Here is a 144,179-nt window from a genome sequence, read left to right on the forward strand (position 1 = left end):
AGGGAGGAGACTATTCTGGTCAATTTTTGATGCTTTGTTTTAGGAAAGACTAATATTTTCATTTTAATACAGGAAGCATTAGTACCTTCTGCAGTGCTGGGATGAGAACAGTCTGTCTGTACCTGCACCTGAAAAACAGGGAGGTTGCATCACACATGACTTAAAATAGAGTTCCCTGATTTACAATTCATTTGATTTACAGTTCATTTGACTCACTGAGAAAGAATTTACTTCTTTATCTTCACTGACTTCCAGTCCACCATTGCCTGAGACACATCAACCACTGGCCAAGTCAAACATGGCCAGCTAAGGAACCATCACAATCAATTTATATTGATACAATAAATCAGAAGAAGGAAAGCAAGCCAAAGAACCAGCTTGGTGGTTCTGTAAAAGTAGAACTATTGGAATAAAAAAAAGAAAGAAAGAAAAGAAAGAGGGAAAGAAAGAAAACAAGGAAGGAAGGAAGGAAGGAAGAAAGAAAGAAAGAAAGAAGAAAGGGAAAATTTGAATACAACTGTAATACAGTTTTTTGAAGAGAGATAATTAAAACACAAAAATGTATTGTTGGAAATGAAATAAGACATATTATTTTACTTTAAAATTTGAAAGATAAATTAACAAAATAATATTGTTCAGAAATAATTTAGTCTTCATTTATTTATTTAGTGAATAAATCACTCAGAATCTATTATGTACCAGGCACAGTGTATTTAACAGGGTACAAGACAGGTGGCCTTGCCCTATGAAACTTATTTTAAGTGGGGAGACAGGAAGTAAACAAGAGACCACAATATAAGAAAATGAGAGGCTGTATGAAATATTGTGAAGACAATAATAACAGTGCTAAGATAAGGAATACAGGGAGAGGTCTGAATTACTGTATGTGAGGTTGTAGAAAAATCCTTTCCATGTAGGTGTTAGCACAGTCCCAAAGAATTGGAAGGATTTGGCAAATGGATATTATTCTTGTAATGGGAAACTAAGCTTGAAATCTCTGAGACAGGAAGGAGCTCAGATTCTCTATGAACTATCAGTACAGGGTAGTTAGAACATGGTGAATGTAAGGAGAATTATCAAGATAAAGTAGGAGAGATAGGCAGTAGGAGAGGATCAGGCAGGGATGTGTTAAGTTATATACTGGTTCAACTTTTAGGCTACAAAAAAAAGCAGGAATCTTAGGTTGGATCACAACATGATGATATATGAATTATTAAAGGGAGATTCTGGCAATTATCTTGAGAACAGGTCGAAAGGCTATTGGTGCAAGAATGGAAATGGACAGGGTAATTAGGAAGCTATTGTAAAATGCAATGTGTGTACAATGATGTTGGATTGAACAAGGTTGTGGCTTGGAGACAGTAGTAGGATGTCAGATGCAAGATACATTTTGGAGGTAAAACCAACTATACATGCTGATGTGGTTGGTAAGGGAAATATAGTGATCGAAGATAATTTTTAAGAGCCTGGTTTAAGAAATTGGGTATGTGGTGGTGACATTTAATGAGATCAAAAATAGTGGAAAAATAAACTATTTGAGGGGGAAGGGGCAAGGTCAAGAATTGATTTCTGGCCATGTTAAGAGTAAGATGCATAAGAGTCATAAAAATAGAGATACTGAATAAGCACATATGAGTCTAGGATGCAAAGGAGATTGGCAGGTAGAGAGATATTTGGGAGTTACCAGCATGTCGATTGTATTTCAAGTTAAGCAATGCATGGGGTGATTCAGAGAAGGAGAGAGAGTTTGTGGACACATTGTGAGAACAGTTTTTATGTGACAAAGAACAGACAAGTGGGTAGAAATCAGGGCTTTCTGTAGGTCAAGTGACATTGTTTTCACTTTTTTTTAAGAGAGAGAGAGAGCAAATGTGAGTAGGGGAGGGGGCAGAGGAAGAGAGAGAGGAAATATTAAGCAGGCTCCATACTCAGCGCAGAACCCGACTTGGAGCTCAATCTCACGACCTTGGGATCATGACCTGAGCCAAAACCAAGCATCTGACACTCAAGCGACTGCACCACCCAGGCATCCCTGTTTTTACTTTTTAAGATTAAAAATATTAAGTTCTATTTATTTAGTGCTATGGGTCAGGCACTATGCCAATTACTTCAAATTCATAAAGTATTTCATCTTAATAATACCAAGAGGCAAATACTGGTATTTCCTCCCTTAATAAAAGCATATAAAGAGATATAAAGGAAACACAATTAAATTATCTAGGGCCCCAAGGCTAGAAATTGGCAGAGTTAAGCTTTAAATCTCCGTAGTCTGATTTCAGAAGCACCATGTTATATTCCCTGCTACTATAGTATGGTTGTTTGCTGATATAAGCAAATAAATATAGAGAAATGAATGATAATACATAAAGAATTATAATATGGGAGATATTAGGATTTATAGTACAGATAGTGTATTTGACCACTGCAATAGGGACAAAAGCAAAGAAAACAGGTACAACAGAGTTACTTGCAGATTTTGTAGTCGGAAGATGAAGATCTCTCCAGAAGCTTCTGTACTCAGAGAAGTATGGTGGTTACCCTGAGTGAAAAGAAGAAGGTAAGAGATACAACAGTTCCAAAGAAAGACAACATGGCAGGAAATAGTTATTTTGAATAATAGTTATCTTGGAAGATCAAACTGAAGAAATAACCATCAATGCAGAACAAATTCACAAAGAAACAGAAAATATGATCAAAATAATATGAGATGTGGAGGAGAGATCTGGGATATCTAATGTATGAATAATATAATTACTAGGGGACAAAAGGGAACAGATGAGAAACAATGAGCAAAGAAATAATAGAATACCAGTTCACTGAACTGAAGAAAAAAAACCTTGAAATGCAAGAAAAGACCATTGAGTTCCAGACATCATTAACAAGATACACACACACACACACACACACACACACATTGTGCTAAAAATTTATAAACTTTAAAGTTACAGGAAAAAAAAAGAGTAAAATGTCATCTACTTCTAGAAGCCTAGTGGAAGCCAGAAGATAATGGAATAATATTTTCAAAATGTCAAGAGAAAGTTGTAATTAACCTATAACTGTAATTCTAACAAAACTGCCTATATTTAAATATTGGAGATAAATAAGGACATATTCAGAGAAACAAAAAATAAGAATGTTTACAACCAACAGAAGTTCACAGGAGGAAATTTCTAAAGGAAAGAAGAAAATGAAACCAGAGGGAAGCGTGACAGAGACAGTGTGCTCACCACCCAATTTCTGCTATGAGGTGATGGCAGTCAGCTGGAGGCCATACCATGGGTTCTGACTAATGAGCCATAAGAGGGAGGGACATGCAGGACTGGTGGCACGTGTAATTCCAAGGCAACAGCACAATATGATGAGGTCCCTGACTGATTTTAAGGAGAAACAGCTCCACTCACCTTAGCAGACATTTAGTGTGAATGAGAAATAATTTTTTTATGGGTTAACCCAATGAGATTTCAGTATTAATTGGTCCCTACTGTATCGCCTGCCTATCCTTTAAAAAAAAATAATAAAAAATCAAAAAACAAAAAACAAAACAGAAAACAAATTAAGAAAATGATGAGCAAAGGTATGTGCAGACATATAGGAAAATCTAAATATTTGTAATTCTGTATTTAAAAAAATGATAGAAGTGTTTAATTTATAGAGTTAAAAAATATCAGAACTGAGGTAGTACTGTAGCTAATCAACAAAATCTATTGCTCTTCTTCCTGGCTCTGAGCTAGACTACATTTTTCAGCTGCTTTTTAGTCATTTGTACCCATGTGACCAAGCTGGTCTCCATGACTTTTTTCCCTCGTGTACTCAGAATGGAGATAGTCGATAGGGTCATTTTAAGAATCACATTTCAAAAATGGCAGAACTAAAGTTGGATGCAGCCTAAACCCTGAATCACAGTTTGAAGTCCAATATCTGGACTTTAACCTGAGTGAGAGAGAAGCTTCTATTATGTTAATTCATTAAGATTTCCACGGGTTACCAAATAAAAACAATTAAATAATATATAATCTTCTTGAAATGTTCAGCAACTTAAAAAATTGACCATATTCCAGTCCATAAAGGAAGTGTCAATGAATTTCAGAAAAAGAAATGTCATATCATTTTCTCTGACCACAGGGCAATTAAATTGGAAAGCAATGAAAAGGTCAATTAAAACAAAACATCTGTTAAATTGGAACTCAGACTTATAAATAACTCTTAGGTCAGAGAATAAATATTACTAAAAAATCTAAACATTAAATCTGAAAGATAATGAAGTTAAAGTGTGTCAAAACTTGTGCAATAGCTGGGGGAATATATAGTTTTAAATACTCATTCAAAAAGAAGAAATTAAAAAGTAAAGAATTGAACTTAGGGAAAAGTAGGATAAACCCAAATATAGCAGAAAACACAAAATAATAAGAACATAAATTAATTGAAATAGAAAAAAAATTTTAAGGAGAACTATTATTATCTCCACTTTTACAAGAAGAGAATTTGAGGCATAGAAACATTTAATAAAATAAGCCAAAGGGAATTCTTTAATAAAACCAATAGGCGAAGCTTTGGTGAAATTAATCAAGAAAAAACTGATAGGATGCACTAGTAAATGAAAGTAAGAATGAAAAATGGGTCGCAACTACAGCTACAACAGCAATTCTAAAGCTACCATGAGTGAAAATCAGTAGAAACACTAATGGCTTTTGCCTTGGTATTGGGTTCAATTTGAAACTCAGCATTTTAGAAGCTGAATAGCCTCATGCCTACTTCAACATTATATCTAACATGCCTGGAATTCTACATGATCTGTGCTTATGTGATTACATAGCTTCCTATCACAAGTAATAGCTTGCGATTGTACGTAATCACTGTAACTATGTTAATAGGGACAAAGTATATCATTTACGTTTATTGTTGATATCCAAACATTCACTTTCAAATATAGGGAAGCATTTTAGATATAACTTGAAAGAAAATTTCCTATTTAGTTTTATATGGTAAATTATATCAATCAACTGAAGTATATAAATGTTGAAAGAATCATTGAAAGAATAAAATACTGTAGTAATTACTGATGCTTGTGAGCACTTACTTTTATGTACAAAATGGTTATCAAGAACTAGATATGTGGGGAAATAGTGATGACAAAATCATTAATATGTATTATGTTGGCTACATAATTTTATAAAGAAAATTGTATCCGTTTTTGATCCTTCAAGTATTTGTAAATTTAATGATACAAAACAGAATAATAGGGTTTAGGTTATATGATAATTCTAATCTAAGTAAAATTATTTGGTGTACTAGCTGTGGCAGGCAGCTAGTGGTCACTCCTTCCTCCTGACATGTGTCACATCTTTGTATCATCCCCTCTCCTTGAAGTGGAAGCTTTGTCTTATTTCTATCCAAAAGAATATAATAAAGGCGATGAGATGTCACTCTCTTGATGAGGTTACATTACATGCCCAAGGTGATGGTATGTTATTCTATTTATTACATTATATTTTTTAGAACTGTTTTAGCACCCTAAAGAAAGATGCCCTGTAGCTGGTCTTAGAGAGGCAAAATGCTATATTGTAGACAGCACCACACAACAGAGGTGAGGTGATACCTTGAGGAACAGAATTCTGCCAACTGCTAGTGAACCTATTGACCATTTATAATCTGTACCATGAAGTGTGGATGTGGGCTTTGAAGTCGGTCCAGCATGGCATGGATTCTTAGCTCTGTGGCTTACTAGATATATGACTTCTAGTATTTTTTCAAGTCTTCTGAGAATTAGTGCCTGCAATGGCAAATGAGAACAATGTCAGTTACATTGTACTGTTGTTGTGAGGACTGGAGATAATGTATGTAAAATGTCAGGCACATAACAGGCTTTCAAATATGATTATTAGCAGAGGTAAAGAGTGGAGGTCACTGACCTCTCCAAGCCTCTGCTTTTCATCTGAATATAACACCTACAACATTGTAGGAACAATTAAATAAGATAGGGGAAAAGAAGGCCTTTGCCTGGTACATGATAAGTGCTAATTAAGAAGTGGTTTTCCAAATACCAATGCTACCCTGTCTCTCATTTTTTTACATATACATGTACATGTACATGTACATATACATATACATATACATGTACATGTACATGTACATGTACATATACATATACATGAGAGAGAATGCCAATACTAAAATTAGCTCATCCAATGAACTTTTCTAAACGTTAAAGTTGACCAAAAAAAAAAAAATATATATATATATATACACACACATAGGATCTATGAACAGTTCTGTAACCACTTTTTATTCTGAGCAAAAATATTCTTCAGGATGTTTCAGAGAATAGTCTATTTCTCTCATAAACTATCATTACCATTTCTCTTTCAGAAAATGAAACCATCATTTCCGGGAAGGAAGTGGATGCAAATACGCGTCTTCTATCACATGCCTCACATCTTACAGATTTCTGCAATTCCATCTCTTACTCTTTACTCTCAGGATTCAGATCCACCCATTGTATAATTATATGTTCTTCAAGAGAAATTGATGAGAATGTGAATGCTGAAAAACAGTGTCTTGTTGCCTCAGATAAAACACAATATTTTCTATTTCCACAGATGACTTGAAAAGCTGGAGCAATCAGTGCCAATCACTCCTCACTCAAAAAGAATATGTAACCCTGCTGCCCAGTACACATTGGTTCTCATCTGTGACCTTAAAGAGCAAACACATACTGCAAAGCTCTAAGACTGCAGATGTAGATGAACTTAATAGTTCCATCATATCTATGAAGAGCACTTGGCAGAATCAGAGTACTTTTATAAAGACTACCTTCTTTGAACCTCTCGGGCACAGAAGTTATTATTATCCCCGTGTTACTGAAAGACAAAAAAATATATGCAGAAGTACGTGCCTTTCTCAAGCCCACTTTATGAATAAAATGGCAGGGTAGCCCTGGCATCCTGGTATCTCTTTCTCCTTAATGGTGGTTTTCAAAATTTATAATAGATATACCTTCAGACCTTGAGCTTTTGGAATTTGGGCTTGAGTCTCAGCTCTTTCTCTTATCAGCTATGTGACTACAGTTAAGTTATTTAAACTCTTAACAGTTTCATTTTCTTGTTTGTAAAGTGGGGCTAATAATTGGGCATTTAGAGTTATGAAAGATTAAATGAGATAACATTTGTGAAATACTCGGCACTTATTAAAACCTCAAAGTTAGCTCTAATAATGTCATAAGAAAATTTGTATTCTCCTATCTTTTATGAATAATTCCCATCTACATAGGAAATACTCAGTATATGATCTCAATTTCTAGTGAAGAGATAGCTCTAAGAATAAAAAAAAACTTTATTATTTGTAAAAATGGAATAAATTTGTTTTCCTGGGTTCATAAAAATGAAACACTTATCAAAGTGCACTTCAAATAATATAGGTTTTCTATGCACTCAAAAAGGCATATTTTCACAGGCAAATGAGGCAAAATATGCCTTTTGTCATTCTAAAAACCCAAGTGGGACAGTTCCAGTGAAGGCTCAGGAATATATATTTCTTTCTTAAATGATGAAAATAGTTTCTGCAAGACCACCTCTATTTTATCTTTACATCTAGACAAACTTCCCTATCTAGAATCCCAATCAAGAAAAAATGTAGGGCTATGGGTCACTGTAGGACTTAGTAAATGGATGTTTGTCATGATTTTGGACTGTCTTATCACAACGATTTGGTATCAGGTAGATAGATACAGCTTCAGAGAAGGCAAAAGAGAAATTACATTTCATCAAAGAGAGGATATGGGAAGGCAGATACTAGGATGAATAGCTCAAGTATTTTACACCAGTGGCTGCTTTTTAAAGTTTTTTTTAATGCTTATATTTTGAATGTTATGATACATACTGGCAATGTCAGCAGAAGAAATGAAGTAATTGCTCAGTGTAGCATAAATGTGACCATATGAAAAAGTTTTTCATTGCTTTTATTTAATTAATTTACTTATTAAAAATATTTTTTTAACGTTTATTTATTTTTGAAAGAGAGAGACACAGTGAGAGTGGAGGAGGGACAGAGAGAGAGACAGACAGAATCTGAAGCAGACTCTAGGCTCCGAGCTGTCAGCACAGAGCCTGACTTGGGGCTCAAACCCATGAACTGTGAGATCATGACCTGAGCTGAAGTCGGACACTTAACCGACTGAGCCACCCAGGTGCCCCTCATTGCTTTTAATAATGAAAAATAAATCAAATAACGATGTTTCCCTAGAATATAAACTAAGGCCAGAGGTGCCAAAATTAGATGGAGAGGTTTTAATTGTGTCTTAGTATGTTCTTGGAAGCAGCAAGTGGTATAAGATAGACATACAATTTCCAAAAATTAAACAATGGCTCTTTGTCCTAGTTAGAATGTTAGGTTTTCAATAAATGAACTCAAAATAAATGAATTCAAAATAGAGCAACGGAACAGATATTGATTCTGTTTCAGACTTCTTTGCTGGGGATTAAAAGAAACTATGCAAGTCTATTATTACCAAGTGATGACTTCAGTCGCATCAGTAATGATTCCACTTTTTTGGAACATCTTGTGGACGATAGGCATCATCACTGAACTGAGATCACAATGAAAGAATCACTGAATCACCACTCATCAAATGGCTCTCAGAGCCAATAATTTTTATCTTAAATGTAAATGAATGAAAAACATATGGAAAGAAATTTAGTTCACAGAGTGATTGAAGGCTTGTGGAAGAGTGCCAAGAAAAAGATCGTCTTCATGCAATATATTCCAAAGAATCTTTGGTTTCAGGCTTCATAGCTTCTAGGAGATTTCCCTGCCTAAAGATATGCATGGGGAGTCCTGTTGTTTCCATTACACTGCTAATACTAGGAGTCTGTTTATAAGCTTGTACAGTTCAGTTTCAAATATTTTTCAGGCCAAAGTTCCTGGAACGCCTGTCTGGAAGAGATTTTCGTGATTAGATACTGTCATGAGTAGCCTGACAAGTGAGAAAACTGGTCTCCACTCTGAATGGGGACAAGGGGGGGCGGGGTATGATCAACAAGGCTGCCTTAGATCTCTGGGGGTCTTGGTTTTTCTGCCTCATTTCTGTGCAGTAGCAACCTATTTTAGAAGTACTTCTCCCGCTTTGCCTTTCTTAACATTGTTTCCCGCCTGAATTAGTTAAGGTTCTTTGGGTTACATTTAATAACAGAAATCAAATCAAGCCAAAGCAAGCAAAAGGGAAAGAGATGAGGGAACCAGGAGGCAAAAAGCCTTAGGGAATGCAGGGCACTCAACCTCTCCATCTTATATCTTTGGTCTTCTTAACACATGTGCTTCACTTTTGACTCTCTACAGTTCAGCTTTCTCCATCTCTTTGCATAGTGGAAAGAAAAAGTCATTTCTAAACCTAAAATGACTGACTGCCTCTCAGCCCTTATTACAAACTCCTGAGGCAGAGGTAATCTGTTCGCTCTAGTTTTAGGCAGGAGAACTTCCCCACCTGTCCAGTTACCTATGGCCAGGGCTGTGGGGTCACACGTGGCAAACACTGTTATCAGATCTCAAGGATGGGGTTGACATGTGACAAGCAGTTCTGAAAGGATAGAGACTGAGGTGAGCATTTGCCCCAATAGTTGTCTTCTGCATTTCATTTTTCATCGCTATGAAAGAGAGATTAATATAGATGGGAGCATTTTATAACCCTTTTTTTAATGTTTATTTATTTTTGAGAGAGAGAGAGAGAGAGAGAGAGAGCAAGGGAGGGGCAGAGAGAGAGAGGGAGACACAGAGTCTGAAGCAGGCTCCAGGCTCCGAGCTGTCAGCACAGAGCCCAACATGGGGCTTGGACCCATGAAGCGCGAGATCATGACCTGAGCCAAAGTCGGATGCTTAACCAACTGAGCCACCCAGATGCCCCTCCATATCCCTTTATTTTGAAACTCAAGCCTTCCCCCCGCTCCTCTGGAACACTATTTTCATTTTTCATTTTTAACATGGTCACACCAAAGGGTGATATAGAGAACAGTTTTGAAGAGAATTTGCATCTCACAAAATGCTGAGTAAGCAACTATGGCAATTAATTATTATGCTTCATGTGCTCCGGTCCTTCTAAGCATAGCTCTGAGAGCTTAAATGATCTGTTCTAGCTCATTCTCACCATGCTAGAGTATAGCAGGAAAATCGAGAGGGAAAGGATGCCTCTAATTCACTCTATGATCTGTAAGACACAAACTTTGAATAAAGAACGTTCTAATGGTAAGAGCAACAAAACTGTGAGAAATTTTGAGATGATTTATTAAGCCTTCATTCCTAAAAAGTATATGTTATCATGTCAGATTTCCATATGTTGCTGTGCTGTGCAAAGAATACGTAAAATTGTCATCAAGAAAAATAATCACATATCACATAATTAAAATGTGTAGGATGCAGAACTACGTCTACAAGATTTACGGCACAGTTCAACAGTTAACTTTTATTAAGCATTGCAAAGAGGTTACACAGTGGATGCAGGCGTTGGAATGCCCTGGACTCCAATCCCAGTTATGCTCATCAGCAACAGTATGGCTGAGGCATACTTTAACCTCCTCAGTTTCTTTATCTTTATATGTAAGTAATGAAATCTGCTCCATAGGATTGGTGTAAGGATTAAAATACGTATCTCCGGGTCCCTAGTATATAGCATTGGGTATTATTATTTTTTTCCACTTTTTACAACTCTGCATAGCAAACATAGGCAAAGGGCTAGGCAATATGTTGCCAATTCTGAAAAATCAATAAACATAAGGTAAACTGTGTCCATGGTTACGTGGATATGTTGCTTCCTGCTTAGACTTCTTTGGTTACATTTAATCACAGAAATCAAAGTGATTTCTTTTTGTGAACAGAAAGCAAAACGATCGGGAAATAGGAAGGATCTGGAACCAGGAACTAAAAAGCCATGGCAGCTAGGGCAGAGCAGGAGGGTCATCCCCAGTGTCTACTCTCCCATTCTTCTTTAGTCATCAAATTGTGACTTTTAGCAGGACTCATCACCACCGAGGACAAAGACCATACTTCCTCATCTCCACCTTCCTTGCAGCTATGCGTGGTCCATTAGCCAATGGAATGCTGACAAATGTGCCTAGTGTTCAACTACCAGCAAGTTCTCCTCAAGTGATGGGAGAACTTTTTACCTTTCTGTCTTCTGTGATGGGAAAACAACGGCTGGGGTTTCAACAGTTTCTTGGACCATGAGATGATCTCAGGAGCTAGAGCCATGATCTGAAGTCAAAGGAATGACACAGAAGGAACCAATATGGCACTCTGGGCCATCACACCGACCTTAGGCTACATCTTTTTTGAGGGTAAGAGGGAAATATATTATCTTAGTTAAACCATGGTCATTTTTTTTTTCTGATACTTATAACCAAATTTAACTCTCACTGGTTTTATCAGGATTATCCAAACACAAAAGTATACTGAGTACCTGTGACAGTCTAAGGATAGTGCCAGGCTTTGAGGTCATGCATCATGTCAGGTATTCCTGAGGAATTCTCTGGCTAACTAGGAAAATAATACACATATATTTAGACAAATCATGATACAACCGTCATTCAAAGATAACAGAAATACTAATATGATACAAATATATACAAAGGTATATGAGGTGCAATTTACAAGCAGGGAAATGGCAGAGAAGTACAATGCTCCAGACTTGCCTTTATAAACCTCAGCAAGGTTTTTGAGGCCCAGTGTGTCTAGGCTGGAAGTACCACAAGAAGCATCTCAGTAGTAAGGGATCTAGACCTTCTATGTGCAGTACTTTATAGGATCAGAGCCCGGAAAACAATGAAGGTCCTTGGATGAAAAAAATGGTGTTACAAAATAAGAATCCCCAGAGCTAAGCAGCTCTTATCAGCCTACAGTGCGTGACTGCATAACCTCCAGGCTAGCTTGCCTTCAATGACCTGCTTGCCTCACCAGTCACCTCTGGTTCAGGTGACACTATTGTATGGTGTCCTGCACAGGAAGAGGCTGTTTAGGTAAATGCCCAGAGTTTTAAGAGAAGCACTACGAGGAATGGATGAATAGCAGTAGGGTGGGGAAGAGTCTGGACCAAATTGAGTTGGACCAAATATTTAACAGGTTTATTTAATGAACATATATAGAACTCACTATTGACCAATCATTAATCCACTTAATCTTCACAATAGCTTCATGAGGTAGCTACTACTATCATTCTCATTTTTGAAATGAGGGAAATGAGACACAAAGATGTTGATAGCTGTGTACGGTGGCACATGTAGAGTGCACTGAAGCAGGGATTTGAACCAAGGCAAGCAGGTGCAAGAGTACCCCCCCGCCCCCGGCAATGTTGCGTCTCTGTGAGGCTGTCCCCTGGTTAGGGAAAGCAGCTAACATTAACTGATATGTGTGCTCTGTGCAGCACTGTGCTAAGTGCTCTCTCTATATTATTTCTCTTAATTCTCACAATAACGCTAAGAAGTAGATGCTATTATTAGTCCCATTTTGCAGACGAGCACACCACTGATCAGAGAAATTAAGTTAATCATCCCCAAAGTCCAACAGACTTAAAATGAAAGAGCCAAAATTCTAACCGTGGTCTTATATACTTCAGAGTATGTGCTTAGAACCATGATACCCTATTAAAGAATGTATAAGATGGATGAAGGAAGAGAGGGAAGGGGACACTAATGTAATTCAAACTAGGTAGAGGAAGGAACTTGAATCTAAACATGGGAGAGCCAAGGGCAATGAGAATCCATACATTCCTGTATCATTAATGCCGTAATTTAGTTTTCTTTTTTTTTAAGGTATGTTTTATTCATTGGTATAAATATAATCATAAACTGCACTGCATGGGAAAGTTTATGCAAGGAGGGGTTTCAACTGCAGGAGATCTAAAATTAACAAAGACCCCTCCTGAAGTTTAGCTTGGGAGGCCCAAAATTTAAATTTATACCCCCCAGCTGGATTGGAAAAATATAAAAGCCAAATGACCAAGTTAGCCTTGGAATCCTTATATTGCCCTCCAAGAAGCATACGTTCTGATTGAGTGTTGAGCACAGCAGGAAATATCATTACAGACCTAGAATCCAGATTTCTACCAGAAAATGCGAAGCATCTGGCAGTTTTGAAAGGTAATCTTTCCAGATTTACTTTCACATAAACTATACTCCACTACAGCACTAGAAATCATGGGGGAAGATTGTTTTTAATATAGTGGTTCAGAGAACAGCACATGGAAACTTAAATGAAGACCGCATTTCGTCTCCAGGTCTTTATTAGCAAAGATAGCACCCTAGACCTTACTTATTTGTTAAGAAAGGTGGGCTCACTAGGATAGTCTTAAGATATTTTCCAATGCCTCCTATGTAGCACATTAATTTCTAGGGAATTCTGTGGGGCGCCTCTTTTCTGAGGCAATTGGCCATTGATTACCCATTAGTTTGGTGGTTGTTATTTTTCTCTACAGGAAGCTAACTGAAGTTTCAAATTATCTTCCACGACTTTGCTGTGAGCACAGCACTGAGTTCCTTTTTTATTAGTTGGAAAGACCAGTTTCTGGTTTTGTTTTTGTTTTTTGCTTCTGTTTTTTTAAATTACATCTCCAGTTTTAAATCCATGTGGATTGAAGGGAAATGCATTGTTTTCTTTATTCTTTTTTTTTCTTTTTTCTTTTCTTCCAGAAATAATGTGGATTGAGCTATGCATAAACAATCGAGAAAACATTGTCATTGCTTTCATTGCACTCCAGACGTCTCTCAGATGATTTCTCTCAGCACAAATCCTATTATAAGCAAGAGAAGGTCAAAGTATAGATTTTAATCTTGGAGGGGGAGGGAGACAGAAACTAGAGCAAAACCAGACAACTTGAGAAATTCTCAATGATCAGTGTTCTCAACATCATAAAATGGAAACAGGAGAGCTTTAAAAAAATAAAAAAGACATCTTGGAAATAGTCATTTATAGCAGAATGCACAATGTGAGATGTTTGAACTGTGTGTGAAATATAAAAGCCAAGCTGAAAATTTACATTATCAAGATTGTTAGACAACACTGCATTATTGTTTTTCCAAAAGCAGAGCATGAATTTGGATCTTAATTACAATGAAAGCAAATGTGTGAAAGAAAAGTTTATTTCCTATTGTTGTTTGTCTATAATTGATAGTGTGACAAATAATTGCACCACTATTGTGTATGGCAGATAAGTAACTTCGGTAGAAATCTTGCCCTACACGGCAACCAAACAGCTGTTTATCATTGGCCTAATTATCAAGTTAATGAGATGCTAATTTCTATATTCATAAGGCATGCATGAGCAAGTACCAGTGTATGCAAAACAGGGTTTAGCGACAAACTTAATAAATAGCATAGCAAGGTATTGGTAAATAAACACAAATAGTTTTAGAATCTAGGACTTAGCACATTCAGAAACTGTACAACCTCAGGATGCATGCGCAGCTGTCTACTGTCTTTTAATGCATATACAGTGCTGACAGCAGCCTTCTTTCACTCGGTAGTAGTCTTGATTCAGCCCCTGCCGTGTCTATAGAACTCCTATTACAGTTGCTCAATGGGGGCAGAATCAGACACACTGTGCAGATTTATGGATGGCTGTTTCAATCCCTATGGGATTGTGGTGCCAGGCTTCCAATTTCCCCAGCACAAGATGGGATGCCCTTTTTTAAGAAATTAATATTATTGGAAAAACTCTCCAATAAACACTGCAGTGAAATATTCTTTTCCCCTTCTCCCAGTCAACAGTGCCCCTATGGGAAAGTCTGTATAACATCCAGATTTGGGATGTTATTCTTACTCACTTAATAGAGAAACTGTTTTTTTTAATAATAGTAACTGTGATGGAGTAGTAATAATAACACTTAAGTAGCTAAACCAAATAGTAAAGCACATGACAAACTGCAAAATTTGTCATTAAGACCTGGAGCAGTGCGAAGGAAATGATTTGGATTTTTTTGAAGGTAGAATTTGAAACTTTTGAAATGGTTAGAAATATTGACTTATACTATCTCTTTCTTGTCAAAGAATATAAAGTCACTAACAGTGCTCTCTGGGGCAACTGATCTGTCATCACAAGATCTGCCATCACCTTGAGGACCCACTCACACTTCTCTGGTCCATACAATATCACACAGAAGAAGAAAAGTGGTATATCCTGAAAGGCTGTTTGCCTTTAGAACAGAGCTACACAGCCTGCTGCTGAACTTTCCTTCATTCCTTTTTGAGAACGCAGCCACAAGCACAGTGTGTCGACTAACAGTGAAAATAAAGGAAAGACTAGAGATGTCACCAAGAAAGTGGATGGTGTGTCTTTTTTGATAACCTGATATAAGATAATCCTGATTGAGAGGTGTGGAACAATGTCAAGTTTAAGTTTGTATCATGGTTTATTTCCTAATCTGAAAACCTACAGAGGTGCTAAGTGAATGAAGGTGCATGTATTTACTCAGCATGCGAACAGGTTATAATATGCTTCCAGTCATAGTTTGAATCTCTGTTATTGAAAGTAACTAAGTTACAACAGCTGCTCCCTTCATTCTAATGACATTATTAGTAATGATAGCTCTACCTTGCATTTCACGTTTGTCACATGGTGATTTACAGGAATTGTACGGTAAACCTGAGGGTTTTGACTGCATGTAAGTCAGTCTTCTCATTTTACAGGTGTGGTTATTGAAGCCCACAGTATAAGATTGCTCGTGACATAGCCAGGATCAGAACTTTGAAATTTTGCTCATTCTCCCTCTCTTTCTACCTCAATAATCAAGCTGAAAAATGATCAGGGTATTTAACATGGCATGCTTTGCAAATGTGCTTGTAACAAGCAAAACAGAAAAGTGTCTAATGTGTGACATGATTATAAAATGGGACTTTCTGATTTTTCTATACACACTAGCAATTAGTCATGTATCCCCAGGGAATAAGAATACAATTCACCTCACAGGACCATAATTCTCTGCTATTAGCAAAATACCCCATTTTCTTTCTTTCTTTCTTTCTTTCTTTCTTTCTTTCTTTCTTTCTTTCTTTCTTTCTTTTCCTTCCTTCCTTCCTTCCTTCCTTCCTTCCTTCCTTCCTTCCTTCCTTCCTTCCTTCCTATTTATTTTTGAGAGATGGAGAGAGAGTGAGAAAAAGTGCATGCAAGAGAGAGCGCAAGGGAGGGGGAGAGAGAAAATCCCAAGTGGGGCTCGATCCCACAAACTGTGAAATCATGACCTGAAATCAAGAGTCAGATGCTCAACTGACTGAACAACCCAGATGCCCTAGGAAAACTCATTTTCTAATACAACTTTTCCCTAATCACTCAGAAGGGACTGAAGAATCTTCTAGAGACTCCAACTCATTCATTTCAAAAAACATCCATAGAGAACTCACCACACAATAGGAATTCCAGAAAGCTCTGCTCTGTGTTTTGGGGGTGAGTCCTTCAAAGTGGAAGATTAGGGCCATTTTCCAGGAATTCAGCTGCTGTTGGAGCAAACAATACAGTAGGAATTGCATGGCTGAGTCCATTAAGTTGATCAAATCCAGCTAATTTTATAGAATAATTTGATTCTGTTGGCTTGGGTCACACCTGCCTTAAAGAATTCTCATGGACAAGTTTTAATTCTAATTGTTTTAGGCCCAGGACTGTGAGGAGCGGAAACAAAGCAGTCAACTCCGGGATTTTGGAGGTGAGATGGGAGTGCACACACTGTCTGGGGTTCTCAAACGTTAGCGTGCATCAGATTAATTTGTAGCTTTGTTAAAAATGCAGCTACTAAGAACAAGTCCCTGACTTTCTGAATCAGAGCCACCCAAAGAGGGACACGAACACTTTCCTTCTTAATAGTCTTCATAAGAACTTAATATTTACTGAAGTCTGAAAATCCCTAGGTAGGTCTTTGAACTCCATGAAGACAAGAATCCTCCTGTCTCATGAAGTTCTGAATCATCTGAATAAATATTCTTGAATGAATGAATTAATGAAAAAGTAGAAATTCAGGAAAGTACGATAAAACCAGAGAAAAGAAGCAAAGAGTAGGATGCAATCAAAGCAAATAGAGATGTATTAGGTCAAAGCTCCAGGATGCCCAAAATCTGAACAGCAGCTAGAAACAAAGAAATAGCCTCAAATCAAGTCCAAACAAACAAACAAAATTCCACATGGTCTTTGCATAACTGAGCATGTATGAAAACCAGTGTGCTTGACCAAGCAGAATTTCACACCAGCTGCCTGATTTCTTCAGATTAAGGATGCACTTTATTCACATTTGCATCTCTCTGAAATCAGGATGCCCCTCCCATTTGATGCATCTTCTACTGTCCTGGATTGAACTCTCATTTCTCCTCCTTCTGTGGAAGATTTTGTGTTTGTTTTTGCCAGTCACCTGGGGGCACTATCAAGCTGAGACCACTTCAAATTAAATCCTCTACTAAAGATTTTGGGACCACATGAGCATTGTGAATTTAGACTGCATACCTGCAAAAGATTGTAGTTCAAATTTTCATGGGAGATGTTTTTCTCTTTTCCTCTATCCAGTGTCAATGTTGAAACATACAAGTTTCCCTAACTGTCTTTTTCTGAACATTGGGTTTAATTCTTATTTACCTCTGCAATGAGGATTTAGGATGGATTTTGCAGAAATCAGCTATTAGAATCCCAGAAAACGTGCCTCTCGCTCTCCCCTACTTTTTCTCATGCTCTGTCTTTGTTTTTAGGGAAACACTGAATATTGTACCTTGCAATCAAGAGTATTTTCTATTTGATAACACATTGGTTCTTTCCACTGAGATTCTCTAAAATTCACAGCTGAGCAGCCCTAAGTCTATAGGGAGAATAATAGGAATGTCTGCATCTGCTTAAATACAGTTGTGGCTAAAACACAAAGTTCAGCTCTTTTTGATTCTTTCATGTCCTAAAAATTGAGGCAGTGGCACTTAGATTTCATAGGCCCCTATAGGTTGTTGTGCTATTTGCCACATTCATAGATTCATTGTGAGATCATCTGTCTTCTCTTCTCATACAATGCTCAGCATCTGCTAGGTGCTCATCTAGTGTTTACTGAACTCTATGTTCTAGAACATGACTGTCTAAACACTACTTGATTTGGCTCAGCACACAAAACAAAAACTCTCCTCTTGTTGGTTTCTGAGATCTGTCTGGCAATCACTTCTGGGCAACATTAGGAAATTATGCATGGTTTCTGGGTAAATGTTTTAATAAAATTCTTAACATTTGCAGAATTTGTTTTAAATGTTGTTCTCTTGTTGATGCAGCTGTTGGGATCAGATGGATTTCTGTGTTTTACTTTTGTTTTGTCTTCCCCCCATAGAAATTGTTATAAATGCTCACTTTAATTAAAACTAATTTTTTTTAAGAATATAAAATGCATTTCAAATGATGGCTGGATTGATGATTCTCTGGCTTAGCTCAGTCTGTTCACTGCCCCTCCCTCAACAAGACAAGCCAACGTTCTGTGGAGTACTCAAGATGCAAGCTGCATTTTTCCCCACTTAGTCTGTTATTACTCTATTGATACAAACTTTGATTTTCTTTGATTCCACTTACCGCCCCCCCCAACCACAAATTCCACATTTATCTTTCCTTTAATTTTTTCTTGAATTTTCATGAGGTGAGGACCCAGTCCATAAAACTCTGTGGCTTGCAGCTGTCTCCTAAAATAACTACTTTGAAGTGCCCTTAGTTCCACCTACTTCTTCCTCACCAGCTGCCAGCCCACCAACTCTGGGAGGAAACTTGGAAAGCAGAAGAGCCTGTGTGATCAGCAACAAAGCAAACTATGAGGGAAAGACTAATAGTATTATCAGCTCCATATATCTCCAGTTTCTAAAAGAAGTGGTGTCCTAGTCTGTTTAGGCTGCCATAACAAAATACCACAGATTGAGTAGTTGATCAACAACATGAATGTATTAGTCTAAGTTCTAGAGGCTGTAAGTCCGAGATCATGGTACAAGCATGGTCAAGTGAGGGCCCTCCTCCAGGTTGCAGACTTCTTGTTAAAGCCTCACAGGGCAGAAGGGCCTGGAGAGCACAGGTGGAACCTCTTTTGTAAGAGCTCTAATCCCATTCATGAGGGTTCCACCCTCATGACCTAATTCCCTCCGAAAGGCCCCACCAACTAATACCATTACCTTTGGCAGTTAGGATTTCAACATGAATTTTGGGTGGACACATTCAGACCATAGCAAATGACAATCCTATTATGTTAGATAAAGTCAATCTTCTCTTTAGGTTCTAACATATGTATCATCAGTTCTATTTTCTTGAATTCTTCCAGTAACCAGAAATACAATATAACCTCTTCCTTCCTTCTTTCCTTTCTTGCTTCCTTTCTTCCTCCTTTATTGTTTCTTCCTCTTAATCCCTTCCTCTCTGCCACTTCTTTCTTCTTTATTTTTCCTTTTGCCCAAAATTCTATGACTTGGACTAATTGAGTATCATTTTGTTGGTAATGGTGATCATAAATCACCAACTGTCATCTCTAACTATGTATCACATTTTCTACTAAAGGCAAGTATGTCAAAGCATATTTGCCCATGGTCATCACTTCCCAAACTCCACATTCTTCAGGTCTTATAATGAAATACAACAAGAAACATATGTTTACATAGTTGCATTTGGTCTTTCTAGTTAAATAATTGTGGTGATAAGAATCTTGACAAATTTCGCAACAATACCTAACATTTTATTGAGCTCATACCTAGATACTGAAACTCAAAATTCTTTACGTGGATTTTCTTGATTAATCCTGTAAGGCAAGCACAGTATTTTCAAATTTTATAGATAAGAAAATTGATCCCCAGAGAAGTTAAATAACATTGCCAAAGTCATGCAATAGTTTGGGTTATGATCCTCATATGACTATGTTGATATTTGGAGAATTTTTGTTTAAATAAATGTACAATTCCATAAGTAAATACATAAAGAACTTTCTTGTAATAGAGAACTTACTTAAGAGAAAGGAATTGGCTATAGGTTAGATGTATATAGTTTGAGACGCTTACTAATGAGAGAAGATCCATTCTCTAGGCTGTATCATTCTATCTCCAGGATCAGGAATAGTCTTGTGGCTCTGTAAGATGGATATAATTCTTTGAGAAGGCTTGCTTATGGTAAGGTTAACAATTTACTCAGGAGGCACACTTGGTTATTCACAGATTATTTGCTAGAATGTTTCCTATTTCTAAGAATTCTTCAGCAGGGCATAATTTTCAAGATAGACTGTTCACTCCATGCCAGAGGATGCTTGGTAGTCCTTGACTCGGTAGTTTAAAAACTACTTTGCTCACCACCATATCAACCCTTCTCTCCATGAATAGCCCCTGGAATCTATTTTCTTGTTCTAAGCAGTTCCTGTTATATAGTCTTTTAATAACATTCCCTGTGATGTTTACTATACAGATAATGGTGCCATTTTGACCTTTATTCATCATAGGCTGATTAACAAGGTGTGATTCTCTTGAGATTCTCTCTTAGCCTCTTCCCAATTCATTTTTCCTATATCAGCCACTGAGTCCTTCACACGTACCTTCTTTTTCCCTGTCTTTTAGACTCTTGCACAATTCTGCATTCCTAGAGCAAAGTATGCAGGTGCTTTCCTTCATATTTTTCATAGGCAGATCCTGAAGATTTAGCCAGAACAGACAATCCCAGTAGCCACAAGGCAGCGTTAACTGCTCCAAGAGTACTTTTAAAAAAAAAATTTTTTTAACGTTTATTTATTTTTGAGACAGAGAGAGACAGAGCTTGAGCAGGGGAGGGTCTGAGAGAGAGGGAGACACAGAATCTGAAACAGGCTCCAGGCTCTGAGCAGTCAGCACAGAGCCTGACGTGGGGCTTGAACTCATGGACCGCGAGATCATGACCTGAGCCGAAGTTGGATGCTTAACCAACTGAGCCACCCAGGCACCCCTCCAAGAGTACTTTAAAGATGGAATAAGATATGCTTCCTTCTGGGTTTTCCTGATACACTTGGTGATTCCCGTTCCTTCCTCTGTGAAGTGCTCAGGAGGCTCCACAGACCAGTTCTGATGAAGTTTTGGGGTGAGGGTGGGGTTTGGAGCCAACGGACAAGAAAGAATTCTTGAAGACATCTTTGGTGCAAAAAGGTGATTTTATTAAAACATGGGGATAGGATCCATGAGCAGAAAGAGCTGCACTGGGGTTGTAAAGAGTGACTGGTTATTTACTATGGAGTTGGGAGAGGTAAAGTCAAAACTGAGGTTTTTGGAAGGACTTTGATATGCTAAAGAGAACTCTTAAGATGCCAGGAGCCTTGCTATTGTCAAGCTAAGGTTGTTTTTCTTCTAGTAAGACAGTAACATTAGGACTGTAGGGGGTTCCTAGAGAAATGTTACACACTGTATTTGCTTTAGTATTTGTCCATGGGCTGCAGGTCATAAAGAAATTTAATTTTACCTGCCATTTCCTTCTTGCCTTTGTTCCCACATCGCTATGGAGGAGAGGGTGATGTTGGGGTTCCAGGAAAGTTAGTTTACAGGTTTCTGGAGATTAGGCTATTGATAAGATTGCCTTTTTCTTGTAACTTACTAAGATATTTGTAAACTGATGGAGACCCATGTCCTATATGACTGTGATCTTTATCAGTTAACCATTTGTTTTCTTTCCTTTCCTCTGTTTTTGGGCAGCCAGGAGTGACTGAGGAATATCACACATATCCCATCTGGCGGCTGGGGGGTGGGGGTGGGGGGGGAAGGGGGTGCTAGTTTGTACTTTGCCCTCAGCCTGCCTTATGCTCCCTCATCAGTTCCACCTAGATTAGTGAGTTGACCCCTCTATAGTTTCTGTTAACTGAGTTCTTTTAACAGATGGCTCACAAGGGTGCTTATGAGAGCAGGAACTAAGGCTGTTAAGGTAACCGTGAGGTGGCAGACCCTCCCATGTGTTTTATACACACATATTGATCAGTTAGGAAATTGGCTATTTTGTTGGTAAAATAACCTTTTGTTACTGTTTTTTTTTTCCTAGCCACTAAAGAGTTGTGTCAGAGTCAATGTTTATCTCTCTTCTTTCAGCAGCTTTTAGATATTTTCCAGGGTCAGAAACTCCTCAGTTCCTCTAGCCATTTAAAATTATTTCCCCAACAGTGAACATGCTACAAGGCCCTGCTTCTCAGTCCTCATATATAACCTATTAAATTTTATTTGGTGATGTAAACTATATGAATTTCCCATTGATTTTCAGAAAGAAAGAATTAAGCAAACCCAGATTTAGGGAACTGTTTTCTTATTTCTAGATGTTGAAATCATATATTACAAAATCCTTAATTCAGGGATGATGAAAAATAGGATAGACTAAGAGTCATGTATAATTTCACTCCAATAAAGTTTCTTTTAAAATTTAAATCTCCCAAAACAAAACAAAATGTAAAAAAAAAATTCTTCTTATAACTTTTTTTTTAAATGCTCTTTCAGGAAATGTATTCGATTCACAGTGATATCCTTTGAACTATCAGTAAATTCTACTGGACAAAACTCATACAGATATTGATCCCAGGTAAGCCACAGTGGTCTCCTTCCACCCCAACCTAATTTCTATGTGTAATGAATCTATAGCTGCATACGATAGGTGATCAACAAGTATTTTTTCCTAGGATGAACCAGAATTCCTAACTGGCTACTCTTAGCAAAACCAAATAAGACCAAGTGGAAAGGGACTGTACCTCTCAGGGGCTATTATTTATGGGAAAGGAGGTGTGAAAGAACTGGGTGGAGAGGTTCCTGGAGGGCAGATTGCCTGAGACCTTCAGAGGAGTTGGTGACTGGGAGTGTATAACTAGGGGGAAGGAGCTGTGCCTGGTGGATGGGGTGGGGGGATGGAATGAATAGGAACAGCTGCAGTGAGAAAATGGCTTCAAGGGAACATAAGGAAGTTTTCCTATGGGAAGAACTCTGCAAATTTTTAGAAATTTTTATGCCGCCTCTCCAATAAAATTCATAATAAAAATCAATTACTCTTCAACAATTTTGAAAGTCAATCCCTATAATTTTGAAGCAACACCACTCTGCAACTGGCTCAGAGTAGCTCAGTTTCTTTGAGCTTCCTGTAAGATCTATTTTACCCCACTCCCACATTTATCGTAACACTTGCACACTGTCAATTCTCTGAAACCAAAGTATCCTGTTCCCCAGGAAATAGGCCAAGAGAAGCCCCGTTCTGACGAAGTCTCACTCACTTTAACAGGATCGGTCCTGGAAGAGTTGACCCAGTGGCAAGTGCTTCTGGAGAAGGATGAATCCAGGGCAGGCACAAGGTGTACGGGTTCAATCAGACACAAGTTGCATTAAACATGAATAAAGTAGAGAGGCAATGGGAGTCCAACGTGGAATAGTTCCTTTAGTTGCTGGTTTCTGTAGGTGGGAAGACTCCTGGCTGAATGACACTTAGAAGTTGACCTGTCTCCCCAGTCAACAGCTTCTTGCTAGCTGGGTTTCGGGATCCAGGCTGCAAAAACAAAGAACGTTCTGATTTGTTTCTCGGTTGCAATCAACTGAAATAAACTAAACCTGGAGCCCTTTGGGCGGGAATGACGAAGCTGGGTTACTGCTGCTACTATCGGTCTATAAAGGATGCGGCACTACTTCTGCCCAAATGAATTCTGAATCATCCATGCTTCTGTGAACATTTATTTCAAATGCCCTGGCAGGAAGAGTCCAATGGGACAAATTTAAATCACATGTGAGTTCCTATTAGCTGCTTTTTTTCTATTTTTAAAACAGAACCTATCTTCTTTCTCCTTGGCTGTCCATCAGGGACCCAGCTTTCATCAAGACTTACACAATGGCAGAATCCATAAACCCATGAAGTTTCAGACATTTTTATTTTTAAAATTTTTTTTAATTTTTTTTTTTTTGAGAGAGAGAGAGAGAGAGAGAGAGAAAGAGCACATGAGTGAGTGGGGAAGAGGCAGAGGGAGAGACAGAATCCTAAGCAGGCTTCATGCTGTCAGCACAGAGCCTGATGTGGGGCTCGAACTCATGAACCATGAGATCATGACCTGAGCTGAAATCAAGAGTTAGATGCTTAACTCACTGAGCCACCCAGACATCCCAGTTTAAGATGTTGTTGTTGTTGTTGTTGTTGTTGTTGTTGTTTTAAAAAGCCACAGCACTGATTAAAAAGAAGACATGATTATTAGGACATTTACCAGAACTTAAAAAAAAAAATGGGGCTCAGTTGTAAAAACACAACACATAGAATAGACTGGGGCTGGGGAGTCAGATATATCCTGTTGTCAGAGCTGGGCACCGAGTCAAGGCTGATCTGGTAGCAACTGGTTTCTAGGTATGGGTCTTAATCTGGAGTGCATAGCATCTCCAGCCACATGGAACATTTTATATGGGGACTTGAGAACGTTGTTGAGACCGCTAGTTCCCAGACCGAGGCCAATCAAAAGCAGTGCCGGTACACATTTTAATATGGGATTCAGTAGACCATTATTGGCATTTTAATAAATGCTACAATAAGTTACATCAAATCTACATTGACAAAATGAAGTGGTGGTTTAGAAACATTATACAGATGATTTATTTTGCTTCTGTGTTAATTTATGTAAGCATAATAATTCCCAGGTGACCTGCAGGAATCACATTGCTTACCAATTGTGTGATTGGTGGACTTTCAAAAAGCTTTGCAAAAGAAAATAAACCCTGAAATGTAATGTTGATATTGACTAGACACCACTATTCTAATTTTACTGCATAAAACACATTGGCTGGAGTCATTAATAGTTTTAAATCCCCTCCAGGTCTCCCAGCATTCCTTGGCAAGATGCCAGGGCCTGAGCTGACCACTAGCCAGATCTGGGCTCTCTGATGTTTGGCAACACTCAGGCTATTTGCAACTATGTGTTCCCAGATGCATTCCTTTCCTCTGTGCCTAAGGATGCAGAGGGATGCTAAAGGTATCTTTATGACAGTGTAAGATTCGTTGTCACAGGGATAAAATTCAGTGGACTTTTATAGCAGCAGCTGCTCTTCTGAAACTAGGAGAAATAATTCTCCAGGTAATCACAAAAGAAAAAAGGAAAAAGGATGAAAGAAGAAATAGAAACAAATATATTATATTCAGGGAAAGTATCAACGGGGCAGGAGGGAGGGCTAAGAACAGCATTTATTGTGTTTTGACTATGGCTTCAAGGTTCCCATTAAGCCCAGGAAAAGGAGAAATGCAGGCAGTCAGATGTGGATGTCACAGCCAAGAAATGCTGTCATCTGCAATACTGCCAGCTCTCTGGTCTCCAGGGCCAAGATTGCAGAAATGATTTTCTAGTCTGAAAAATCTATAGATATAAAGGTAAAAAGCATATAGGGTATTTCACAATGTTTGAAAACTGATGATTGTGTTAACAGAAAAAAGAAAGAAAAAAAAATACTTTGGACAGACACTTTCCCTTATCTGTTAGAGGGTGTAAGTTTATCACACAGAGAAAAGTCTTTAAAATAAAGGTGACAAGGCCCTGGGAGTGATGACTGTGGACATCCTTTATGGAGTCAGGAACTATAACAACAAACAGAAGGTATGTAATAAAATTTCCTCATTTTTTTCATAAATTTCATCTGTAAGATGACTTCTTATTGCAAAAACTATTAGGGAAGTTGAATTCCTCTGATCCCTTGTGGAGAACCAGGGAAAATTCCCTTCCCAATGTAAGGGGCTGCACAGAAGTCATTTCTTTTAGAGGTCTCTGACTCTAACATCAATGATGATTTGGACTGCCTTGATTGCATTTAGGCAAATGACTCATATACTCCACTAGAAGAAACACACACACACACACACACACACACACACACACACACACACGTGTGTGCGCACACACACACACACACACACACACACACAGGATCACTAACATAAATTCTGACAGCTTGCAAAATTCACCTGCCTTAAAGAAATTCTCTTCCACCTGAAACATGTCTACTGAAGCATGGTGTGCCAGTCATTATGGCATCTTGTGCTTCACACTGTGCAAGCTGTCTGCTCCCAGTTAGAACCAGTGTAGATTAGTCCTAAAATTTCTCAATCTATAGATCTATAGTGTCAAAAATAATGGTTGACATCTCTTTTTTAGGTGTAAGAATGCTGACTGATGCAGAGCTAATACTGAATGGCATCTCCTCTGAATACGTGGTGAAAGAACTCTCTTCTCTTCTGTAGAGCTCTTTCTTCATAGAGCTCTTCAGGGGAAGTGGGTATCTGGGGTCAATGTCTAGGACTCTGCTGATATGGGAGAGTATGTATGATGGGGAAGAATCTGTTCAGTATGTCAGCCAGCTATTAGGAAGGTGACTTACTGCCTGGATCCTGAATGTCACATTTCCCAAGGCTGTTTGGTCTGAACTTGATTTCTGTCCTATCTTTAATGCTGATGGGATTAGAAGGAGGTCACTCCAATAAGTCATTGAATAATATAGCTATATTGATTGATATAATTGATTGATAATAAGCTGTATCTTCTTCGGTCAGTGGATCCCAGTGTTGGGAGGCATCACCCTCCCCTTTTAAAAATGTCTCAAATGGTGGTAATTTGAATGAGGGATGATGGAGTAAGGAGCATCTGGCATGGCCAATTAGATGGATGTAGCGTCATTCTCTGAGTTAATGATTACAGGGGGAGATAGAAATGTGCCTTGGGGGTTTTATGATAAATTTGGTTTGGGACATTAGTTTGTGTTACATCCATATAAAATAACCAAAACACAGTTGATAATATACAAATAACTCTTAGGAGAGTGGGGTGGTCTAGAAATATAACTATGAAAGTTATCAAGATATAAATGGTAATTAAAGTCATGAGAATGGACAATTTAATGGAGTCTATAGTAAGAGAAAAAAGTCTCAAAGGATGATCAACATTTAAGGGACAGTGAAGGATTGATAGTTTGATAGGACACTGTTGGAAGATCCAACAGGAATAATAATAATTAAAAAAAAAACAACAGTAGAGAATAGAACTTTGTCATTTATAGGATGTGGGTATAATATATGAACAGTTAAAAATAATTCTAAAGTTTTGACTATGGATAACTGGTATTCATTGGTGAGTTGTAAATATATATAAGTTTATTTGCACAGTTAAATTCCATTTTAACAAGAACCAATACAGGGGAAAGAAGTTTGCAATAATAAAATTATTTCTAAGCCCAGTCCAATGGCCTAGAGCATTAGTGCCTTGTTGATCTCATTACAACAAAATTCTCTACCATGAATTATTTAGTATAATGACTTTACCCAGTCCTTGTCTATAGAGTAGTTCTTCACTTATAATGAAAAAATCATAAGAATACAAACTGTTCCATGAAGGCTGATTTAAGTTTAAGAAAAGAAAAATATTCTCTAGAGTCATAGTGGTTTATCCAATGTGAAACGTGTTGTGCTGTGCTGGAAACTGAAGGTGGGCTCTGGGGTGTGCATTTAAATGGAGCTAATGAATTTCCTCTGTGCAGTCCAGCCTGGGGAGAAATGGAGAAGTCAGTTTAATAAAGCATGCAGTAGAACTGCCCTCTCTGGCTCTCCAGATTAGAACAGTAGAGCATGGCATCGTTTCCTTTTTCTCTAAATCTATTCTTGTTTTTCTGTTACTGCGATTTCTGACACTCACCATCTCATTTTCTACTCTGCCCTCCCTCCCTTCCTGTTCCTTCTTTCAGGCTTGCCTACACCCCCTCTTTTCTGCCTCTCTGTCTCCCTCTCTGCCTTCTTTCTTGTTTTCCTTTAATTAAGGCTGGTATCTCGGTGACGATCTGAAGAGATGCTCACCGGGTGCTCACAAGTTCTTCCGCAACGCAGTATTCTCAGAAGCCCTCATGGTGCTCCCTTTCCTGCTAAGAGCTGCAAAGTGGAGCCTCTGTGACTTGGTATGAAACAGCCTGACTTTGTACAAAAGAAATAAGTGTGTTTTTGGTTTTTATTATTTTTATTTATTGTTTTGGTTTGGTTTTTCTGAGAGCTGTTTCTTCTGTCTTATATTGGAGTCTGGGGAGATGGAAGGCCAATTTATCCACTCATGCTTTTTGTTCTGGCTGTGCATTCAGTTTAGAACTCAATGCTGGTCACTTCTCTTTGAGCCTTTCCACAGGATTCTGAAGAAGTGATCTGCATCATTATTAACTTGGATGGTAGAAGCTGGGAGGATGCAGTTTAGGAACCTGCCATTTTAATCAGTGCTTCAGGTAATCACTATGCACACTAAAACCTGAGACCTTTACTCTAAAAGCATTATGACCTTTAGGATGAGAAAGTGTTTTACAGGGGGGAAAAAAAAAACCAAAAACAAAAAACCATCACCTGGGCTGCCTTTCCCTAACTCCACTGGCCTTCAAAATCCATTCATAAATAAGATTGTAAACTTTTTGAGGTCAGGAATCGTGCCTTTTATGTGTTTCTTAGACTTGGTAGTATCTAACCATTCATCTGATAAAAATATAATACTTAAGTACAAGATAGGCATGAGCATCTATTGCCTGGTTACTAGTACAAAATTAATGGTTAAATAAAACATAGTAAAGGACACAATGTGTGGTTGGAGTTTCAAAATATTATTACTCCTAACTTCACCCTCTATGTGACTTAGTTTCCCCATTGTCAAAATGGAAATTCTATACTTATATTACATATTGATGAGAAGATAAGAATAGGAAAGTATGTTAAAACTTTTACAGCTTTGTACGTCAACTATTATATTGTTAGGTACATTTCCAGATACCAGTAGATAAAACTAGATACATCAAATAGTTACTGAGTGCCTTCATGTACTAATTCCTCTGCTTGTAGATTCAAAATTAAAATCACAGGGTTCCTGAACCCCAGGATCTCACAATCTAGTGAGTAACACGAGTAAGTACATAGATGACTCTTACAGAAGGTAAGCTTTGCTCTGTGATGTTCACTGAGTAATTATAATCCAGAGGCTATAAGAGTTGTTTTAGAAGAGGAAGAAATTAATTCTTACTGGGAGATTGGAACATCTCTTTGTTTAATGCTGGTTGAATTTAAGAGAGAAAATAAAATTAAGGAAAACCCTATCTCTGCTTATTTAATCTGCTTGGGAGGGCTTTAATTACACAGAAAAGGGAAGGAGCATAGTACAGTAGAACCTTGATTAAATGGAACACTTTGAATTTGGATAATGGGATTTTCTTGCTAATTCTCTCTTTAAGACTAAAAGGTCCATGTTTTCTTGTTGCTATCCCTACTTTTAATAATGCCTATTCCAATAGTCCTTATTGAATTAATATGGACTCAACAATGGTTGACACAGTAGCAAATACGAATGATTCATAATATAGAATTCCTGACTCTAATGAGTTTATTATCTGGTAGATTAAAAGATTCACAAAATATAACATTAATATAAAAATAAAACAATAATGTAAGGAAGTATGTAACTAGCTAGAAATAAAAGAGCACTATATGGCTTAAAAGATAAAATAAATATTTTGGATTGGAATAGATTCACAAAATTGAGTCAGAATACATTGATTTGTATGTATCAGAGAGAAGATATAAAAGAAGCAAATATTTCAAAAATATTGAGAATACAGAGTATTCAGTATTCAGACTGAGTATAGAGAATGTTTTGAATTTGAAGAGATGAGAAGCAAGGAGGCAAATCTGGCAGTTTTCATGGTATCTGAGATTGTCACTTAATATTTCTTAGATGATTGAATTCCAGAATTCTCATTTTGAAGACCATCATTATTGATTAACATTTTCTGAGTGAGTACAATGTACAAAGCAAACACAAATTGAACACAGCCAGTCAGGAATGTGGGATTAGGAATGTAAGGATCAGAGGTAAGAGTCAGCAATTACTGATGTTGGAGACTTAGCCAACTTATTTAAACTTTCTAAACCAAGGTTTCCTTAGCTGTAATGTGATAATAATAATAGTACCTAATTTTTTCTTTTACTGTGAGTAAGAAATGAGGTAAGCAAATTAGTTGGCATAGTGCCTGGAATATGCTAAGTATTTGATGTGTGTTAACGACCATTATCATTATCAGAAGGTCTTAGAGCTTGGGTAGAAGTTGTAGAATTTATACAGACCATTTGAAATGCCTACACAGTTTTATTTAACATGAATTCTGGATATTGCTTTTTTTGTTTTCCACTTTATTCTAGTTCTGAGTGAGGTAGGTCTTGTTTTTTTTAGGATTTCATGATGATGCAGTTAATGCCCTTGATGCTGTGCTTGCCCATGTCTGCTTGGGCTACGAAAGCCGTGACCTCACAAAGTTTCCATGTGAGCCTACTTCTAACTGTATCTCTGCCTGGGATCATGTTTAGGCTATAGATGTGACCTTGGTTTGTGCAAGTAGACCAGAAGTACAAGCCAAGAAGCACCCTTAGGAGTCACTTCAACTAATGAGAAAAGGGAATTTGTAAGCAAGAACCCCAGCTTCTTCCTCTTTTATGAGGCAACTCTGAGTTGTGTTCTATAAATCCCATCAGATGACCCCCAGTAGGTATGGACTCCAGTTTCCCAAAAGAGTAACCTGCTCATAAATTAAGGTTTTATGAATTTTCTCTTTTCCTGTTATAACTTCCTCACTCCCACACGTTGCTTCCTGTGCCACGTACCAATTCATTCACCCCCAATCTACCCTTTATCTCTGACTCTGTGATAATAGAGATGACGCCTTTAGAATTTCTCCCCTGCCAGTTGTAAGAACATTAAGCAGTTTCAGTAGAGGGTGCTGGAGAGACACAATGGAGGGGAAGGAAGCTTTCTCCCCGATTCCAGTATGTTCCACTAGGTAAGCTGCAGCAGCACATGAAGCTTCCACAGTATCTGGCAGTCAACTCTCCATAAACAGCTTCTCCTGGCATACCTCTCTGACGGTTTTGCAGCAAAGTGCCTCAAGCCCAGCATCTCCTATGAATAATTTTCCATGGCAGCTCCTAGAGCAGCTTTGCAGTGAAGTGGCATTAGTACATTATCTCCCCATGGATGGCTTTCCTTGGCACCCCTTAGGCATCTTTACAGCCTCAGTGAACTCATGGATCCAAGCTGCATCCCATTCAAGACGGTCTGGATACTGGCCATCCGGAGAAAGAGAGAGAGAGAGACAGAGAGAATGTGTGTGTGTGGGTGGGTGGGGGGGGGGTGTGGGTGTGTGGTGGAGTGATGGAGACCCTCTATCAGAGGTTCTTCCTTTGGCACTCTATCTCAGCTTAGGGGGATAGAGGCGACTCCTTGTATCTGTTATGTCTATATTCTTCACAGTTGTCTTTACTCCTTATTAGCTCATCTCTGTTACTCCAATCTCATCATATAGTTAATACTTCTTTATATAAAACCTTCCATGTTTAAATATCTGTGTGAGTTTTGAGTCCTGATTGGATACAGACCCATATACCTCCCAAATAAACTACTTGTACCCAAATCTCTGTCTCAGGGTATGCTTGAGGGAATCCATGCTGAAATTCTTCATTATGGTAGACACATTAGAAAGTAGGTTCTCAGGATAAGAATCTAGAATTGAATTGCCTGCTGACCAGAGAGAAATCAGAACCATACTTCTGATGGAAAATGGAATGTTATAATTCAGTCATTATGTAGTATCACAGTTACATACATTCTTACATATGGTAGATTAGGAAGAGAAATAAGGAAGAGAAAGCTCTGACTTTCAATAGGTCTAGCACACTGGTCCCCATAAGTGTGGTCCCTGCACCACCAGTGTTAGTATCATGTGGGCACTTGCCCTTTCCCAGACTTACTGAATCAGAAACTCAGGAATTGGGATCCCAAAATCTGTGTTTTGAAAAGCTCTCCAAGAATTCTAATGCAGTGCAAAGTTTAAGAGATAATGCTCTAGAACTTGAAAGACATGAGAATAAATATAAGACTGTGGAGCAGACTGACTTTTTATAACTGACATAAAAGCCTTGAAAAAAAGAATGGCAGCCTTAGGTCAGCCAACTATCAATCCCAAGCTGTAAAGGCAGAACACTTTCATGGCAGTGTTTGAGATCCTTTTCTGCAGCTGATGTGCAGAACAGGCTGACATTTAGGTCTATCATCTGATCATAGGAGAGATGTAATTTCAATTGAATCTAAATTCATAGCCCCAGAAAATCTTCTATGCCAAAGTCAGGGCCAGGATAGGAGAGAAGTGAGACATCAAGACCTTGAATGAGACATTTAATGGGTAAATGAGCTTAAGAACCTTCAATGCCTACCTCTCCCCTCATCATTGCCAGAGGAAAGAAAGCATTGTTACTTGCTTGGACACCATTTAAAGGTCTCACGTGAGGTCAGTGCCTGACAGAGAATGTTTTGCCTCCTCAGGCTTTATACTTGCCTCTCTCCCAGTAATGCCAGATCAGTAGTTAGGATCAAGTCCTCCCCTGGCATAAATGGGCAAGGTCCATCCTTCGTATGGACTATTCGCCAAAATTCTTAAGAACTTTTATAATACATAGTGGCAGAAATTAAGAGTTTATTTATGAAAATGTCCTTGGAGTGTTGCACTGAGAAGGGTTCAGAATATAAGGCAAAACAGGGGAGATTTATAAAAAATAGGGCAATCTCTTGTGATTCAGAATCCAGTATCCTCACAAAGGCCTATAAAGGCTCCTTGAAGCTTAGAGACAGATAGCTCACAATAAGCAACGCTGAATGTTAAGAATCATGTTGGCAAAGGACAGAGGAAGGGGATAGAGAGTCAGAGACAGGGACTTACAGGAATGGGCACTAAGTGTATATATCTTTCTGTTTTGCATCAATGCCCGCAGTGCCTCTTCAGAGGAGATGCTGGACAACCACTGGACAAAATGATTCAAGCAGTGAGTGTCAGCTAGCTTCTGTCCTTAGCTATATTGGGCTATATTGTGCTTGCACACTGATCCCATGAACACAGGAGAGTATCCATGGTAGCAGGAATGGAGGCTATCATACCAAAAATGAAACCCACATGCACACACACACACATACCAGCAGCATGATAAAATGTCACAGACCAAAATTTAAAGAATCACTTCACTAGATAATTTTTCCTGAATAACTGAATTAATCCAACTTTGTTTTTGATGACCATTTCCCCCAGAAATGTTTGTTTGCAAGAAAATTACAAATTTTAGGGCTTCTGTCGAAAACAATATTAAAATAACGTTAATATTTTTTGAATTCTTACTCTGTTCTAGTCCCAATAACACACTGATGGTTTTATCTTTTTCTGTACTTAAAACACTCCTGTGAGGTAAGTACTAATATTATATATTTTAGAGAAAGTACACTAAGGCTTAAAGAGGAAAAGACTTCTATATTCTCTAAGACCAGTTAGGAAGTAGCAGGGTCAGGGATTCAACCCCAGTTCCCGCTGACACTGAAAGCCATGTTCTTAACCACGGTGCCATATTTGTTATCAAAATTTGCTTCAAAAAAGGTGGTGAAGGAACACAGCATTTGGGTAATTTGATTCTAATTGTCTCTGTTGTCTTTTCAAGTGGTAAGTCTCAGACTGTGAGCACCGGTCCTTTGAATTAAAAAGGGACACCAAGGAAAAGCCTTACTTCTGTTATCCTATCTACAGTGTTTCAAGTAATTGCCAATAATCCAAATTGATGTTCTTGGATGCTGCAGCTTGTATTAATGATTATACAAAATTTAATAAACATAAATTTAGCTCTCTATAGTGTTGAGTAATGAAACATATTATATTGCTTCTAAAGTAAAGCATCTAAAATACAGTATAAAGAACCAAAATGTTAATTTATTTCTAAAAAGAGACTTAGGTTTAGAAGTAAGAAAATGTTTCATTGAACCGTGGTAGAGTTACATTTGTAATAAGAGAACTGCCAACTTTATAGTCAGGCTGCCTATATAATGTAAATCAAAGCTCAGAAGTGCTTTAGTTTAAATTGCTTTTTAAGACTGTTGAACTCCTGTTGGTTTATACACAAGATTTATGCCAACATGTTCTTTCCATCTCCATTTTTCATGAAGGGAATATTCATCTTTGATTACCTCCATAATTACGGGAGTAGGAGTAGTTATCTGGGATGTACAGCTAATCTTTGATTATCCACCCTACCTCCAAACAAGTTTCTACTTTTACAAACCCGTTCATTTACCTTATGCTAGGATTATAGAGTGCAAAAACACAGGGATTCCATGGGATGCTGGTAATGGTCAATCATGTTCAGACACATCTCCTCTTACCTTTTCTCTTTTCTACCTCTGACATCTACTCTATCATAGCTATTTAAGTAAAAAAAAAAAAAAACACAAAAAACAAAAAACATATGCTAAGCATATAACCTGTTAGAAGCTGGCTGGTGCTTCTGAGAAACATAGTTCATACACTTTAGCCATACAAAAATTGTCTTCTTTGAAATGTTTGTGGCTTTACACAATAAATGTTTATTTCTTAATCTTGTAAATCTCAATTCCAGAGTAGTGGCTTTTCTGGAACTTTGTGATTTCAAATATTAGTGTGGGGAGGAGACTAGTCCTACCAATTAGGCCAAACCTAAAAATGACAGAATTAAAAAAATAATTAACATTTATTTATTTTCGAGAGAGAGAGAGACACAGAGCACAAGCAGGGGAGGGGCAGAAAAAGAGGGAGGCACAGAATCTGAAGCAAGCTCCAGGCTCTAAGCTATTAGCACAAAGCCTAACGTGGGGCTCAAGCCCATAAACAATGAGATCATGACCTGAGCTGAAGTTGGACGTTTAACTGATTGAGCCACCCAGGCACTGAAAAATTGACAGAATTTTTAATTGTTAAAGTGATGTGCTACAAAGGAATCTGTTGGTTTTTTTTTAAGACAGGAAGAGAGAGTGAGCAAGAGAGCACATGAGTGCATGCATGAGTGAGGAAGGAGTAGAAGGAGAGAAAGAATCTTAAGCAGGCTCCATGTCCCATATGGGGCCTGAAGAGGGGCTCTATCTCATCACCATGAGATCATGACCTGAACCAAAATAAAGAGTCCAACGCTTAACCAAATGAGCCATCCAGGCACCCCTGTGCTATATAGAGAGTAATCTTAGAAGGTATCTATTTTAGACAGAAAGATAATTGTAAATACGTGCCATTTGAGATCTTAAAGAAAAAGCCATGCAAAAAACAAACAAAACAAAAAAACCATAAACAAATAAAAACAAAAACAAAACAAAAACAAAAATTAAAATAAAAAAAATAGAATGGGATACTTTTGTTTTCATCACTGATGTACAAAGGGTGTGGAAGTTGTCACTTCTTTCCTTACAGCAACAACAAAAAAAGAGGGACTAAAAATCAGTAACTTTTCTTAGACTCATCAGAGAACTGAGGGTGCAAGGCAGACAGACACCCCAAATCAGGGTAGACTTAAAGCCAGAAAATAACAAGCAAGATCCAACTGCAGCAGAAGCCACTAGAGCCATAAATTGGTATGAACATTTAAATGGTAATTATGACAATTGGCCGGAGTCTGAATGTGGACTGGCTTGACAGAGACACTATTGGAGACTGTAGTGTTGGGAGGAGGAAGGGCACTCTCATGGATTTTACCACCAGGAATCCCTTAAGATTCTCACAGTGAAAATTCCAGAAAGACATTTTCTTGCCTCTGGCAGGGGAAGACATTAATCTTTTGTGAAATACAACTAGAGATTTCTCCGTATCAAAGGTCTACTCTCAAGGCAAAAGGACTTTACCAGAGTCTTATTTCAACTGGGGGAAGTTCATTCCACCCATTTTATCTGACCAGCCTTTATATTTCATGGAAGAAGGAAAAAAGCTATTCAACTGGAAAAATACACGTGAAGGTCACAGGCCAGAGATGCAGAAGCTTTAAAAGACTGACATTTAATCATAAGATTGTAGAATACTTACCTTCACACTACACCAAGAGTGCTCCAAAGTAGTACAATGGATTATAGCTGAAAAAGCTTCAAGATGCAGATTTTCACTAAGAAGGAGTACTCAAAAAAACTGAAGACAAGAGGGAGATAAAAATAGAACACTAGAGAAATCTGAAGCCTCTGGAACTTACAGATACAGCAAACTTTCATGTTTGTTCCTACTCAGATTAACATAAATCCTCACATTAAGTCACTATATATTTTGTGTCCTATTATTTAATATGACATGTCTGGCTTTCAATAAATAATTAAGTATTCTAAAAAGCAATAGGTGGGAACTATCTGAAGACACAAAGGGAATATTAGGATCAGCCTCAGATATGACATAGGCTTTGGAATTAATAGGGAGGGTATTTAAAATAACTGTAATTAGTAAGTTAAGGGCTCTAATAGAAAAAGTTGATAAGTCAGAAGAAACAAGAGTAATGTAAGCAAGAGAGACCAAAAAAATCTAAAAAAGAATCAAAAGAAAATGTTAGATACCAAAAACACTGTCATACAAATAAAGAGTTTTTGATAGGCTCATCAGAAGACTAGAAATGGCCTAGGAAAGAACTAATGTGCTTGAAAGTACATCAATAGAAACTTCCCAAAGAGAAAAACAAAAAGAAAAATGAATAAACTTAAAAACAAAATAAAACAGAAAACAGAAGAGAATATTCAAGATTTGTGGGACAATTTCAAACAATGTAATATATGTGTGATTATAATACTAAGGAAAAAAGAGAACTGAAGAATATTTCAAGTAATAATGGTTAAAATTTTCCAAAATTAATGGCGTACACCAAGTCATAGATCCAGCCAGGAAGCTCAAAATACAAGTAGAATAAATATCAAAAAATCTACACTTTGCTATGTTATATTCAAACAACAGAAAACTAAAGTCAAAAAGAAAATCTTGAAAGGAGTCTAAGGGAAAAGGAACACTTTCCTTAAGAGATCAAGGGTTAAGAATTACAATGGACTTCTCATAAGAAATAGTGTAAGCAAGAAAACACTGGAGTGAAATACTTCAAGTGTTGAAAGTAAAATATATATATATTTTATATATATATAAATAATATATATAATATATATAACATATATTATATAAAATATATATATATTTTATATATATAAATAATATATATAATATATATAATATATATTATATATAATATATATATAATTAGAATTCTATACCCAGCTAAATTATCCTTTAAACTGCCCTTCACTTCAGAAACCAATCACAAGTCCCAGATTGTTACCTGCACTTCTGACTGACCAGTTATAAATCAGGGTTCTGATAGCCCCCTCCCCACGTTTAAAATTATGTAGAAAGGCTCACAAATCCCAGAGAGACATTTACTGACTTATACCAGTTTATTGTAAAGGATATTATGAAAGATAAAGATGAACAGCCACATGAAGAAGTACACAGAGGGTATGAAGAAGGGATGCAAAGCTTCCAACACCCTACAGGCATGCCATCATTTCAGTACCTCCATGTGTTCATCAGACTGGGTCCTCTCCAAACCCCATTGTTTACAGATTTTTATGGAGGCTTCATCACACAAGCATGATTGACTATTAACTCAATCTCCAGCACCTCCACCTTCCCTACAGGATGGGGGTGAGGCTGAAAGTTCATAGTGTCTAATCATGACCTGGTCTTTCTGGTGACCAGCCACCAACATGAAGTGACCTAGGAGCCCAGAAAGAGTTGTTTCATTAGAACAAAAGATGCTTCTAATGCTCAGGAAATCCCAAAAAATTTAGTAGCTCTGTGTCAGGAATCAAGAGCAGAGACCAAATATGTATTTTTTTTATTATATCACACAAATTATACAAATTTTTTTTCAGAAAACTATACACCTATAATTGTTATGACATCTTCCTCTGAAACCTATAACATGCTGGAATGCAAGCAAAACCGGTAAATACTTTTACATTTTAATAGTTTTTTTTTTATCATCTCACCTTTTATATTATACTAACTTTATTTAGATTCACAGAATCTAACATTTCATTACAGCACACTCAGGAAATAACTTATGAAACTCACTCACTGAACTATGACACTAAGATGTTCATGGTAGAAAGATCTTGCTAAAAACCCCAGGGAGTTATTAGGAAAATGACAATGGAAGTACCATTTACTAAATGTCAGTATGAAGGTAATGATAACTAAATTGCTGAATTTCAGAAAATAATGAAGAATTTTCTAAAATAAATAGTACAAGGAGTCTGCTTCAATAGAAGAAAACAAACATTTAAATTATTCATTTTCCAAAATTCCTAACCTAACCATTAACTTAAGTAACCTTTCCCATTTAGTAGCAGAGGACACAATTAGTCAATTACTTAATTTCTTAGAAAATAAAACTACTAGATTGTTGACATCTTTCATATTTTGTACAAACATAAGTGGAAGCTATCTGCCAACCATTTGCAATTTTAATTTAAGAATGACTCTAAGTCAGAGGTGAGCAACCTTTTTCTGCATAGGACCATATAGCAAATATTTTAGGCTTTGTGGGCCATATGGTCTCTGTCAAAGCAGGAATAAACAAGAGTACAGGTGTCAATAAAGCTTTATTTATGGATACTGAAATTTGAATTTCATATCATTTTCACATTATATTAAATTAAATTTTTCTCTTAATTTTCAATCACTTAAATATATAAAATACAATCTTAACTTGGTAGCCATATAAAAACTGGTAGAGGACCCCACTGGTGTGGGGGATTGTTTTCAGAGTGCTGCTCTATGCTTTCTTAACAGAACCTTGCGTGTGTGTATATATGTGTGTTAATACACTTGGCCTGTAATCAATCTCCACTGAACGCTACTCCTCATTTATATGCATGAGCAAGACTCAGTATCTACCATCAATAAGAAATAAAATAGAACTTTACCATATGGACCCACAAATTCCTTACTCCAATATAGTTTTCCCTTTCCTGTACAAACCACTCCCTGCCAAGACCTCACTCTGCAAATATACATGACAGATCTGGAAGAGTTAGAAGAAAGTCTATTTTGACATTATTCTTTGGTGACATAGTTTCCTGTATTTCACTTCTTTCTTTCCTGTTCTTGCCTCTAGGAATATCTACCATAGTTAGAATGAGAAGATTCCACATAAGACCAGCAGACATGTCAGAGGGTTAGACCTGACTTAATAAAAGTGTCTGCTTACAGGAGAAAATATTTAAGTTCCTAAAAGTAACCATCTTTTGTTACTTAATTTTAACATTGACTGCCATTATTAAATTGCTGGTATGTGTTTTTTATTACGTAACTCCATTAAAAATAAGGCTCCAAAGTGCGATCTGTTCCTCACTTCCTTAAAATTAACACTGTCTTCTGCTGAATTATGACACTTACCCTTCTGAAGGTATGTGGTAAAATTACCAAGTTTTCACATAGAATGAAAATCTGATCCATAAATGGTTCACCCATGATTTGTGATGCATAGAAAACAGTATTAGATATTATGCTTCAGCTCCTGTGACTCTAGGCTTCTTAAAAAGTAAAGTAGCTGTGATATAAATAAAATCATTTAATATGAAAAATAACGGTTAGGTTGTGGTTCTCAACTATACAGCTTAAAGGAAAATAATACTAAAATGTTACATGTTTATAGGGACATGAGAAAGTATGACTAGGAAGAAGAGTTTAAAATACACACTTCAGTGGGACAAAGGCTAACTTCCTGTGATAGATCGAATTATTGTTAAAAAATGTTTTCACTCTCTTTGAAAGTATTACACATCCCATTTCCACTGATGTCAGGCTAGGCCACATGATTTGCTTTGGCCAATAAAATGTTAAGATCTGTGAAGATGTAAGAAGCAATACATGCTAAGTGAAGTAAGTCAGACTGAGAAAAGCAAAAAACCGTATGATTTCACTCATATGTCAAATCTGAAAAACAAAACAATAAATAAGCAATCAAAAAGCAGAATCAAATCTATAAATACAGAGAATAAGCTGATGGTTGCCAGAGGGAAGGGGTGTGGAATGGGCAAAATGGTGAAGGGGAGTGGGATATATAGGTTTCCAGTTAGGGCATGAAAAAGTCATGGGAATCAAAGGCATGGCATGGGGAACATAGTCAATCATGGTATAGTAGTGTGATTTGGAGACAGATGGTACCTACATTTGTGAGCACAGCATATTGTATTCAGACGTTGAGTCACCACATTGTACATTTGAAACTAATACAACATTGTGTGTGAATTATAAAAAAAAAAGAAGAACCAGTATGTGGTTACCCCAAATCTCTTTTCCTTTTCCTTTTTTGATTATCGACACTGTTAGCCAGGATCCTGGAGTGAAAAATCACATGGAGAGGGCTACAGCTACTTCTCAACTGACATGTAATATGGGTGAAAATGAAACCGCTTTTATTATTGTAAGCCAACACAATTTTAGAGTTGTTTGTTACTCAGCCTAACCTATCCTATACTTATCGGTACTTTCCACAAGTCAAAAGAGGTTTTATCATTTTTTTTTCAAGAAGCAACTAGGTGGCCCAATGTTATTAACACTGTGTAAGTGTCTTCTGAAGGGCTGACTGATTAGCAACAGCCCATTCTACAAGGGTGCAGCCACTTACTTCAGTAGGAGCATGAAAATTTTAATCAGAATGAGCGAATAACGTTTATCTTGTCCAGGTAACAACCTATGCACTTCATGAAGACATCAGGGCAATTAATAAAACAATCCATACTAGAGAATGAAAAGTGCACAGAGATAAATGTAAAGGTATCTAAAGCATAATCATATCAACTAGAATATGGTGCAGTGAGGTTCTGATATTAAGTTCCATTTCTCACTAGTTTGTGGTTGTTTTGTTTGTTTGTTCATTTGTTAATACAACCTAGATTTCTTTCAGCCTTTCATTATTCAAGTTCTATAGGAATTCTTCACATGTTATTTTTTCCTCTAAGTTTCTATGCCAGTATGTCACTGCTTTCTTTCTTTTTTCCTATTTGCAGAAAATTCTGCATCTCTCCATTTAAAATTGCTTAAAGTGAACTTCAAGTTTAATGATTATAATCTATATAGAAGGTTGTTTCCTTCCCAAATGGTTTTGAAATTGCCAGATGCTAGTTCTTATCACTGATAAATAGCTTCTCTTTTCATGGACTGAACCTTTGCCTCATAATAAAAGTAATGATGAGGATGATAATGGCTGCCATTTATTTAGACTCCACAAGCCCTAAGAATGATACTTGGTGTTTTATAAGAATTATCTCATTTAAGTCTCACAAAAACAAATAAAATAGTTATTTTCACTTTACATTTAAGTAGACTGACAGGAGAAATTTGCTCGGATAGGGTCATAAAACGAGTTTCAATGTCCATTTCCCTCTACTAAGCTACCTTATCTTTTCACACCATCCCATGGGTCCTTCAGTCATCTTTCTTTGCATTCTGCCTTGTGCTGTAGCAATGGGAAGACTCTAATGAGAATGCTTCTTTCAGAGAAAAGTATACTTATTGTTTAATATCTGAGCTGTTTAGTATCTGCTTACCCTTATTAAGCAGAAACATGCCCATCATGGGATTTCTTGGAGAAGACCATTAAACACACTCCTGACTGTATCAACCTTACTTTTATAATGGCATACCCAGTATAATGCCAGATTAATTGTATTCCTCAGCAGGCCTGGAGAAGTGGCCTCAAGGGAGGAGGTGGCAACTTAGCTCTCTTTTAGTTACTTGTTTGTTTTTAACAGGATTTTTCTCTGGTGAGAGAGGTACAGAATTTCTAAGCAAAGTGAGTTGAATTATAGACCATCCTTCCAGCACCATTAATCTCAGATGAAGAAAATCTCAAGCTATTGACTGGAGTTATGAAGATCAAGATCTGACCTACTGTGTGAGGAGGCAGAAAAAAACTACACCAGGATAAGTGAGATTCCAACCAAGAGAATGAGGCAAGGCCCCAATGCCACAAAGCAAACTGAGCCTCACAAAGTAAACTTAACAGAGTTGATGGTGAAGGCTGAAACTCAGTAGACACGTGAAAATCAATGACACACCCTCCAAGAATGTAGTAACTGGTTTAGAGCCATGAGACTAATTCCAAGGCATGAACGACTCCTGACAATCTTGGTTTTGAGAAGAGTCAAGATTCTGGGTGGGATTTAACTGTAGACTGAAGATTTTCTTCTTCTTTAAAAAAAATATTTTTTTAACATTTATTTATTGAGGAGAGACAGAGCATGAGCAGGGGAGGGGCAGAGAGAGAGATGGAGACACAGAATCTGAAGCAGGCTCCAAGCTCTGAGCTGTCAGCACAGAGCCTGACATGGGGCACGAACTCACAAACTCTGAGATCATGACCTGAGCCAAAGTTGTACACTTAACCGACTGAGCCTCTCAGGTGCCCCTAGACTGAAGATTTTGAGTGGGAATTCTAGATCTACCTTTCACTAGTAACTTACCTAGTTATGTTACGACTCTATTTCCTCAATTGTAAAATGTTGATATTAGTATTCATCTTATGAGTTTCTTATGATAATTATGATATACAAAGGGTTTCCCGTTGACTAGGGAAGTGAAAAAAAGAAAAAAAAAAGGAGGAATGACACTTTCCTAGTTCATGGGTAACTGGGCCAAATAACCTCCAGCAAACCTTGAATACCAAAAAGCTCTGTGGAAGTTAAATCACTTAGAGGCACACTCCTGAAACTAAAGTGAGCTCAGAAAAACTAACAATTCTATTTCTAGTCTCCTATTCCCACAATTACCATCCCAGTTTGAGTCCAACATTACCATCTGTCAACTGGATATATTTACATACATAACGTGCCTTGAATGATTTTATTATCTTCCCCCTCATACTTGTACTTCTTTTCAGTTGTCAGATATCATTTATAGGAACACATCAACATATGCATTCAAGTTCAAAATCTCCATTTCCTTTACATCCATGTCTAATTCATTTCCAAATCCATTCTACATCTGTAATATTTATCTCATCTATTCTCTTGTATTCATTTAACAGTTGACTTCCTAATTACCATCTCAGTTGTCTGTTATACTTTGTTACTTATTTGATCTCTTTGTCTCTAAGTAACTTCCCCATAACCATCTTGTCTGTCATCTTAATCCTATAAAAACACATGTAGTCAAGCATTTTTCCTACCTAAACATTATCAATGATTCTTTATTTCCTATAGAATAAAACACACAAGTTTGCTGACATTAACGGTCTTTCTTAAGTTGGTCTCAATATATAGTTTTATTATTTTATTTGTATTATTCTCTTTTCTCCAATTTATGTCCACACAACTATTCTATTTATTTCTGAGCATAATTTCTCTTGGTTCTTCATCACCAACTTTACTCATATTTCTCCTGTCTCTTAATGCCAAATATCCATCGGATCTTATTACTTCCGGAAGATTGAAACAAATAATTTTATTTCTACATTTCTTAATGGCCCTGTTTAACTTTGAATGGTCTATTTACCTGAAATATAAGTTCCTTGAAGAGAGCTCTTGAGTCATTGTACTTTACAAAATATATCCTTTATTACACAAAGCAGGTATTTAATAAATGTTGAACTAATAGACAGATGAATAAACAAATATGAAAATTCAGGACATGGAAAGTAAAATGATAAAAACACGTTCTGAAAAACTGGTTAATTTTGAGAAGTATTTCAAGGCTGGTTTTTCAAAAGGACACAGCTTCATGTTGTTTTATTCACTTGTTTGGGTATATTCTTAATCACTTGAGTTATTCTCCACATGAAGGAATAGTTTTAAGTAATTATGTAAAAACACATATTGTTTTATTTTCTTATCAGATATAAACCTTGTCCTTTCTTGATACCCACACACTGAGGATGAAAACTCTGAGAAAACTCACTTAGACCTGCAGCAATTTTATAGGAAATTCAAAACTTGTAAGGGGAAAACAAAACAAAACAAAACAAAAACCTTGTAGCTAAGTTTTTTTCCATATATATATATGTGTGTGTATATATATATATATTCCATATATATGTATTTATATATATATATATTCCATATATATGTATATATATGTGTGTATATATATATGTATATATATATATATATATATATATATACATATATATATATGTATTTTTGATCTGGCTAGTTCGAGTGATTTTGTTTAGAAACCCTGAAGATGTTGTGAATTTAGGGATGAGTAGGAAGGAAGTATGTTGAATTAGCATATGCATGCTAACATCTGCTGAACAGAGCACTGAGAATGCTCAGAATATCTTAGCCTTACAAGGATATGAAGGAAAGAAAAGGAAATGAAAAAAGAGAAATATGGGAGGAGTAGAAAGGCAAACCTTGAATCATCTATACCTTTTTTGTAGCAAGTCCTATGTTTTTTCTAAACAGTTCTCTACAGACCTAACTTCACTATCTGAATTCAACAAATGGCAAATAATAATAATTAATTGTATTACCATAATTTATTACTATGCAGTTGGTTTTTGAGGTATAACAAACCTGAACCCCAAAATTAAGGGGTATCAGCAATTTTTAATTTAAGCACTTCCATATTTAAACAATCTAAACTATATGATTAAAGCAATCATTCCTGAGTCACCTGGGTGGCTCAGTTGGTTAAATGTCTGACTCTTCAACTTGGCTCGGGCCATAATCTCATGGTTCATGGGATCAAGCTGCACTGACAGCATGGAGCCTGCTTGGGATTTTCTCTCTTCCTCTCTGTATGCCTCTCTCCCACTCAAATGTGCTCTCTCTCTCTCTCAAAAATAAATTAACTAAAAACATGAAAATTCTAAAGTAATCATTCCCAACCATTACTACCATCATTTATCCCAAAGAGCGGAAAGTAGTTCCTTATAAGTTCACACAATATAAATTTTTTAGACACAGTACAATTTAAAATAAAGAAAGAAGGAAGAAAGAAAGAGAAAGAGAGAAAGAAAGAAGAAAGAAAGAAAAAAAATTAAGAAAGAAAAAAAGAAAGAAATTAGAAAGAAAAGAAAGAACACGGTTAATTCTGCTATCTTTTGAGATGTAAGAAAAAAATGAATTCTAATTTGTGAAATTAATAAAGTACTATTGAGAAGTACTCTTTCACAGCCTCGTTTATTTATGAAGAAATTCTTTACTGAACATTTGCAATCTATAAGGCATAGGACATAGGACAGTAAATAAGACAGACAAGCTTCTTATCCTCATGGAGATTACATTTAAGTGGAAAAAAGAGGGAAGGAAGGAAAGAAGGGAGGGAAGAGGGAGGAAAAAAGAAGAATAGGAAGGGAGAGGTATTTATGGGTTGTGATAAATATTTTAAAGCAAATAAGTTGAAAAGCCATGGCAATTAAAGAAAAAAAAAAAGCCACCACGAAACTATAGGTAGAGTAGTCAGAGAAGGCAAGGAGGTTAATTTGGGACGTCAGTATAGGAAGGAGCCAGCCATGCCAAGAGCAAGAGTAGAGGGAGAAACATCACAGACAAAGAGAAAAGGAAATGAAAGGCCCTGAAAAAGAAATATTTTGGCACATGCAACATGAAGCCAGAGTGGCTGCCACCTGGGGAGCAAGGGGGAAAGTGACATGAGATGGGGTTGGAGAGGTGGAAGGAGGCAGTATGTGCAAGATCTCAGAGGTCCAGGAGTTGAACTTATTTTTCCTGACTTTAATGGGAAGCCATGGAACTGCTTTAGGGAAGTTAGTGAAAATTACAACCACTCTGGTTGCTTGGAGAGTGTGGACTGGAAGTGGAAGAGTGGACATGCAAACACAGGTTTGGCAGTAAGCCAGCAGCAAGATGATGATGGTTTGGGGCTGATGGTAGAGATGGAGAAACACACACAGCTTTAAGATATGAAGCTAAAAGTCATAGTGATTGCTGATGGATTATATATTGGCGAGGGGGTAAAGAAAGGCAGAAATCAAGCATAGGTTTCTACCTAGGTTTTCAGCTGAAATAATTGGGTGTATGATGGCCCCACTTTGTGAGATAGAAAAGTCTGGAGGATTAATTTTTACTGTCCTCCTAAATATGTGAATTTTATTACCTATGAGCCAATGAGACTCCGAGTTAGTAAGACAACTGAGCTTTTGGCTGCATCAGACTTGAGCTCGGAAGAAAGTTATGGGCTGAAGACATAAATTTGGATTTTTTTCAGAGGGCCTCCACCATTTAGTGACAGAGTAGAAGAGTAAATGTTTGCTAAAAGCATTGAGAACAGCTAGTAAAGTAAAAAAAAAAAGAAAAGAAAAGAAAAAAAGAAAACAAAGAAAGAGAAACAAGAAAGAAAAAAAAAGAAAGAAAAAAAAAGAAAGAAAAAAAAAAAAAAAAGGAAACCATGGGACTATGGATTCCAAAAGAGGACAGCATTGGAAGAAGCATGTGGTTCACTGTCAAAAGTTGACAGAAAGTAACATATGACAAAACAAAGATATTTCCATCAGATTGTAATTTATTTTTATTAGTCAGCACAATTGGAATGTAAGTTAAAATTTAACACATCTTTTCCGAGGATATCTAACTGGCTGTCTTTAATTCAATGCAAAATGATGGAATACTGCAATTCTTGTTCATTTGATCAATAAATAATAGGTGTTACAGACTGTGTTAGGCACTATCAGAAATACTTTCCTTTGCCCTCTCTTAATTTTTTTATTGCAGCTTAAACTTTCTATCCGTAATTGGACACCCATCTTTTTCTGAATAATCTAATTTTGCCTTATATAGTAAACCTCAGACCAATAACTTCCCAGATCTCAATTCAATTTAAATTTCCTTTTGTAATGATGGACTCATCCCAGCCCCCTACCATTTCCCAAAAGAGTAGCTTTCTTAAATTTTCATTTCTCCTGCCACTGATAACGACATGAAACCAAAAATCAGACTGGGACAGACTTAGGAAAATAGATCATTAATTTAAAACATATGGAAAGTCCAGCTGTTTTTTTTTTTCTTTTCTCAACCCATAATGCAAAAGTGCTCCCCTGAAACAAGAAAAAGGAAGGTGATCATAAGAGGTAAAAATAAGCAAACAAGGCAAACTAGTGATTTAATTACATGCTATTCTAATTTCTCTTTTCATAGTTTGCCTTTTCAATCACTTATTTATGGAGATTAGGAGATTGGCCTAAAGCCATTGCAGAAATACAAGTGATAGGTAGAATCTACCAGAATGGCATTGAGCCAAACATCTCATGTTATGAATTTTGGCACAAGGTGTTACTTTGAGAGGGCAGACTTGTTTCTGTGTATATCAGGCCAATCCACACTGCATTCTCTCTAAGGAATGGTCTTTATTAGGGGTTGGCCCTTTACATCATACATGGTCCACATACTGGCACAGCTTTCCAAGGGCTTTACTGAATGCATTTTCTCTATGTTACTCTAAGGCATGGTGTTTATTAGTGACATAATTACCCACCAAGACCAAATTATATAAGTTGGAAGATTTTAAATTCTGTGTTTTATGTATTATGAAAAGAAAAAAAAATTCTCTGGCTGCCAGCTTGTGAAAATATTATGTACATGACATCATGGTCTCCAGTTCAAAATACTAACTGTGCAAATCTTAACATAAAGTCTAGAGTTTTACTCTCATGATAATATTCATAACTTAACGGGGTGAGAAAAATTATATGAAAGCATTCTCACCTGGAGGTCACAGTATGAACTGAAGGGGATATAGAATACGCTAATAAAAGTGGGTAAACTCACGTGATGAAATGTTCAGATGTACCAGAAAGAATGAAAAATGCTTTTGCATACTTTTGCTATTGTTGTTACTGCTTTATCACAATTACTGTTATTGTTTAAGTTCAGGGCTGCTTTTGGAAATTAGCTTGATTTTAATTACTATAGTGGAAAATATACGGCCATTTCTCTATTTAAGATGACACAACTAAGTTTGGAGTTTTCTCTCCCACTCCTTCCCCTTGATGTTTGTTATCTGGACAAATAACATTATGTAGCATTGATATGAAATAAAAAGAACAGGTGGAGGCTATGGTTGTGTTTTGTTCTTTTTTTTTTTCCCAAGAGCATTTTGCACTTCTGCTTGTTAGCAAATTGCAGCCTGTTGTGTTCACTCTCTGAAATAGGAACGGGAAACCGAGATAAAAAGAATAACAACAAAACACAAAATGCCACCACTACCATCCTCACCGGCAAGCTGACTTCGGCTCTAGCATCTATGGACTGCGTTCAAAGCGAAAGATGAAAATCCCACCGTGTTATGTAGTAGGCATCTTATCCAATGGTTTAAGAAAAGAACTAAAGAGGTTTTTAAATATCTTATGCTTGTCTTTTTAAAATAATTCTGTTAAAATGGATGTTTTTTGTGCTACTTGTTTTACAGACATTGATGGGCACTAGGGTTTGTGTGTACGTGTTTGAATGACCATCTTAAAACAATGGGATGGAACAGCACTTCTTCAGTTTTAATGTCCATATGAACCACTTACAGATACTGTTGAAATGCAGATTCTGCTTCAGCTGCCCTGGGGTGGAGCCTGAGATTCTGGATTTCTAGCAAGTTGTAGGTGACAGGATGCTGCTAAAGCATACTTGGAGCAGCATGGGGTTAAAAGACTCCAGAGGGGGCGCCTGGGTGGCGCAGTCGGTTAAGCGTCCGACTTCAGCCAGGTCACGATCTCGCGGTCTGTGAGTTCGAGCCCCGCGTCAGGCTCTGGGCTGAAGGCTCGGAGCCTGGAGCCTGTTTCCGATTCTGTGTCTCCCTCTCTCTCTGCCCCTCCCCCGTTCATGCTCTGTCTCTCTCTGTCCCAAAAATGAATAAAAAACATTGAAAAAAAAAATTTAAAAGACTCCAGAGATCACTTTCTCTCTTGAAGCAAGGCACAAGCATAGTGTATACATAGAAAGGAAGTTTTGAAACTATTATTATTCTTTGGGTTTCAAAGTAATAAAAGTGGTTTTTTTTTTTTTTTTTTGGTGGCTTCATCTGCATTAGTTTAGAAACTTTTTTGAGAAATCTGGGTTCCAGAATATGATACTTTTAATTTACTAATATGATCATTTCTTTTCATTGTATAAATTTTACATTTAAGGGTAAGCACAAGTTTGTGATTGTTCCTAGAATAATGTTACATATATTTTTTAGAGTGGAGAAGCAGTTGGCTATTTCTATGCCTAAAATGCTTTAATTTGTAGTCTCTCTCTCTTAGCCAATAGTACTCCTCTTGTCAGATTTGTATTTTGAGGTTTCCCAAATAATTAATCTGATTACATAACAAGAGACTAGAGAGTTGGGGTTGACCACCAATGCTTTTAGCACATATCCAACTACTCTGGCAAGTTAGAAACCAAAGAGATAAATCGGTGGTTCTCCACAAGAGAAGAGGTAACCATAGTGAAGATCCGAATCACGTAGAGAACTCTTATCATTTATTTTCCCCCTCCTCCACTCATATCCCTTTCCAAATATTTGAATGTCCTAGTGGGAACATGGCTATTTTAATTTGAAAGTGTGATCCAGATGGTTCTGATTTGCCACCTCCACCTCCAAAATTAAGGAATGCTAAAATGAATTAATATTTTGAGACTCACTTTTCATCTTGAATTTTAAAATCAAAGCCATAAAATTTTAAAATTGTTCGGTGTGCTTTGGGGCACCTGGGTGGCTCAGTGGGTTAAGTGTCCAACTTTGGCCCAGGTCAGATCTCGTGGCTTATGAGTTTAAGCCCTGCATCAGGCTCTGTGTTGACAGCTCGGAGCCTGTTTCAAGATTCAGGGTCTCCCTCTTTCTCTGCCCCTCTCCTGCTCGCACTCTGTCTCTCTCTCAAAAGTAAACATTAAAACAATAAAAAAATAAAATAAAATTGTTCTGTGTGCTTTCATTTTTCAGACAGTTAAATAACACTAAGGGTCTGTGTTAGAAGTTTTCTCACAGCTCAAAGAACTAAAGAGAATTGCATGGTAGCATATTCCATTGCATTGGCCAGTGGTTCTCAAGTCTCATCATAACCCTGGAATAACTTAGGGGAATTAAACAAACAAACAAACAAACAAACAACAACAACAAAACACCACCAAGGCACGAGCCCCACCCCGGACCAATTAAATCAGAATCTGTAGGCATGAAATCTGGCATCATTACTTGTAAAGCGCCCCAGATAATTCTTATGTGCAAACAGAGTTGAGAACCACTGATATGAGCCAAAGACCCAAAAGCCTTTGTATGTGAAATAATCTAGAATAACTGATTTTTATATTACTAAAATATTGAGTTTCAGAGTAATAAATTACAAACTTCTATTCTTCTCATGGAATTCTTCAAGATTTATTTCTTCCTGATTATATAAGATCCAGTGGACTACTAACAAATGCATCATCATAAATTTTGCCTTTTTTGAGAATAATCAGTAGTTGCAATATCAAGGGATATGTATTAATTCATCTCAGTAGATTTCTCAAGGTACATAGAGCTGACTGAACTCAATTTAATAAATTAGTGTTAATGGCATTTGAGTACTTGGCATCCTGTTAGGTCCTTTCACTTAAGAATGTGCATGTTTTTTTTGTTTGTTTTCTGTTTTGTTTCCAGTTCAATTATATGTTTTAAAAAACTCACATAGGATATAAATCTTTTGACGACACTGAAGGAGAAACAATTTCCAGATTACCTCATACTCCCATCCTCCCTGATTTCTTGAAAGTTTAAATACATTTTTAAAAAATCAGATATAATTTACATGAAATAAAATTCATCCTTTTTAGTGTACAGTGCTGAGAAGCAATTCTCCATGGGTTCTCGTGTTTCTGCATTTCTTGCGAGCAGAGACACTGACTGCCCTTTCTTCCAGGCTATCTTTCAAGCATGTTTGCATAGCAAGCAGCTTTGGAAGATTGAGTGTTTCCCACAGGAACAATGATAAGGCATGATATGAGTCACCAAGTCAAGTTTCTTGAAACGATATGGGCAGATTCATAATGTCAACCCCTTGGCAGTCAAGGAAAAAAAAAATGTTACTTCAGTTTCCCACCACCAAAATGAGGCCAAACCCCTTACTGGACTGCCTGGGGATCAGAGACAGTATGTGCCCCCTCTGGGCATTCTACTTGGTTCTTTGTATTGGCTAAGCCACAGATCAGCCTGGTTTAAGTGGGCCCCAAACAACAGGCTGTGTTGGAAGTGGTCCAGGAAGCTGTGGCACACTCTGTACATTTGGGGCTCCACTCCCCTAATGACCCCTTTGAGTTGCAAGTCTCTGTGACTAATGACTCTGCCAATTACAGGTTTCTGTCAAAGAAAGGCAGCTTCCACTCAAGGGAGCTGTTTTAGGGTTTGGACTTATCGCCTCCTTGACACAGCTACTACCCTTCCTGAAAAGCAACTGTTAGCTCGCTACTGGGCTCTTGTCAAAACTGAACTCCTGACCCATGGAACCCTTGTGACACTCTTTCTTGATATTTCCATTTGAGTATATATCAACTTGGACTCAACTAACAAGGTGGGAAGGCCCAACCAGCTTTGCATTGTAAATGGCATATTTAAAACACAGCTGGTCTCAGAGGCATCTTGGCTTTATAAGAATAGTGATAGCTCTTCCTCTGTGAGAAACTTTATACTCCATTCCTCCACGTGAAGAAAAGCTATTGGCTCCAGGGGGCTCTCAATTCACAGAGGCTCCCTAAAAGTCTGGGCAGGGTTCACTGATGGTTCAGCTAGGCTGAAACCTGATGTTGTCCCCTGGGCTGCTGCAGCCATTCAACTGCAGGGTCAGCTATGCAGAATCAATAATGCGTGTGCTTGTACCACTTTGTGGACCGAATTCAAAGCCATGCTCACAGCTCTGGTCACTATTTCCTTTAATGAACTTTGCAACATTTTTACTGACCTGTTGCTAATGGTCCAGCTGTTACAGAAAGCTCGAAACTCACAAATGAAACATCACCCCCCACCCCCACCCTCCCCATCCCCTGCTTCTTTTTTAAAGCTGTGAACTACAGAAATAAATACCTGCTACAGGTCAAACTGTATAGGTCTCTCCTGTCCATGATAAGATCCCATTCTCTGATGAGATCTAGGGGAATCAAAACTTCACACCCCAAATTGCTACCATGGCTGCCCAGATCCATAGTGCTACTAGATACTGCTACATATCCATCATTGTAGACTGGAACAAAAGAAAGGGTTGTCTCTGATGCAGAAATTACCGGTGCATGCCAGAAGTTGTGACTCCTCATCAAGTTGACCTGTGTTCTTGTCGTGAGTGAGGCCCACATCTCAGGGGGGATGTTCATTCAATTCCTGACAAATGACTAAGCCAGACCTTTCACCTCTTTTCTGGGCTACCAGTGATGCCTCACCACTGACTTCACTTTTCCAGGTCACCATGTTGCTCTTCCAGTCTAATCAGCCAACTCTGGCCACACTACTGTGGTCCCTGATCCTAACCTGTGGCTTCTGAATCGGTTGCAGTTGGATGATCCACACAGCAAAGCGGATGGATTTGCATGTTCTGCATCATTCTCAGGTACCTGGCAAGTTTGAGCACTGACAGAGCCTCCTCAAAAATTAACTTAGAAATATTTCTAACTCAACTTTCCTTACCTCTTCCTTTGGAAAGTTGTTTAGTCATAGAATGTGGCTGTCTCCAGGAAAAGATCATCCCCCTAGTCACTTCCTGAGTAATAATCAGGATGTGAAAACAAAGATTTATTTTGAAAATTTGATATTTGTCCTAACCATTCCTGGGCATGATTCTTCCTTCTTTTCCCTGACATACAAGCCTATTTGCTATACTTTCTGAGTGTCAACCTGGCCAAAAGAAGGTGTAGATAATTCAAATAATTTGGATTCAGGTACTTAGATTCTCTTATGGATTGGCATGATCTTATATCATTATCCATAGATAATGGCCATACTGTTAATGACATTTCTCTTCAAACGACCCTATAGCAGCCCATATATCCAAAAAATGGGGGACATGATATATTTTTTGTCAGTTTTATAAAAATGTCCAATCCTGCTTATACTTGTTCCTTCTGGGGAAAAAAAAAAAAAAAAAAAAGTCTGGGTGAAACAGAGGCTGAATGCAAAAACAGACCAATTTTTGACTGTCAGAAAAGGAACAAATTTTGGGGTGAAACATGGAAAGGAAAGCCTTGATATCTGTAGACAGAACAACTCAGACCCCAGGAAGTAGAGGGGAGGGAATGATATTAATGACTTCTGTCTTTCAAAATCACCTTTGAAGATTAACTCATGAAGGAAAAGGCCCTGATGAGGCTTCCGCAAGCACCTTAAACGTAAATGACTGCTGGGTCTGCCATTCCCTGCCACATGGCTCTGACGCAATGTAACCACCAGCTCCCTTAACCTTACTAAGTAATGGAAACCCTAGGAATTGGCTCCAGTCCTTACATTTCCAACACAAAACATTTATCAAAATTCCTGGTATCTTTCTCATCTTCATTATTATTGCCATCACTCAGTAATTTTGCTGAGTGGATAAATGCCAACTGGCTGGTCCTGCAGATAAACATGAACAGTTAGACTTATTGCCCTCAGATAGGCCCTCCAGAAAATAAATAAAAATAAATTAATTAAATAAACAAATAAACAAACAAATAAATAAAAGGACTAAGCTTCAATTTTTTCAGTTGATCTGGGAATTCTAAGGTTTCGAGCCAGCCAGTCAGGAGGATAACTAGGAAGCAATGTCAAATTGTGTCTTCCTACTGAGGAAAGTCCCACTTGGGGTGCCCAATAATTGTGAACATCATTTTATCACAGGGACTCTACTTCTGGTATGGAAGGCAGGCATCCTTCCCCAAGACATTATGACTTATACCTCAAGGATGGTTATAAGAGACCTTGAAATGTTTAAGGAAACAAAGCCAGCAGATTGCACATATAGCAGATTGCAAAGATCTCCCCAAACTGAGACTATCCTTGGTTACTTAGGAGGACTTCCGAGAAGGATATATAACTCTTAATTTATGACAATCAATTAGGTATTTAACTCTATGATGATGTCATCTGGTTAGAAAAGGTGGGAAGGAAATTGTCCCTTAATTGAAGGAAGTAATCAAAGACATTACCTCAATCCTGAAAAGCATTTAGTTCAGTCTCAACTTATTGTTTAGGGTTTGTATGGATACAGAATTGCTTTAGATTTTCTCCTTGTGGACCAATATGGAGTTAGTGTAACCACTAATACACCCTGCTGTACCTGAATTAATGCTTCAGGCCAAGGGGGCAAGTTAATATAGAAACTTTAGGATAAAGCCATCTGGCTTTCTAAGAAAAACCAGCTGGTTCATTCCAGGAGGCTGGGGACGTCCCTAAGTCTAATAATACTAGTTAGACTCACACTTCTGCTCAGAGTCCTATATGTAACAACCTTAATTGCTATATGATACAAGTTGAATGGAGTTGGTCTTCTTAGCTTCTGTCAGGCAGAATGGTCAGTGGCCAACAGAATGGCACACTCAAGAAAAGTCTCTCTAGAATCCAAGAAAGTATAGAAATGGGTAATGTATATTGTTGGCAATTCTCTGGTGTCCATTTTTTTACATGTCTTGCAAGCAGAGAGATGACTGTCCTTTGCTCTGGACTATCTTTTTGAGGTTGTTTGTACATATATTTAAATTGTTTGATAATTCCAAAATCTGGGCTATTATCTGAGTCTGACCGGGTTGATGCATTGTCTTTTAACAGTGCTTTTTGTTTTCACATGACATGTAATTTTTTTATAAAACTAAACACATCACACAGGATAGCTGAGGCTAAGAAAATGAACACACATTTTCTTTTGCTTAGTCTTTATTGTGGGCAGACTGAGTTAATCTGGTTAATCTAGGAAATGAGCTAGATTTTATTGTTGCTGTTTTTGTTGTCATTGTTCCTATGATTAGCTTCAGCATACTGCAGGCATCAAATCCCTTTTGTGTTACTTGTATTTGGTTTGGAGTTTGGATTGCCAGAACATTTTACTCAATGTTTCTGTTCTATGATCAACATTAGACTTTCTCATATGGTATGTATCTCGAAGAGAGCTCCAAGTTATTCCATCTCCTGTAGCAGTAGACTACATTTACTTGTTTTCTCATGCTTGCTAGCCTAGCGGGGATTTTCAGGGGGTTTACTCTGCTGTTCCGATTCTGATTCTGTCTTAGTCCAGCCCTGTGTCTTTATATCCTTGGGGTGAGGCTCTCTTAGTGATACTGTCCTTCCTCCCCATGGCAGTCAGACTCTGCCTTGTATCTTTAACAGGTCTTGGATAGAAGAGAGTTTTCTACTGCTATTTTCCCTCTGGTGAGACCATCTCTAACAGGTCTGGTCCCTAGTTTATTGCCTGCCTTTCCACCATTTTAGAGGGCTTTTTTGCTGTTCTCTTCCCCTGGACTCAATGCTTTTTCACCTGTATAGACCCAAAGAGAGCTTCTTGCCCTTCCTTCAATGATGTAAAACTTTTGCTGCATAGGGGAAATAGGAGAAAATTATCCAGTCTTGGCATCATTCCTCTCCTGCACACTGCTCCCTTTTCCAAGGCCATCACCACCAAAGGAAGCTGTCTCTGTTATCCACCCAGCCCCCATCCTTTCTTGTGAGTATATGGTTAGGTCTATGGAGAAGGGTCTATGACTGGTTGCCAATTCTTCTTGTGTCTACAACTGCAAGGAGTTCTATACTTTCATGCTAGCTCATACTCTGACATTAACAATTAGTTAAATATTTTACACGAAATCATGACCTCCTTTTACGATGGTTCCATCCTCCTCCTAGGCTATTTACTTACTCCAGACAAGCCAATCCCCACGTCCTATCTCCTTGGAGGAGTCTGTCTTTTTTTAGATTTCAGGCTAGTTGGTTGTCCTACATCTTAAACTGTCTAATGGGTCTATAAAAACTTATGATTTTATAGATTGTCTAGCTCTTTCTTGTTGTAAAGGTGGCGGCAATGTTCTTTTTAGCGTCCTACATCTTAAGCAGAAGCAAGAACTTAAATGGATTTTTGGTAATACTTTAATTCTGGTCTTATGAATTTGTGGATCTTTATTTAAAGACCAATTTTAGACTTTTGTCATCTGACTCCATGCTGTCACAGAGAGAATTTCTTATTAATCAGGGTCCTATGGTATATTTTATTTCCTCCTAAGCTTTAAATGAATTGTGATAGTTCACTACAGAAGGAAAAAAACATTTAAGACAATCTTGGTTTATAGTTTCTAAAAATAAAACAACTCCTGAACTTCAGAAAATTGATAAAGGATTCATTATTTATGCTTCAAAAGGGTTCTACTTTTGCATGGTTGATAGAGCACTATACTTATGTCACTGCTACCTCATTTATTATGGGATGATCTTATAATCTTGGGCAAGTTATTTTTCTGAGCCTACAGTTATTTATTTGTAAGGGGGCAAAGTATAATTTTCTTCTTTTTCACACTGGGTGTCTAAGAGAAGTCAATGATGTAAGTAAGCATGCAGAAATGCTAATCTCAGGAGAAGTACACAATATTACTTTTTATCACACATATATTAAGAATCGTTTTCCCATTGCAAAAACATGGGTGGAGCTAAAGAGTATAATGCTAAGCGAAATAAGTTAGAGAAAGACAAATGCCATATAACTTCACTCATATGTGGAATTTAATAAACAAAACAAATGAGCAGAGGGAAAAAAGGAGAGAGAGAGAGGAACCAAGAAAGAGACTCTTAACTATAGAGAACAAACTGATGGTTACCAGAGGGAAAGAGGGTGGTTGATGGGTGAAATAGGTGATGGGGATTAAAGACTGCACATGTCCTGATGAGCACTGGGTGACTGGAATTAAAATTAAAACTTAAAAAAATGACAAAATAAATATATACATTTTTAAAAAAAGAATAGTTTTTCCAGAATATGATCTTAGGAAAATCTCTTAGCATTTCACCACCTCGATTTCCTTACTGGTAAACATAATTCATGTAATATATTCTCTTATACCAAGTCTCACAAATCAAAATGGTAAGAATCAAAGACATAATTTGTATAAAAGGGTTTTGTCTACTATAATAGTTTATAAATGAAAAGTGTTCTTGTTATCATCCAAATGTAAGATTCTCACTTTTAGAAACTGTTCACCACCTATACTGCAAATATTAAACCTCCAGAATTTATTTGAAATAATGTTAGATTTTTAAAAATAAATGTGTTTGCTACTTCTTTTCTTACAAACTAGGAAGATAAATGGAATCATATTTAGTTTTCATACCAAATAAAATCACACACGATACAAGAGAGTTTTGTAGGGGAAGATAATTCACACACAAATATGTAATTATTGTCTAGATATACACTTTGTTTTCCTCTACCAAGTAAATATTTTAAAACCCTGCATATTATTGATATATTTGACAGGTAATAGAAAACAAAACAAAACTGTGAATTAGCCTGGCAACACAACAGCAAATATCCAGTTTGACTAAATACAGTAAGTATGACACTACCAAAAGACTACTGGGAGGATTAATTAGAAATAGGAGGCACAACGTTAAGGTTGCTGTATTTAGCAAATAAAAGGACAGGATTATTATCTTAAATTTAAATTTCAAATGAATAACAAATGCATTTTTAATAAAAATATGCCTCCAAATATTGCATGGGATATGCTTGTACTCATTTGGGGGCTATCTAAAATTTCAATTTAACCTAGCATCTTGTTTTATCTGGCAACCCTGCATTCAATTAATGTTCTTTTATTTTTCCTACACCTGAAATTTAGTTTATTTTATAGTCACTTGAGTTGTCCTCAGTTCTAATTTTTAAAAAAACCTTAGATAGCTCCTCATTCTTTATTTCATGCTAAAGAAAGAGGAGAAATCTAAGTGAATCTCCCAAGGCAACAAGTGAAATCTGTAACTACCAAGGCCTATAATTACTCCCACCTTTCTGGGATGCCCTAAAACTCAGGCCAAGTTGAGGTGAAGGGAATGTTAGGTGGTTATATGTTCATAGAAATTTTAATCTAGGGTAACATTCCTCATGAGGCTCTTCAAACCTTGTAACTATCTACTGCCTCTACTAGAAACAGAATTTCTCCTTCCAAATTTATTGCTGCTTAAGACCCACACTTTAAAGGGGCTGCCTAATGCCTGACATTGTTTCTCCAATGTCAATAACCCAAAGGATCAAAGTCGTAAGCACATGTTTCTTTTACTCCATAGCGAATCTCTCATTCAGTGGTTCTCAAATTTAGCTGTATCTGAATCACCCAGAGGGCTTGATAAACAGATTGCTGGGTATGATCCCTAGAATTTCTGATTTAGTAGGTCTGGGGAAAAGGCCCAAAGCTCTCTGATGATACTGATGTTGCAGGTCTGGGGACACTTTGAGAATCACTGCTGTAAATTAGAATTCTTAAGAGGAAGGATATAATAGTTGATTAGCTGGAGTATGCTATTCATTTGGCACCTCTAAAAATCTGTAGTCAAGAAGCATTCCAGAGATAAATTATGTTCATAATATTGACCATGGCATTTCAGTCTTTAAATGCTTTCTGAATCATTAAAGAGAGGTTGTATTATGTGAAATCTAAAGCTTAAGTTTTTTTCTGTTCTAATTTTTTGAAAATTGATAATACACATTGGTGTGTATATATCTCTCATGTCTAAACATGCCAAAGAACAGAGATATGCTATATGCTATATTTTTAAATTAATCTTAAGTACATATTCTCAGAAAACTTAAAATTACATTTAAATGTGGTCCATTAGCATTTTTAAAAATATACAAGAATAAGAAACAAAATCTTCCTGAATACCCAGACTCTTTGTACTTATGAAGGCATTTCAGGGAGGGGAGGTAGGGGGAGATACAACATTCATTGAGTAAAATTATAAGCAATTCAGTTTTTGTTATTTCTCTAAATAACATACTTCCTCCAAGGCATTGAAGATATTTTAATAACTTTAACTTCACTGTCTCTGTGAAGTGGCTAATCAGCAAGCACTTCCAAGTGTAATTTAATGCAATGCAAAAAAAAAAAATAGTTAAAGAATTTATTAAGCTTAGTATTTTAAAATCTTCACAAAAACACCATGTTGGACCAGCTGGCTCAAATAAGTAAGGCTAACAAATACATTTTATCACATATATATCAGTTTTTTGAAATTAGAATATAAAAAAAACAGAACTTAAAAAATTTTAGTCACCTAGTGTCACTTGCAACCCAAACTGATAGAATGGATGGCAGCGGAGAATTAAGTGTAGAGATTATTTTTAAAGAGCATGACAAAATGAGATCCCCTGTGAGTGCTCAGAGTGTGCACTGTCTCTTGAGATGCTGTTACTATACTCCTCAGCACATTATCCAATGATACACTGATTGATGTATAGGAAATTACATCAAGAAGGCTAGCATGTCTTAGCAACAGCCCGCAGATAAAAATCAGTCTTCCCATCCCAAATCAAAATGAAGAAATAAAAATAAGGAGAAATATCCAAACTTCTAAATAAGACTTTGAACTCTGTGAAACCCTAAGCAAATTCATCCTCATCCCTTATTAAGTATTATTAATATTAGATCAAGTGATAGTAAATATTTTAACATTTACAAATACTTATTAACAAATATTTACTTAAGCTCCTACTACTCTTATTCTAGATCTAATTCTAGGCAGTTGACATATCTAATCTCACTTTATCTTTACAAAAAAAAAACTTACGGAAAAAGTACTATTATTTTGCCTATTCTGCAGATGAAAAAAACCACCAACAACAGAGAATGTAAAGTTACAGTGCCCAGGATCACCAACTTGTAAGGGGTGTTAGCTGGCAAGATGACTATAGGTCCTTGTTGAAGATTTTAGTCCTTGGGTTTGTTCAGATATAGTATTTAGCACAATCCTCATGCTACCCATATGAATACACACCATAATCTCCATTTGACAGATAAGAAAGTGGGGACTGCAGTTATTATGTAATTTTGCTGGTCTGGATTTAGATTCCAATCTCATTGCTGTCTTGCATTTTGACTCATTGAATTGGTTACTTTTCCAGCTTCAGAATCCTCACTTTAAAATACTGATAAGTTCATACTTATATCAGACAAACTAGACTTTAAATTAAAGGCTGTAACAAGAGATGAAGAAGGGCATTATATAATAATTACAGGGTCTATCCATCAGGAAGAGCTAACAATTATAAATGTCTATGCACCGAATACGGGAGCCCCAAATATATAAAACAATTACTCATAAACATAAGCAACCTTATTGATGAGAATGTGGTAATTGCAGGGGACTTTAACACTCCACTTACAGAAATGGATAGATCATCTAGACACACGGTCAATAAAGAAACAAGGGCCCTGAATGATACATTGGATCAGATGGACTTGACAGATATATTTAGAACTCTACATCCCAAAGCAACAGAATATACTTTCTTCTCGAGTGCACATGGAACATTCTCCAAGATAGATCACATACTGGGTCACAAAACAGCCCTTCATTAAGTATACAAGAATTGAAATCATACCATGCATACTTTCAGACCACAATGCTATGAAGCTTGAAATCAACCACAGGAAAAAGTCTGGAAAACCTCCAAAAGCATGGAGGTTAAAGAACACCCTACTAAAGAATGAATGGGTCAACCAGGAAATGAGAAGAAATTAAAAAATATATGGAAACAAACGAAAATGAAAATACAACAATCCAAACGCTTTGGGATGCAGCGAAGGCAGTCCTGAGAGGAAAATACATTGCAATCCAGGCCTACCTAAAGAAAAATCCCAAATACAAAATCTAACAGCACACCTAGAGGAAATAGAAGCAGAACAGCAAAGACAGCCTAAACCCAGCAGAATGAGAGAAATCCTAAAGATCAGAGCAGAAATAAACAATATAGAATAAAAAAAAACTGTAGAGCAGATCAACGAAACCAAGAGTTGGTTTTTTGAAAAAATAAACAAAATTGATAAACCTCTAGGCAGGCTTCTCAAAAAGAAAAGGGAGATGTCCCAAATAGATAAAATCATGAATGAAAATGGAATTATTACAACCAATCCCTCAGAGATACAAGCAATTATCAGGGAATACTATGAAAAATTATATGCCAACAAACTGGACAACCTGGAAGAAATGGACAAATTCCTAAACACCCACACACTTCCAAAACTCAAACAGGAAGACAGAAAGCTTGAACAGACCCATAACCAGCGAAGAAATTGAATCAGTTATCAAAAATCTCCCAAAAAATAAGAGTCCAGGACCAGATGGCTTCCCAGGGGAGTTCTACCAGACGTTTAAAGCAGAGATAATACCTATCCTTCTCAAGCTATTCCAAAAAATAGAAAGGGAAGGAAAACTTCCAGACTCACTCCATGAAGCCAGTATTACTTTGATTCCTAAACCAGACAGAGACCCAGTAAAAAAAGAGAACTACAGGCCAATATCCCTGATGAATATGGATGCAAAAATTCTCAATAAGATACTAGCAAATCAAATTCAACAGCATATAAAAAGAATTATTCACCATGATCAAGTGGGATTCATTCCTGGGATGCAGGGCTGGTTCAACATTCGCAAATCAATCAACGTGATACATCACATTAATAAGAGAAAAGATAAGAACCATATGATCCTGTCAATCGATGCAGAAAAGGCATTTGACAAAATCCAGCACCCTTTCTTAATAAAAACCCTGGAGAAAGTCGGGATAGAAGGAACATACTTAAACATCATAAAAGGCATTTATGAAAAGCCCACAGCTAACATCATCCTCAACGGGGAAAAACAGAGAGCTTTTTCCCGGGATCAGGAACAAGACAGGGATGTCCACTCTCACTGCTGTTGTTTAACATAGTGTTGGAAGTTCTAGCATCAGCAATCAGACAACAAAAGGAAATAAAAGGCATCAAAATTGGCAAATATGAAGTCAAGCTTTCACTTTTTGCAGATGACATGATACTATACATGGAAAATCCGATAGACTCCACCAAAAGTCTGCTAGAACTGATACATGAATTCAGCAAAGTCGCAGGATACAAAATCAATGTACAGAAATCAGTTGCATTCTTATACACTAATGATGAAGCAACAGAAAGACAAATAAAGAAACTGATCCCATTCACAATTGCACCAAGAAGCATAAAATACCTAGGGATAAATCTAACCAAAAATGTAAAAGATCTGTATGCTGTAAACTATAGAAAGCTTATGAAGGAAATTGAAGAAGATATAAAGAAATGGAAAGACATTCCCTGCTCATGGATTGGAAGAATAAATATTGTCAAAATGTCAATACTACCCAAAGCCATCTACACATTCAGTGCAATCCCAATCAAAATTGCACCAGCATTCTTCTTGAAACTAGAACAAGCAATCCTAAAATTCATATGGAACCACAAAAGGCCCCGAAGAGCCAAAGTAATTTTGAAGAAGAAGACCAAAGCAGGAGGCATCGCAATCCCAGACTTTAGCCTCTACTACAAAGCTGTAACCATCAAGACAGCATGGTATTGGCACAAAAACAGACACATAGACCAATGGAATAGAATAGAAACCTCAGAACTAGACCCACAAACGTATGGCCAACTAATCTTTGACAAAGCAGGAAAGAACATCCAATGGAAAAAAGACAGTCTCTTTAACAAATGGTGCTGGGAGAACTGGACAGCAACATGCAGAAGGTTGAAACTAGACCACTTTTTCACACCATTCACAAAAATAAACTCAAAATGGATAAAGGACCTGAATGTGAGACAGGAAACCATCAAAACCCTAGAGGAGAAAGCAGGAAAAGACCTCTCTGACCTCAGCCGTAGCAATTTCTTACTTGACACATCCCCAAAGGCAAGGGAATTAAAAGCAAAAATGAACTACTGGGACCTTATGAAGATCAAAAGCTTCTGCACAGCAAAGGAAACAACCAACAAAACTAAAAGGCAACCAACAGAATGGGAAAAGATATTTGCAAATGACATATTGGACAAAGGGCTAGTATCCAAAATCTATAAAGAGCTCACCAAACTCCACACCCGAAAAACAAATAACCCAGTGAAGAAATGGGCAGAAAACATGAATAGACACTTCTCTAAAGAAGACATCCAGATGGCCAACAGGCACATGAAAAGATGCTCAACGTTGCTCCTCATCAGGGAAATACAAATCAAAACCACACTCAGATATCACCTCACGCCAGTCAGAGTGGCCAAAATGAACAAATCGGGAGACTACAGATGCTGGAGAGGATGTGGAGAAACGGGAACCCTCTTGCACTGTTGGTGGGAATGCAAATTGGTGCAGCCACTCTGGAAAACAGTGTGGAGGTTCCTCAAAAAATTAAAAATAGACCTACCCTATGACCCAGCAATAGCATTGCTAGGAATTTACCCAAGGGATACAGGAGTACTGATGCATAGGGGCACTTGTACCCCAATGTTTATAGCAGCACTCTCACCAATAGCCAAATTATGGAAAGAGCCTAATGTCCATCAACTGATGAATGGATAGAGACACTGTGGTTTATATACACAATGGAGTACTACGTGGCAATGAGAAAGAATGAAATATGGCCCTCTGTAGCAACATGGATGGAACTGGAGAGTGTGATGCTAAGTGAAATAAGCCATACAGAGAAAGACAGATACCATATGTTTTCACTCTTATGTGGATTCTTAGAAACTTAACAGAAACCCATGGGGGAGGGGAAGGAAAAAAAAAAAGAGGTTAGAGTGGGAGAGAGCCAAAGCATAAGAGACTGTTAAAAACTGAGAACTGAGGGTTGATGGGTGGGAGGGAGGGGAGGGTGGGTGATGGGTATTGAGGAGGGCACCTTTTGGGATGAGCACTGGGTGTTGTATGGGAACCAATTTGACAATAAATTTCATATATTAAAAAAAATAAAATAAGATACATCTCCTGAAAAATAAAAATAAAATACTGATAAGTTTATGTATTTATTAGGGCAGTTTTGAGTATGGGCAATACCATATATTTAAGTAACTAATTCCAGTCCCTAACATATAAATAGTTCTTAATAGTTAGTTAAATAAACTTATCAAGGTCCTCTACAACAATAGGTCTTCTAAATTGGAAGATGTGATTTGGATATCTAACACTTGTAATTATTTCTTACCATTTAGACCTGAAACACACCCCAGATACTGGATTTATCAAAAGATAACTCCACTGGGACTAATAAATGTAGATGTCGGAGGGGGGGTGGTGAAAAGTGATGGCATTTGGTATGCTTAAATTAAGACCTCTACAAGCATCAAGGACAAAATATTTTATTGTCATGTGACTTCAACACATATGCTTTAGGCAATAATTAAAAGATCAACTCATGGTTGGCAATTAGTAGGCAACGGGTACATGGTTAATTTCTGCAAAGATTTGGTATACCCTTGAATCTAGAAAACTGGAATTGCAAATAAGCTATTCTCTAAACATTGTTTTTTAATTTAAATAAATCAAGGCAAAGTTTTTAAGTGTGTGTAATGTAGAAGGCACTGTTGGTCATACACTTGAATGTATAACCATTCTTTTCTAGCCCTTATAAATAAATGCCTATTTATGATGTAATTATTATAAGAAGTGCAGAATAATCACAGCATATTCCTTCTGTATCCACAGCTCAGCTACACTACCCTCACAATTGGTTAATTCCATTCCACCCTAAAGGTTAACCAAAGAGACACATGATAAACATACATCATAGTTCATTTCTTCTCTTGGGATGTCAGAACAGTGAGGTGAGCAAGTCCTAAGGGTACCCCTCTGGACTCTCAATGTCTACCACTCCCAAAGGCCTACCTAAATCAGAGATACCTACCTTTATTTTTTTTTCCCTTTTATTATTAGAGCATAGTTTTAGTGAGAAAAAGAAAAGAGCCGACAGCTGAATTTGCTTTTAATCCAGTTTGAGAATGATTCGTGTCTAGGAAAAATCATGTCCACACATGTGGATGTCTACTTCACAGAAATTCTATATTATGATTTGGGGCCATAGTCTTGTGGTAATATTAAACTCACAAGATTTGTCTTTGCTGCATGTATTTCCTTTTGTGAATATAGTTCCCTTGTGGTGTAATGATGATGATTTTAAGAGTATCAAAGTATTCCAACTCCTTCTGGGCCAAACATCATCTAAATATCAATCTTTAAATGCTTTACTAAAAGCTGCACAATATATGTGTGTGTGTGTGTGTGTGTGTGTGTGTGTGTATGTATACATATACATATACATATACATATATATATATATATATATATATATATATATATATATATATATATATAAGAATAGCACAAATTTGTCTTGGATTGCATCCAAAAAGGGGTAGGCTACCTTAGACATAAGAGTATGTTATTGTCACATAATCACATGTGTTATAGAGTAAGAGTAAAACTATTACATGACATTCAATATTATTATGTTGGGAACAACAGAAATAGAAGCTTCTCATGGGGACCTAGCTATTTTGTCATTAACTCTCACTTCGTTACCTTAGGCGTTCATATGCAGCAATTAAAGGTCCTTATTTTGTGTTCCTGATATGAGGGTGCCTTGGAACCAGAAGACAATGTAATGTGAAGTCTGAACAAAAATAAGCACATTTTTCCTGAGATAAAGGTTATAAGTTTTATTTCCCTTTTTTAAAGTAACAGTAGTAAAAAGTTAAAAATATTAAATATTAACTTTATACTTATCCTTCTTTAAGTACATTTATACCTTCAAATCTTTTTATTTATATTCCACTACGTGTGTGTGTGTTATCACACAATTTGACCAATATACCTCTCTTAATCTACCTTGAATTTTATCTTACAGTCAAGTTCCTGTGTTTTAACAGGGTATTTTTTTTACATTGAAAAACACAATTATTTGCTCTACTTAAATTTAGAGAATTATTCTAGTAATTGTTTGTTACAAACTGAAGTAATTATTACTGGATTGTACTTTCATATTTTCCTCAATGTAAAAACTAACTCTGGTCTTTATGCTTATCCCATTACTTGTAAGCTAGTCAAAATTAAGTGCCGTGGATAGAATAAAGGTGAATTTATGAGGCCCAAGTGACTGACATTTACCTAAGCATTTAAAAAATTATCTTCAAATTTTTCTCTTAATACATAAAATAAGTTGCTTTGTCATAGTGGACTTGGTCAAAGTTGTAAAATAAGTTCATATCCTAGGCATGGCAAAATAAGCATATCATCTTGCCAAAACCTGAAGGCCAGCCACCTATGGGCTGGCAAAAAGGTGTTTAGCCTCTTCTGAAGTAGGTATCTTGACCTTTCCTTGTGAGAGGGACAGCAAGGCAAATGGCACCAAACCAGCAGCCAAGGGAGGGTGGAATACCTGGAATACCACAGACTCACTTTAGCCGATAAAATATGAGAAGTGAAGGGTGTCTCCCCTACGCACAAGCTTCAAGAGCCAGTGTGTCATGTGCCATGTTCCCTTCCCATTACCACAGCGACTGTGGCAATGTGTGTTGAGATGCAGCATCTGTGAGCTGAGGTCCCTTGAATGACTGTGATAAGCAGAGCCTTCCTGCTGATCAGGAAGGCTCATGTAGCCTAAGTGGAATATGTATCATTTGAGAACACTGCGTTTTTGCAGTTATTTGTTACCACAGCATAACACAGCCTATTCTAATGGATGCACAAGCCACCTTCTATTTGGGAAGACTTGACTTAGATCTCACTTAATAAATTTTCCAGTCACCTTTGAAGCTCAATGTACATCATAAGATTTTGGGGTCAGGGGGAAAACTTGGCCGTGGAGAAACTATACAGTTGATGACCTGACCAAATGGAGCTGGATAGGGAGCAATTTTCCACTTAACTAATTTTTTCAAGACAACATAATTTTTAGTAATGTCCTAAATATACTTCAGCAATCCAGCCACTTCTACAAATTACTGGTGACAGAATTCTTTAGAAAATGAATTCTGAATATTCCTATGTATCCTACACAGAGAAAGTTTACTTAACAAAAAAGTTTATATATGGATTTTAAGAAGAGATTTAAATTGGTTTCATATAGAGAGCAAAAAATAAAAAGTTATAATTTCATCTTTTTTCTGTGGTTTTCAAGACTAGGGAGCAAAGGTTGCAGTTAAAAACACAATCATCACATAACCAGAATGATGCTTTGATTCAGAAAAGAAAGGAAACATGTTTTCTAGTGTTTGGCACAATTTAGTCCATTGACTGAGACCATGAAACACAGTGCACTCCCCTCAATCTCAGTTTCTTCTTCTATGAAAGGGATGATGGTACTCACTGTAAGAAGGCTGTAAGAGTTCATTGCTATTATTAATGTTGTTGGCTGGGAGGCAGGTGTAAGGGAATATATCAGTCACAGCTTTAATATATGGGAGTTCATATGTGATTTAGATATTTTTCCTCCTATCTTTCTGTCAAATACTATCCATTTGAATTTTTATCTTATATGGGTGTTAAAAACTGTAGTTGAATATAAACAATTCTATAATCTGAATCCAATTCCTAGTATCATCTGATGAAATAGTGTGTTTGAGGAAGCTGTGTCTATGGATGATGCTTTAAAAAAGCATGTGGGCCTGAACCCAATAACTTAGCCCAGATTTCCCATGGTCATAAGTCAAGTGGAAATTAACCCTTTCATCAGGTATCTCCCTAATCTTTCTTTTTCTTCTTTCCTGACCATTGTACATTCCAGATTTATATTCCTTTGTGAAGAAATTGGGGAATGGTTTAGTCTGCCTGCTTTCTCAATAAGGCTGGAAGCAACTGTGAAAAGAGATCTTCCTGCCAGGCTCTTTCATTCCATTTTGAATCCATATTCCCAAATGGATACTCAGCATTTTTAAGTGCTGGGGAAACAGTGGTTTACTCAGGCTGTTCTCTATGTTAATGAACCCTTGAGTCAAAGTTTTATGGCTGACAACAAACATTTCTTGGGTATTTGTATGGAATATAAAATAGAAGGAATGAAACATTTTTGAGAGTCTAACCATGTATTGAGTGCTTTTCTAACATTGTCACTTCTGAGTCTTGCGATTCAATGAGCTAGGTATTATTACCCCAATTTTTCAAATGAGGAAACTGTGGTTTGGAGAGGTGGAGGTAATTAACTAAATTTGCATAACTCAAGCTTTTCAAAACGCAGAGACCAACTTTAGGTCTCTCTTATGCGGAAACCTCTGATCTCATACAGCACCACGCTGCCTTCTCTTAAGGAAGTTACAATTTAAATAAGGCAAGCGACTTTTACTCTACCTCTCCGAACCTCGGTTCTTCCTTTGGAACATGATGATAATGATACCTTGTAAGAGTGGGAAGAGGAAATGGGGAAACATTTCAAACAGAGTTAATAACACAATGAAATATGCACATGAAATTTTCAGAGAGATAAGAGTAAAGCCATATGACAGAGAGGAGTGTTTATGCAGAGACGCACTAGGACACATGCATCAAGGTGAAGTGGGGCCATGATTTTTAAAGTCTTAAATGTCAGAATTCTGCATCTTAATATGTGGGCAATGTTGAATACCTATTACTTATTAGGTTTAAAATGGTAAACAGATGTAAAACCTAAGTTTAATCTGGATAGTGTATTTTAACAGGATTATTTCAAGGAGATGTTGTTATTATGAGAAAGCTTATTGCCCAAAATGTGGACTCAAGTTTGTTGACTTGCACACTGGCATTCTAGTTCTGCCACTAAACAAGACAAAAATGGCATACCTTACTCTCATCATTCATAAAAGAATGGTATTAAAATAGACTTTTCCTCTACTCTGTGACTCCAAGAATACAATATAATAAAACAGTTAAGATCATGGACCTTTGGGGGCAAACATAACAGGCCCAGAGTCTTCTTTCTTCCATGTTTTTAGCTCTCTTACCTTAGGGAAAAAAATGTTTAATCACTTTAAGCCTCACTTTCAATTATTGTAGAGTGAGGATAATAATAGTATATTCCTCACAAGGTTGTTGAAAGGATTAACAATAAGGTGATATTCTAAACGTATTTAATGCAAGGCTTGGCATCTATGTTCATTAAGTTAGATGCAGCTATGGTAACACACTCTTGGGCAAGCCACAAAGAAGGGATCCAAGTATGGTATCACTTCTTTCTAAGCATGACAAATAAGTAAGCTGTTTTCAGCCTTCTACCCTCTAGAGTAAAAGGTTGGGTTACTGCAGACTACAAAGATGTGTGGCAAACAGTATTTTTATATTCTTCTTGGATTTCTTCCTCCTTTCAATTCCCTGGCATATGAACTCATACCTTTTGGGGTCTGTTTGCATTTTTACTATTAAGAACATAAGCTGACTTAGGGCATGCAGTGAAGAGTGCTGAAGGCAGAAAGGAAGTGGTGGGGACCCCTTTCAACAGCATCACATCTAGGGAAGAGGCACATGCTGCGTGTCAGCCAGCCCACCCTGGGAGAGGAAAAGATTACTAATGGAGTAGCAATGTTAAAGAGAACAAAAAGTGAGTCCTTTCTTCTTTTCTTTTTGGAACCATTAAAACTTTTCAAAAATACACAAAACCAACTCGAAGCTCAATTAAGGGCTGCTAAAAGGAGGAGAGTATGCTGTATCTCCAGCATCTGGACTAGAGCTAGTGTATGTAATGCATATCTGTCACTGACAGTTTTCTGGGCTATTTTTAATTCAGTCTAATTAGTCATGTCTTCTCCTGCAAGTACAGGAATCAGTCAGACTATGGGTAACAATTGTGAAACTACCTTTAGAGAACTCCTTTGCATATTATTTTGGAAGACAACCATAAAGCCCTATAAATGATAGCCTCCATAAATGTCAGCCCAGATAATTCAGCCGATGTCAACAAGCAGAAGTTGGATGGGCTGTCATAGATATTGGGGCTGAATACAGCACATGACATCAAAATCATGGCTTTGTAAACATTTCCTTCTTTGCACACAGATTTAATTATCTTGTACCCCAGAGAAGAAGAAAACTGGGGCCAACATAATTTCAAAGGAAAGAAAAATGTGTTCCTATTTTTATAGACTTGTAAAAGCAAGGAAATGTCTGAAGGGAAGGAAAAAAAATAGTCTTGAAGAAGAATGCAATATGCCCCAACCCAAACTTATTCAAGATGTCATTCCTGGATAGAATTCTATGCTCTCAGCATTAGACAGGCTGGTTAAGCAAAGGCAGGTTCTACATAGACTGTCATCTGAACATGATACTGATGGATCGTTTTTACAAACAGGCTGGACTGCAATGAAAAGCTTTGTGAACGTGCTAAGACCATTTTAACAGGTCACTGGAGACCAAAGTGCCTGGAGGAGAGGATCTATGCCAAGTCCTAAGAACAGTTCATAATATATGAATAATGAAGCACTTCGCAAAAAAACAAACAAAAAAAAAAAACCCCAAAAAACAAAAAAAAAAAACCCCACATATATATAAAATGAAGATATTCCCAAAGACATTTCTCGTGTCACTGATATTTTTGAGAACTCTTCTAGCTGCAACCTGATTAGGTGTTTCGGGATCTGCAATATGTTTTCTTCATGACACTCGGATCCACAGTTCTTTTTTTGCTTTGTTTTGTTTCATTTTATTTTTGTTTTTTGAATCACATAGAACGTATTTCCATTGTATTAAAGCAGGTAGAAATCTTGTCTGAAATAAGCGTTAGACTATAATGAATCAATTCAAAGTAGAAATATTCCACGCACACTTGTAACTAGAACTGTGGGGGACTTTCAAAGGCAATAGTGAAAGTAAGAATATTGGTTGAAAAAAATCAGCCTCCTTCCAAATGGGGCAACAAAGAACTCTTGCCAACCAATCAGACACACAACCTATTTTCATCATTAAACATGTGACTCAGACCAGAAGGCATCAAGACATGTCTAGCTCACTCACTTGTCTAGCTATAATTTTTCTCTGAGATTTAATATATAATTCCAAGTCCTTGATTTTAAACTTGAGGCTATAAAAATATATTATTATATAACTTAGTTTACTAATGAATCATTTAAATTAAGTTTTAGAGAGGATTTTGTCATTATGAATGACTAGCTCATGATTTCTAAGTTCCAAAGAAGTTAACTGAAATTGGATTTATTTAAGTTGCAGGTGACCACTTAAGATGGCTCTGTTTAGAGCATATTCAAATAAAATTTTAAAAAAGTTAGCATTATTATTCAAATATTGTCCAGCTATTGTTGCTGACATTTGCTTTTTATAGGATCACAGAAAGGAAAAAGAGGAAGTATTCAAGTGTTTATCTCACCCTTCCCCTTTTTTGGGCATTTAAGTCTTTTGTTGATTTGAAAAATAAAATAAAACCTCCACAGACCTTCTGGAAAGCCCATTAGAATATGCAAATACCTATGCCTTTAGTTATATGTTCACTAAAGATTAAAAATCTCTATTTAATATTCTTAAAAGTAGCTCTCTGCATGTAAAAGACTTTATTTTATCTATTTATAGCCAAGTTTACAGTTGCCAAGGCACATTGTTATACATCTGATTTGATACTCAAAAAATTGTTATGAGGTAGGTAGGGAAGGTCAACTCTCAGGGGCAAGGGCAAGATTTAAATTATATTTCTATCACTGATGCCTTAGAATATGTGTAAGGTATTTCTTGAATAAATGGCTGAATTATGTCCTTTTATTCTTAATTTTTTTTTAACGTTTATTGACTTTTGACAGACAGAGACAGAGTGCAAGCAGGGGTAGGGCAGAGAGAGAGGGAGACACAGAATACGAAACAGGCTCCAGGCTCTGAGCTGTAAGCACAGAGCCCAACATGGGGCTTGAACTCATGAACCATGAGATCATGACCTGAGCCAAAGTCAGATGCTTAACTGACTGAGCCACCCAGGTGCCCCTGACTTATCTTCTTTTAAACAATAAGAACACCAAGGCTCAGTGAGATTCGGTAATATTCCCAAAGTCTATTGTTGAAAGACTACCATTAAGGCTAGTTTTGAGGGCTTCTGATCATTATTTGTGAGTTCTGTGCTCCAATCAATTTATTAGGTCTCCCCACATACTATACATACTATATCACAGTATTCATTCCTAAACTTAAAAAAAGAAGAAAAAAGCCTGGGAAACAGAATAAGAATAAGAAAAACAGTGATTTGCTTCTTTATTTTGAAACCTCAAGACTGAATTTTATTTTAAGGACAGAAAATAATTAAAACAATGAAATACTGATCATACTTTCTTTTCAGATGACTCATTCTTTAAAGGAGAAGATGTGGCTGAAGAGTAGTGATTATATCTTAAGTATTCTTAAACTCTCTGTTGGTTGATAACAACAATGGTTTATATTTAAGATGTTTATTTTACTCGCTGTGATCACATATATTCTTCCTAGATCCACAGAGCAACAGCATTTATTCCCATTTTGCAGATAAGAAAAGTAAGCAATCAAATGAGTGCCCCAAGGTCATATATCTCGATCTCAGGTGGTCTGCTTCCATGGAGCAGTATCTCCAACACTGGATACCCTTCCCCATTGTAACTCCTATTCTGAATGAATGATAACTCCTTTAAGCCTTATTGCATCTGTCTGGCTATAATTCTCCTTCCACTGGGGATTTTGTGGTAAAAAGACACTTGCTAAAGAACATAGGAGAGTATGACCACGTGAAACTGAACAGTGTTGATCTGTATACTGTACTAGTTGGTGGAGGTCTTGAGTAAGTGTTGGAGTAGGTGCCCAGCCCAGAGAAGGATGAGTAGACATGAGCCACCAGAAGTCTTTCTAATTAAAACATTTCCATCTCTTCTCATATAAATATTTGAACAATTAGAAATTAATTTGGATTAGCAAACTCCTCTTTTTAAAAGCAAATATCCTGGGGAGATGAAATCTGTAAGTCATAGTGACAATTATTTTAATAATCACATGAATATCAAGCTGAAAAGAAGTAATTCAGGAAGCTTTGCTGGGCAGGGAGTAAAAGATAATTTGAAAGCATGGAGAATATAAAGCCCTGGTGGGAAGGGAAGAACTCTGTTCAGCTAGGAAATATTGAGGGCACTGAATATTTAGAAAGTAGAAGGCAGAGCAGTGTGTGAAAAGGTAGTTGCATCCTAGAGGCAAGTTATGCCCCTGAGCCTGAATAGCCTCCAATGTGTTACTGAAAATTATCTTGAGCACATGGCTGTTAATTCCGGCAACTGAATTCCAAATAATTTTTAAGGCTATAGACGTAAATTTCCCTAAGTGAACTCCATCTCTGCAGTCCATTCTAGCTTAACCTTCTATAAGTCACTGACTCATGAAAACCGGTGTTATCCTAATCAGTCACTGCTATGCAAACACACAACACACACACACACACACACGATGAGAAGACGTAAGTTCCTGACACGTTTTCCAATGATTTTTAAAGATCTATCACTCTATCTCTTAAGATCCCTTCTTTTTTGTTTTTCTCAACTTTTTGCATTCATTCATTCATTCAACTAGTATTTTTTTTACACTAAAATTATGGGCAAAGCATTGTGAATTGAGTCTTCTTTACAGGTATGATTCTGTAAGTTATCAACTCTACTGTTTCTGGGGATCTGCTAAAGTTCGTACTAAGTCCATATTCTATTTACAGGAAAAATCCTATAGAAGCTGATCTATCCATCATTTGGCCTTTGAATTTAAGCCATCAAGCCACCACAGTGTTTTAAGGGAAATCTGTAGCCATTTTCCTCAAAGGTTATGCTTATGATGGAGGCGTATATTCAGTCAGTCAGTACCAGTCCACTCTTCCTTTCAACAACCATGTCTCCGGTCTTTTAAAGTTGAATTTTCCAAATTTTTAGACATTGTTAGCTCTCATCTTTCAAACTGAATATATCTTTTTATCACCCTGTCTAACCTTTGGAGCTCTTTATCTAGTAATTATATAAAATTATATGAAAATAGAAGCTCTGCATCTTCTCTGGTTGAGAAGACCAACAGCATGATCTTACTGATTTTCCATTTTTCTTACTAGTCCAGCTCTTAATAGAAGAATAAAACAAGGTTCACTTTGCCCTTAGTATGCTCAGTTTCAGGCCAGTTAATATTTGAAAGAGTTTTCACTGTGCTTGCTTGAAACCACTTTCATGTCCTAACCACTCTGCGGTGTGGTCACCTGTTAGATTTAGAAAATTATGGGTGCGTCTAAGCACCGCTTAGACACAGAACTAAGACTTAACTTCCCAAGTCATCGATATGCAAGAAAAATATGGGGGAAAAAAAGGAATTGTTTTGTCACTATTATGTTAGTAAAGCGAGAAAGAAAAAAAGGTGGTGGTGAAAAAAAAGATGGTTTAGGGCATCAGTGGGGATGGAGCATATGAAGGAACGAGGGAGATCAGGAGGCTGCCAAATGTCTGCCAGTCTGAACAATTTCATGTAACAGACCCTAAATTTAAAAAGATAAATAAAAACTTCCTAGGTGACTAATGTGGTCATATTGAACAATCAGAGGAGGGTAACAAGCTGGGGAGCACATTCTTATTCAACTAGCACACATCGGTCATTAGGGCTTTCAGGAGATAAGAGAAACTATTGACAGGCTTGAGGACAGCAGCTGAAATTACACAGTCACTCCACACTCTTTATACATTTGTCACTAGTGGATGTAAATATTTATGGCTCAGATAACAAATGACTTACCTTATTTGGTGATGTGAGGCACTGGTGCAGTTCCAGGGTCACTAGAGTGGTGTTAGGTTTCCACTGAGATCTGGGCTGGATTAAGACAGGGGAGTCGTAGCAGCTGCAAATGAAAATGTGTCATAACCCACTCCACCCCCATAATCCCCCTGTTCTCACACATGCCCCCAAACCAACCCTCCACCTCCCACCAACAGAAAAAAATTAAGAAAATCTGTGCCTTGAGTTGTAAGGAAAAAGATCTTTCCAATAACTGGAATTTAGGAAAATGTGGAATGCAGAGGGGGAATAAACTAAGCATGTTCAGAGTGTATACAATTAAAACACACCAACCTCATCTGTTGAACAGCATGGTGCTCTGGCAGTTCATAAGCAAATGTTTAATAATATTTATACTTCAGCTAAATAAGGAATTAATAAAGAGAAAAGTCAGTTGTCCTGGGTGAAATTAACTTGGTCTGTTCTCCCAGATGTGGATCGTAGGATTAGGCAGTGTAGACTCACCTGTGGTCCCCACGGGTGCAGGAGAACTCTGTGAAGGAGCTCATTCCAGGGGACCTACCTACTTTTCTACGCTTACATTCCATGTCAGCGGCCAGGGAAACAGGTTTTTATTCTTAAGAGGGTTTCTGCAGAGCTATTCTCCAACTGGGATCCTTGGCTACAACTACTGCATGAGTACAAGAGTGCTCAGAATAGTCTATTTAAAGTGAATGGTTCTCTTTTATTTGCATAAATTGTATATATTTAAATTGCACAACATCATGTAGACCACTTAAGAAAACTCACAGATCCTTTGTAATATTTACACTTGATGGTGTTTTACTTGGGAAATATTAAGTCAGCTCTGATCTTAGGTTGTAAGGAAATATAATATTTCACTTATTAAAAAAATTAAAAAAAAGGTCTTTTAGGGGGTAGAACCTTTATCAGATAGGCTAGAAATATACAATATTAGAGACACTCCCTTCTTATTGTGGGTCTTGAAACTGCTTTCCTTAAAACTGTTAAAACCTTAAATGGATTTTGAACCATGAAGTTTACTACACTGCTGTGCATTTATACACTATGAATGTGCATATTGTTGCTCTAACACTTAAAGTTTCCCGGAGTCTCTCTTGATTATAAGTTTTCCCAACTGACAGCTCCCGCATTAAAAAAACAAATAACCACCCCCGCCCTTGCAAAAAACAAGTCCATAACCATAAACTGATATATTCTATGATCAAGGCACTTTGCCACCACTACTTAGAGAATGATGCCTAGAAAACCTTACTTTATGAAGGGAGAAAATGTATTAATTATAAGTTGGAAATGATATATTTAATGAATTGTTACACGTAACCAGAGACCCACTCTTACATGCACTTTTTTTTTTAACTCAACACAGCATTATTACAACAGAAAGGGAACCCGTGGTAGTGCTGTCTCTAGATCTCCTTCAGTTGGCAGCACCTTCAGGGAAGGCTTCAGCTGCAGAGAACTTCCTTGCTCAAGGTCATGCCATCATGGGACTGATGAGAGGTTTATACAAATGCCAGGTCATTTTAGTCTATCCAATGCACAACAACATTAATGGGTTGCTCTAGCTCCAGTTTTTCCGTGGGGTTGGTCATTGGTAGAAGTTGTCATCAGGCCAAGATTAAAACTCAACTACTGCTGGATCCTGCTGGCTCCCCCCACCCCCTTCTATAAGTTTTGATTCTTCTCAGTCTCCTACTCAGAGAACTCAACCCATGTCCTGTGGTAAGACCTTTATTAGGATTTTGACTCCAACTTCGGAGAAAAAAGGGGATGCTGCTGATTTGGACTCTCAGTGGAGATAATTGTTTGCTCGTGGAATTCGTTAATCAATGAGTTAGGCAATGGATGACTGTCTCTCTAAATCAAGAACAGACCATTTAGGATTAAGGATGCTGTGGGAGAATTCCTAACCTCAGTCTACTATTTTCTTAGTCTCAGCACCTGTTGGGCTTCTAGGATTAAGAAAAATGTGGGACCTATCTATATAACTCAACTAAGCCAAATAAGATTTGGTGGGGATGGCAATTTTTGGAAGAATTAACACATACACACACTGATTTTGCTTGACCATTTTGGTATGCCTAGTTCATTCACCTTTCCCTTTTGATATGTTCTCTGCATTTCTTTATCTCAAGTTCTACAATCAATCCTGGCCCCCAAAATGGATAATTTAAATGACTCTAAATCACTGATGAAACATGATCAGCTTTACGTCTGGTTCTACTCAGGTCTTAAATGCCCTAATTTTTTGGTGATTCGGCTTTTGACTTTTTTTTTTTTTTTCAGAATAAATCCCAATTGTGTAAAAAAAAAAAAAAAAAAGAAATACCAGGAGTAACTGTTCTACTACTAAATTCTAATCTCTGGTTATGAAATCTTATTCTTTTGCATCTGCCCACGGTCTATCATCTACTTATAGTTTCCTGTAGATTGCTTTTCTCATGAATATTTGGTGGCCTAAATCTTGAATTCAACTGGAAACTGGATAAAATACTCTTTAGAAAGCCCTAAATAATCTGCTACTTAACTTTTACCTGTGTATTAGCATCCATCCTTCTCCTGACCCTGATTCTGAGTGGCATGGATCTGGGCCTCCTTTCCAATCTGTGCCACATATAACTAAGCCTTCCTTCAAGACAAGAACAACAAAAGTCATCCTGGTGCCCACGGATAGAAAAGAAATTGATAATAAATCTAGCCCAGAATACAGAAAGTGTCTTGATCTTTGGATGAGAAAATGGTCCTGTCAATCAGAATACACAACATAGTTAAGGTATGACTCTGACCATTAAGAGGTTGTAGTAACACATCTCTTCTAAATGGTTCCATTTCCTCACAATTATAACCAAAACTTACCAACCAGGAGGACGACTATCCTTGCAGCCAAATACGGACCAACATCTGTGTTCATCCTTGTTGGAAAAGGCAGTCTCATGTCTTTTGCCCCCCACTCAGGCATATAAGAATGGACCTTGGGCCTAGAACACTTCCTTACCAAGTGATAAGGGCCTACATAGCCTGTGCCAGGTTTATCATGTTGAGTGGGAATATCTTTTGCTATTTCATGTTCAGCATGTACCCTTTTGCTCTGTTTACGCATGTGCATTATATGGACCTGACCAACCCCACTGCTATATCTATTCTCCACGTGGAGAACATGGAGTCCTTCCACTGCAGCACAAGAGGGGTGAGCCTAGGTGAGTTGTCCTGGATGGGCTGCTGAGAGAAACCTACTGGCCAACGGGAACCAATAACCACTATGGAAGCTGACCTTGCTCTCTCTTCTCTATGTGATCAAAGCCTTGTCCCACTCAATGTCTGACTGAGTTGTGTTTTCTTTGGCAATGCCAATACCAAGATGCAGTGGACTGAAGCATTCAGAGTCCTCTCCTGAGGTTGGTAACTGCTGCATTGTATTCTGCTCAGTGATTCCTCGCTAGATCTTTTATACTGAGTCATTCTTAAAGGAGGAAATTCTCTCATACTTACAGATACAAATTCAGAAGGTTCTAAAACTGCTTCTCACTTACGATATTCACAGAAAAGATAGATTCCCTCATTCTGTCATACAAAATAAGTTCCTTATAAAACTTTGAAAAAAAACTTAGAATTTATCAAATGAAAGACTGATTTAATTACATATTAAAATATGAAATTTTAATGTGTGTATATGATTGAATATATACCTGAAGCCCTATTACCATTAAGTCTAAGTAATTTCATAATAAAACTAAAATATACCAGCCATCAACTTTCCCCATGGCAGCATTAGTTCTTATCAGCTGCTAGACATTTAGTCATATTTCTCTTTACAAGGAAAATTAAGCAATGAAATTTTAGATTTCTTTATTTACTTCCACAGGGAAGATCAGATGATAATATCAGTCAAAGAAGATCATTGCCCAAGGGCCAAGAATCTTGCTTTTTGTCCCTGAACACCCTGATTATGTTAGTAGAATAAAATCTCCCATTTCCACCCATAAATAATTCCTAAAGGGGGAAAACAAAAAGAACAATGACTTGACAAGATTAAAAGGGTTGTGAGGACACCACCTTTAAACTCATTTACCATTTTTCACAGCACAGGCCTCTATTCTCCCCTTCCCAACCCCTGGCCCCCATTACAGATTTGATCAAGCACAGAGGAGAAACAGATTCAAGTTCAATTGGCCTACCCTGGTTGAAAATAGCCTGGGGGGAAAAAGAGGTCAAGACTATAGCAAAGTTCTCTTCATTAAGAAGATGCAGTGAGCAGAACATAAACACTCTGTGATTGCTAAAAGCATGAAATAATATTCACATTGATAGGAACTTAACATAAAAAAAGAGTTTCATTAAATAGAAATAAAAAAGTTCAGTGACCTTTACCACATCTAAAGATATTCCCAGAATTTGCAAAAAGAAGCAAAATTATATACATTAAGAGAATGTTTTCAAGATATTTTTCTAAAATGATTATGACAATTACAGACAATCTGGCAGGAAGGGCCACAGATCTTGCCACCAAGGCAAGATTCATCCCATTGTTCACCTCTGTGCCCTATCTCTGAAATTTCCTCCTTCATTTCTTAAAAATGATGGTATGTTCCTCTCTTGCTTACATCCATCAAACTTAATTTTCAGAACTTTGGTATCCTGTTGCTGTACTTGACTAAATGGAGTCTTAACCCCTTTTATCTTTTTGGAATTATATCATCTGGCCAGACAATCCTCTTTCTGCCTGGAGTCTTACTGGCTGGCTCATTCCTTATATTTTGGTCATTAACCTTTTAATATCATCAATATTGGCAGAAGAACGTGCTTATAACAGATCGACTACATTTAAAAATGTAAAACATATTTATTTTCTCTCAAGTTCAAACTTAATGATTCTGGGAAAGAACATGAGCTATCAGGGAGCCTTGGGCTAACTGGCTTGAGCTAAAAGTCAAATATACTGGCTTCCTTCACACAGTGGCAATGATTCTAGAGAACAAGTGGAAGAAAGGAAGGAGAGGTGTTCCTAAAACACACTCTCAGTTGAAGACCATTTTTTTTTTTTTTTGATACAGTAAAAAGTCCTTAGGCCTTTCATTTTTGTTGTCAAATCTCTGGCGGAATAAAGATGACACAGGCATCTTGAGAATTAATATCTAAAATAAGTCTCTGTCCCCAAACTTCAATACAGTGGTTAAAAAAATTCATCCGAGTCTATAGGTCTAAGTTTGTGAACAGTTAAAAGAACAGCCTTAGCTCCTGTTTCATTTTTTATTTGGAATTCTTGCAACTCTGTCGCCGAACATCTTGAATTTGTTTTGCATGTCATCAACTGCATGAGATGAAGATTTTTTTTTTATCCTTTATTAACTATACAATCAAAGTCTCAGGCCCTGCATGATTCTCTAAAATTTGTGGCTTTCAGATCCACAGCGCCCTAGTTCAAGAAGGAAATTGCTTTCAGGCAGTATTATTCAAAGAGTCTTGTTTCCATTTTATCTTTTATTTAACACTGCTGTGTCATCTAGGGCCTCTTCACGAGGACTCCAATTATTTGATAGGCAGCAGCCAGTGACATTTTTCTCTCTTGTTGTCTCATCTGATAGGCACAAGTTAAAAATTGTTTTCTTTAAAAAATTAGGCGCCTACTTCATGGATGGGGCAGTTGACACAAGGGCCACAAAGATTTCACTGTGAAGCAAATAAAAAGAAAAGGGGGCGTGGGGGGTGGGAGGAGATTCTTGCTGGAATGAAGAGTTTTGCAGAATTACCTGAAGGGTGCCCACAGCAATGGCTTAAATCACTACATTATCTCCCTCTTGATCCCCTGATGACTGACATGATGATAGCAATCTGATATTCTTAGTGTTTGAATAAGGACCCTAGATTAATTCTTGGCAAAAAAAGTAAAATTAAGCCATGGGGTTTTCTTTTTCTCACGTGGCTGAGGGGTTCCTATTGCCCTGGTTCAATCTAGACGGCCACTGGTTATAAAAGTAAACCAAAATGTTACTTCTTAAAAAGTTATAAGATGATCATCCTGTAAGAATGGATAATCCCACATAAAATGGTGAAGTATGTCTCTGCTTTTTTGCCCACCTCTACCCAGGTCTACCCTTAGTGATGATAATATTTTTGAGTCCTTACTGATGAGGGGCCATAAGGCAAGTTGAGGGCAAAGCAAAAGCTAGCTCCCCCTCCCTGCCCCCCTGAACATGGGATGTGTGTGATATTCCTCAGGCACTCCTGGCTGCCCAAGAACAGAGGAAAGGAAAGAAAACAAATCATTAACTGATAGAGATCACAGTCATACAGGACATGGGTCTCCATCAGTTTATAACTGTCTTGTCTTAGTAAGTTATAAGAAAAAGGCAATCTTATCAATAGCCTACTCTCCAGAAACCTATGGACTCAGTTTCCTGGAGCCCTACTATCACCTTCCTCTCCATAGGGATGTGGGAAACAAAGGCAAGAAGGAAATGACAGGTAAAATCAAATTTCTTTATAACCTGCAGCCCAGTGACTAACACGTGAGGCAAAGGCAGAGTATAACATTTCTCCAGAACTCCTGACTATCTTAATGTTAATGCCTTACTAGAAGGCATTATAGAAGGAAAATAACCTTGAGTCCTCTTTAGCATATCAAAGTCCTTCAGGAGGCCCCACTTTTGCCTTTACTTCCCCCAACTCCATAGTATATAACCAGTTACTCTTCACAACCGCAGTGTAGCTCTTTCTGCCCACGGGTCCTGTGGTCCTGTCCCCGTGCTCTAATACAATCACCTTTTTGCACTAAAGACGTCTTCAAGAATTCTTTCCTTGCCATCAGCTCCAAAACTCCACCACTCCCAAACCTCATCACTTATTATGGGGCCAAGTGCTGCACTTTATAGACATCATTTATTCCTTGTCACAACAGTGTGAACTGGGCACTATCATCTGCACCTTACAGATAAAGAAATTAAGGTATGAAAAGCAAAGTCACTTGTACAAGGTTACACATATAGTCATTGGTGAATCCAGGGTTAGCACCCACAAAGCCAAGACTCCAAAAGCTATGCTCAGGAACACTTTGCCCCACTGTACGTTAGACTTATCCTCATGTGTTTATCTAAGCATCTAAGAAGATTCCTGTTTTTGTGAAATACATGATCACAGTATAAAATATTAATAACATAAGGTGAGCACTGGGTGTTATAAGTAGGTGATAAATCACTAACTTCTACTCCTGCAACCAATACTATCAATAACCAATGTTATCTAACTTGAATTTAAATAAAATATTGGAAGGAAAAAAAAATAATAATGCTAACACCTAATTAAGATATTCCAATAAAGAAAAAAAGAAAATACTAATAACACAAGGAAATAAGATATAAAAATGAAATCCTTGCCTAAATCCTACAAAGATTATTCTCTTAATATCTCATTTATTCTTTACTAGAATGCACATTCTTTTTCTCTCACTCTTAATAATTTAATATCCTACTTTTAAATTTAACATTATATCATGAGACTTTTATGTCATTAAATATAACATTCTTCAAAAAACCAGTCTTAATGGTAACACTATATTCCATTAAATAGCTGCATTTGACATATGTTTTATGTTGAGAAATAAGATATTTTCCTTTCAGGAAGCACTTGTCTCTTACTCTTTTTCCTTTCCCAGGACTCCAGGTGTGAGCACATAATTCAGGTCTGGTCAAAGTATCAAATATTTTAGTCACTTTTTTTTTTTTTTGAGGTGGGCATGTAGCCCCTAAAGTTGCAATATGAACTCTCAAGCACATTTTCTGGACCTACTGGAGACAGACACTCTATCTGTTGGTGTTCCTAAACTGATCAGGCTTGGGTTTTTGTGAGAGGCAATAATGGAGCCATCACTGAGGACACAGCACTGAAATTCAGGTTCCTCACCCTGTTACTTGATGCCGAGATTGAGCCTTTTTTTGATGGTTGTTTAACCTGGAACCTTCAACATATGTAAGACTATAAAATTCCTTTTTTGCATAAACAGCAAATGCAAAGTCCATGAAGTAGGAACATGTTTGGATGGCTGAGGAATCGCAGAGAGGCCACTGTGGTTTGTGAGGCAAGAAGAACCAGGAGATGAGGAAAGAGAGAGAGCAAGGGGCCAATCACATCGTCTTAGAATCTTTCTAAGGAATTTGGCTTTTACCTGAAGTGAGAGGGAAATCAGTCATTGGAGGATTCTGTGCAGAGAGATGGGATGGCTTTAAACATGTTTAAAAAGATGACTCCAATAATTTTGTTGGAAATATTCTGGGGAGGCAGTGCAGAGAAATGTGCAGAAAGCTATTGCAATAATCAGGGGAGAGCTGATGACACCTTTAACTGGGGTTTTTGCCTGAATACTGTGCTGTCCCTGTTGCCCCTCACCCCAGAGGTTTCCTGGGGGGCAGACATGAGTGGGGAAGGTTGAGGCTGGGCACACGCCCTGTGTACTGAGTCTCGAGATGGAACCCTGGGCACCTGTGAGGATCTGCACTCATTCTCTGAGTATCCCTGTGCCCAAGAAAGTGTGACATTAAAAGACAAATAAACATCTTTATGACAGGTTAAGAAAGATACCTTGAATTAGAGAAGAAGAAATCTTTCTCCTGCATTGTGAACAAAGGGCCCTATAATTTCCTCTTGTACTGGGCCCCACAAATCATATGGCAAGTTCTATTTAGAAAGTTCATTTCAATAGTTTAAGGAATGAGTGGATAGTTAAGATGCAAAAAGGACAAGGATAAACTACTCTCATATAAAGAAGGATTTTGAAAGGAGACTAGAATCAATATATACTTTTTAATGTTTCTTTGGGGAGGATGAATTATCTGAGCATCTCTGAATGTCAGTGGGCTGGAGTCAGTGGAGAGGAAGATAATAAGAGCAGGAAGTAATAAATGATGGAGCAAAGCACCAGGGAGGCAAGAGAAGATGGAAGGGTCTCACCATATCAGACTCCTTCAGGCAGAATCGTGAGCATATTTAACACTGAAATAACCAGTGAGTACATTGGCTGAGCATCTTTCATCAGGAAGTGCTGAGCATTCCCTGTGGGGGGCCTGACAGCTGGGAACCAGGGAAGGGGAGGAGAAAAATATTATCAGAAATTGTATGCTAGAGTTTGAAAAAAATATATAAAGGGAGACACATACTGAAGACTAAGATCAATACAAAAATTCCCATATGGTGTGAATATCTTTAGTCATTTAAAAAGGCAAGATCATCTTAAAAGAAAATGAGCAAAGGAAGGAGACACAGGCTTAAAGACAGAAGACATGGTTTAGAGAGATGATTCAGAGTACTTCCTATTGGTGGGAGGGCTCCGTTTAAGCCACATTGTGGTAGTCCAGGGCTTTGCACATAGCAGACATTTGGCAAACATTTGTTGAACAATCCCAGATCAGATTGGCCCCATTCCAGATCACCATCAAACAGTTCCCTATGACTGCCCACGTCTAGGATAACTGGAGTGAGTAGAGACTCAGAGCAGTCAACTGGTGTGACTGAAAGTTGCAGGATTCTGCCCATTTCTGTAGGTTTAAATTCTAGGACTCCTATCTTTACAATCTCTCCTCCAGCTACTACATAGCATTCACTATTCCTCAGAAACACAGGGTATTTTATCACTCCAACTCCTTCCTATGCACACACTGTTCCTTCTGCCCATAACTGGTCTCTGGCTTGAAGAGCTCCTATTGGGCTCAAAGTGTAAATCCAGCTTCTGTGAAACCTTCTTTTGACATCTTCCTTCACAGACACAGTATTTTGTACATATCCCCATAACCAGCATTTATGCATAATATTTTAACTTAAACTTTGTATTTTTCTCACTACAGTGAGAGTTCCTTAAGTAGAAATGCATTATTGTACCCTTAGTATATTACACAAGCCATATTACACAAGCCTATTACACAGACCCTCAATAATTGTTTGCAGACTGACTAACTGGATAAATGAAAGACTGGCCAATTAACCATTGATATGAAGGAGAATGAAGCTCAAAAGGTAAAATGGGAGGGAGGAAGCATAATGACAGGATCAGCAGTTGACATTCGTTATTTATTGTACCCCAGTACCCATTCCTCTTCTTTTTGATAGAAAATTAAAAAAAAATCCATCCTTTCCCATGACATCTACATGTTGCCCACTCCATCCCACACTTCATCGAATGTGAAAGAGAAAGCCTGAGTCTAACCAGCCACTGGCAGCCATCTTGAAGAGAATCCTGGCGAAGTAGAGCAGGGAAGGATCTGGTCACATTGTTAGAGTAGCCTCTCTAAAGCCAGCCCTCCTTTGAACTTTTTTGATCACATAAATCAATTCTTTTTTTTAAAAATTTTTTTAACGTTTATTTATTTTTGAGACAGAGAGAGACAGAGCATGAACAGGGGAGGGTCAGAGAGAGGGAGACAGAATCCGAAACAGGCTCCAGGCTCCGAGCGGTCGGCACAGAGCCTGATGCGGGGCTCGAACTCACGGACCGCGAGATCATGACCTGAGCCGAAGTTGAACGCTCAACCGACTGAGCCACCCAGACGCCCCCACATAAATCAATTCTTAATTGCTTACGGTATTTTGTGTTGGTTATTCTATTACCTGCCTGAATCAAAGTCATGCTGATCATTTCCACTGGGTTTGGAGTCACAGGGAATTATACGTATGTGAATGAGGGTCAAGTTATACGTTTGTGAGTGGAAACAAGTCCTGGTGAACAGGAGAATGCCATGATCATGACTGCAATTGTCTTAACCCTTCTGTAGCTGGACACTCAGTTTTCAACAGCTTGGGTTAAGACTGATGCCTTCTCCTGCCTCTGTTGACAAGGACTTTGAGTCCTGAATTTTCCTGTTCTCTGGCCCAATCCACTGGCACATTCAGGGCCTTTGTTATCTTTGTGTTCTATGTACTGTTCTCACTTCTTTTAAGACTGAGAGAACCTTGAGCAGGTGTGTGTGTGTGTGTGTGTGTGTGTGTCCATGTTTAGCATTGACCCACTGCAATGAAAGAGACATACATTTGCCATGAATAAAAATTTCAGAATACCCATCTGTTCCAAAAATAAAAGCATCATATGGCTCCCAGCAAAGTTTAAGTGAGGAAGACTGATTCACAGTTTGCAAACCTTCAATTGAGCTTCTCTGGACAAAGGACAGAGTGCATGCTCCCCTTACTGGTTATTTCTTGCTAGCTGAGCATCTTTCCCAGGCTCTGTGTCTTCTATCCATTACTACATCACATACTGCAGGCTGCCACCCTGCCTGTTTGAGCTCTGTTAACCAGGACTCCTGTTCCTGCTGAAACAAAGCCAAGGGTAGGTCACAGCTTTTCCCCTTCACTGCCTTTCACTTACTACTAACTCCTCAACTAACTTGTCCTCTCTGCCATTTCCCTGAAGCATCCTGGCACCTGTCTCACCAACAAAATCAAGAGGCACAGGCTTAAGGGTATTATTTATGACATTTCAGGAGGGAGAAAAGGGCTGAAAATACGTCTGCTCTCTTTCCTACCCCTCAAGAGAGGACATTGGTGGAACTTTGAAACAGTAAATAAATTTGAAACTGTCGCGTGTTCAGAGGCTCTCTGGCTAGTCACAGAAGCATGTTCCTTGGCACAGCCTCCAAATGCCTGCTTAGGGAAAGGTTCAACTATCTCCTCAGGCAAGTCGTGGGTAATTCTCCGCTGTGAGAGCAGTAAGCCCTTCTTCTCCTCTGTCAGTAGAGACTATCTTCCTAGATGTAATACCCTTTGACCCAGACTGGAGCATAACATGATTCCCTTCTGAGAGGGTCCTTGGAAGTCTCCTTGCTACAGGGAATGCCTAATAGCCCTGTTCAGCATGATCGACAGCTATTTTGCCATCATACTTAATACTGTTTGTCTAAAACAGGTACCATTTTTTTTTTCTAATAAAGAAAATTGGCATATCCTATGTTGGCAGATTTTTAAAATTTTAGTATGAGCAGAAAATTAAGAAGAGTATTAAAAGGAACTCTGATATCCATCCTCCCCAAAATGTTATTGTAGTCGTTCTCACCCTTCCAAACACTGTCACATATCCATTATGCTGTCATGGATCAGTGTACAATTGACAGAGAATAAGATTGAGACAGTCCATCAATCTAATGTCACACCATGTAATAAAAGTCTACAGAAACCCTGTAAATGCTAGTTACACCGCCAGATACAGCTCCAGAGTGCCAATTGGTGTAAAATGTTCTAAATGGCTATAAATAGATAATATGTCCTAAGGAAAATCTGACTCTTAGTGGTATTGAAAAGAGAAAATAGCAGAAATTACAGATTATTACCAATGGAAATAAGGCCAGAGGGCACTAGCATGAGGAGATGGGTCTAGGGAGATAAATGAAAAGGAGATAACCCTATGTCAAACAATCTTTCTGATTCACTATTTATAATGGTCTATGTGCTTAAGGCCTTTTTGAGTACACGAAAAAAAATTGCAATCTTCACTGAAATTGCAAGAATTTAAAATCTTATCTGTCTAGTTCAATCTTTGCTTAGAGGAATTTCTGTACTTGATGAAAAGCTGACTCACAATTATGCTATTTTATTTACTCATTTGTTGAAAGATAAAACTAATTACATAAAAGTATTAGAGTATTAGTCCCATATTTAACTATTACTTTATGATACTTTTTATGAATGTCATCTTAATCCTTTTAAAATGGACTCACCATGAAGTTTTTGTTTGTTCGTTTGGTTGCTTATCTTCACTTTTAGGTCACTGTTTACCTATGGGCACTTTGAGAATCTCATAAGAAATTATTATCTTTATTAAAACATAATTTGATATTTCTGGGGAGACCCAGAAAGTTTCTGTTAACAGATGTGTATCTCTTCTTTGAAGGTCCAGGAGATGATGTGAAGGCCTACTGATGGTGTCACAGCTATAAACAGCATTAGTTTCGATATAAGCCTTTACATGGAAACTACAGAAAGCAATCAAAACTTTGGTCCATTTGTACTGATTTAGTGTTCGCTACTAAAGCATATTTTTTTAAAAAATGTTTGAAATTTGTTTAGAGTAATAATTTTATAAAAGGCAGGCAACATTTTAAAGTTGGGTAATGTATCAGTCAGTGTTCTCCAAAGGAACAAAAACAATAGTATATTACACTTACACACACACACACACACACACACACACACACACACACACATACACACACATTAAGGGATAGGTTCACATGATTGCAAAGGCAACTCAGGCAGAAGTTAATGCTGCAATTGTGAGGTAGAATTTGTTTTATAGGAAACCTCAGTTTCTGCTCTTTAGCTGATTGGAAGAAGCCCATTCACATTATTGAGTAATTTCCTTTACTTAAATCAACTGATTATAGATGCTAACCATATATACAAATACCTTCACAACAATATTTAGATTAGTGTTTGATTACATAAGGGTACTATGACCTAACCAAGTTGACACATACAACTAACCTTCACAGGTACTGAGAAGAATACCATTTTTAAGCTGTGGTATTACTAACTGTATTGCCTTCCTTACCTAAGGACACATCCAAGAAGACATTCTAATTTATTTTTAATCATTTCCCAAAAGGGGTCTAGATTATTTGTTTGGCTGTCTCAAATTTTCCATTCACCAAAGAAGACTGGAAACTCTAAGCTAGTCATTTTTTTCAAAACTCTATTAATTTCATTATAAGACACAAAACAAATGTTAAAAATAAGGACTTTTAGGGGCACCTGGGTGGCTCAGTTGGTTGAGCATCATGATCTTGCTGTTTCTGAGTTTGAACCCCACAAAGAGTGGACTCGATGCTGTCAGCCTGTCAGCACAGTGACACTTCTGGTTCCTCTGTCCCTGTCTCTCTCCGCCCCTCCCCTACTGCACTCTCCCCAAAATAAACACTTTTATGGAAAAAATCTCTATCATTTCTTCAATGCCTTACCTCAGTTTACAAGTACCTGATGACAGGGGCACCTGAGTGGCTCAGTTGGTTGGGCATTTGACTTTGGCTCAGGTCATGATCTTGTGGTTTGTGGGTTGGAGCCCTGTGTTGGGCTCTATGCTGACAGCTTGGAGCCTGTAGCCTGCTTTAGATTCTGTGTTTCCCTCTCTCTCTGCCCCTCCTCCCCCACTATCTAAAATGAAATAAAACATTAAAAAAAATTTTAAAAAGGTACTTGATGATTTTTTACTCTTGCCTATACGCGCACGCACACACACACACACACACACACACACACACATGCTAAGACAGGGTACAAAAGGTGTTTTCTTATTTTAGTTTGTTATACAGATAAGATTATGAAAAGCATTATTTTTTATTTTGCCTTTTCATTTAAGTTTGTAAACACTGTCCAAGTCAATATATTTTAAATAGCTGTATGATATTATATAGATCTATAGATTATATTTTTCTTTTTTAAAAAAACTTCTTTTAACATTTATTTATTTTTGAGACAGAGAGACAGCATGAACAGGGGAGGGTCAGAGAAAGAGGGAGACACAAAATCTGAAACAGGCTTCAGGCTCTGAGCTGTCAGCACAGAGCCCGATGCCAGGCTCAAACCCACGGACCGCGAGATCATGACCTGAGCCGAAGTCGGACGCTCAACTGACTGAGCCACCCAGGCGCCCCTAGATTATATTTTTCAACTGATTTCCCAGTTGGTAGGTGCTCAGGTGTTTCTATTTTGTTTGATCCCTATTAAAAAAAAAAACACTAACAGTTTACAACTTCATATACATTTTCTTATAGTATATGTATAGACAGTTTGATTTTGTTGTTATTTCTGTAGGGTTGATTCTCCAAAGTGGAACTGCTTAGACAAAGGATAGACTTTTTTGTTATAATTGACACTGACCAATTTCTAAAATGACTTCCATTTAATCTTCAATAAAAATATATTTAATCCTGTTTTCCTACATCCTTGAGAAATTTGAATGTTCTGTATTTTTGTCAATCTGATGGCTAAAAAGATTTTATCATGGCTTAATTTACATTTTTTGACTTATATTGAGGTTAAGTAAGCTTCTACATGTTTGTTGCGTATTGCCCATTTTTGACCAAGTGTTCTTTTTTTGAAAATTTTGTTTTGTTTATTTATTTTTGAGAGAGAGAATGAGAGAGAGAGAGAGAGAGAGAGAGAGAGAGAGAGAGAGAGAGAGAGAGGAAGACTCAGAATCCGAAGCAGGCTCCAGGCTCTGAGCTGTCAGCATGGAGCCCGACACAGGGCTCTAACTCACAGACTGCGAGACCATGATGCTTAAGGCTTCAACAACTGAGCCACCAGGTGCCCCTGACTCAGCGTTCTTAAAAGTATATGTAAAGATCAAATTCGAGTCAAAATCAAGACAATGAAAATGTTCATAAAAAAAGAACAATAATATTTCTAAAAATATAATTATATCAAATGCTATACAATGCCATTGTACAAGAGGAAAAATGTTTCCCCTACCTTCTTAAGTTCTATTTCCAGGGACTGTGAATCAAACTAGCAAACAAGACAATAACAAGCAAAATTAGAATAACAAAAGAAAAAGTCACGTAAATTTAATTGATGATTTTAGTTTTACGTGCACAGAGGCTACCCAGAAGAGAATAGTCAACCCAAAGAGCAATTAGACTTTGAAGCTTATATGCCATTTTAACAACTGACAATAATTTATAGAGAAGTGACTAAACAAAAGAAAGGTGGTTGGGACTTCTATGGATGGTAAATTATGAGAAGGCAAATGTTTGGGAAAACTAATGGAAGATAAAGGTTACTTTAGTAAGATTTGTCTGTGTAGACTCATTTGGATGCCAACTTTTTATTTGTGACAATAAAACTGTTCTGGAGAGGAGAATTCTTAGTCCTCCTTTCTTTCTTTCCTTTTTTTTTTTTTTAATGTTTATTTATTTATTTTGAGACAGAGAGAGAGAGAGAGAGAGAGAGAGAGGAGTGGGGAGGGGCAGAGAGGGAGACAGGATCTGAAGTAGGCTCTGTGCTGACAGCAGACAGAGCCCTACGTGGGGCTCGATCTCAGCAACAGCGAGATCATAACCTGAGAATCAAAGAATCAAAGAACGCTTAACTGAGCCACACAGGCACCCTAAGTTAGTCTTCCTTTCTTAAAAGTTTCTGTTTTTAGTCAGATAAGGCTTCTTTTTTTTTTTTTTTTAAATGTTTATTCATTTTTGAGAGAGCATGAGTGAAGGAGGGGCAGAGAGAGAGGGAGACACAGAATCAGAAGCAGGCTCCAGGCTCCGAGCTGTCAGCACAGAGCCCAACGCGGTGCTCAAACTTACAAACCACAAGATCATGGCCTGAGCCAAAGTCAGACACTTAACTGACTGAGCCACCCAGGCTCCCCAAACCAAGAAGGCTTCTTTCTACATCTGTTACTTCTCAATTGCTTTCAGCTCAAAATACTCCATTTGTCAAAATAGCGTATTGTGGGGTGGCAGATATATTCTGATATTCTTCATTATTTAGCCTTCATAAGTACTACTGTGGAAAATGAGAATCACTGGAACTTTATAGTGTTGGTGTGTTGACAATTTGTTTGGAATTGGATTTGGAGCCTGAGACTTCTCTTATTAACCATATAACTGTGTAAATTTCTTTGCTCTCAGCTTCACCATAAACATAGGAGATTAAAATTTGCCTCATAATGTTGAACTATTTCACATGTGAATGCATGCACCCCCATACACTCATACATGAAGACTATCCACATGGAAGTTTTCTAATTGCAGTAAAATTGATTTGGTAATGATGCTTTGTATTTACAGAACCATACTTCATCATTTACAAAACATTTGTCATCCACTATTCTTGATGCTCATCTCAAGACTGGGATATAAGCAGGGATTCAAGAAGGGATAAACTGAGGCTGAGAGAGTTAAATAACTTGACCAAACCCACACAAATAGTACGTTGCATATTAAGTCATTTGATTCTGGGGTCTAGTTTTCCTGCTGTTTCACATTTGGATCAATATACTGATAACTCAGATGCTTACAATTTCATAATAAGTATCTTTATACGTTCCTTAAACATATTTGTTCCAATGCCCTCTGTGCATTGGAACAAATACATGAGTTCCTACGGAACAGCAATTAATTTATAGAGACTAATGTCACAAACAAAGATAAAATTTCAGGTACAAAGACTATGATATTGCTGAATCAAATCTAATGTTTATTTAAGAACATATGCTAACTCCTGAAACCAATACTACACCAATACTAACTCAATTAAATTTAAATAAATAAAATAGAAGGAAAAAAAAGAGTATGTGCTAGGTAAGGGTGAAATCTTGAAACGAGTAAAAACACTAAGTGATTTTTTATTTTCAATATACTGAACAGGAAATAATTCCAATTTTAAGATAAAATTATTACAAGAATGTCATGATCTGGAGTCAACCCCAGGATGGCCTTCTCCAGATACCTTATCTGGATGCTTTTTCCTTCCTTCTCTCTTTCAACAAACCTGCTCTCACCACCAGCCTGAGGGGCCGCAGGATATCTGATTAGCACATTCCCAGGGAGTTGCTAATGACTGATAAGGCTAAATAGCTCCTCCCAGGAGTGTCTGCACTTAAGCAGAATAATGCCTCAAGGTGGGGGGTCTCAAACTAAAACTCCTGAGGATCCAGTGAGACACTAACAAGAGTGAAGTGACCTGGCACTTGTGCTAATCTTTCATGATCTTTGAAATGTCAGTCTATTGTGCTTTCCCACTTCAGCCAAGACCTGTGGCCAAAGAAATATGTTTGTTTGCTTATTTTACTGTAAGATACACAAAAGTACAACTTGATGCCTTATGACCTGGTAATCAGCCTTGGTGTCTAGGACTGTGATGAGGCTGGGGTGAGCACACACCCAATCTGACCTCTTCGCCCCGCCAGTTTAGGCAGGAACGTAAACCCACCTGGCCAAATGTCCTGATTGCTTTTTAAAAGAAGCCAAACATCTAGGTTTTACCATAAATTATCCAATTTTTATACTTTGGCTCAAATGTTTAAAATGGGAAGTAATGCAAAATAAAATGATTATCTGCAAGCCATATGTGACTCTTAAGCTGACAATTTACAACTTCCTTAATTTAAAGAACAAAATAATAACCACTTTAGATGTCATTAATATTACTTGAAAGCAACAGTTCTGAATGGACATACCAGGACAAGTGTTTGCCTATAACCTTCATACAAATTAGAAAATGATGTCTGTTGCTCAAGGAATTTTACTTCCATGTGTCAGAAGATTACTATGCATTACAATCAACAAAACTAAAAGGCAACGGATGGAATGGGAAAAGATACTTGCAAATGACATATCAGAGAAAGGGTTGGCATCCAAAATCTATAAAGAACTTATCAAACTCAACACACAAAAAACAAATAACTTTCCAAACAAAGTGAGGGCACTTTTCCAAAGAAGATATCAAGATGGCTAACAGACACATGAAAAGATGTTCAACATCACTCATCATCAGAGAAATACAAATCAAAACCACAATGAGAAACCACCTCACAGCTGTCAGAATGGCTAAAATTAACAACTCAGGAAACAACAGGTGTTGGCAAGGATGTGGAGAAAAGGTACCCTTCGGCACTGCTGGTGGGAATGCCAACCGGTGCAGCCACTCTGGAAAACAGTATGGAGGTTCCTCAAAAAATTAAAAATAGAATTACCCTAGGACCCGGCAATTGCACTACTAGGTATTTATCCAAAGACTACAAAAATGCTGATTTGAAGGGACACATGCACCCCAATGTTTACAGCAGCATTATTGACAATGGCCAAATTATGGAGAGGGTCCAAATATCCATTGACTGGCGAATGGATAAAGAAGATGTGGTATACATATACAATGGAATATTACTCCGCAATCAAAAAGAATGAAATCTTGCCATTTGCCAACAATGTGGATGGAACTAGAGTGCATCATGCTAAGCGAAGTAAGTCAGAGAAAGATAAATATCACATGATTTCACTCGTAAGTGGAACTTAAGAAACAAAACAGATGAACATAGGGGAAGGCAAGGAAAAATAAGACAAAAACAGAGACGGAGGCAAACTTTAAGAGACTCTTAAATACAGAGAATGAAATGAGGATTGCTGGAGGGGTACTGGGAGGGGTGATGGGCAAAATGGGTGATGGGCATTAAGGAGGACACTTGTTGGGATGAGCACTGGGTGTTACATGTTGTTACAGCAAATATTTGGCACCTAGGAAGAGACAAACCACATGCACTTGAGGAATCAGGAAAAGACTGTTTATTGTGCACTGGTGCTGTCCCAGCAGAGTCACCTCCAAAAGCTGAGCCCCAAACATTGGCATCGGCCTCCTTTTATGGCTGGGGTGGTAGGGGGTTGAGGGACAAAAGGAAAAGGGGAGGGGGCACTTACCAGTGGTGCTATGTGGGCAGTTGGTGGACACAGGAGCAAAGCAAGATTACAGAAGCCGAAAGTATACAAGGGGAGTATATCCAGCCTCGGACATCTGTCTGGCCCTTTTTATTTTGCTTTTACTAGCTTTTCTTCTCAGTGTAAGTGATGAATCACTAAATTGTACTCCTAAAACCATTATTACACTATATGTTAACTGACTTGGATTACACTATATGTTAACTAACTTTTTTAAATTAAAAAAAAATTACAATGCACTGATTGTGTTGGGATATGAGACATTGACATCATCTTTCAGAAACTTATTTTAGTAAATGTACAAATCTGTAGCGTTACAGTCTGAATGGTGAGCTCTATGGTTATGCAGTGCTCAGACTGCACAATGATATGTCACAACCCTGGAAAATAATTCTTAGGTTTCTTGACTGTTGCACATTAGGAACTGGACCCCTCCAGCACAGAGTTTAAACATTTAGCTCTCTTTTTTCAAATGTTTATTTTATTTTTGAGAGAAACAGAGCATAAGCAAGGGAGAGGCAGAGTGAGAGAGAGGGAGACACAGAATCCAGAGCAGGCTCCAGGCTCCAGGCTCCAGCTGTCAGTACACAGCCTGACCTGGGGCTTGAACTCACAAACTGCGAGATCATGACCTGAGCCAAAGTCAGATGCTTAACTGACTGAGCCACCCAGGTACCCTGACATTTACCTCTTCTTGATGCTCTCTCTTCAGTAGTAATGCTGCATATAGCATTTGCAGGCTTTGCTCAGCTGACCATGAATCTTTCAGACACTAAAAAATTAAAGATGGAATTTGAAGAATCATAAGATCATCAGGGTTTGTGTTAGTTTGCTAGGGCTGTTGTAAAGAGGACCACAAACTGAGCGGCTTAAACAACAGAAATCCATGGTCTCACTGTTCTGGAGGCTGGAATTTGAGTGCCAGGTCTCAGTAGGGTTGATTCTTTCCAAGGGTGAGAGGTGGCATCTGTTCCAGGCCTCTCTCTTCGCTACTGGTTTGCTGGCCTTCTTTGGCATTCCTTAGCTTGTAGATGCATCATCCTGATCTCTGCCTTCACCTTCACATGGTATTTTCCGCTGGTGCATCCCTGTATCCTGAATGCCCCTTTCCATAAGGACATAGTTCATACTGGATTTGCCCCTCCACCCCCAATGACCTCATCTTAACTTGGTCATCTGCAAAGGCTCTATTTGCAAATAAGGTCACATTCTGAGGTAATGGGGGTTAGGACTTCAACATATGAATTTTGAGGAATTATAATTCAATCCATAACAGGGTATTCCCAAGGCCATCATATTTATTAATTCTACATTTTAAATTTTGTTGCATAATATCAACAGAATGCAGATGATCTTATTTTAGCTCTAGTTCTGTAACTTACCTTCTTGCGTACCAAATAGTCAGAATATATATATTTTCAGCTGTTTTGAAATATAATACATTTTGAGCTAAAACTTTTCATCCTTACCTGGGAACATCTGCATTTAGTACGTGTGGGTTGTGAGTATGAGTGTGCATGAGAGAGAGAGAGAGAGAGAGAGAGAGATTGCATTCATAGCCTCAGTGCTCTCCTTTAGATTGCTGAGTGATTTCCCACTTGCCAACAGCTCTTCACATTATATGAATCTAAACTACTCACATTGTGAAATCCCTTTCATTTCTATAGCTTATAGAGTAATTGCCTGCCAGTATCCCTTTTTTTGTAATTTACTTTTAACCATAAAGGAAAGCCTTTTTTAATTCCCTTGAATGCCAAATCATTCAGTACTGAAGGTATCATTTCAGTGTGCTGTATAATCTCACTCTAAGCAAAAAGGAAATGTAGCATGTCAGCAAGAAATGGCCCATTCTGAACCTTGATTTAAGGGGCTCTACTGCTCAGATCATTCAATATCTGAGAGGAAATATTTGGAACTTCCACTCAGCACAAGGCGCTTGATATCAGTGTATATGGTGGGAGAAGTGATGTCATGGGCTCAAGTTATAGCTGGGGCACTTATTTGTGAGGAATAATACTATGGAATGCAAAGAACAATGGACTAAGAATCAGGAGATTGTTAAGGTTTAATTCTACCACCTCCCCAACTTTACCTTATAGATTTCCTTTGATTGATTCATTCATTCCTCTTTATCAGGACTCTGTGTTAGGAGCTAAGGACATCATGGTGATTCGCATATGGAGTATGATATTAAACAAACATTAAAAAATAAATCACAAGGGGCACCTGGGTGGCTCTGTCAGTTAAGTGTCTGACTTTAGCTCAGGTCATGATCTTAAAGTTCATGAGTTTGAGCCCCACATTGGGCTCTGGGCTGACAGCTCAGAGCCTGGAGCTTGCTTTGGATTCCATGTTTCCCCCTCTCTCTGCACCTCCCCTGCTCATTCTCTCTCTCTCTCTCTCTCCCTCAATAATAAACATTAAGTATTTTTTAAATAAATAAATAAATCACAATACAGAGTAATATAGGTTACAATAAAGGAACTATAGTATGAATTAAGTGCAGGCTAAGCTGCTATGACAAGCCTTGAAGATACATTGATACAAACCACATACAAATGTGGGGAGACCAGTTGTCTGGGGCTCATGGAACAATATGTGTCCTCTATCTCTGAGTCTGCTGGCTGCTTCAGATCTCATTATCTTCCCTTCAGAAGGAAGGAGGGAAAAAGGCAGAGGCATGGATCCACATTCTATTTTAAGGGCACAAATGGGAAGTACCATGCATCAATTCTGTTTACAACTCATAGGTAAAACTTAATTATGTGGTTTCCCTGAGTTGAATGGAAGTCTGGAAATGTCGTCTTAAGTTGGATTGTCATGTTTGTAGCTAGAACATGAGAGTTCTACTAATTAAAACACACCCACTAATAATGAATATTGGTGGAAAAAAGAGTAGTCTGTGCTCCGAACTACAATGGGAACATCCAGTTGGTAGCTGAGATAGAGGGGTATGACATACCTTAGCGAGAGGAAAATCCCTATCCTGCTCCAAAGAAGTGACATTAAACCTAAGAGAGACAACGGTGGTGTCTGATGATTAGAGATTGGAGGAGTCTGAGAGTTGCAGACAAGAAAAATAACCTATTAAAAAAAAACCTGAGACAATAGAACAGGCAATTACATGAACAGAAAAGCAAATGTTAAGATTGACATAAGAAAGTGGCAAAGGAATCCCCTGGAAAAATGTAAGCAAGAGCCAAATTGCAAAATGACTTTGGTCTATGTCTTGGAACTCAGAGAGACATAAAAGAGCTTGTACTAGGGAAAACCTTCAAAGATTTTCATTTTTAAAGAGTAGATATTTGAATAAGGGTGGGAAACGAATGGGAAAATCCTGGAAAGCATGTGGCTGTATAGTAATTCAGGTAGAATGCTGGTAGCTAGACTATGATGAGAGTCCTAGGAATGTAGCTGATTAGATACAGGCAATATGAGATATAAGAGATATGACTTACTGATTGATGATTGGATGTTGGTTCTTTTTTTTTCTTTTTCTTATTTCTTATTTCGAGAGAGAGAGAAAGAAAAGAGAGCAGCAGAGGGGCAAAGAGAGAGGGAGACAGGATCCAAAGTAGGCTCTGTGTTGACAGCAAACAGCCCAATGCAGTGCTCGAACTCACAAACTTCAAGATCATGACCTGAGCCAAAGTCAGACACTTCACCAAGTGAGCCACCCAGGCATCTCATTGGATGTTGGTTCTAAGGTATAGGAAGGAGTCACAGATGCTTCCTCAGTCTCTTGCCTGAGCAACAAGACAGTGGTGAACACTTAATGAGCTGGAGAAGTTTAAAAGAGGAACAGTTTCAAGGGTCAAGAGATGGTGAAAGAATTCAGTTTAAAACCATTGACCTTTGAGGTATTTTGTGACATTTGAGCGGCTATTTCAGAAGGCTTTGGGGTAGATTTGTCAGGAGCTCAGGAGATAGTCCAGGTAGAAAACGCAGATCTTGGAGATGTGGAAGTGAATAAGGTTTCCCTTATATATCAGGTAGAAAGAGAAGGTTTAGACATAGCTAAAAGAACATCACCAGTTAAGGAGATTGCAAAGCAAACAGGGAAGGAGAGAGAGCTCAGAAAGGTAGGAGAAAAAATAGGCAAGGCCACGGAAGTCAAGTAAGAGGGCATGGTCTACTACATCAAATGATATTACAAGAGATAGGTCTCAACTAAAATAAGGATAGATAGGTAACAAGTAGGTTGAAGGAGGAGAAAGACTGAAATATGCCCAAGAAATTTAATGGCATATAGGGAGAACATTTTGGTTACAGCCTTTCTGTCACAGGTGGAGCATTAAGACCCCAAGCAAATCAATGTGGCCTCCTGGTTCTATTATTTAAAGATGTGTAACTGCAAAGAGGCAATGGCAGGAGAGAAAAGTTATGCTTTTTTGGTTGATTGTTTTAATTGTGTAGGCTTCTCTTGAGTTTTCATGGGACCAGAATGTGTTGAGATTATAGTAAGAGCTGTATAGTCAAAGCCTTTAACGATGAAAAGTCTCTGGCCTCTTGTACATGCAATTTTTCCTTTGTCTTATTTTTTCTCCTCACCTTCACTCCCTGCCTTTCCCATTTCATATAAAAATGGAAGATAAAATGTTTTTGAAGGTAACAGGGTGGTTCAGGTCTGTCCTAGATGACTCTTATGTTTATAAAATAATCATACTATCATTAAGTGTATGCTAATTAATTTGCCAGGCACTGTGCAAAACACTTCTCAAGTATTATCTGCTTTAATCTTCATAACAATCTTACGAAGTATTTTTTTCTTTTCCTTTTTTTTTTTCATGTTATAGTTCAGAAATTGCTGAAGGTCACACAGTGGATCAAAATTTGGGACTAGGCAGTCTGAATCCACAACATGGATTATCCTAAACTTCCATGATAGACTCATAAATTGCTCATTCCCAAGTTTTGTGTTTGTTTAAAATATGAATTTTGTTTAACGATAGCTTTTACACTTGTAATGAAACACATTTTTTCCCCAAGTAGAACTATTTTACTTTGGTCATCTTTCATGAGGCTAGAACTAAAATAAAAATGACTAAGCTGTTCTATGATCATGACAAATTTTAACAGCAAAAAAATGTATATATTAGTTTGGTAAAACTTGTTTTTCCTGACTGATTCTGGTCATTTCTAAACAAAGCAAAAAGACTTTGAACGGTTCTATTCTTGAACGTGTTCAAGTTTCCAAACAGTCATGACAGGGAGACGTCTTCTTCATGACACCATTAGCTGAGAATTGATACTTAACACAATTAGAACATTTTCAGGATTTTGAGGGTCCATATATGATATATTGCAATGATTATGACTGAAAATCTTAGAGAAACCATGTGACACTGTTTAGAAATTGAGAGTAAACTCTGACCCATACAGCCTGAGAAATCAGCAAAGATATTTGTTCTTCAGGGATTGTGGCAGAGGCAGGCTGAATGATGAAACAGCCAGAAAGAGAGAATCCAAACTGCTTTAGAATAAGCTCAATTTTAAATGTATGTAATAAAGTTACAACAATAATGTTGTAGCTCAGTAATGCAGTCTTAAAATGCAGCAAGCCAATTATACTTTCATTTGAAATTTCATGTCCTTATAATAAGGTTTGTTCTTTATTTTAGGGCTTTATTGTAAGTAGAGATGAGTTGGCTTTTTATTACCTGCGTCCATCTTTGGCTATAATAATAAAAAAAATCTCATAGTGTATGTGTGTATGTGTGCGTGTGTGTGTGTGTGTGTGTGTGTGTGCATGGTACACACATGTACTCTGCAAGAAGTACTTCTGATTATCCCATGATCTAAATATTTGCTCAAAAACAGTCCTCATTTAAGAAAAACAAGATTTAAAAAAAAATAACATGTATCAGTATGGTCTCTCATCCATCATTTCTTCCTATTCCACGTATCATTTTTTCCTCATACCATGTGTCCTTACACACTATTGTAACTTGAATCATTTGCTTATTTCTCTTAAATGCATTTAAAAATCACCAGAGTGAAGTTTGATTTTTTTTTTAATTTTTTTTCTCCCAAAAACGTAGTCTCCTGATTCTTTTGGACATAAACACAATGATGGATTTGAAATGGATCCAAAATTAGGTTATAAGTAATATTCCAAATTAAAGCACCATCTAGAAATTGATGCCATTTGGAAGCTACAATTTTACCATATGGTCTCTGCATATATTCATTATAAAGACATTTACATCCTCCTCTCTTTTCTCTTCATGATATATTTTAGGATAAAAAGTTACAAAAGCAATGACAATCACATTCCTTTCTTATTTTTATCATCCTGCTATATTAATCTTATTAGAATAATTTCCTTTTCCACATAACAAGAAGCTCTTCTTTCCTACCAAGGAACCAAATCTAGAAGGAATACCATTATCATCATGTCTAAATAAAAGAGTCCCTCTTGTTCTTCTCCTGTTTCCCATACCTATTAAGAAGACTTTTGATTTTTCTGCATGTTCCCAAGGATGTCCTCTTGGTATTGCTGAATGTCATCTTAGGTAATTCAGAAACTCTCATTTTAATTACCTATGTCCATTATTCATTTCCCACACTTTCCACAGAGGAGTGAAAAGAGATTTCCGAATGTTTCTATCTTAGCTGTTCCAAAGGACACCTTGTTTAATTAAAAGAGTATTGTCAAAAAAAACACTCCCCAGGGGTCTGAAGGTATGTAGGCTTTGACAATTACCTGTCATATATTTACTTTAATGTAACAAAAATTATATACAAGAATTATATTTGTTTTAAATAAGACCAATTGAAATATATGTAATTAAATAACACCAACAGTGGTGTAGGTCAAAACGTAATCTAGTAATGTTGTAAGATTTATTTATGTGTTTATTTCTTTTATAATTAATGCTTTTTTTGAGAAGGAAATAAACCCTCATAGTTTAAGAACAAAATACACAGATCTGTAAAAGTGTACATTACGTCCCACAACTGTCTGTCATTGATTCTGTTTTCAGCTCCACCCCCACTCTGCTTTAATTTAGTGAATAACTTCTGTGTTCTTCCAGAATTTATTTAAGCATATACAATAAAATATAAATATATCTTATCTTTTCTCTGTTCTGCAAAGTAATAGTTTCTATTTCTTTGGATTTCCCCCGTATCTGTTATTTTTTCCCCCAAGTAAGATAACGTGTATTTGATGTTCCTCCTTTTTTTTCCCTCTTGCTTAGTTTATGAATGATTTACCTATATTACAAATTTTTTTTTAAGAACTAGCTTAGGGGTGCCTGGGTGGCTCAGTAGGTTAAACGGTCCAACTTCGGCTCAGGTCATGAGCTCATGCTTCATGGGTTCGAGCCCCACATCGGGCTCTGTGCTGATAGCTCAGAGCCTGAAGCCTGCTTTGGATTCTGTGTCTCCCTCTCTCTCTGCCCCTCCCCCACTCGTGCTCTGTCTCTCTCAAATAATGAATAAGCATTAAAAAAATTTAAAACATATTTTAAGAACTAGCTTATTTATTTTTTATTTTACTACTTTTCTGTTGTCTAACTCACTAAATTCTGTTCTTTCAATTACTTTTCTATTGCTGTGTAACAAATAAATTACAACAAATTTAGCAGCTTACAGCAAAAATTATTTATTATTTCATAGTCACTAGCTGAAGTCAAGGAATCAGCTCAGCTGGACTGGGTTGTTTTCCAGAGACTCTGGGACAGAATCACTTCCTAAAAATATTCATGTTGTTAGCAGAATTCAGTTCCTTGGGGTTGTAGAAGGTCCCTGTTTGCTCATGTTTTATTGGCCAGAGGTCATTCTCAGCTCCTAGAGGACACTCAAAAGTCCATCCTGGGTAGTTCTCTCCATCTTTAAAGGTGGTAAGAGCACATCAAATTGTTTGTATGCCCTGACTCTCTGAATTCCCCTTCTGCTATCAGATAAAGGAAAGTGCTTTTAAAGGTCTCATGGAATTAGGATAGGCACACACAGATAATCTTCTCTTTTGATTAACCAAAAGTTAATTGATTATTCCTCTAAGTACATCTACAAAACAAAACAAAATAATCTTTTCACATGTAATATAACATAAATCAGAGTAAGAGCACTCATTTTCACAGCCTCAGGGTTCAGGGTGGGAAAATCTTAGAAGGCCACTTTGGAATTCTGCCTGCCATGATATTTATTCTCCAATGTTTTCTTTGTTTTATTGTTATTTTCAATACTTTTAGTCGAATGTTAGATTATTTTGTTTCCATTTCTGTTTTCATTGATGTCAGTTTTTATGGCTATGAGTTTTCCTCTGGAAGCACTTTTAGTAGTAGCATACATTGTATTACATACATTTGAATATGTAATATATTCATTTTTTAATTTAATTATTTTATTTTATATTTCCTTTTGAATCAAGAATTGTCATAGACTTTGAAATTTACAGCCTGCATTGTGGTGAGGGAATGTTGGTCAGTGTTACATCTACGTGTAGAAATTTATTGATTATAGACTACCACAAATAAAAATTCAACAAATTTGAGGAAAAGACCTTCAACAAGAGACAGCATGAAAGGGCTTATTTCCCTGAGTTAGAAACCAGACGCCATACAAATACGTAAGAATTCAGATACAAATTTTTAGTGAATTCCTCAAGGCTAATGTAAAAGTGGGTTATTATGAAAGTACCGAATTGCTGGGGGCTGCACATAGGAGAATTTTCAACCACTAGGAAGTTCTCCCTCATGAACACCAGAGTTGGGAGACCATGAGGAATATTTGGGGCAGGGTAAGAGAATGCCTCCACTGGGTTTCAGGGTGAAGGGTGAAGGGTTTCAGGGTGAAGGTGAAAACAAGAGGAGCTATAGTAGAAAAGGCATTAGTCCTGCCAAGATTCTACTTCTGGATCACATTCATCGAACAAAAGCGTTAACCTGCTGGGGAAGGGTATCAAACCTAGAGAAGGACCCAGTGCATCTGGAGGTAGGGAACAGACAAAAACTGTACTCATGGGGAGAAATAAAAATACATTGTAAGCTTAGACTATTAGAGGTCTCCTATAGGGAAGAGAAAACATTATTTAGAAGGCCCCAGTCACTGATGTCAGTGCCATAGTACATGCCTGGTGCTGAGGCTAAACAAGGACAACAGGGAACAACCTCCTCATGTCACAATACAGGATGAAGTTGTTCCATTCTTCAGGCATAAATACTATCTATCACAGTCTATCGCCCTATACAGTATGTCTAGCTCTCAAAAAGAAGTTGTGAGAAAGAGAAAAAGGGCGAAAAAAACATGCTCTCAAGAGACAAAAAAAATTAATAAAACCAAACTTGGATATGACAATGATAATGGAACTATCAAACAGAATTTAAAACAACTATGATCAATATGTTTAAGTCTTGAGTGGAAAAGGGGAACAAAATGCATTATTGGATAAGTAACTTCAACAGAGAGTTGAAACTTTAAGAGGTAATTTAATGGGAAATGTTAGACACGAAAGACATAATAGCAGAGGAGAATGCCTTTAAAAGGCTCATAATAGACTTGAAACAGCTGTGAAAAGTATCCATGAACATGCACAAGGTTAAAGAAAATAAGCAAAAAGAAACACAGGAAAAAATGTAAAAAAAAAAAAAAAAAACCAAAAAACGGAAGGGACAGACTATTCAAGAACTGTGGGATAATAAGAAATGACCAAAAGTATATAAGCAGCATCCCATAGAAGAAGAAAGAGAGAATGATGAAGAAATATTTTAAGTGGTAGGGTTCAAACATGTTTTAATTTAATGGAATATACAAAACCACTGATCCAGAACATTCAGAGAACTTCAAGCAAGATAAATAGAACGAAACAACAACAAAAACAGAAACACATACATATATTTTCTTGAAACTTCTGAAAACTGAACACATAGATATACTTCTTCCAGGTAGCTAGATTAAAAATAATAATATGTTCCATACAAAGGAACAGAGAAAAAAATTACAGAAGACCTCTTACATGCAGTCCAAGGGAAAGATGGAGTTATACCATTAAAGTGTGAAAGAAAATAACTGTCAACCGAAAACTCAGTAAACGCAATAGCTACAGAAAATATATTTTTTTAAAAAAAGAGAAAATTAAAAAATCCTTAGAAACACAAAAAAAGAGAGTTTTATTGTCAGCAGACCAGCAAACAAGATATATTTTAGGATCGTTTCTGGCAGGAAAAAAAAATGACATTAGTCATAAACTTGGATTTAAGTAAACAAATTAAAAAAATCAACAGTAATAGAATATAATGCTCTAGGCCAATTATAGCCCAATAAAACTAACTGACTAAATAAATAAGAAAAAAATCTCTGGGAATGAGATTCTGGCACCTGTATTTAAAAAAAAAGAGTAACAGAAATGGCATAATAAAGGTAAACATATGAATGTAGTTTTTTTCCCCCTTATTTCTAATTGCTCCAAAAGATAACAGGCTACCTAAAGCAAAAGAGTAGCAAGGAGCTACATTGCATGACAACATTAGCAAAATAGATGAAAGGAATGGACTGGAAGTATGTATCTATAAGATCTTTAACTACATATAAAGTAGAGTAATATTCTTTAAAGGCAGACATATTAATTAATTAAACATATATTGCAGGGGTGCCTGGATGGCTCAGTGGGTTAAACGTCTGACTCTTGATTTCAGCTCAGGTCATGATCTCTAGAGTTCCTGGGTTCGAGTCCCATGTCGTCTGCTCGAGATTATGTCTTTCTCTCTGCCCCTCCCCTGTTTGTGCTCTCTCTCTCCTTCTCAAAATGAATAAACTCAAATAAATAAATATAAATTATACAAATCCATTAAAAGATAATCAGATTAGATAAAAGAGCAAAATTCAACTATAAGCTGTCTACACAAAACTGACTTTGAAACTAAGACATAAATAGGTTAAATGTAAAAGGATGGGAAACAGTGATATCATGCAAACACTAGTCAAGCTGGAATAGTTATATTAAAGTTAGACAGTATTATTATTATATAATGATAAATAGATCAAATAATCAAGAAGAAATAATAATCCTAAACATATATCCACCTATAGCATAACTTCAAAATATGCAAATCAAAAACTGACAGAATTGAAAGCAGACATAAACAGATCTACACTTGTATTTGGAGACTTCAACACTCCTTTCTTAAGAATTGATAGAATAAGAAGACAGAAAATTAGTAAAAATATAAAAGAGCAGAGAAACAGTATCAACTGATTAACCTAATGGACATTTATAAAACCCATTACAGAGTATACATCACTTTCATGTACAAAAGGAACATTCACATAGAATACGATCATATGAACATATGATATGAATATGATATGATATAATAAGAACATATGATAGATCATACCATGAGCCACAAAACAAATCTTAAAAAGAATAAAATTATACACATGAATTCCAACTCAGGAATTAGAAGCCAATTTTAAAATGTTTGTGGAAAGACAAAAGAACCAAAATGATTTTGAACTAGAAGAACAAAGTGGAAGGATTCATATCATCTAATTTAAGGATTTATTATAAAGCTACAGTAACATAGAGTAACCAAGTAACTCTTGTCTTTGAAGAGAATAGGGATTACAGAAATACACTCAAACATATAAAGTCAATTGATTTTCAACAAAAGTGCAGATACTGTTCAACAAAGACACTGAAAATTTGGATATCCACATGCATAAAATAAACTTTTGTCAATATGTTATATAGCATAACTCAAAATGGATTGTGCCCCTAACTCTAAAACCTGAAACTATGAAACTATCGGAAGATAAATGAAACAATGCCTGGGGCATGGCTCAGTTGGTTAAGCATCTGACGTCTGCTCGGGTCATGATCTCATGGTTCATGAGTTTGAGCCCCATATCAGGCAGCTCTGCCAGTCAGCACAAAGCCCACTTTGGATCCTCTGTCTCATCCTCTCTGCTCCTCCTCCACCTCACACATGCTCTGTCTCTTTCAAAAATAGATAAACGTTAAAATAATTATTACAAAAATGAAGCAATGCCTATGTGGTCTTGAGTTAAACAAAGATTTTTTTTGATCACACAAAAACCACAATTCTGTTTTTTTCACACAATTCTTTATAAAGAAAGAAATTGATAAGATGAACTCCTTAAAAGTAGTAACTTATGTTCTTTGAAGGGCACTACTAAGAACCTAAAAAGACAAACCACAGATTAGGAGAGAAAATTTGCAAATTATTTTTATGATAAAAGATTTGTAACCATACTTTATTAAGTGCTCTAAAATCTCAGTAACGAAACAACCCAGTCTAAAAAATGGATAAATAACTTGAATAAACACTTTAAAGATGGCAAATGAACACATGAAAAGATGCTCAATATCATTAGGAAATGGGGAAATGTAAACATGGAATATTACTGCACACATACTAGAGTGACTTAAAATAAAACAAAAAAGAAACAACATCAAGTGTTGATGGGGGTGTGGAGCTACTGAAACTCTCATGCATTTCTTTTTTTTTAAATTGTTTTCTTTTTTTAAGTTTGTTTATTTATTTATTTTTGGGAGAGAGAGAGAAAGAACACATGCATGGGGCAGAGAGAGAGGGAGACAGAGAATCTCAAGCAGGCTCTGTGCTGGCAGTGCAGATCCCAATGTGGCACTTGAACTCATGGACCTTGAGATCACAATCTGAGCTAAAATCAAGCATCAGTCACTTAACCAACTGAACCACCCAGGCAGCCACATCTTATTCATTTTTGGTAGCAAAGCAAAATGGTTCAGAAACTTTGGGAAAAAGTCTGGGATTTTATAAAGATATACATAACGTGTGACCAAGAAATTTCACTTGTAGTTATTTAAGTGAAATGAAAAAAATATATATATGTTCAAACACAAATCTGTACATGAATGTTTTATAGCAATTTTATTGTTATTGCCAATAATTGGAAACAACGGAGATTTTCCTCAATTAGGGTAACAAGATAAACTGGGAGAGAATCATATAAAGGAATACTATTTAGTAATTAAAAAGAATTTGTTGTTGACATACAAAATAACATGGATGGATCTCAAATGGCTTATGCTAAATGAAAATAGCCAGATTCAAAACATCACACACTCTATTATTCCATTTAATGACATTCTGGAAAAAACACAGTTTATAGGGACACAAAACATCAGTGGCTTCCAAGGACTGGAGTTGGGAGGGATGGTTACTACAAAATGGGGATCGTGTGTGTGCGTGTGTGTGTGTGTGTGTGTGTGTGTATGTGTTGGAACTGTTCCATATTTTGATACTGTGGTCTTTATACCACTGCATGCATGTATCAAAATGTAGAACTGTGTGAAAAAAATTATATCCTAACAAACAATGGAAAAAATAATATTCCAGTTATTACAAAAGAGACAAACAGAAAACTTACTCTACCTCTACCTTCTTTGTTGCCCTCCCAATTTGTATAGAAGTTGTTTTATCACCGAATTATTATCAATTATGTACTATTTACATTAATTTTGCCAGTATTCTCCAAATTTGTTTTAATACTAGTTTTTCATTCAAATATATTCAATTCTCATTATTCAACTGCTATAGTACTTCCAGCTATAGAATCTCTTGGTTGACTGAAAATTTGAACACTAGTAATTTTCTCAAGAACAGGAGGTTACAGAAACAGTATTACCTGATGTCTTTTCTACTAAAAACTGTAGTCTTGTACTGTTTCTGATGACTCTCCTTTGTTACTATGTGTTGCCGCCATTTTCTTCCATTTTTCTTATAGTATCCTTGTATCAATTTGTGCCAGTTACCATATGTCTTTTACTAATTCTTACAGAATGATGTGAATTTTCCTAGACTGGTTATTTGGACTTCATTCTTGCGAAAAGAAAAGGAGGCAGGGTAGCCTTCCAGGGTTTGTAACTCTTGTTGGTTGTAACTTCCAAGGATGGTAAACTCTGTTGTCCAGAGATACTTAGCTATCCACAAACATGGCCTTACTGTAGGATTCCTGATGCCTCCCTTTCTTCCATGCAAATCAATTCCAGGAGGGTTTTCATTACAAATTCTTCTCACACTTGCTTCCTCACTTCATATTTCAAACCAGGTTCATGGCTAGAACTTCCCGTGAGTCCTTAACCTGTTAAAGCAGAGTTTTACCAGTATATTCTGAAATCTGTCACCACTGAGCCTTTCTGCCATTTTCTAAGCTTCTCTGTTTCTAACAGTCCCACATACATTTAGTTCTTTAGCTGCTTTTAGGAGCCCTACATCTATTTAGAAACCAGTAGATTGCACACTTCCCGGGTTCTTTGAAAATGAGTTTTACATATTTTCACTGTTGTTTGTGTATAATTTCCAGGAGGAAAGGAGTAGTAATACTGATTTACAGTCGTACTAGTCTAGTGAAGTTGATATATCTTTTCAGATGTGGAAGGCCAGACCTCTACGATGCTTAGGTTCAACTGTACCATCACCCCAAAACATCATCTACTGTGTTCTTCAAACTTGATCACAAGAAAAACAATATTAAACAAAGGCTTTTAAATTGAAGCAAAACGATCTGAAGGAGGACATTTCTCATAGAGATTTTCTGTTATAACATCTTGGAGGAAAACATTCTCTCTTCGTTCTTTTCTGTCATTGCTTTCTTCTTTCAAAGAAACTTAGGTTTGCAGAAATATTTTTCTTTCCTCTGATTTCTTGGATTATCAATATGCTCTTTTCCAAGTCTAGGGATAATTTATTTATTGCTGGTTCTGCCTTTTCTAGGTTAGAATGCTTAATGCAGTTCCAAGCAGGAAAATGCTTACCTTTCTCTCCACCTTCTGGTTTCCTTGGAGGACTTGGTACAACATTGAAATGTGATAGGCAATATCTATTCTCAGGGACCTGCCTCTCTTTTGAAACAAACAACGGGTTAGGCAGTCCTCTGAAGTGTACAGGCACCACTCCAGGCTATTATTTTGAATAATCTGCTCTGGCGCAGGAACACTCATGCAAGGTGTTCAATGTCTTAAAATATGCGGTGCTACATGAGTGCCTACAGCACCTCAGGGTAAAAACTGAGCCCAGTATAAGAATGAATGATGGAGCCTTTGTGTTTTTCTCAATGTTCAGGCAGGTGTGTTGGCATTTACACATGCCTATGTGATGTAGCATTCAGACGGAGATAAAACTCTTTGATGATTATACATTTCTATTGTACAAAGAATCCATCACCTTGCTAAGACAGTTTGCTTCTAATTGTTATGTTGTTTCTTCCCCTCTCACATTATCTTGTTTTATGGGAGAGGTGATTTTTACAAAGCTACATTTGCTTTACATTTAATTTTGTAAATATGCAACCAAATCAAAGGGAACTGCAGCGTGCTCTCATGTTTAAAGTGAAAATGCACATTGATGTCTAAAGAAGAAAACCGACAAGATTCACGTTGGAGGAGAATCCAATGTCAATGCATTCTTGGACTGAGTAATTTTCATAACTAGATTTTATTATTAAATTGAAGGAGTTTGCAAGATTTTCTGATGAAAAAATATGATTAAATATGCATGTGGGAAGTTGGGGGGAGTTGGTGCATGAAGTGCAGGAAGAAGTAAATATGTATGCAGGAAAGAGGTAAGATAATCACACTCAAATGAGCATGGAAAGCAACAAGGAAGTCCTTTTATACTAAAGACCATATTTCCAGCAAATTGCAACTTAGCAATGCAGACATAAATTCAGCAACACTGATTGCACAATTTCAACATAAAAGACTGAAACTGATGTTGAAGTGTATTTCTCGAAAAAAAAAAAAAAAAGACATAAAGATATTGTCCAATCCTTGAGGAAATGCCAAACTACTGAAGGAGAATTACAGAAATAACCAAACATAATACAGAATGGCAAAAATGTTTTTAAGAAACAAAACTGAAAGGATGTTTTATTTGTTCTCATTAGTATCACAGAATGTTTTTAGAACATGAAATTTGACTAGGGTACTTAAAAGGTCTGACCTTCCTACCTTTTAATTCCTACTTTTAGCCATTTCTCCCCAGAAACAGGTTATCACACAATTGATTTAAGCAGTCATGTTTTCACTATGCCTCAGTAAAGATGAAATGTAAAAAAAAATATGTCAGACAGGAAAATAGGTTATGCTTGATTACAGTACTTATCTAATTTTATTTTATTTTATTTATTTATTTTTGTATGAACGGTTCAGTTAATATGTGGAACTTTGGGAAGGAGATAAGGTTGTTTTTGAAATGCAAAGGTATAACTTTTTAAGACAAAGCACTAAATTATCACATTGCCCCACTAGTAGTTTGGTCAACCGAGTGTTCAAAAATTCATTTTCACAAACATTTAAAAGTCATGTAATATTTGTTCACTTCACTGGCAAATGTTTAAGTTCTTAGCAAGTAGCAGTCGCCTACCCTGCTCGCTCGCTCGCTCTCTCTCTCTCTCTCTCAAAAATAAAATAAACATTAAAAAAATAGGAAATACAAATTCCCATGTGAAAGATGGCCTCTCTGTACTAGAAGAAACCATCTTCAGTGGGGGAATCAAAGTCAAAAGAATTCTGTAAAAACAAACTTTGTTAAAACAATAACAATTCTTATCTCCTTTAGCTTCCCTGTATAGTTTAGTTACTCTTCCATAATTGTCTCTCTTTGCACAGCCCAGTGATAAAGGCATGTAAGTTTGCCATTTCTTTGGGTATTCATTCCTTGTGAGGACTCTAGTGCCATGTAAACTTGCATAAATCCGTATTTTTTCCCGTTAATCTATTTTATGTTAGTTCAATTTTCAGGCCCAGAAGAAAAACCCAAAGAGGGTAAAGATAAAGTTCTGCCTCCCCAACTGTATCATACAGAGTAATTTCACTGCCCTAAATATCCTCTGTGCTCCACCTATTCATCCCTTCCCCCCACCCTAACTCTTGGCAACCACTGATGTTTTTGCTGTCCCCACGGTTTTGCCTTTTTCAGAATGTCATATAGTTGGTGGACACTGTTTTGAAAGATCAAAAAATGTATTTTTTTCCAAGGCTCCTCATACCGTGCTCTCCACTGCAACTCTGCTCAAACTGGTGACATAAAATCTGCAAGTTTCTTGGTCTCACCAGCCAGACTAGTATCTCTCTCACTCACACACACACACACACACACACACACGCGCGCGCGCGCGCGCGCGCAAAAATTCAGACTGGAACCCTAATCCGTTGTCCCTCTACTCATTTTAAGATCTTGAAGCCCTGTCCTTTCCAAGGATCTCACACTCCAGGAAATGAAAAACAGCACAATTAGGTATGGAACCCTCCTATTAACAAACATCAACCACGTCTCCAACAGGTCACTGGCAAGACCAAAACACAACAGTTTCCAAAAGGACATGCCCAAGAGCACACGGAAATTGCTTCTAGGTTAGCTCATCTCACCTCCTGAACAGATAGCCGACGTGCCCAATTACTGAACTGCCCCCTCCTTTTGATGGAAACTCCAGAGCTAGCTCCATTTCTGAAATCCCTCCTTAAATCATTCACCAAAATCCTAAACCCTCCGGAAGCTCCTCACTGCTCCACTCCTCTCAAGGAGTTTTCCTCCACTGTGGTTTCTCTTGCTGCTGCAAATTAAGTGACCTACCTTTTTTTCTTTCTGGAGTCCGGCGTGTCCCTCGTGGTCTCCAGCCCTTCTGCGAAGCAGATGCGCTCGGCGGAGGGCTGGGGGGCCTGGGCTCCCCAGGGACCCGCGTTGCGCCTGCGCCTGCGCTTGCGCTTGAGCACCTCCCCTGCGCAGTCGCCCTGCAAACCCCGCACCGTCAGGATGCCTGCCTCCTCCCCTCGCGTCGTCCGTGTTCCTTTGTGTTGGTTTCTTTTCCCGCTCTATGAGGTTGGCGAGAGGTCACCTTCCACATCCCAAGGTCCGATTTTCCTGGCGCGCTTCTGCAGCAGCACCTTCGAGGGACTCGTGACTCGGTTCCTCTGCCTGTCCTCGGTCTCTCCTGCTCAGCGCGCAACCCGGGCATGGAGGAGGGTGTATTGCATCCAGCAGGTCCGGCACAGCCTCGAGGTTTCACCGCATTGCCTCCTCTAACCGGTAAGCCCGTTTGTTCAGTCCCAGCCTTTGGGCTGCACTTTGCTTGCTCTTGTGATTTCTTTCAGCCCCCCTCTCCTCTTTCTATCCAGTTAGGCCTCATTGTGTGGCATCGTAATGTAGCAGTTGAATTTGTACATGTGGGAAATTTAATTTACCAGGTTCAGTGTCGGCTGTTTGGAGATCATTGGTCTTTGGCAAATTAAGGGATATGACTGAGTATATCCTATTGGGCCTTAAAGATTTTTAAGATGGTTAAGAAGGATTTTGAATATTCTGTTAGAATGCTCATCTGCCCAACGCACGGTAGACTTTTCAAGTTTTCTTGACCTAACCCCTTGCTTAAGCCAACTAGACTTTCACTGCTCTTTGTGCAATCCAAAACACTTCCTTAATAAAGTATAGCAGTAATTTTGGAAGGCAGCTGTGCTCACCACTGTATCACCAACGCTGCACTATGGCAGTAATTTTGTATGAAAGTTCGTTTCACATTCACCTGTATGCACTTGTGAGATTTGAGCATCTTGCCAGGAGGAACCAGTCTTGGTCATCACCGGATGAATAGCCCTCAGTAAAGAGGTCGACGCAGAATGGGCTCTTGTTGGGCTTATCAAAAGCACATAAGATAGAATATCCAGCGAATTTCCTAATAAGTGCATTACTTATCCTAGGCAATTAAAATATTATTTCAGATTGTATCCTTAGAGGCTGAGATTGGATAAATTGTTAATACTCTAATTGGGTAAATTATTAAAGGGGCACCCTGGCTACGATTTGACTGTTTATAAAATGCCTTTAAAGCTGTGTCCATTTCCTACCCCAAAAGACAATTCCCCACAAAAGGCATTTAACTCTGTCTAATGGAGGGGTGGCCTGGGCGGCCCCGTGTGTCGAGTATCGAGCTTTTCACTCTTGGTTTTGGCTCAGGTGGTGATCTCACCACCGTTTTGTGAGTTGGAGCTGCCTGGGGCTCTGCGCTGACAGAGGGGAGCCTCACTCTCTCTGCCCTTCCCCCACTCCTGCTGTCTTTCACAAAACAAATGAACGTAAAAAAAATGAAAACAACAAAACTCTAACAGATGCACACATCCTAATTGATTGTTCTGGGACATGGACAACAGTGATAGGTTCCTTTCACTATACTTCTGGTTGTTTAGTAACATTAGTAGTTTCAAGGACTTGATCCTTCTAACTACCTCACAACTGGAATGTGTATCATCAATAAATATTTGGTAAAGGAGTGATAGGTATCGAATGATGGCCTCTCCCCCCTCACCTATTAAAATCTATATTTGGTCAAACCCCAAAGCAATAAATTATAAGGCTGATGAAGTATTTTGTCAACATTAGATAATGTTTGCCATGCTGTCATACCATAATACAATGTTTCAGACAGACACTTGTTGATTCTTGGCAGATATTAATTCATTTCCTGCTCAGCGGTTCTAGAGGTGGGCACTATTATTATCTTCATTTGAAGATGAGGACACTGAGGTACAGAGATTGAACAGTTTTCCCAGGTCCGATGGTCAGTGAGTTTGGTAGTTTGACTCCAGCATGCGTGTATATTACCATTATCCTGTTACAACTCTTCCTGTTCTATGTATGAGATTTCTATGAATCATGTAAAGATGTCCCCAGTGGGGAGACCTTATGAGAACACCTTAACCCTAAGTAAGGAAGGAAAGAGGACTTTGTACTAAGTATTCTGAATGATTCTGAATGAAATTTTTAGAATACAACGCATGTCTGACTTCAATAGCTGCCACTGCACCACCTATTTTAGCTTACTTGTAAACTGTAATTTTTTTCCTCATTATAAAAATCCTCAACTGCATAAATTGAGGATTTTTCTCGATCTTTGTAGGAAATCTGGATGACTAAGCTGTAGACTTTTTCAAATAAGATACATACGTAGGTAGGAGCAATTTAAACTGTCCTTTGGAAGGTTTACAGCAATTGAAGTGAAGTACTCTCTGGTATTATCCATGGAATCGTTTCCTTTATACATTAGTGGACTTAATTTAGGGTTGTCATGACATTTATTGAAAAAATAAAATAAAATCGAACATATCCTTAGCTGTGAAAACAACATCAATAAGAAACCAAAGCCACTGCCAAAAAAACCCCCCAAAAAAAACCACCCTTCTATTAAACATGTAAACCACTCCTTCAAAGAGTATCTGTATCCTTGTTTTTTCATGAAATTGTAAGTTTCATAACTTTTGGGAGGAATTCAGTAGTCAACCACGCTGCATAGCATTAGTGTGCTACGACATCAAAGGGAGAATGGATAAATATCAAGCTTTATTTCTAACCGGAAAATTATTGGGCACAACTATTCATAGTTCAAACATTTTCAAAAGCAGTATTTAATATTTAAAGAAAAATGCTAGTCAGGGGACTGAAGGTTTTCTCATGCATTATTTACCTTTAGGAAACATGAAGAACTAGAATATAAAAAAATATGAAAATGGAAAAAGCCTCCCTACCTCACAAAAGGTTTTGTTTTGATAATGTCCCAATCAATGATAAGATGCTGAAATACATAGAATAATGTGTCAAAATAAATCTTCATTATAACCTAAACAAATGGAGTTACATATAAGTCTTATGCCTCAGCATAGTTAAAATACAGTCTTGGCACTTAACATTCATCATTGAGGTCAGAATCTAACTTTTGAAATCCAGCTTTGCATTGGGAAATGGCAAATTATGGCAACTTTCTCAGGTAATTCAAAGCAATGGAACCACTTTCTCTTCTGTTCTTCAGGAAAGTACTAAACAGCAAATAAATTCCATGTTTCATATGGGGTCAATAATAGAGCTACAAATGAACCCAGGGCTCAGAGTAAGTTCTAGAAGGAACATTGTTTCTATATTACAATGATTATAAAGCCCAGTTTTTATCATTGAAGCACTTTTGCATTGTTGGCTTGCAAAATGATGTTCACTAAACCCAACTGGCCACAGAGTCTTAAAATGGAGTCAAAAGCCATAAAAACAATTGCATAAAATAAGAATACAGGTAGTTTATGTTCCTAAGCATCTCATGTATATAACTTACCCATCCTGCTCCAGATCCACCACTGCTTCGGCTTTGCCTGAGATGATAACCTTTTTAACTCATAATTTTTGCTCTCTACATTTTCATGAACACATCATTAACTCTGGAATTTAACCTGAAATCATCTTTGTTCTTCCCTCCCAAACTCATAAAGGCTATATGAAAGGTACATAGTAAAAACTGGGTGCATCTCTCTCTCTCTCTCTCTACATTTCTCAAAAGAAACACTTAAAGCTACTGTTTCTGGAATCAGCATCAAACACTTTCTCTTCCCTCCCTTGTCAGGGACTTACATGATAGGACATCCTATGAAAATATGCTGTGAATGTTTTATGAGTGTGCTTTTACTTAACCAGGAAGTCTGGAAGGAGGAGAGTGACCTAACCTGCCACATTTTCTTTATGAGAACATCTTCCTTGTGATCTATGGCTTCATGAAGTAGGCATAGAGTTTCAAAGTTGCCCTTGAATCCTGGGTCAAGAAATGCCACCAACATATATTCTTTCCTGTCACACATTTCAATGAATGTGTAGTTTCTCCAGCCAATGTCATTACTTTGAATTTGATTTGTGAGCATTCCACAAAAAGGTGTATATGCCTGTATATGATAAACAGAAGAACCTGACTTCGATTTCCATTATTATGTTTGAATTCCTGAGTGAGTGCTTCAGACGGCCCATATTGATCTTTATCCATCTTTCATTCCTCCCTCTCTTCCTCCTTCCCTTGCTTCCTTCTTTGCTTCCTCTTTTTCATTATTTCTTTCAGATGATGAGGACAAGAAGAAAAATGACTAGAGAAGCTAGAAATGATCCAGCAACTTTGATATAAGAACAAAAACAAAAACAAATGCTCTCCCTCCAAACACCCATTTTTCTCTTGAGAACCTCTGGGGAACTAGTTAAAACGGTTGCTAGGCAGCCTGTTCTTCATCTCACGATGGGTTAGAACTATGTTCATGTTTACTGAGATACTCTGGCAAAATTCTAAAATGACTGGCTTTTTATTTTATAACTCCAGTTTAATTAATAGCTAACATTTTAGGCATATTTATAGCAATCGAATATATGGAAATTCTAATTCAGTGAGTTAGGTATGTTTCCAAAATTCCATCACCTTTTTAGCAACTTATTTTTCATAATTTTTTTAATCTCCATATTTTACTGCCTTCGAGTTTACTTGGAAATTGTACACACCAATCTGCTCACAAAATATCTAGTCTATTTTACCATTCTTCAAAAAGAGCTATATTTTCCACCACTTCCCTTAAGAGACTGCACCTGAATCTATTAGCAATGAGATTGTCAAAGAAATTATATTAAGAGCTAGAAAGATAGATAAATAGTATATTATACATTCACGCACATAAAGACACAGACATAATTTGTGTGCATAGGCACGTGTACTGATTTTCACAAAAATGCGTGCACATATATGACTTCTTCCATTTATTTCTGGTTATAACTCTATTAACCATGATAAAAAAATGTTCTCTTTATAGTATAGATATCTCTGAAGACATTTCTCTTTTTTTGGGGAGATCTAAAGTACTTTTAAGATTTCTTCATTTATTTCTATGTTGTGTTATTTACCTTTATTGCTTTTCCCTTGAATGTATTTATTTTAGATATTCAGGTAAGTGAAATAGCCCACGGATAGTCTCTATAAGAAATGGGGAATGAAAGGAGTGATACAGATTGTTATCTAAGTCATGCTACTGAAGGAATAGCATATTTCTGGCCCAGGTTCTTCTACATCCTTGCCATTGGTCTCCTTTTCCTTCGTGACTCATTGTGAATTCATCTGTAAAACTCTGTCATCTATTAGTCTTTCAGTTCTTACTATGTTCCAAAGCTAGTGCACTGATTCAATCCCATATTCCCAGACCAGGGTTTCTTAACCTATAGTGAATGAACTGTCCCATCTATATCTGCCCCCACTTTTTATTTCCTGGTTTTTTTTTCAGTTTTGCTTTGTTTTATTTATTTTATTTTCTCAAACAGCCACCATGCATTCCATCAGATTTTTTAAAGAGACTCCAAAAATACTAAGAAAGTTTATCTAGATAACAGTTAAGATCTTTGTAATAACTCTGAGGTGTAGGCATACCTCCACTTTCTCTTGATGTTTGCTTTATACATTAGGATAAGGGAGAAGTCCTGCTCTGTCCAGTGCTGAAAATGGCAAGTGAGACAGGTGTAATCTCAGATTAAGGAATCTTATTTAGAAAAAGGTTATATGATCAGTGACATTTAGATTAACTTCCTAATAATGATAGATCTGGTTAGTTATTTGTAATTTCATTATTTTATTTATTTATTTATCTATTTATTTTTATAGTTCGGTTTTCCCAAGGAGTTTATTTGGGCAGACCTGGGGACAGGGAGGCTCTACACCTAAAAGAAGGTGTTGGGTCTCTTGGTGGCAAAGCGTGGCTTGTGCTGGTGACACAGGACCCGGTGGGGCAGCAGGAACTCGATCTTGGAGCTGTGGAACTGCTTGGCTGCCAGTGGGCAGCACTTTCTGGCTGCAGTCTCCTTCACTTTCATGATCTGGATCCAGTGGGCCTGGTCATGGTGTTGGGCGCCCATGGCACCATGGCATTGGGTGACACCACCTACAGTGGTCAGGTCCTGGTACTCCTGGCAGATGTTGTGGATGCTGCTGCGGGAGTCATTGCACAGCCAGATGCTGAAGTTCTTCACCCTCAAGGGGGATTTCTTGAACACTTGTCCAGGGTAGACAGTTTGCCCTGAACACTTCTTCATCTTCTTCAGGTGAGACACAGAGTAGGAGAAGCGGGACTTGGCCACAGCATCAAGTGCAGGGATTCACATGTGATACAGGGGCAGAATGCGGCATTTGGGGGTGGACAGGCAGCACCCCAGCACTTTGTACTCTTGCGGGGTGCCCAAAGCCTTCATGGCAAACTCTGCTCTCCTTGCCATCCAAGGAAGGTATTTGTAATTTTAATTGAGCTTAGTTAGTCTCTCCATTAACAATAGTAAGAAAGATGTTGAAAAGTCTGAATCCCTAGGTAACAAACTGCTTAATACGAGGGGTGGCCAGGGGCACCTGAGTGGCTCAGTCAGTTAAACGGCCGACTTGGGCTCAGGTCATGATCTCACAGTTCATGGGTTTGAGCCCCGCATTGGACTCGGCCAAAAGATCAGAGCCTGGAGCCTCCTTCAGATTCTGTGTCTCCCTCTCTCTCTGCCCTCCGCTCTTGTGCTCTGTCTCTCTCTTCTCTCTGTCTCAAAAATAAACAAACATTAAAAAAAAGTACAAGGGGTAGCCAGTGGGTACGGGTGGTCTTTGCAGCAGCCCTAACAAACTGAGTAACATTGGATGAATCATTTAATCTTTATGTTCCTTAGTTACCTTGTCTTGAAATGGTAATGCTAGTAGTTTTATGACTTCCTTTGCAGGATCACTGTAATAATAAAATCTCGTAACTAAAAAGCTAAAACATGTATATGCAATTCATATATATATGTACATATGAAACTTTTGAGCTCTGAATGTAAATAAGGCAAGCATTTGCTTTGCACTGTAGCACCCCATCAACAAATCTGTTGGCCAATATTCTGATACTGAATATTCATATACAATATAGTAGTTCCATTTAATTTGAAGGAACAATATATAAACCTTCCCAAAACAAGACTCTTCTGTTCTTTAAATAGTCTCCTTGGTATATGGGAGGCTATATATTAGGGTAGAGTAAAATGTAGTCAGATGAATTTAAGCTTTTATCTCTATATTACCATTTACTAGATCTGAGTCCCTGAAAAGTTAGTAGGTCCTTTATGAATGACAGTGTTCTTTATTCTTTTGAAGAAACCAATTACAGATTTATTTTCCTAGTATCAGTTTTATGCTTTTACAAGTCCTTTGATTTTTTTCCTCCAGTACCAATTTCTTAAAGTTTAATTATAGTATTGTCCTGAATTTACTGATGTTTTATCACTTCCTCTAGGACCATCTATGAATGCCATCAAAATGTTGATAATTTATTCCTCTACCAGAGAGAAATTCTTTAGGATCTACTGAAACTTCTGAAGATAACTTTTTTCTTATCTCTATTTATAAGTACCTCAATTCTTTTTTTTAAAAAAATTTTTTTTTTCAACGTTTTTTATTTATTTTTGGGACAGAGAGAGACAGAGCATGAACGGGGGAGGGGCAGAGAGAGAGGGAGACACAGAATCGGAAACAGGCTCCAGGCTCCGAGCCATCAGCCCAGAGCCTGATGCGGGGCTCGAACTCACGGACCGCGAGATCGTGACCTGGCTGAAGTCGGACGCTTAACCGACTGTGCCACCCAGGCGCCCCATAAGTACCTCAATTCTTAAGTCACTCTTCTCAAAGTAAAGCAAAAGCACCCAGTAAAGACTGTTTCTAGAGGTCAAAGTGAAGAAAAGCTAGATCATCACAATATTGGCCTTTTTTTCAATTTTTCTCTTCTTGTTTAACTAAGAATTATTTTTTGGTTAAAATGCATCCATTTAAATAAAAATTTAATTTTAAGACTCATTTGGTTTATAGTAGCTTCTTAAATTATCTTTAAACTGAATATATTTTTGCAGAATATTCAGAAATAGTATTCATGTAAATGACTTCAGTTTGTCCTGTAAAAGGTATCTATGAAACAAACAAGAAAATACTTTGGCTAAGTTATCCTGGGAGTAAAGGTAAAACACAAAGATTTGGTAAATTTAAAAGTAAAGGAATTAAAAGAATAGCTGGCATGTATGTCTTTGTTCCTTCCTTTTTTTCTTTCTTTCCTTCCTTCCTTAACTAAGAATAGTGTTATAACATCTGCAACTTACTTTCAGTGGATTCGGGATGAAGAAAGAGAAAGGAATATGCAAATGTGGCACACATTAACAATTAGTGAACGTTTGTATTTATTGTAGTACTCTCAGTTTTACTGTGGATTTGACACTTTTCAAGTTACAGTTTTAAAAATATGTGTGTATACGTAGCTTCTAAAATATATCAGGTACTTCCCTAGATACTGGGATAATTCAGTATTGAACAGAAAAATAAAGGCCCTGCCCCCTGGAGCTCATGATCTTTTTCAGGTGTCAGGCATTAGCCAATAGCTACACAGTTTTTAAAATCATTGTTGGTAAGTGTGACGATCATTCATGTCTGATGTTTATATAGGATCTATCGGATCCCTACTTCTACTGGTCTAGTCTAGCACAGGGAACCTGTAGCCGGGTGATTGTTTAGCTTCAGAATCTTCGTATCAGGACCAAGCCACTGGCCTCAAACCAAGAAAAATAAACTGCCTTATCTGGGCTTTTATCTTTTTTTCCCTCCCATCCGTTTTGCCTCCACTCACCTTGCCATCTATGGGATCTATAGTCTACTACTTTTTATCAGCAAAAAATAATTTCAAACTCCACTAGTGATATAAGCATATGATGTAGGGAAACAGTCTCTTGAACTCTGCCAAGTTTTAGATTCTGCATAGAAAATTCTCTTGGAGTCATATGATTAATGGGATACGAATGGATGCAATGCATACAATTTCAGGATCACTTCTGTGAAAGGAAAGTTCTTGCTTCCTCTTTCCTCTTTCCAGAGATTGGATGGGGGGAGGGGGGACAGTTGAGAGCCAGCTTTCACTATTTCAGCAACCCTGTGTGTGACCTTGTGGAATAGTCACTCCATCCTAAATCATGCCCCTACTTCTGTACTATTACTGGAGAAGAAAATACAAATTCTCTCTTGTTTGAACGGCCCTGCTTTTAGCTTTCTTTTCTTTCCTTCTTAAGGTTTCTTTTTTGTAGTCAGTTTGGCCTATATTCTAACTAATGTACACTTTAACTAAAAATCCAGGAACCATTATTGATTCTTCCTTCTTTGTTCCTCATCTTTTCTTTCTTCGTACAATAGTTGATATCCTCACTGATCCTTGCTTTAACTACTGAAGTAGTCACAAGTAGACTTGGTCTTTGAACCTTCTGACTCTAATCTCTTTCTCACCCTTCATACTTACATCAGCTTTTCATTTCTTCTTCTTCTGTTTTTTTTTTTTTTTTTAGTTTATTTATTAATTTTGAGAGAGATAAAGGGAGGGAAGAGGGAGAGAGAGAAACAGAGAGTGAGAGAGAATCCCAAGCAGGCTCCATGCTGATGCGAGGCTCAAACTCATGAACTTGTGAGATTATGACCTGAGCCAAAATCAAGAGTCACATGCTTAACCAGCTGAGCTACCTAGGTGCCCCAGCTTTATCTTTGTGCATTTGTATTACTTTTTCTCCTCAAGAACATTCAGATTCTTTTCCTCTTTGTTTTTTTTTTTAATTTTTTAAAATGTTTTTATTTATTTTTGAGACAGAGAGAGACAGAGCATGAGCAGGGGAGGGGCAGAGAGAGAGGGAGACACAGAATCTGAAGCAGGCTCCAGGCTTCTAGCTGTCAGCACAGAGCCCGACGTGGGGCTCAAACTCACGTTTGAGATCATGAGATCATGACCTGAGCTGAAGTTGGATGCTCAGCCGACTGAGCCACCCAGGTGCCCCACCCTGTTTGTTTTTTTTTTTAAGTGCTGCAAGTTTTTGGCTTCAGCTTATATGTTATGCCCAAGTGGCTTTGAGAAAGGGCCACCTTCCCTAACTTCTTCACTCATTGAAATGATAAAAATCTCTGAAATTCTAATATGGCTGGCTTAAATTTTATCTATTATGTGAAAATCTTTCCTCAGTTCTTCAGACTGAATTCACACTCTTCTCGTACTATTTAGACAAAACTTTTTTTTACCTCTTTCAGAGTGTTTTGTTCAGCCAAATATTATAATTTCCTTAATATGTGCCTATCTCTACCACTGGAATATAAATTTCATGAGACTATGCACTATATTTTATTTTTCTGTCTCATTTTCATTGCTATCACCCACGGAAACTTGCATATTTCTCCATACATCAGAGGTAACAAAAAATATTTATTGAGTTTTCTGACTTAAGGAAGGTTAAACTCTCCAATTCCTTCCTGAATTAGAATGATCCTTGCTGGAAGCCAAGATACTAACAGAGAAGGCTTATAAAGAGGAAGGAAATGAGGTGTGTGTGTGTGGGGGGGGGGGGGGATTTTATACCTCTCCCCAAATTGGGTGTTTTAGTTTATTTACTTTGAGCAAGACATGATTTCTATTTTCCAAAGGAAGAAATCTTGAATATATTATAAGAAAATGATAAGGTTTTCTGGACATCAAAGAATTCTTACAAAATAACTTTTGGATGAGTTAAGTGTAAAAGAATCAGAAACATACAAATTAAATTTCCCTTGAGAGACTGGGCTTAAAAATAAAGAAGAAACATGTTTAAAATATTACAGAGCTCAAAACTTTGAGAAAAGATTTTAGAAAACAAAATACTGAAGTTTAATAATGTGGTAAAATTAAGCCATAATGGCACATTATTCAAATATTTTTACTCTCTACTAACTTCCCCCAAATATAGACCATTTCCTAAATGACAGACTCTTTTAGAATCATGGTTTGACTTAATGGTCTCAATTATCTATCCTCTCGTTTTACCATAAAATGCTAAAAAGAACTTCTATTTAATAAGAGCTTACAATGTGGTAAGTGATTTTCCAAAACTATCTCAATTAATCTGAACAACAATCCACATTTTCCAGATGTCAGTGTTTTTCTTGATCCCGCAGTCCATGCTGTTTCCTGTCCCGTATGCTGTTCCAGCATGGCCACTCCTAACTTGGCAGGTTACCATAGGGGTAAAAGGAACTTGTTATCTACGCTGAAAGTCTCACCATAACTTTGGGAAAGAGAAGTAATATCTGACTCATTTCTGAATTTTGTTGTAGTATTAACTTCAAATAAATTTTAGGACACTGTGATTTGTTAGCCACTTTGTAATATTAATGATAGCAACCAGTTACAGAGCACGCTTTCTTATATGAGGTGTTGTGCTAAGTATTTTAAATACCAAACCTCAGTTATCACAACTACATAAAGGAGTTAACGTTATTCCCACTTTACAGATGGAGAAATGAAAACTCTGGAAAGAGTAAGTGAAAAGCTCATAGAAACACAACTACCGGAGGTAGGGATATAATCCATATCTAATTCAGCATCTTATACTTTTCATTGCAATTTTATATTGTTTTTACTTTGAAAGCTATAAGCCATTAATAATGAAAATATAATGAGTTTCATGCATAACAAATTGGAATAGTATACAAAATTATGAAGAAAAATAATTTTCCCTTGGGGAACTTTGTTCATGCAGACCAGTAATTTTGTAAGATTAAACCCATATCAAACTATGACTCAGAAATTCTTATAGGTTTGTATATTAGCATTGTGATAAAATGAGCAGGAAATCTGCCAATCTATTGCTTAGTTTTACTCCTTATCCTGACAAATGGAAGCCTTATCTATAGACAGGGAATCTCAGGCAGTATTTAGCTACTTTATCTTGGTTAATCCATACTATGGAAAGAGATCTGTTAAGTAAGCAATAACACAAGACATGATGCACGTTACTCTGTAATGAAGCCATGCTTGAGCTGTTGAGTGATGCATTACCGTCCTACTCCATCAGACACTGTCATTCTTTTAAAGTGGGAGCTCTGAAAAAATAAATAAATAAGAGTGGGAGCTCTGGAATTAGCCACTCATGTCTTGATACCCGCCAGCATAGAGAATAAAGATGATCAGACATAGGGTGAGAACATGAGTTTTTATTCCCCACTCTTTTTCAACTTTTAATGGTTTGAGTTGGCAATATACTCATATAGTTCAAAAATCAACATAGTAAAAAAAAAAAAAAGTAACCAATAAAAAGTCTCACTTTCTCACCTGCCTTTCCCATCCATGATCTTTATCACCATAACCAGGTAATCCTTTCTGCTAGCTTCTTCAGTCTATCCTTTGGAGATTTTCTGTGTACATGCAAACAGAAACATAAAGTCTGATTTTCTCTTTCTTACATGAGTGGCAGCCTACTATCCACACGGTTTTGTATTTTGCTTTTTCACATAATTTCATGCCTTAGAGGTCTTTACGAATTTATTGACAGTTTCATAGTATTCCATCGTTTAGATTAAGTCTACACTTATTTAACCAAAAGTTTCTACATGAGCTAGAAAAACTTCTGTGTAAGAAGAAAGCATATATGAAAGAAAATATAATGCCTACCAAACGTGCTTGCCTCTGTCATCTATCCCATTTGCAGTTAGGGGTCAGGTGCCAGATGATTAAATCGGGCTAAATAAGTATGATTAGTAGGCACATGGGTCATCTCCAGTGAAAAACTCACCTGTGACTCTTGATTCTCTCTCCTAATATGCAGTGAATGAGAAGCTGAATGTCCTTGACATTACGGCTACAAAGATGAGGGCATTTACTAGTTCACATGCCTGAGCAAATTTTGCTGCAAGCTGTCTGCCACACTGCAGTGGACATATATTGTTTTGTATGATTTGGGACTTATTTTGATGTTGTATGGAATCATGCATCTTGAACAGGTGGAACCTTTGCTAATGTTTAGTGGCTGAGTCCTTAGGTCTCTGTGTCGAAATTTTGAATATATGTGCAGTTTTTTTTTCCTGGAGAGTCATTAATAATCATTAGGTTCCTAAAAGTAGTCCAGAACTTGAAATAAATTTAACATTACTAATCTGGCTAAACCTCTTATTACAGACAATAAAAATGAGTGTCAAAGAGATGAGATTATTGCTCAAGAAGTTACGATTGGGTTGCAGATCTCCTTTCTTTCAGTTCTGCCCATGGTTTGTCATGGTCCTACCTAGGAGAGTCCAATGGCAGTCTAAGACAGTCCAATGGCAGTCTAGGATAGCCCAGTGGCATTAAACACACAGCCCCAAGTGGAGTCAACTGTTGTTTCTTAACTTCATCAGCATATATATTCTGTTAGTAGCCATGCACGAACTCACAACCTTTCTGTCTCATGTACTTGACTATATATGTTTATAGTCTTGTTCATTTCAATTGTTCAAATAGTCAAAACAAAAAGTTAGGAGGTAGGCCTGATCTGTCATTTCACCCTCCCCCTGCCCCACAAAAAAATTCCTACTTCAGCCAATCTACCAAATATTAATTTTCTCTGTCTTTCCTTCAGAATACATACCCAAACTGATCATTTAGCACCGTGCTCACCGTTGCCTTCACAGAGCAGGTGCCTGTCTTGGACGATGCTGACTACTTCCTTCTGCTTTCCTTACACCCTCTCAACTTTTGTGAGGAAAGCAAAATTATCTTTTAAATCTTAAAAATGATCTTTAAAAAAAAGCAAATCAGAACCTCTTAATGGCTTCTTACTACACTTAAGAACAAATTCTGTTTTTAAGTGTAGCCTATGTAGGGGAGGAAAACTTTTCCTTCCTTCCCTTTTAACTTCTTTAGCTGGTATAGTAATTAAATTGATATAGGACAAGCTAACAGGAGAAGAACAAAGTTAATTTCATATATATGGGAGCTCATATAAATATGAGACTTAAAGAAGTGACCAAAGCAGGCAGGTTTTATACCTTTTATTTTATTTTATTTTATTTTTTTTTAATTTTTTTTTAACGTTTATTTATTTTTGAGACAGAGACAGAGCATGAATGGGGGAGGGTCAGAGAGAGAGGGAGACACAGAATCTGAAACAGGCTCCAGGCTCTGAGCTGTCAGCACAGAGCCCGACGCGGGGCTCGAACCCACGAACTGTGAGATCATGACCTGAGCCGAAGTCGGATGCTTAACTGACTGAGCCACCCAGGTGCCCCATACCTTTTAAATAAAGAAACAAATTTTTGAAGAATTGACGGGACAAAGAAGTTGGGCTTAAGTTAGCAAATTAATGAAGAAGTAACAAAGTTTGTTTCTCCAGCCTTCTTGGCCTTGAATTCCCTATCTGTGGTGATAAGGATGCATTCTACCCTCTACCTGCAGGGAGGGTATTCATCACAGGGAAATTTATTTCCTGCTTTCCTGAAAGACAGAAGAAAGTCACAATGTTCTTATATCGGCTATTTCTTAAATAACTTTAATTCAAAATAACTAATATGCCAAGGTGACATATTTGGAGCAGCCTGCCCTGAACCCCATCATTTATAAGATTCTTCCCAGTGGACCCCCAGCTCTATGACTAGCCTCATCTATTGAAAAATGCTTCACAGGGATATTTGTAAGACTAAATATTAACTTATTTGGGTGTCTGCTCAAAGTTCATCTACAGTGGGTGTCTAGGTGGCTCAGTCGGTTAAGCGTCCAACTTTGGCTTGGGTCATGATCTCAGGGTTCATGGGTTCGAGCCCCGTGTCAGGCTCTGTGCTGACAGCTCAGAACTGGAGCCTGCATCAGATTCTCTGTCTCCCTCTCTCTCTGCCCTTCCCCCACTCATACTCATCTCTTTCTCTCAAAAATAAAATAAACATTAAAAAAAATTTTTTTTTTTATCTTCAGGTCATCTTCAGGAGAGGCCCTCCCTGACCACTTGGAGAAAACACTCCTTTCCTCTACCACTCTCTATGCACTTTATTTTTTTTTCTTTATAGACATTAACATTTGATTCTAAAAATATGCTTATTTATTTTAGTGTATCTTATTCCATATACAGTGTAGGCTCCATGAAGTTGGGGATCTTGTCTTTTTTGCTCAAAAGTGAATCACAGTACCTAGAACACTAGTTGGTGCCTATTAGTGCTTAATGTTAATTAAATCAGTCAATCATTGTTCATTCTCCAAATTCCCTTCATTTTTCTTCTGTCATTTGACACTGCCCATGTTTAGACTTCTATGATTCAGCTACCTCCTGTCTCTCCTAATCGATTTTTTTCCTAACCCTTATGGCAGCAGCAGCTACAAAATAGACCTTTTGATCTTGATGGTAAAGATAGCATCATGTGAGAAAACACTCTGCCCTAGGATTTTGAAGACTCACCCTATACCTGCTTTTGATTCTAGTATTGTTGGGGTATGACCTTGGATAACTCTGAATATCTCTGAATCTGTTTTGTAATCTGTGAAATAAGAATGATAAAAAATTATTACAATGGGAATATGCTCCCTTGGAGCTGCCTCCCCAAAATGTTGTATTTCATTTAATACGCACAAATTAGAGGACATAATTCATGTTTATATATACCCAAAAACATAATGCCAATGTACAAGCACATTGTTGTTGTTGTTGTTGTTGTTGTTGTTGTTGTTGTTGTAGGAAGCTCTAATTCACCTCCCTGATTGAATTTTCTGAGTGTTTTCTATCAGCACTAGTAATAGTGTCAATAAGGAAACCTAGGAATCAGCCCTTTCAGTTTAATGGCATTTGTTTCAAGAATATTATAAGGATGTTATGAGGCCTCTTATAAAGTTAAAAACATTATTGCTTGTTCTATAACCACATTTTCTATAAATTAAGGGTCTTCTTTTTTACTATAGAAAGTGTTATACCATTTAGCATGAATGGAATTTCATGGAGCCAAAATTTTAAGTCTTTCATCAATTTGTCACCAACTGGTATTAGCAGATAGCTTCCCTAGTTGTAAAAAACCTTTATTCCGTTAATTGGCTGGTGCCTACAAAGAAATGTCTGATTTTAATGTATATGTACATATATAAGCTCTGTTTCACCTGAGCCAATTCTGTAATAACCCTCAACTTCATCAGATCAATGTCTGTTATCTAAGTGTATGGATCATGCTTCTACAACAGGCTGCAAAAGAACCTCTTCAAATGCATCTTGCACAACTAAGTAGTGAGAACTTGCTAATGCACTCTGAGTCACATACTGTGTAAGAGCAGTAAATTGTTTCCTTGGTGGTTTTGACAACATTGCCTCTGAACATAATTGAATGTCATACGTTTATATGTTTGCAGATAAGGTCCCAGTGACATTACCCCTGGGAATGTGTACACTTGGTCGTCCGTTTATGACAGAGGAGCCAGACATATGGCCTGTGGCCTCGGTTCGGCCCCAGAGCTGTTGCCAAATCCTCCTACCAGTTTTCAGCCAGTCTGCCCCGTCACTGTGCATCAGCTCTGTCAGAAGTAGTGCTTCCCATCAATAAATGAGCAGAAATGCAGCTTCCTCAACTGCCACCTCACGGGGCCTCCCGGCTCTGAGATGGCAAGAGTCCTTGATATGTGCAAGAGAATGTCACATGTTATGCAAATGAAAGAAAAATGATAAGAGAAGGAGAAAGAAATGTTACAATGAAACCTGAAAACAGATCTAGAAAAGAGGCAGAAAAAAGAAAAGACCCTGCTTCATGGAAGTCGGGAGAGGTAGACTTTAATGCCTACACTGCTCTAAAGCCTTCATGGGATAGTAGACAAACCTCTTTCACCTCATTGGCCTTAATTTCTTCTTCTGTAAAGCAAGAGAGCTGGACTAGTTTTTCAACTTTTTTTTCCACCATGAAATATTTTAATTATCTGGGTCATCTCATATTTTAAAAAATTTTATTAAGCAAACTATATTTATCATTTCCCCCAATTATTAAATAAATGTACAGCTGCAAATCAGAGTTTCTGACCGGCATGATCTTTGACACATTGGGTTGGTATCATTTCAGGAACAAAAAAAAAAGAAAAAGAAATGTGTCATTTGACTCTCTATACGTAGAAAGCCTTGAAGTATGGAAAATACCTTAGAACTATAAATAATGTTCCATGGATTTTTGCTCTTCATGTGAACATATTTTTTTAGGATTTTCTTTCAATAAATATTTGATAAACACTGTGCTAGGCGCTGGCATTGTTAGGTACTGGATAACACAAACTATTCTTGATAAACTTCCCAAGTGGTAGAGAACACGAAGAAAAGTCTAATTCAGCAAAATAGAAAGTATAATAATAGAGCTATAATCAAATATGGGATCAAGAGAAGGTCTATCGCTCAGTAGCCTCACTGCAGGAAAACAAACAAAGAACAAGGACAACAAAACCCTATTTGTGGAGACTTGCTTAACATGAGGGGCCTTCTATTCATATTGCTCACCCAAAGTGTGCTGTGTGGGACCAACGCCCTGGGAGATGGCTCTTAAAAACAGTGTGGATTCTTAAAAACATAATTTTGATCGGCAAACAATATTTTCTATCTCCCTCTAAAAGATTTATAATGCATATGTGCATATTAAAGACTCTAGGAAGCCCCTAATGTAAAGAAACCTATTTAACTTGGTTTGATATCGATTTTTTTTTCAACTATTTGACCAAGGAATCTACTTTTGCAGAATACAAAATAATGAACCATAGGTTAAGGTACTCTAAATATAGCTCTTTTTGTATGTATGTGTACATGTGGTGGGAACACGTAAGATCTACCCTCTTAGCAAATTTTAAGTATATAATAAACTATCATTAACTATAGTCACCATGCTGTACATTGGATTTCCAGAATCATTCATCTTATGTAGCTGAAACTTTGTCCCTTTGACCAACATTTCCCGATTTCCCTCTCTCTCCTACTTAAATAGAGGTCTTGGAATAAACAAGATATCAGAACCATGTTTCTTAATCACATTACTTGGTGGCCCATTGCCAGCCTCCTCCTACAAGCCCTCAAGACCTGTAAGATTGGTATTACTGAGCTACACTTTAGCAGTCTCCATAAAACATTTAAAAAGAGGGGTGCCTGGGTGGCTCAGTCAGTTTAGCCTCTGACTCTTGATTTTGGTACAGGTCACGATCTCATGGTTGGTGAGATCGAGACCTGGGTCAGGCTCTGCAATGAAGGTGCAGGGCCTGCTTGGGATTCTCCTCTGCCCATCCCGTGCTCGTTCTCTCTCTCTCTCTCTCTCTCTCTCTCTCTCTCTCTTTCTCAAAATATATAAATAAACGTTAAAAAAACATTTAAAAAGAAAAAGATCTGAAAAATGCACTGGAGTTTCTATAAAGATATTGTTAAAGTTGCTGTTCACACATCACTCAGTAGAAATTCAGGATAGTATCTTTTCTTCAGGTACTGATCCCAGGAGTAGTGTGTATCTCCTGAATAAGTAGTTTGTTTTTAATCATGTTGACACCATGATTTAACTGGTCATTGTTGACAGAAAAGATCAGAGTAAAATTTATGACCTGAGTTTATAAAGTGTAAGAATTCTATATGCATATTTGGGTATTAATTTCACTCTTGATTTCATCTTGCTTTTCCTGTATTATTTTTTCTTTGCCCTAATTTTTTCATTTTTAAATTTATGAGCACCATAAATTTTATAAAAATTAAAATTTAAAATGAGTAAATTTCAGTATAGAAATTCAAACAATTTAAAATTAATTAAAAATTCCATGTTCACCCTTCTCTTTTTACCTTATCAAATCTCTAGTCTGCCTAACTGTATTCATGGTTACAAACCACTTTGGTGTTTCTTTCTAGATCTATTATACAGAAAATATATATTTTCTCTAGATCTAGAGAAAAATATAAATGTATAATTTTAATGTGTTAACAGGATTTTAGTATATGTTTTATTTTATTTTTAAAATTTGTATGTCTGGGAACTTTACCATGTCACCTTTTTAAGTGATGTTCATGTAATAAATAAAACCTCCTTTAACCATTCCTCGATTGATATTTTCCCATTTTTTCCTATTAAAACAAGGGTACACCCAATGTCCTTATACATATATTTTTAGTGAAATATACATTTTTTCAGTAATAAGTATTAATTGATGGAAACTGTTAGGCTGATAATTTTAGGGTTTTTTTGTTTCATTTTCTTTCCTTTTTCTTCTTATTTTTTGTGATTCATCAGTGAGCAAGAGAGTCAAAGATTCTTGCCCTTCTGCAGCTTAAAATTTAATGGTGGAGACAGCTAATTAAAAAATATAAATAGAAAGAAGTAAGTTATACAGTGTGTTACAAAGTGACCAATCTTACAGAAAAAGGAAAGCAGAGCAGGATAAGTAGTGTAGAAGTATAAGGAGTGGGCGTATGGATTCTAAATAAAATGATTAGGGTAGAGCTCATTGAAAAAGTGACACTTGGACAAAGACATGAATGAGTGGGGAAGCTAACCATTGGTAAGTGATCACTTCTAGCATGGGGATAACAAGTAGGAAAGCCCTCGTGAGGGAAGGAAACAGACATATGGAAGGAAGAACAATAAACTGTCATGGGTGGTGCAGAGTGGTAAATGAGGAGAGCACTAGGCAAGATGGTCAAAGTGTTTTTTGGGAAGAAAAGGGTGTATATTGCATAAGACCTTGTAGGACATGTGACCACTTGAGAGTTTACTTCGAGTGGGATGGGGATCCAAGGAGGGTGTTAGAAGAGGAGGCATATGACCTGACTTCTTTTTAATAAGGTTTTCTCTGACCGTTATGGTGAGAATAGATCATTCTGGACGAGGAGCGGGTGGATGCAGAGAAACCAGTGAGGAGGCCCTTACAATAACTTGGGAAGAGATAATGGAGTCCAGACCAGAGCAGTGGAAATAAAAGAGGGAAAATGTGGTCAGATTGGAGGACAACTAATAGACTATTTGTATGCTGATGTACAATGATCCAGTAGAGATGGGAGAAATGATGTTGCAAGAGAGAAGGGGTATTCCTGGAAAATTTGGGGGTAGATAGGAGCTGCTGGAATCTAGAATACATGTGGAAGAATTGGCTTTAGATTGTGGTACAGGTAATTCTCCTCTGGCAACAAGATGAGCAGCAGAGAATGTGGGTTCATATATGGTAAGTGGGTAGATGTGTTCGTGGGAATCTATGATAGTCTCTTTATCATTTAAGTTTTCTTCATGAAATTGTATATACAGTCATCAGCTCAGAGTGAAGATAGGGGAGGAGGTGTTGTAAATATACAGGAAGAGCAAATGTGAAAATTGAAATAAGAGAGTGGAAGAATTAAGGGAATTGGAAATTTCATGATTGCCTGACTAACATTAAGAGATCCCTTTAGATTTGTGGTTATGATTTTAAATTTGAGATGAGTAAGTATGGTTGTATATTTTTCTCTATACATTTACCTGCAGAGTTGTAGGCATAGAGAATGGTGATCTGGATTTAACCAAACAAGTTTTGTCTTGTGGTCTTGCCAAACAAGTAAAAATGATGAAACTTAGGTAGGCAGTTAAGGGTGTATATCAGGAAGTGATTACAAGGATTACCCATAGAATTTAAGTGGGATAAGGGGAAGGATGAGAACATCAAAGGGATAAGGGGCAGTAAAAAGTTAGTTGAATCAATTGATTAGATTTTCCAGTGGAATCAGAGCTTTTGGTGTTTGGAACTAGAGAAAACAAATTAGAAAGATGGTAATCAGAGTGGCACCTGGACTGGCTCAGTTAGTGGAGCATGCAACTCTTGATCTCAAGGTTGTGAGTTCAAGCCCCACGTTGGGCATGGAGATTACTTAAAAAAAAAAAAAAAGAAAGAAAAAGAAAGATGGTGATCAGAGAGGGACACATGTAACAGAAATTGTGGAGGGGTTGTAGTTTTTGATAATGAACATGACAGGGTACTTAAAGCAGGTGGAGGATGAGATCATTGGAAGATGGAATTCAAGGATCAGAGAATTTAAGGTGTCAGAATGACCTACCTGAAATATTGAAATTGTAATTGAAACAAGGCTTGGGTAAAAGAGAAAAGAAGCCAGGATCTCAAAGTCAAGAACCAAATCAGATAGGTCTAGGAATGTAAGGCAAAGTAACAATGAGGGATACTAAATGATAGCACTAGATGATATGAGGTTCAAAAATAGGAAATTTGGGGGAAGAGGACAAAGAGACTGCTTTGAAAGGAGTAACGAGGAAGAATAAAATGCACCTACTCCAACTCCAGCTCCAATAAGAGAAAGGTTGTAGGAGTAAAAGAGCCATCATCTGACAGATTTGCAGGGAAACCAGAACCTTTGGGAGAGAGCCACGTTTTCATTAGACAAAGAGAGCAAATTAAACAATAGAAAAGTGGTTGTAGATGTAAGGAATTTTTCTAAGGATCAACTGTGAATTCCAGAGAACACAATGGAAGACTATCTGAAGATGGAAAGGTATAGAGGGGTATGACTGTGGGGTGTACAGAGCATTATGGGGATTTGGGTTTGAGAAGTGAGAGATGGCTTGGAAACTATGTAAAGATAAAATATAAAAGAAATTAATTCTGGCGGATTCTAGGCACATGATGGCAACACGTCTGTAAGCATGGTTAGTAGGGAGTATGGATATTTGATGCTCTTTCTTGGCCCCAGTCAGTGGAAGCAAGGAAGCCTAGGGATTTGCTCACTCAATTAACAAATATTCATTGAATACCTACTACATAACATACATTGTTATAGATGCTAAGGATTCAGCTCTGACCAAAGCACAGTCTTTACCTTGTGAAACTTACATTCAAATAAAGGCAACAGAGAACAAATAAACAACTAGATAACATTAATATCAGTTACTAATGAGAGTTGTAAATGAAAATGAACCAGAAGAGGGAGATAAAGAATAATAGGGGTATTATTTTACACAGGGTATTTAGGGAAGACATCATAGAGAAAGTCATAGTTGAATAAAGTACCTGAATGAAATGAAGTGAATTTTGCAAGTAACTGAAGGAACAGAATTCTAGATAAAGTAATAGCAAATATAAAGACCCTGAGAAAATAAAGCATTGTGTGTGCTTAAATGACAGCAAGTAGGATAGCATAAGAGAGAGAGGGGAAGAATAATAGGAAGTTACATGAGGTTAGAGCAGTAGCTAGGATTCTGATTCAAATGTATGAAGTGTGTGTGTGTGTGTGTGTGTATGAGACACACAAAAGATATATCCATTTCCAGGAAGTTTTAATAGACTCTGTATGTCCTTCAATAATATTCCAGTTTACACTGTCATTAAAAATAAGATTGGCCACTTTTATAACCCTTGCTAAAATAAAATTAATATTGATCTTTATAAATTTACCTCATTCAAGGGGCAGTATTATCAGAGGTTATTTAAATACATATTTTAAATGTTTATTGGATATTTGCAAATTATTTGATTATTTTTGCTCGTTATTTTATTAATTTACTTTTAAATTGTATTTACTTGTAGGAGCTCTTTTTTGATGTGGGTTTTAAATCCTTATCTATGATATATGGTGTAAATATACTCTTCTGGTTTGTCACGTGCATTATAGTTTTGTTTGTGTTGACTTTTAGTATAAAAACAGTTAAAATTTATGTCGCTAATTGCATTAATCTTTCCTTTCATAGTTTATTAATTTTGTAAATACTTGTGTTTCACATGTGTTTATAATTTTTATTTAAGTCACAATCCATGGTGTTTTCTCTCATTATACCACACATAAATTTTGTATACCCTCCAAATTACTTTGGGAATGAGGTGTGGAAATGAATCAATGGTAGCAGCAAACTTGTAGACATTGCTTACAATGTGTCAGGTACTATTCTGTTTTTCACATATATTAATTGATTGAATGCTAATAACAACCTTATGAAGTAGGTACTATAATAGGCCTTATTTTACATATAAGGAAACAAATATATATATTCAGTAATTTTCCCCAGATGAAAACACTGGTTAATACTCTAGAGCGAGTTCAAACCCAGAAAGTCTGGCTCACAAGTCACTATGCTATATGCTGCTCTCTAGTGAGCACTTAAATCATGCCTTCTAAAGTCTGGAGGTTACAATGTTGGACTTCATATTTCAACTGAGTGTTGAGAAATAAGTAGAATTTTGACAAAAGGAAATGGAAAGAACACCCTGTGCAGTAATACAGCACTGTAAGTTGGTGATATTTTCTGGATTTGGAGAAAAGTTCATGTTACACGTGTATCAGACACATGGAGTGGAGTATGGGAGTTGAGATGAGAAAGGAGAATTTTCATGAAAGAGTTTAGGTACCATTCCAAAGGTCAGGATTTTACTCTGAATGAGAAGGTCACAGTTTGGTGGTTGTTGCAGTAGAATGTAGAAGTTATAAGCAGCCTCCAATTCTATCAATATCTAGCTCTCTGAAATTGGGCAAGATACCAAACTTGCCTAATCCTTGATAGACTCATCTCTTAAGGGAGAATAAAAATTGCGTTACTTTAAAATTTTAAATAAATGATGAATGTTCAGGATTTAGCCTAAAGTCTGGCAAGTATTGCACATGTAGTACTCTCAACTCTTATCATTTCTAGTTGAAGTAAACGTTGATGAGAGATGGTGGGCAATCCAATAAAAAAGAAAATGCAAATGACTTTTAAGTGGTAGCAGGAATAGCTTTTGGCAACCATTTGGGTTCAGAGAATGAGAAAAGAAGAGCAAATAAGGATGACCCTGATATTTTGAGGTTTGGAGACCAGGTATTTGGAGATATAAGCTGAGGTCAAAATGAAGGAGGAGGAGGAGGAGGAGATTTAAGGGCAAAGTGCTCAATTTATTTTTGGAAATATTAAAGTGAGATACCTGGAGTTTATCTGTGTTCTTATCATGTCTATGTTAAGAAAAGATATAGTAAAATCAGTTTATAAAACATCGTGTGTACTGGAAATCTCTATTAATCAATATCTCTGTTTTACCAGTGCAATAAAAAATTATAAAGTACCCAATGTAGAGTTTGAGAAACTGTAATAGCTTAAAGTGCCTTCTGAATCACCAAAGATTAAATTATGTACAGTATAATTTTATTGTTCAGTATATGATATTGCATTCTAATTACATAAAAGTGAGAAAACCTCAAATGCTATGGGTACAGAAAAAATGCATTCCAGTTTCTGGGACAATCTCAATTTTAAATTTATTTGTTTATTTTATAAGCTGTTTATTATAAAATAAAAAAATTAGTAAAAGCATTTATTGAGGTCATCCATTGAATGTCAAGTACCTCTGTCTAGAACATAGGCCACAATATACAGAACAGGTGATAGCATGAAATGAAACTGAATTGATGAGCAAGATAGCATCCTTAAGGCATATTGTAGCAATAGGTCCCCCAAAACAAAGGCACTGTTCTGTGTATGACTCTAAAAACTCTCTAGTTTATTATGCAAAAATGCCCTACACTTGTGCTATACTAGAACAAATTAAATTTATTATGCTGTTATGTTTCCATTTTTATTATATCTGAATGCTGATACAGTGTTTTCAGAATGCCAGATTAGGGTTTTCAAATTAGAGTTTAAAAACCTTCTTCCAACCTGAGGAAATTAATTTTATGAGCGACTTAAGCATCTACACTCTAAAAAGACACCTGCTTTCTCCTGGTAAATATATGACTTTAAGATAATTTAAAGAGCCTTTGAAAAGTTTAAAAAAATCAGCAAAATCTAATAAAAATAGACAAGATGCTCAGGGGATTCAAAGTAGGTTAAGATATCAAAATATAAATGCCATTTGAAAGGGATTCTTGCACTAAATTTAGGATTTTAGCATTTTGACACTGATAAATCTTGCTGCAGGGTTCCTAAATCTGATGAGAACACCTGTTAGTGACGCACAAATGCCTGAATTAAAATGTAGTTTTGATATTTCAGTTATTAGATTAAAATCAGAAACCTTTAAACACACAGTAATTTATGTAGGATTCTTTTTGTGAGGGACTTTTAAAGCATAGATTGACTCAGTTTGATTCTGGAAAGTTTCTAAATTGAAGACTTTAAGTGAATGTGCTTTGGCCATATGATGCAATTTTATTCTGTATTAAATGGAGAAGTCAAAAAGTAGAGTATGATATCATGCTGTTAAGACATAATGAGAAGATTTAAAAATTCTTTTAAATAAACTCTTAAATGGAAATATTCATAGAGGATAAAAATATTCAGGTGGTGTGGTTTGACCTTTAGAGTCACATAAGAAAGATGAGTCCAATTCATTATTCATCTAGGTATTGCCTATTATAAAATAATAGACTTCAAGTGCTTTATATATAACCATTAGAAAGATCTGTGCATAACCCAGCCTCCATTATGTAACCAAGTAATGCAAAAAATACCTGTAAGTTGAGTAACCCCATAAGAAGCAACACTACTATAAAGCAATTTTTAATTGGCTTAGAAATAAAAGTATTATAAGAATAGTTTTGTAACTTAAATAGAAAGAATAGAAAAATCTCTCTCCAAATCTTTGCTTCAGTATTATTCAGAGTGTTGTGTATGGATATAACCCTTGCTTTCAGTAAAATTTTTTTCGAAACATTGTCTTATATTAGAGCATGCTATACCTGTATAAATAAATAATGTAAAAATAAATTTACCAACCTAAGTCCTGGAAAATGTTATCAAAATTAAACTTCTATTTATAATTCCTTCTGAGATATATGCCTGAAAAATTTAGCAGAGATGGTGGGGGGCAGGCAGGGAGAAAACTTATAAGTCAAATAATTTTATTTGCAATTTGAACTTTCAGAAATTGATAAAGCAGTGCACAGACTTATGTTAGATAAATTGAAGTTTCCAATGTAAGTGTTTTCCTACTATGATGCACATGTTGGCCAGTAGGACATAGCATTGATAAGTGACTTGGCAGGCTCTCTTAAATGATAACTAGACAAAGAGACAGAAATGAGCTAAATTATTGGAGTAAATATCTTTATATTGAATTATAAATCACTGATTTGTAGAACAGACTTCTTACGATCATGAATGTAAATTAAAAATAGATCAGCAAAGAATGAGTAAAAATGGTCAGTTTTCAAATACTTTTCACAGCTTTTTAAGCCTGACTTATTTCTCTGGCTCAAAAGGAGAAAACATATTGGCATTTGTGTTTAAAAAACCCTTGGACAGTAAAGTGCTAAAGATTGCCAAACCAACTGAAAGTGGCTTTCTTGTAACTCTGGTATGCTCTGCTCTGCACCCAGTTCTTTAGCATGACATGTCCACCTTTTCCACAAAAGTTTTTCTTAATTCTGGAGAATTTCTTTTACTGATAGGTATATAATTCTAAATTTTATAGTAAGGAGAAAATAATAAACTGGATTAACATTATATATTTTCTCTGGAATACTATGTAACAGTGAAGCTCTGTCCTTCCACATAAATGAAACTCAAAAGGAGCCAACTGAATCATTGATGGGCAGGCAGTGCCTCCATGTGATGTTTCAAATTCATCATGGCTCCACTTTGCCTGAAAGTCCTCTTTGTAGTGCGAAAGCCAGTTTGGCAGTTGTTATCTAATGAAGAAAGAGAGGACACTTTGAAAGTCAAATGAAATTTTAGGACCACCTGTATGTCAGTGAGGTATTTGTTACTATAAATTGTTATGGGCAGATAAACAAATGGCAATTTTAATTTAGATTAAGAATAAGTTGGAGAAAGGTTATGGGACTGTGCCATATGTTTTCGAGTGAATTCTTCATATAGTTCTGTGATAATGTATATAGATTTAAAAAGGTCAGGAAGGGGCGCCTGGGTAGCTCAGTTGGTTGAGCGTCCAACTTCAGCTCAGGTCATGCTCTCACAGCTTGTGGGTTCGAGCCCCGCACCAGGCTCTGTGCTGATGGCTCAGAGCCTGGAGCCTGCTTCAGATTCTGTGTCTCCCTCTGTCTCTGCCCTTCCCCCACTCACGCTCTGTCTCCCCTTGTCTCAAAAATAAATAAACATTAAAAAAATGAAAAATAAAATAAATAAAATTAGGTCAGAAAGACATGAGAAAAAATAGTCAATTTTCAATTATTTTTCACAGAGCTTTCTAGTTTACATCTAAGGATATATTCTGCTGCAATGGTTTTGTAAACATAGATTATTATTTTTTTTGTCTCCATTAAAGGATGGAAAAGGAAACAATTTGTTTTACAATGGCCCAGTTTCATAAGGGTGGTACAGACTTTTGGAAATATTTTAATTTTAGTTACATTGATCCAGGTTAATTTGGAAACAATTATAAAGCATATACAAATTACAAGTCATAAAATGTATACTGTAAAGATTTGAAGAGTTATAAGAACCCAAAAGATTCAAGCTCCATTTACTAAGAATAAAATGCTGATAACCATGAGTTGCAGTTGTGGTTTGGATGTACTCAGAAAAGTTAACTACATAAAAAATGTCACCTTCTTATTCAGCATATTAGCTCCCTGGGTGTCTTCAAGACATATCCGCTGGCTTTTCTTTCAAAATTTACACTTCCCTTAGCTATGCTACGATATTACAGCTATGGAAGAGTGAGCTGGCTTCCATTCTGCCTCATGCATCATCAACCAAACTGTCAGTAAAGTGCTAATTGCAGAAACTTTATTACTTGAGGTGATATTGAACCAGAGAGAACACAGCTTGATTTTTCATATTCCAAACTTTGCAATGTGAGCAATTAGGAAAAAAAAAAACTTTCTTTTTGTTTCAATTTGTAAGCTAAGCAAAATTGAAATGGATGTCACTGACAGTAAAACAGAAACTTAAAATATTGTCCTTCTAGGTGACTTTATAACTTAGTATAAAAATATCCTGTTAACCCCTTCTTATCAAAATGCATATTTTGTACCTTAACAGCACTTGCAATTTTACAACATAATTGGATACCTTTAATTGGAGAAAGAGAGAAACTCTACCTTATTTTATGATTCTGTCATTCAAGTATTTTTGCAGAAGAAGTATACTTCAAAGATGAGCTTTATATATACTTTCCAAATTTATATAATATATTTCCTATGGGATCTAAAATATTTAAAGCACTCTTTAAACATTATTTGAGAAAATGGGTTTGGAGGTAGCACAAGGAATTTCATCTAGAAATACAAAAATAGATGAAGATGGTTTAATGGAAATTTTATTGGAATAGATGCATGGCAAGTCAGCTGGGACCATTTCCAGGGTGAGTTGTGTAGGGGGTGATCAGGAAAATCAGCAAATATAATTCCATGTGAAGTCCTTGGGGAGATTTAATGTTCATTAAAACATATGAAAGGAACCTGTAAATCAGATTTAAGGGTCTACAGAAAAGGAAACAAACCTATGTTAGATTCTTAAGAAGGAGAAAGAATTAAGGACATGAAGGTGGAAAGGACAGGAAAAAGGAAATGTTTCATCCCAAGAAACAACTGAAGATGGTATGGCCCTGGATTTTTTTTTTAATTGTGACCATTTGGAGAGTCTGAAAGTTCAATAGAACTAAAGCCTGGAAATTAAATGGGTGATATGGATTAGAAGGACACTAGCCTGTGAAGTAAGCCATGGAGGATCTTGAAAGGGCTCACATGCTAAAGAATTTCAAATTTGTTGGAAGGGCAATGAGAAGTCATGTAGGGTTTTGCATAGGAATTTAACATCATCAGATTTGTATTTTTGAAAGGTCAGTCTTGCTGCAGTCTGGAGAATTGCCTGGAGCTAGACAAGACTGAAAATAGGGAAACCACTTAAAAATCTGTTGCAGCAATCCACATAGGTTATGATCCAGGGCTCAGCTGGAATAGTAGCAGGAAGAAGGGAAAGATGGATTTGAAAGATACTTAGGAGACAGAATCAGCTGAGTAAAGGACTTGCTGTGTGAAGTGGAGGAGAGGGAATATTTAGGGATGGTGCTTAGTTTCTGACCAGGACAACAGAATGAATAGTGGTGCCATTTGTTGGGACGTAGGAAGAGGAGTGAGTCTTGGTGGTAGAGATGATTTCAGTTGCGAACCTGTTGAGTTAACATTTTCTATGAGATATACATGTATTTAATGCAGATGGAAACAGCGGAACATGGAATGCAGGCCGGATGGGAAGAAAGTGAAAATAGGAAGGTAGTGATAGGGAGAAAGGAAAGGGGTTGGGTTCTGGAAATTTCACTCAGTTACATGGACAAGTGTGGGCAGGGAGAGTAACTGCAAGAGATCTGGATGGGTAGGAGGTTGTGCTCAGAGTGAGGTATTTAAGTTTATGAATCCAACAGTGGACAAATCATGGTGGTGACAGGTGCATGGGTGGCTGTGGGCCAAAGTGTAGTTGGGGTGAGTGTCCTTGGAAAAGAGGTGCTAGCAGCTCAAGTAAGTGTTGCAGTTCCATTTTCCCAGTGTTCATGTTGAGATCTCACTTGGAACTCAGATGCTGTTGGGGTACAGAGTATATTTATATTAATATCTGTATCCCAGTGTTTGTGTTTATATACACAGGGAGTTGTATATAGAAGACTTTGGCTGGTAGTCTTGCTACAAGTAACCATAGAGAGAACTGAGTTCTTACTGAAAACAGGAATGATGGCCTTTCTACAATAAGTGAGCAACGAGATGCAAGCTTGAAACAGACATGAACTTAATTTATAATTAATTTAATTAACGTATTCACCCCACTATTGGGTTGAGTTCAGTTTGATAAAATTTAGTGCAAATATGCTGGCATACATAAAATGTGTACATAGACAGGTGTTTGAAAAGCTGAGGGAAAAGACTGATCATTGGGGATAAAAGGTTTAGGAAACCTTATAGAAGAGATGAAACTTGATCTGAACTTTAGAATATGGCTTAAAATTTAAACTAAAGAACCTACATTATTTACTATTTAAACATTAAATAGGCTTGGGTTCAATCCTAAGCTGTAAGCTCTTGGTAAAATTGTTTAGTCTTTCAAAACATAAATGTTTTCAACTGTAAGGTAAGAATATTAATATTATGACTTACAAAAGGTAACTAATTTAAAAGCTTTTTCCCTATAATAATTGATTACAGTTAAAGCACTAACAATTTTAATTATCAAAAGGACAAAAATTACAGAATATAGAGGTTATACAGAGAAAGAATTGCTGTGTTTAAAAATTGAACATACTTTCTGTTGCCAAAGAATTTTTTAAATAGAGTAAAAAAGGTAATTACTGTATCCCCACTAGTAGGCAAATGATATCATCAGAACATTAAATAATGTTGATTAATGAATTTTCCCCCCATTTCTCAGTACACAGAGGATTGTGCTTACTTGCCCACGTGAAGCTAGGTATAGATATTCGATTAATTCTGAATAATAAAATGTAAGTGGAGGTGTCTTCTAGAAAAAAGCATTTGTTTATTTGTGCTCTATTATTTGATTCTCTTCTCTCCTGCCATGGCAAACCTCTATGACTGATGCTGAGATGGGATTGTCAAAAAATTTTAGAACCAAGATTTGGAGGTTGTTTGTTACCGCGGCATAATTTAAACTATACTAACTGATGTAGGATATAAAGTTGTCAGTCACAAATGAGATTATAATCTATTGAAAGAGAGGAAGTTCATCTTTTATCTAGGCCTGGGCAAATAAGGTAAATCAAGAAGAAAATAGTGGCCTGAACAATGAGAACCCTTTTTCTGGATTGCTTCCATTAATGCTTTGTCCCTGAAGTGAGAAGTACCTTGCCAGTAAGGAACTGTCTTTTAAAATTTTTGTTTTTGTTTTTGATATTAGACAATGCCCCTAGCCACCCAGAACCCTGTGAGTTTAACAACAATGGTGTTGAAGTGGTTTGTTTGCACCTAAACACAATGTCTCTAATTCAGTCTCTAGATTAGGGTATTATAAGGACCTTTCAGGCTCAATACACATGGTAGTCTATGGAAAGAATTATTAGTGTTGTGGAAGAGAACCCAAATAGAACATTATGAAAGTCTAGAAGGATTACATACCATTGAAGATGCCATTCTTGTTATAGAAAAAGCCGTGAAAAGCTGAAATAATATATTCCTGCTGGAGAAGAAGGAGAAGGAGAACGAGAAGGAGGAGGAGGAGGAAGAGGAGAAGGAGAAGCAGAAGTAGAAGTTAGTAAAAACACAGATAAATAAAGAAGAAAACAGTAAAGTTGAGATATACAATAAATGGTGACATAGTTTTCTCTTTCTAATAAATATATAGATAATAATATACATGATATTACCCATATTAAATAGTTTATCATCTAAGCTTTTAATTCTAAGCTTTCAATTTTACACCACAAAACATTCTCTGGGTTTCATATAACCTTCCCTCTAGGAGCTTATGGTCTGAGACCAGCAATGTAGCATAAAAATAAACATAAAGCAAATAAAATAAATTCTGTTAAATGTATCAGCATCCTAGGTATGTGAAAGGCATGATGAAAGGCAAGAAAGCCACATGATTATATGGACCAAATGCTTTATAAATAAGAGAGAAAAAAGGGTATTCATGCAGAAAGTACTAGGATATGGACAGTGAATTACAGTAGAGGGCCAGGAAAACAAGAATTTGTGGTAGAAATAGGTTGAGCTTTGAAATAATATGTCTTAGGTTAGACTATGGACAAGATGACAGAAATGAGTCTTCTAGAACATGAATTCTAGGTGGTGAGGAATGTGTCCTTAATGTCCAATAATACCCAACCATTTCAGTAGAAGTAGATCTCTCAGATTTAACAAGAGATGTCACTGAAAATTCTTTGTGCTTCTCAGAGCTGAAAGGCCTCTAGATAACTATAAATTTAGGAAGGCGATGAGGGAAATGGCATGAGAGTTGTTCATTCTCCACCCTATAGCAGAAGGATATTTTTGAAATGCTGATCTGCTTGTATAATCCCCACTTGCTGTTTAAGACCCTTCAGTAGCTTTCCATTTCTCTTAAGTGTATGACCTTTCGTTAAAGAACCTCATGATAGAGGGGTAAAATGACCTAAGGTTGTAAGTAATATGAACTCTATCCACCTCTCCAAGCCTTCTCTCACCTTACCTTCTTCCGCAGAGCCATCACCATGGACTTCTTTCAATTCTTTGATTAGCCATGCTCCCTCCCACCATGAGGATTTTGCATATGCAATTATCTCTACCAAGAATGTTTTTTCTTCCCGTTAGTCAAGTTTACCTCTATTCATCTCTCACCTAAATCTTATATACTATTTTTTAGGGAAGTCTTACTGGATTTCCTGGCTACGTCAGATCTTCCTATAACAGAATTTTGTACCACAGAGCACCTCTCCTTTGTAACCATTGTCAGAGTTGCAATTGTATAATTGTTTATGCATCATTCATTGATGGACATTTGTTGTCCTCACTGGAATATAAGCTCTATGAGACAAGAGATCATATATGTTTCTGTTTAGGCTTGCTTAGTGAATGTTTACTAAAGTGTCAAGTAAGTGGAAGCCTTTTAATGAATACCAATTGAATAGATTAATATTTATTATTTATTAATAATTTATTATTAATAATAAAGTATTTATTAATGTATAACAATGATCATAACACCTTGATGAACAAGTGTGCTTGCTAAGTCACTAAAATGCTTAAAATGAAGGCCACAGTATTTTGGGGGAAGTGTGGGAAGGCACAGATTTTTTTCAAAATGTTGTAGTCATCAGTATTTGCAGAA

The 144,179-nt window shown here is 37.0% G+C and overlaps 1 long non-coding RNA gene and 1 pseudogene across 2 annotated transcripts; both read right to left on the minus strand.

Annotated features, from left to right (window-relative positions):
• Window positions 1-11,443: 11,443 nt before the first annotated feature.
• LOC122241144 lies at window positions 11,444-111,586 on the minus strand. 2 transcript variants are annotated; one of them, XR_006221131.1, is made up of 6 exons: window positions 111,494-111,586; window positions 74,482-74,556; window positions 23,196-23,464; window positions 20,005-20,072; window positions 16,372-16,464; window positions 11,444-11,517 (listed from the first exon to the last, which is right to left on the minus strand). It is a non-coding gene; the product is annotated as an uncharacterized LOC122241144 (long non-coding RNA). The 2 variants fall into 2 exon arrangements; XR_006221130.1 differs by having other exon boundaries at window positions 74,482-74,584.
• A 5,820-nt stretch (window positions 111,587-117,406) lies between these two features.
• On the minus strand, window positions 117,407-117,934 carry LOC102948697 (annotated as a pseudogene).
• Between the last annotated feature and the right edge of the window lie 26,245 nt (window positions 117,935-144,179).

Source organism: Panthera tigris, chromosome C1, assembly GCF_018350195.1.
Source record: "Panthera tigris isolate Pti1 chromosome C1, P.tigris_Pti1_mat1.1, whole genome shotgun sequence".
Lineage (NCBI taxonomy): Eukaryota > Metazoa > Chordata > Mammalia > Carnivora > Felidae > Panthera > Panthera tigris.